Raw genomic sequence first — 124,883 nt, 5'->3', positions numbered from 1 at the left:
TATTCCACGACATGGTGGAAAAGTTCATGGAAGTATTTATGGACGATTTTTTTGTTTTTGGATCTTCTTTCCATAATTGTCTTGCTAACCTTGATTTAATGCTTGCAAGGTGTGAAAAGACCGATTTGGTCCTTAATTGGGAGAAATGTCACTTTATGCTTAAATAGGGTATAGTTTTGGGCCACAAAGTTTCCAAATTAGGAATTGAGGTGGATCGGGAAAAAATAGATACAATTGCCAAATTACCTCCACCGACTAATGTGAAGGGCATTAGGAGTTTTTTAGGACACGCAGGTTTCTACCGGTGTTTCATAAAAGGTTTTTCCAAAATAGCTAGACCTCTAACATAATTTCTTTTAAAAGATGCACCATTTAATTTCATTAAAGAGTGTCTAGATGCCTTCAAATTTTTGAAAGAAAAATTAACTAATGCCCCGACATGATTGCCCCAAATTGGAATTTACCTTTTGAAATAATGTGTGATGCTAGTGACTTTGCATTAGGAGCTGTCCTTGGTCAAAGGGTTGATAAGCACTTTCGACCCATTTATTATGCAAGTAAGACTTTGAATCCGGCCCAAGAAAATTACACCACAACCGAAAAAGAATTACTAGCTGTGGTGTATGCTTTTGACAAATTCCGCCCTTATCTAGTTTTATCTAAAACCACTCTTTTTACTGACCACTCTGCTATTAAGTATTTAGTTGCCAAGCAGGATGCAAAACCAAGATTGATACGTTGGGCTCTACTTCTACAAGAATTTGACATCGAGATACACGATAAGAAAGGAATGGATAATGTAGCGGCCGACCACTTATCAAGGCTAGAAAACCCGCAGTTGGAAGCATTGGAAGAAGATAAAATTGGAGACGATTTCCCGGACAAGTACATTTTGGTGACCACGGGGGAAGAGCCATGGTTTGCGGACATAGCTAATTACTTAGCTACCAAGTACATCCTAAAAGACTTTACCCGCCAACAAAAGAAGAAATTCTTTTCAGAAATAAAATACTACTTTTGGGATGAGCCATATCTTTTCCGAAGCTGCGCGGATGGGATCATTAGGAGATGCGTATTCGGGAATGAAAGCCGAGAAATTTTGGAGCATTGCCATAGCGGGCCCACCAGTGGACATCATGGAGCACATTACACGGCCAAGAAGATATTTGATATTGGGTTTTATTGGCCCACAATTTTTAAAGATGCTAACCAATATGTCAAAGAGTGTGATGCATGTCAAAGAACGAGAAACATCTCCTCCCGAAACGAAATGCCACAACATAGTATTCAAGTGTGCGAAGTATTTGACGTATGGGGGATCGATTTCATGGGACCATTTCCAATCTCAAAGGGCAACAAATATATTTTGGTGGCGGTTGATTATGTATCCAAGTGGGCGTAGGCACAAGCTTTACCAACTAATGATGCTCGGGTACTGGTGCGTTTTTTGAAGAAGTTATTCTTAAGATTTGGAGTTCCTAAAGCCCTTATAAGTGACCGGGGCACTCATTTTGCCAATGATCAATTAGAAAAGGTGTTAAGGAGATATGGAGTAACCCATAAATTCTCTACATCTTACCATCCACAAACTAGTGGGCAAACTAAAGTGACAAATAGAGCATTAAAGAGAATTTTGGAGAGATCGGTGGGTAGTAATCGAAAGGAATGGTTGGATAGACTAAATGATGCACTTTGGGCCTCCTGGACAGGTTTCAAAACACCTATTGGTACTACACCATATAGGCTAGTTTATGGGAAGCAATGTCACTTACCGGTGGAAATAGAGCATAAAGCTTTTTGGGCTTTAAAAATGTGCAACTTTGATATGGCTGAGATTAGAAACAACTGGTTGATGCAAATGAATGCTCTTGAAGAACTTATAAATGAGGCTTATACTAGCTCCTTGATTTATAAAGAAAAAAACAAGAGTTGGCATGACAAAAGAATCAAGGGTAATAAAGACTTTCATGAAGGGCAAAAAGTGTTGCTTTTTAATTCAAGGCTCAAACTCTTTCCGGGCAAAGTAAAGTCAAGATGGGATGGTCCATTTCTGGTGAAGAAGGTGTTTCCACATGGAGCTATCGAGTTATTATCAAGAGATGGCACTCCTTTCAAAGTTAATGGACATAGAGTGAAAAAAATATGAAGAAGGAATCCCGAGGAATGAAGACATAGAAGAAGGGCTGCTGCTGGAGGGCATGGCAGAAACATAGAACGGAAGGAGTCCAGCTAACGACTCCTTAAAAAGAAGCGCTTCCAGGAGGCAACCCGAGTTTAGAGTTTGCATTTCTTTTCCCTTTGTTTTTCTTTTTCACTTGTAGGATCTGTTTTCTTTTCATTCGTCTTCTGAAATTCTGTTTAAAATGATTGCTTGAGGGCAAGCAATGCTCAAAGTGTGGGGTGGTGGTTTAAAAAATCGAGTTTTTTTTTCAAACTGACTAATGAACTCGTTGAGTTCATAAGATTACTCGGCGAGTACTTTCTGAAATCCACGACAAATCGTGAACACGCGTTTCTACTCGGCGAGTAGATATTTCTACTCGATGAGTACAAGTATTTAAACGGGTTTTTACAATCTTTAAATAAGGGTTTCTTTTTACCTTACTCATTTCACCAGCCGCCTCCCTCATACTCGCCGAGCATTCTCTTCCTCTCAAGCCATTCCTTTAATTTTTGTTGAATCTCCATCCACAAGACAAAAAGGTATGATTTTTCCTTTGTATTCTTGTTAAAGGTTATAACTTTATCAATTCTTGGTTCTAATTTTGCTTAAATCCGGATTTGGTGGTTTACTCCAATTCTAGGGTTTCAATTTTACCATGAATTAGGAAGATTTGGACAAAATTTCTTGTGGATTTGTGTTTAAGGGACTTAGAACAGAAAAACCCTTTGCAAATTTATGTGTTTTGATTGACCTAATATGGTCCGATTGAAATCTGTTCTCGCAGTTCATCCTACTCGCTGAGTAGTTCATGAACTCGGCGAGTAGATGCCAAGAAAGACCTGTTTTGATTAACTTTAATTGCTAGGTTTTGTTTGTTGTTGTTTTCTTGATGTTATTCTGTAGAAATTATGTCTAGAAGAGGTCAGAGTTCAAGGGGAGGAGGTCAAGGAGATATTCCATGGCTTTCTTTTCAATAAATAACTTCAAGATCTTCACAAGCTCGTGCAAAGAACAGATTGGAGGCTCTCAAGCAGAAAGAAATTCACCTTCCCAATGCAATTAATTGGGATTGGTTAGGTAAAATTGGTTTGGAAGAAGAATTGACACCTTATTTGGTGAAATCTTTTGACGTGGGTGGATCCACAATAATTTGTGATGGATGGTTGCAGCTATTCAAGATTCAAGAACCTGTGTTTGCAGAGTTATGTTGGGAATTCTTTGCTACTATCTCATTCCGGGGTGGTAGTGACGGAGAATTTTGAAGCATTTCTAGAGCAATGCCACAGGGATCTTCCCGAGGAGGTTGTTGCCTCCACTTGGTGGAACACTATTGCAAACCGGGTCTATATTCCCTCTTCTGCTCAAGAGGGTCATATTCGTTCTCCGATCCACCGTCTCATCCACCGCTTTATCGCTAGTACCATAAACATGAGGAAGGATGATGACAAAGTTCCAACTCTTGACATTTTCTATCTATGGAGCATCATCACCCCAGAAGTCTTCTGCAACTTGCCTTATTGCTTGGCCAAATATCTTGCAGACGGAGCGGTAAAGGAAAAGATTACCTCCAAAATTAATGGGGGTATGTTTGTCACAAGAATCGCAAGATCATTTGGGATTTTGGATTTACAAGAGGCAAGGGCATTAACCGTCATTTCTCCTCCTCCATTTAGCACTACATTATATCGGAGGGCGAGAATTATGGAAAAATTTGGGGATTCATATGCAATTCCACATGTAGATGAAGTGGTTGCTCCCGAGATGCCGGGAAGGAGGGTTAGGCAAAGGAACGAACGGGCCCGAGAAGACCCACCGGTTATTCCGGTGGAAGATGAGAATGAGGGGTGGAATCAAGTGGAATATAGGAGATATTTGGATGACATTGCTCAAGGTGCTAACTACAACAATGAGTCATTCAACTATCTTTTTTAGCAAATGAACATCGCCCCAAGGCCCGGGCCCGGTTATCCTTACATTATGAGTTAGGAGGAGAGGATGCAGATGAGAAATAATCAAGCAGGAGGAAGTGGAGCTGGAGGGGCAGATATGGAAGAAGAAGTTTGGAGTTTGATTTTATTTGGATGTTTTTCTTTTTATGTTTTTATTGTGTTTGATGGTAAACTTTGTTGAACTTGGATATTTTTAATTAGGACCTTGGTGTGGTTTGCTTTCACTTGTGTTTACATGTTTTTCAGGTTTGAAGATTAGGATGCATTTAGGAGTGACATTGGTCAAGGTTCAAGAGAGGATTGGTTTAGATGAGAGTGTGAATTATTTCATTTAAGGTTGAGTCCGTTAGGATTGGGAGTGACCAAATGTGTTATTACTGAAGGAATTAGCAGTAGAGTCACTGAAGTATTTTGATTTAGCACCTCAGTCAAGAACCAAGAGCAGGGAAATTTATTTTTGACTCAGCGACCTACTCGCCGAGTGCATGTGTAAATCCGCGATTATCTGCTAAATGCCGATCTACTCGCCAAGTTTACGCCTGACTCGCCGAGTCCATCAACATTTCACACTCAAGATTCGCTTTGGGCACATTCACTGCAGTTCTTATCCATATTTTTCATGAAGATTCATTCCTGGCAGAATTTTAAGAGCTTTGTCCTAAACATTTGGAGTTAGATGATTACCACACACGACATGACACCCAAGGCATGGATGAGTTGTTCCCATGTCTAAAGTCATTCAAAGTAGGAGCTTAATTGAAGAAAATTAGCCTCGCGAGTGCTACCCCAGCGGAGTTTGTTCCAATTCCCTTTACATTTCATTTTTTTACTTTTCATGCATAACATGCAATGGGGACATTGCATGAATTAAGTGTGGGGTAGGGGGTTGGTTATATTTTAGTAAATTTAGAATCCTAATTTAGGTTTATTTTAAAAAAATTTAAAAATCTTGCATACCAAAAATGTTGCTTAGGGCTTAACTTAGAAAATTTTGGTAAAAGTGATTAGGATTCCATGTTAGAATTATGTTGATGATTGCATGAAGACCCAAATATTTAGTTGAGCCTATATATGTTCTAGTGCATTTGTGGCCTCCTTATTCCAGTGAAATCATAGGACAAAAACTCGACCTTGCTTAGTCCGAAGGATGCAATATGTTTAGCATCGTGTACCAGAAATGTATCTAGGAAAATTATTATTTCCAACCAATAAAGGTTGAAGTTGAGCGCCCCTGCTTAAGCATGTAGGGTTTTGGAAGAAAAAAGAAAAAGAAAGATATAAGTGAGTTACATGTGAAAAAAAAGGAATTACAAGAAAAAGTTTGAAGAATTTTTGGAGCATCAAAGTCAAAGTATGAAGATCAAAATTCTGAAGATTCAAAAATTGAAGATACCCAAAAATCAAAGATCAAATTGTCAAAGAAGTGAGAATCCAAAAGAGCTCCATAGTGGTATCATAAATTGTAATTTTCTAGTTTATGTGTGCTTGGGTTACTCAACCAAAAATACCTTGAGGTTATGAGGTTTTCTGCGGATGGATTCGGAGGGATGCATAAAATGAGCATTGTTCGGGATAAGTGGGCGAATGTTTATGAGGATTGTAAGTATTTGGAATAGTGGAGGGTTTTTAGGAAAATTTTAGACACAAATGCACGCGTTGCGGTTTTGGCATAATGGTTGGGTTCAATTGGAGTTTTCTTATGTGATTCTAATGTGCTAAAATTTAGTTTTGCTTGGGGGCAAGCAAAAGTCAAGTGTGGGGTATTTTTATATGTGCATAATTAGCCATATGTTTAGTATAGATTTTTATTAATTTTTAGCTAATTATTTGCATAATATGGACAAAAGGTACTTAATAAGGTCTAAATTATATTTTTAGTCCAGAAGACATGCTTGGAAGCAAAAAGAAGAAGGAGAAGCAATTAGAAGCTGGAGAACGAAGAAAGAAGAGAAAACCTGGAGATACTCGGCGAGTCCACGAAGCTACTCGGCGAGTTCCAAAGAATGTTCGTGAAGTAATGTCCAGAATCCTTACCGCACATGGATTTAACAAAGCTACTCGGCGAGTTGGGGAGCTACTCGTCGATTTGCCCCTGTTTTGAGATAAGTATAAATAAAGGATCTTATTCCTAATTGGGGGACTTTTCTGGCTTTTTGGGAGGATAACCTGCTATTGAAGAAACCTTTGGAGACCTGAAGAACCCTAATCTTTGACCTCTTGAAGACTCAAGGTGAATTAGGTTAAATTTTCCACTTAATCTTAGGATTGAATCATGTCTAGCTTAGCTAAATTCGTTTTTGAGCTTGTTTCTATTGTAATCATGAGCTGAATTTTCGTAGTTTCTATTTAGGAAAAACCAAGTTACTCCTATGGTTTGATTATTAATTTTATTGATTGATTATTGGTGATTTTATTAAATTAAGTTTGTTAAAGAACCTTATGCATTAACCATAGCTATTTTCTGTTAATTGGAAGACAATTAAGCTGCATGAACATCTCTTAATTGTTAACCTCATATGCTTTATGTGAACACTTCATCATATGCCTAGGATTAGTGAATATGAAACTAGGATTAATTAGAGAATGGGTAAATTAATGTGTGAGCTTGTTTGAGAAATCAACAAACAAGAGGTTAGTTGAATTACCAATTTGATTAACCAATTGCAAATCTTATTTAATCCAAATAATTGAACTAGGGAGTTAATTAGTTTAAACAATTGGCCACTGCTTGAATTGATTAATTTTCTAAGGGTTAGTTGTGACAACCATCAATTTCCGGTCAAGTCAAAGTCAACTAAAGTCAACAAGTCAAACCGGTCGACTCAATTAACCCTTGTGTACTATGGCTTACGTTAGGTAGTTACTATACAACTCGCTATGCTAATGAGAAATCATCAATTGAGAAGTTCGTATATCTAGATTTCATTAACCTAAAACTATGGTAAGTAACGAACCAAACCGATAAAACAATGTTGCATACTCATCGGGAGTGTGTAGGAACCTTAAACATGGCTTAACGGAGTTTACGGACCTTGCGTTGCGAAGTTGGACCCTCAAAAATGTCACAAACGAAACCTTCCCAAGTCTCTCTAAGTATGTGAAATCTCTCCCAAATATCTCCAAGTATGTGAAATATCTCCCAAATCTCTCCACGTATGTCAAATCTCTCCCAAATCTCTCTAAGTATGAGAAATCTCAACACGCATGCCAAATCTCTCCCAAATCTCTCTAAGTATGAGAAATCTCTCCAAGTATGTGAAATCTCTCCCAAATCTCTCTTAAAAGTTCCTTAAACTTTTTATAGTCTTTCGGGCCATCCCGACCCTTAACCGGGTAAAAAACAGCTCGAAAACGGAAGTCTACGCGAAAATCAGCCTTAAGGAGTCGAACCCTCTTAAGGAGCCTAACCCTCTTAGGAACCGAACTTGTCAGAAGCGAAGGTGTCAGAAGCGAGCTACCCTATCTCGGACCGAAGGCTTGCATAGACCGAACCCGAAGGTCCCTTCGGACCGAACCTCGCCTGAGCACCGAACCTCCCTTCGGACCGAGCCTTCCCTTCAGCTTCGCTCCATTTCGCCTTCGGGCTATTTTGCTCCAAGCTCATCTTTGGCCCAGTAGTAGTAAGGACCGAACCTCGGCCCAGTACCGAGAGGTCTCGCAGAAAAGCTTCTTCTTCCCGGTTTTCGACTAGTTTTGCGTTTTAGGCCCGTTTTTAATTGTTTTAACGCGGGATTTTCACCCAAAACTTTATTTTTACATATAAGGCCCCATATTTATTAATTAATCACGTTTTTGGGGATAAAATCTTATCCAAGAAGAGTGGGTGAAGTACACAATAGGTGGAGTGTTGACTTTTCTTTAGTTTATGACACAAGCAACCACCCACACCCACTCCATGACCAGCCACACTCCTTCTACCATACCTTGGTCATGTTAATGTACTTTATCATGATTCCAGCTATTTCCCACGTTCTTAGAGATGGAACATCCATCCTCTCTCCTCACACTTCATTCATTCTCTCATTTTCCACCAAAATATCAAACATTTTTCTCTCAACTATTCTCTCTAAATTTTAAGATTTCCAAGGCATTTTCCATGGCTTTCCTTCTCCATTTGATTCTCGAATCATCAAGGCATCTTCTTAGTGTTCTTGAGTGGAACACATCTTTTCTTTGACATTCATCCACTGAAATCACACAAGGTGAGTTCATACCCCTGTATTTTCATGCTTTCTTAAGTTTTAAGGGGGGAATACAAGTTAAAACACCAATAACACAACTAAATCCTTCTAACAGCTTTCATCAGAAAAGTTGGACTCCATTCACGGACTGTTTTGGTAAAATTAAACATTTTATTTTTCAAAATTGTATTAGGTGAAAATAGTTCAGGTTATTAGCTTTAAAATGACTATTTGCACATCTCCATACGATTTTTCTACGATTTATGGCGATTTTTACAAAACTACCTATCATTTCAGAAATGAATTCGGACCAGTCTGCGAATATGAACATTTTAACACAAGTTAAAGACTTCCAAAAATCATAATAAAAATTGTGAATAAACTAGACACATTTTATGAACTCGCAGAATTTACGGATTCAGTTTTCGACTTCGTATGATTTTTCTAAAACAGTGTTGAAAGGTTAAAAACTAGTTAACAGCTTACAACTTGTATAACACTTTGTAATATGTTGAGCAAAGTGTATAACCATAAGTTCTAAATATTGAATGTATTATCTCGTTAGTTTATCATCATAAACTGAAATTTAGTCATTCATGATAGGGTTTACTCATTCATTATGAACACATATAATAAACTCCAATAAGCATAGTTATGTTCACTACATTACAAACTTTTATAAACTATAATAGGTATAGTTTATGATCCATTTAATTTTCATACTCATTACAAAGGTTTATTCATAAGTGGGTTACAACTATAAAGTGCCGGTTTATTCATAAGTGGGGTGCAACTATAAAGTGCCGGTTTATTCATAAGTAGGATACAACTATAAAGTGCCGGTTTATTCATAAGTGGGGTACAACTATAAAGTGTTGGTTTATTCATAAGTGGGGTACAACTATAAAGTACCGGATATTCTCATAAATGGGGTACGAATACAAAGTACCGGGGTACATTACAAAGTACCGGATATTCTCATAAATGGGGTACGAATACAAAGTACCGGGGTACATTACAAAGTACCAGTTAATCTTAGTATAGTTATAGTGACTCACATAAGGAGTTAACAAAACTTAAAGTAAACGGGATTTTATAAATCAAAAAGGGGGTTTTATGTTGATTTAAAACCACTTTTAATAACCATAAGTATGGATTTTACTTGTACACTTTCAGGCTCAATACTTGAGATCACATAACACAAAACTCACTCGCACATCCAGTCTTGGGTTTTAAGACTACATATCGTTTTATAAGGAAAATACTGGATTTTCTTAGTAACATACAACTCATTACAAAGACCGGTTTTCAAACTCTTACTTTCAAAAGCTTATGAACTCACCAACTTGATTGTTGACACTTTTTCAAAACTACTTGTATTCTCAGGAATTCAGTGAAACAGGAAATCAACAGCGTTTTGAGGATAGGAAGATAAATCGTCAAACAGTTCATTTTGTCATCATAATGTAATTGATTTGAATCATGTAAACATATACTTTGGTGTAACTTTTTCAATTATATTTATGATGGTTGTATTTACATTGAGCACTATTATACTCGTTGTTGTGATACTACATGAAGTCCTCCACCCCGGACGTTTCCGCCATCCTTGGTTTGGGGGTGTGACATTAGTAATAGTGAATGCGAACCTAACCACTATAGTTGGTAACCAATATCAATTAATTTATCACTTTATCATAACATTAACCATAGGATTGAATTGGTTGGACCTAAACAGAAACCCTTTATTAAATTTGGTGAATTTTTACTTGTTTTTAGTTGTTTAGTTAATTACTTGTTAGGTGGTGTGTTTAAGTTTCTAGTCTTGTAAAACTAGAGAAAAACCCTTTACTTTTATTACTTGTTTAGTTAAAATTAGTTATTAGTTTAATTCCCGTTCCATGAGTTCGATACCCTACTTAACCAACTATACCACTAAAAGACAGGTCCACTGCCTTTGTGTGCTAAATTTATATTTTTAACGTAGGAATAAAACCAATGCATTTTACACACATCACTCGGCGAGTCTGGTCTGGGTTGGGAAACCCTAATTCTGGGACTTGTTACCCTATTTAAGCGTCTTATTCTATTCCCTAGGGTTCATTCTAAGCCTCTCTCGTCCAAAACCCAAAACCCTAGCCACCCAACTCCATTGTTTGAGCTTTTGAAGAAGATTAAGGGCCATTGGAGTGTATCTTGGAAGCTTGGAGGGAAAAGGGCAAGGAAGGAAGAGCAGATACAACCTCCATATCGATTTGGCAACTATTAGGAGGTAAAAGTCTAAATCTTGAGCTTTCAATTGATAGATCTCTTTCTAGATTTTCCTTTTGTCACAATTGGACCATTTCCAAGTAGAATCTGGGTGATAAGCCTTTAAGGATGGAATGGACAGCAGATCTGTACACTTTTGAGTTTTGGAAGCTCAAAGTGGTTGGCTTTATCTAGTTAAGGTTCCATTTCTTGACCTTGACCTTCATAATTAGCTTGGATTTGGTGTTCTAGCCTCATAACACCTTGCACGCATGTAAAGCTAGCAACTTTACGTGCAATGCTAGCATAAGGAGTCCATATATATGAGTTGGAGGTGTTGGGATGGACTGAAATCGACAGAGTAGAGATGTCTCAAGGAGGACTCGACGAGTCAGTTATGGACTCGGCGAGTCGGTTCGCAAACCTAAATCCTTATGTTTATAAGTCGGATCAGTAAGTGGGGTTAAGGAGGATTCAGTCAGTCAGGACCCATAATGGTTATGAAGATCATATCACTCGACGAGTTCAATGAGGAACTCAGCGAGTCCAAGACAGTCTTCTTAGTTATGAAGATGAACTCGACGAGTTGTTTATACAACTCAGCGATTTAAAGCCTAGACTTTCATGCGATGATGATGAACTCGACGAGTTCGAAGAAGAACTTGGCGAGACGGTTCAAGATGGTCCCGAAGGGTTAGTTGAAGGAGAACCCGTTGAGTTATTTCCAGACTCGATGAGTGGAGTCGGGGTTGTTTTGGAGTTAGAGGGGCATGGACTCGGCGAGTTGGTAGAACAACTCGGCGAGTCAGGTCAAATGGAAAGTTGACTTTGACCAGAACCTTGACCAGAGCTGACTTAGTTGACCTCTGGAGGACAGTTTAGTTATTATTTGGTGTTGATAGCTCGTAGAGCTAGGAGAGCAGCGCTTCAGAGAATAGTCAATCAGCAACCAGAGTATTATCAGCAGAGTTCAGCAGTACAGGCAAGTCTTCCTTCCAGTGGGAACAGATCTACGACCACAATGCCGATCCGTTTAGTTAGTAGTAGTTTCGGACTTCGGCCCGATACAGTAGTTCAGTGTGCTTGATGTCTTTGTGATTCAAGCAAGTCCTTGTGTTATGTGTTCCAGACTTCGGTCCGATGCAGTATGCAGCATATGTGTTTATGCTATTAGTTATGATTATGCTATGCTATGTTCAGTTAGTTTCCGGAATTCGGTCCGAGGCAGTTTCTGGACTTCGGTCCGATGCAGAGGGCAAGGCCCTGGTTAGTTCTGGACTTCGGTCCGATGCTGTTTCCGAACTTCGGTCCGATGCAGTTTCCGGACTTCGGTCCGATGTAGAGGGCAAGGCCGTGGTTAGTTTTCGGACTTCGGTCCGATGGAGAGGGCAAGGCCCTGGTTAGTTTCGGACTTCGGTCCGATGCAGTGGGCAAGGCCCAGTAGTTGCTGTATATGTTATTGTATGGTATGTGGTAGTTCGGGGGAGCTCACCAAGCTTCGTGCTTACAGTTTCAGTTTTGGTTTCAGGTACTCAGTTTTCAAAAGAGGAGCTCGGGAAGATTGCTGTTCACACACCATTTGTTCAGCCTGGGATGTTTATACTCTGATATTTTGACGATTGTTACGATATTTTGAGATACATTGTTTAAGATATTTATATGATGTTCGATGAATATGGTTTTATTATTAATTTAACATGAAAATTTTAGACGGTATTTTTGGGATGTTACAACTTAAGCTTAAAATGAAGATACAAATCCAAGTTCAATAAAAAAAATCAAACGCCGCCTGAAAGTCAAATTTGGCGAATGAAGAATTGTGTGATATGATACTTGTGGCTCTTGAAAAAGTAAAAGCATAGGAGCTGGGCCCCTTCGGTGGGCTCGCTGTTTCAGCAAAAGCTGATTCGTCGTGACGGGTTCTTAAGGATGTGTCAATTCTGATTCTTGGCCATCTAGTCTTAAGGACATGAGATCCGGACTGTGTTATTTTCACCCATAAAGTTAATTAAGGTATGAAGTTTAAATAAAACTATGGTTGGATTATTGGGTTACACCATTTCGGGTCTTCCTCACTTTGGGAGTCTGTGATATGTGGAAGGAAGCAGGATGGTTGCCTAGGTATTAATGATTGGAGCCACATTGACATAAAGTCTGATCGTACTTATATAGATAAATTACTCGTGTTCTTAAATTTCTCTTTGATTCATTTTGTTTCTTTTATGCTTTTGTACATATTTTTCTTTTTCATGGTTTTCATTGCATGCATTTATTTCTAACCTTTAGGATCTTTCTGTCCCTTTTTACTCTATGTTTCTTTTTGCCATCTAGAAATCGTCCCGTTTCATCTGATTCTTGTTCTTTCTTGAGGACAAGAAAGGTCTAAGCTTGGGGAGATTTCTTAGGTGCATTTTGTGCACTTTTTTTTGCACATCTTTTAGTCCCTTTGTATGCATCTATTTAGTATAATTGTTTTTCATTTGTCTTGCATTTCATCATGTTCATGTTATGTAAGAACCCATTTTTATAACGAACGGTGGATGCAGAAGTAAGATATCTCAAGATTAATCGTGTTTTTGTAAGTATGAACACGAAGAACATATTATGAGTTCATGGAAGAAAGCTAAGAACAAAGAGAGAGTAATAATATTCATGAATGAAGAACATGGTGGGAGAGAAACTCTCCCTGGGCGGGAGAACCCACCACTTTTCTCTCTCTCTCTAGATTACATTGTAAGAAAGTAAACGTAATCACTAACTAAGAAAAAGTGATCTAGCTAAAGTAAGAAATGACCAACTCTCCCTTTATATAGGAGGGAAAGTATTTACACCATAAAATACAATAAAGGGAAAATACAACCTAACTATCACTCATTATTTGTAGAGCATTTCCATGCTCCAACATTCTCTCCCTAAATGCTTACAAATTATGAGAGATACAACAAGTGATACAAGGCTATAATACAGTAATCCGACTAGCAAGTGTGGTAATAAAATGAAATCAAGTGCTGAAATGTCTCTGAAACTCTGAAGTGTCTGAGAAGTCTGAAACTGGCCATGAATCTCTAGCAATGAAGGTCTTCGGCTTCAAAGCACAACCAATGAAGCAGAAAAAATAAGATCCAAATCTTCAAACCAGTCATAATCACCCGAAGAAGGAGGTCACCATGAGCAAGTAGAAGATCCAATAAAAGCAACACTTCGGCTTCAAAAAGTCTGAAAACATCTCGAGTTCTCAAATCATAATACACCGAAATTCTTCAAAGAATAACCTGCTAAAAATGTGAAGCATCCATAAAATGTAGTCCGGATAAAAATAATGTGAGTCCAAAGACATGGTCCAACAATGTCAAAAATTTGATCCAAGGATCAAAAATAAGTGCCACGTCAGATCACCAAAATAATCTTCGTCTTCAACATATCATAAATCCAAACTCGTGAAACCATAAGATCTGAACCGGATGCGTACACAAAATCGTCATGTGATAGAGTCCGAATAATAAATAATCTGAATCGGAAAACATCAAGTAATGCCAAAAATTTGATTCGTGAAGACCAAAAATAAGTGCCACATCGCATCACTAAATAAATAATCGTTTTCTGAAGTCTTCAAAAATGCAAACTCAAACAATCATAATAAACAAATCCGGATGATATTCTCTCCCTATTTTTGATAACCAATGATCGGATATCAAAAATCAACAAATCATCGGATGGAGAGTGTCGGATACCAAGAGCTAAGAGAAGCTCTCCCTAGATGTATGAAGGGTCTCGATAAGAAACGAGAAAGAGTAAAAGAGATACTCCTGCGGTCATGAGAAGGTGGGTGACATAGTTGCTAAAGTTGTGCTGAGAAAATAATCTGTTGTGCCAAAAATAATATCCAAATATCCAAACTGCGGTTTCAGAACACTTGAAATGGTCTTCAATAGAGAATAAATTCCACATGCTCAAGATACATGATTTTGTTGGATTAGTCTCTAAGTCCATAACTATTTTGGTATGTACTTGACCCGATTGTGCATGGTCCTTTTGGGTTGCCTTCACGAAAGCAACTTGATAGGATGAATTATGGAGAGAGAGAGGATTAATTATGATTTATTAATATATTATGAGAATAATATATTAAAGGAGAAATCATATTGTTTAATTAATATTAGTCAAGAACTAATAAGAATTAATTTTGTGGCTAAAATATATTAATTAAATAAAGGGGACTAGAAGTGTCAAGTGTGTGATAGTTGAATATTGGGCTAATGGACTCCATAAGGGATGGAGTGGACGAATTCTATGGGGAAATCCATTAGAAATCGTCCAAGGCCTTTAAGGAGGGAGTCCATGGGTTGCTTAGGGCCTAAGCAGTCAAATTAGGGTTTCCTTGTTAGATAACCCTAATAGCCTCACTATTTAAGGGTCCCTAGGGCACCAAAAACGTGGCCAACTAATTCCTTAGGGTTTCTACACGTTTTTGGGTGCCTCCTCTCTTATCATTCTTCATCCTCTTGCTCTTGGTGTTTGTGAGCCATTAGAGGAGTGACACTTGTGACTCTAAGCTTTCTAAAGCCATTACAAAGGAGGATTTGAGATTGTTATTGCTACATAATAATCAAGGTAAGATCTAAACCCCAATCTTATGTTAATATGATTAATTGTATGCTAGATCTAGGGTTTATAGATTTGGATATTTAATTGCATGTTCATTAGACAAACTAGATCCAAAAGTTATTAGGGTTTGCATGTACACCATAGAAATGATGTTTTGCTCATAACCCAATAGTGGTATCAGAGTCATGGCTGTTTGTTTGATGTATTTAATGCTATTATGGATTATCCTTGCTTAAAATTCGAAATTTAGGGTTTCTGGGGGCTGAACTCGCCGAGTCCATGGTGAACTCGCTGAGTCCAAGCCTGACTCGACGAGTCAGCTGGTCTGAAAGAGGGAAAATCGGGATTTTGTGCTTCCTTGGCTGTGGGATAGTTACCAAAACGCTTTTTTATTGATATAAATCAGATTTTTATGATATTGGGTGATTATCTTTGCCAAAATTAAAGATAACTTCATATTAGTTAAATAATTATTTCCTTATATGATTAGATTTAATTATTTGAATTATTTGGTGAATTATCTTGCAAGAATTTGGACTAGATCAAATTAGATAACCACCAATTAATTGTTAATTGCCTTATTTGAATTTTGTGATCTAGAATATTCTTGATAAAGTTTGGAAAAGTTTCAAATTAATCCCTTTAGGTTTTATAGTTTAAATTTGAACTTAAAAGTTTTGTTTTTGAAATTTAAATAAGTTAAAATCTAATGTTTTAAAATGTTTCAAAACTTGCCCTCAAGTTTTGGAATTTAAAAGTTGATTAAAAGTTTAAATTAGAAATGTTAAATTCTAAAACCCTAGTATTGTTTTGAAAAGTTCAAATCACACCCTTATGGTTTTAGTAATTAATTAAAGTGTATAATTAAAAGAGATTTAATAAACTCATAAAGTTTTGGTTTACATTTCATTAAATTAAAAGTATAATTTATTAAATTAGACCACCTAGTATTTTAAAAGTGTAAAATACACCCTATACTATATATAACATTAAAAGTCTAGTATTATATATATATATATATATATATATATATATATATATATATATATATATATATATATATATGTATTAGTAAACAGTCAGTCTTACCGTTAGTAGGCCTCATTCACGAAGCTGGTCTATAAGGGGTGTTTAAGGAAATTGCCTATAAAATGGCGATTGAATGGATATCCACTCTTACCCACTACACTCTTGACTAGTGGAGGGTCGTTAGCCGAACGGGTAGGATAGGACAGAAACCTTCCATTATAAGTATAATGAAGTACAAAAGTAACTAAATGCTTTTACAAAATTCCCAATCTTAGTTACTTTAGGCAAAAGTGAATTGATGCAATTCCATGAAATTACACTTTGTGCCCTTGCGAAGACGTTAGTGGAGCGTGTGTGGTTAACCGGCACGCTAAATGGTTCTAAGCAAAGGTAGCAAAGGGTGACTCAATGTTTGTCATAGTTCGGTGGAGCGTGTGTGGTTAACCGGCACATCGAATAGGTGACTGTAACATTGGGGGCACCATGTAAGTTTACATGGTTATTCACACCCTGTTTTGTGATCCTCGGCATCCCAGTCACAAATCAAGGGGCATATCGAGATTTCAACATGCCATTGAAAAGTTCAATGAATCTCAAAAGATCTAGGAATTTTCAATAGATTTAAAACTTAAATTTCTTTTTTCGTTTTTCATGGTAGAAATTGGTAAATCGTCATTTACCTACCTTCAAGTATTCTGCAACTGGATTACGACATCTCTCTTCTAGGTTGTAGAGTATTGTGTTGGATCCAAGCCTCGATGTTTCATTTGGGTGTCACATCGAGGATTCTAATCAACTTAACTTGAATTTTCTCCCGTTCTGTAGATGTCAAAGTATGACAACTACGGTCTTCCCAAATCCCATGGAACAAGCTTTCCAAATGAAGATGATGATCCACGATTCGATCGAGGAACAAGAGATCATGCTTCACTTCCTCTACCTCCTCCAATTACTCTCCCTAACCCACAATTTCGAAGGCTTGAAAAGTTCAAGCTCACTCAAGCCCTTTTGGCAATTAAACATGAAGAAAGAAAGTCAGTGTGTGCACGCATCCTAGAGATGAAGTCACACATTGATAGGTTAAGAATGTTAGGATCCGTTATCTGTGAGGAGCTGGCTGTTGACTGGGTTCTTCAGTCGCTTACTGACTCATATAGTAAGTTCGTAAGAGAGTACTATATGATGAACCATGATGTGACCCTCATCGATCTCACCTATATGCTTATTGCTGCTGAATCAGCAATGGTTTGGCGCACTGGAAAAGCAAAGTTGATTGGTGAAACTGCCTTCCAGACCTCTATGGATATAGGCAATGGCAACGAAAGGCATGCCATGATCGAAAAGTTTGATCATAAGAGAAAGGCAAAGTCAGAAGTAGTTTCGTGTGCTGTTCCAAAAGAGTCAATTTGCTTTTATTTCCAAGAGAAGGGCATTGGAGACGAAGCTGCCCTATTTACCTAAGAGATCTAAGAGATGGGAGAGTCAAAACGTATGGCTCTACTTTAGGTAAAATCCATTAACTAACTCTTTTAAGTTCCTATTCTAGATTCTTGATACATGATGTGATAAGATTACATTTTGATGTTTTGTAGGATCGAAGAAAAGAAAGGAAGCTTAAGGGAAGAAGTGAGTTGAATCTAATCGTGAAGAAATGGATTTCGATCGCATTGCTTGAAGATTAGATTCTTAAGCTACTACTTGGAGTTAGAATAGATGGCTTAGGAATATGTAGCAACATAGTTTTTCAGTTGAATTGCATTGTAAGGACAAATTTTTCCGCAATAAAATAAATTTTGATTTTTTTATATTATTTATTTATCCTTGCAATGGCGTGTATGAAAAAATGATGTTTGTAAGTTTCTATTATTAGCAATAATGGATTTGATTCTTAATTATGTTATTTGTGGAAAGGTCAAGAATTTACCAAATAGGGAAAGTTTCTCATCGCCCAAGTTTCAATTGGACAGAAACTTGGAATCACACAACTTGGTTGCATGATGAATGAGAAATTTCATATTTGGAAATTAGACTAATTCGTTGACAAAGTGTCAAGTGAAGGACTAGGATATCGAGTACACAAGGTTGTGTGTTGATCAGGTCCACCACAAGAGTAACAAAGATATTCGTCATGATTTACTAAGGTTAAGTAAATATGATTACACTTATGAGATTAAGTGTAATTCTCAGTTGATTGAAAAAGTTTCAATAAATAGCAGAACGAATAAAGAAGAATCAAGTAGGCAGAAAGATAAAAGTTTCTCTATTCTAAGAAGAAGGGAGAGTACCTTTTATTATGTTTTATGATAGGTCTTAATGATTAAGAACCATATCTCAATTGATCCTCTAAGTGAGTCTTAGTACAATTGTATGTCTAAGAAGAGGAATCAAAAAAATTGAAGAAATGGTTAAATCAAGAAGTCAATCATACTTCGTTCCAAAAACAAGTCTCAGAGTTAAGATTGTGAATTGAGCGACAAGTCTCAAGAAGGTTTATAACATTCATCAAATGTGGAATTTGGAAAAGGTTTTCTTATTTTTGCACATTTGAAATTGGAAAGTTGTGATGTCTTGGATAAGACAAAGACCAACTAGGACCAATTTTGTGAAGTGTTTTGTCATGATAAAAGCTACACTAACTCTTGAATATTTGTTTGTCAAGAAATGTTTATTGACAAGAGAATCTTATATGTCAAGGAGTCAGTGGGAGTCTCAATGGTCTTGAAAGGTTTCAAGAACAAATCAAGAATAAACCTTATCAATCATCACTAGCACACGACTTGAGGTTTATGACCTATCGTGTTGACATTATTTTGTTTCTGTTCCATTCCAATTGAATTAATTATGCATGTGAGTTCTATGAGTTCTCATTTGAACGCATAAAAGGCAAGCACCTTGATCAATGAAAAGTATATTGATATGAACGGGTGAGCTGCTTAACTAGTTGGAAGACATGGTGGGCACTCGTGTTACCATAAGGCAAGAAATCAAGATTGAGAAAGTTCAGTCCATATGAGTTTGGATTTGTCGCAAGCTTTGGTTTTGACAAATTCACATGGATAGGAACACATACACCATAAAATCTAAGTGTCATAAGATTCCCTCCTTTATGAAAATGATAGTGGGAGCATAAATGTTGTGCTTGTATGATTATTAAGGAAAGTATTGCAAGTTAGCAATATTAATTATAGAAAACAAGAGTTATACTTTGCAAAGTCATAAGGGTTGAAAAGTTGTTTTGCTATAATTAAGGGAGAGAATATTGTACTTCGTTTCAAAATCTAAAGCTTAGATTGAGAAATTTTAATAAATTTAGTCAAAGGATACATATTGTGTTCTTAAATTTCGATTATGATTACGGTATCCCTCTTCATAGTTCGAATTGTAAGAACGAGACACATAAAATATTATGGTAGAAGATTGATAAAGTATCATATCTTTACGTAAGACATTATGCATCGTGTCCCATACGCTTCGGGTATAGGATTGATTGCCAATGCTATTATATTTGACCATTCTAAAATTTTCCAAATGTCTAGCGCATTTAGAGGGAAAAAGGACTAGAATCGGTTTTGACTAAAATAATTAAACAACTATCAAAGGACGATCCAAAGCTCGCTGAGGATTGGTCGCTTGTGAGTAGTTGGAAGTATGGTATTGGATGTCATTATTACGAATAGATAAGATTCTATTAAGAATGAATTGTCATATGGAAAATATGGAAATGTTTCCATATTGGGAGTTGGATATTGAGAATCTATGTCTAGATTAGAAACTTTTATGCAAGAAGGATGTTCAAAGGAATGTACTTTGAGTGAGAGACATCATATCTATAGAATTGTTTCTGATATAGATTAGCCAAGTCTTGATGATTTTGAACTATGACTTTACGAAATAATCATTGCATAAAATGTTAGAATCTAGCATAAGTAACAAGAATTTGATATTCTTATACTTATGATAAGGATTGAGAGTTGTGAAATGAGTATGATTGGAAATGTGTTCATTTGATCTATTTCACAAAGGATCGTAGGTAAACATTGTGTGCATGCTGAGAGCATGGGACAAGTGTAGTAATAATTCAAGTAAGAAGTTGATTACCCGAAACAACAAATAATGAGTAATCAATATGGTGATTAAATAAAATGTTTTATTTATACCCAGAGTTTGGGGCCATATGGGATTAGTATTATTCTTGTGTTTCACTTTGCATGTTTTGACTTACTGAATAATTAAATTGGTTCAGAACAATCAAATTATTTGAACGGACCACAGTCGTTCATATGTTGGAAGTAGGTATGAATGAAGACTGTCATGAATTGGTGTGTGGATTGTCTAAAGTGTATTAGACATAAGCAAATGTTTGCTGCAACGTTCATGAGTGCTTATGAATATGATTTGAGCATTGGATTAAACCCACGCTCACATGGATCACTTCATGGATTTTATCACGAGTGATTGGTGAGACGATAATATCTTATATTCTTGAAACCAAGATGTGTGAGTTGTATCTTGCGAGTCGGTTACACATTGATAATATGTAAACGCACCAGTAACTTGGTGTCATAAAACATATTGTTGTGTGTGATTCGGTGAGTGAGTGCAAGCAAGCATTGAATCAAAGTTTATCCGTTCCTTTTATCCAAAGTGGGATGAAAGCGATATCTGCGGGCCCCTCGATAATTTAGTGATGACACATAAGCGCTTGGCCAAGCCGGGACTAATTTGATGTGTTCAATTGTAGTCTGTTGTGAGTCATCATAAATTGGAAATTGGGAAACAGTATAAAGGGAATGGTTTAAATCCATGTCTCACTCTATACGATATCTAGAATGGAGGAATATATGATCCCTTATCTTAAGGACACACGTATCTGATAAGATCAGAGTTCACAACGGCTTTTGAAAGCTACGATTGCAGATCAGGACCTGAAGTCATATGCAGAATAGTTATTAGACTTATCCAAGTGGGAGACTGTTGGATTAGTGTCTAAGTCCATAACTATTTTGGTATGTACTTGACCCGATTGTGCATGGTCCTTTTGGGCTGCCTTCACCAAAGCAACTTGATAGGATGAATTATGGAGAGAGAGAGAGAGAGGATTAATTATGATTTATTAATATATTATGAGAATAATATATTAAAGGAGAAATCATATTGTTTAATTAATATTAGTCAAGAATTAATTTTGTGGCTAAAAAATATTAATTAAATAAAAGGGACTAGAACTGTCATTTGTGTGATAGTTGAATATTGGGCTAATGGACTCCATAAGGGATTGAGTGGACGAATTCTATGGGGAAACCCATTAGAAATCGTCCAAGGCCTTTAAGGAGGGAGTCCATGGGTTTCTTAGGGCCTAAGCAGTCAAATTAGGGTTTCCTTGTTAGATAACCCTAATAGCCTCACTATTTAAGGATCCCTAGGGCACCAAAAACATGGCCAACTAATTCCTTAGGGTTTCTACACGTTTTTGGGTGCCTCCTCTCTTATCATTCTTCATCCTCTTGCTCTTGGTGTTTGTGAGCCATTAGAGGAGTGACACTTGTGACTCTAAGCTTTCTAAAGCCATTACAAAGGAGGATTTGAGATTGTTATTGCTACATAATAATCAAGGTAAGATCTAAACCCCAATCTTATGTTAATATGATTAATTGTATGCTAGATCTAGGGTTTATAGCTTTGGATATTCAAATGCATGTTCATTAGACAAACTAGATCCAAAAGCTATTAGGGTTTGCATGTAAACCATAGGAATGATGTTTTGCTCATAACCCAACAGATTCGTCAACCAAAAACCAAGAGTGACCAGTCATAAAATCCCATAAAGTGAAGAATGCAAAACAACTTTGTTGATCAATCACGGTTGCGGTGCAAACATCACAAAAAATAATATGAAGTCCGACTATGGTAGGAGTATTCTTCCAATAATAACCGGCATGAAATGAACCAATGTGACAATCCAATGTTCGGTTGTGGCAAAAATTGGTGTTAAAAAAAATTGGTATTAAAAAAATGGCTAAATAAAAAAATTTGTGTTAAAAAAAATAATTGGCTAAATAACAAAAAATTAATTGGCTAAACAAAAAAAATTGGCATAAAAAATAATTGAAAAAAAAATAATACAAAAAATGGCTGAAATAATAAAAAAAAATGAAGTTAAAATAAAAAAAAAAGTATATAAAGGGGGGGGGGGATGAGAAGGGAGGAAAAAAGGAGGGGAGGGGAGGAAAAAGGAGGGAAGGGAAGGAAGGGAAGGCTAGAAAAAGGAGGAAGAAGGAGGGAGTTGCGGGTCAAGGGAGGGTGCGGTCAGATGGGGGAGGCGGAGGTGGAGTTGCGGATGGAAGGGTTCTTCGGTGCGGACGGTGACCTGGGTGCGGATGCAAAGGAGGACAAGGTTGTCGTATGCGAAGATCAGGTGAGACTGCGGTGCGAGGAGAAAGTAAAAGAGACTGCGGGCCTAGCACAGGTGCGGTCCGAACCGAGAAGGAAGCCTGCAGTCCGAGGTTGCGGTCCGAGCCAGCAGAGATCCGAACCAAGGGCAGCATAAGAGGTTTGATTGCGGTTCTTGGGCTGCTGACCGAGGCTGCGGATGGGACCTGAGAGGACTTCAGATCAAGGCTTAAGAGGGGCTGCGGGGAGGTTTCTTAGGAGACTCCGGTAGGCAGCTTTTGGCTGCGATTCGGGGCTCCGAGAAGGGTTGAATATATGACAAAAAATGTTATTTTCCATGAAAAATGGTACCGCAAAGGCCATTTATTCATATTTTATTGAGTGAAATATTTTTTACAGCATTTTAAGTCAATAAGTGGTATTGGGAAGGCAAAGATAAGGAGTGTACATGTGGGTTTTAGGGACAAAAGGTGATGGGATTGGACAATGTCACATGGTTTTTGTCTTTTTGAGGGAGTAAATAGTGGAGTACTCATTACCCAAAAGAGTAAAAAGGACAATATGCTTTATGCAAACACTTAAATACGTCCATATGCACTAATTTGAAGATTCACAACAACAAATAAAAGGTAGAATGTATGAATATCATAACTTTTTTTATGATCATAATAAACATGTTGTAGAAAAAAATTCTTCTAGAAAAGGTAGCTTTCCTCCACTATCTTCAAGAATAATAAGCCCATAATTTTTGTGTCTTCACTTCCAAGAAAAAGAACCTCCTGGAGAATATCTTCAACATTTTAGAGACCACAAAAAAAATAATTTATTCTCCTATTTTTTTCTTTATTTCTTCAACAGCAAAAATAATAACTTTTTAAGAGCATTTTCTTCCAGCAAAAATAGAACGAGCAACAGCAGCAATAATTTATTTTTACTAAGATAGAATCACCCAGAAGATAGAACTAAGAGTGAACTTCATAAAAAAATTCCGGTTTAAAACCCGAAATTTTTTCTTCCAGAAACATAGAAAAATCACAAGATAATCACCGAACGGGAGTCGTTCCCTTGAACTAATCATGAGATCTTCAAGGTACGGCTCTGATACCAATTGTAGGAACCCATTTTGTAAGTCCCTAATTTGTTTGTGTATCAGTTAGATCCGTTTGATGGTGAGGAATCCCAATCAAACGGATGATGCCAGATCACAATAAGAAGAGAAGGAGAAGAAGAATATTAAGAATCTTGATTGTATTAATGATATGAATGAAATTCCTTACAATTGATTCTTTCACACAATATGCTCTCTCTTCCTCTCTCTCTTGGCCGTACAATCTCTAGGGTTTTTCAATCTCTACTCCTCACCCTAACACCTATATTTATACTTGGATAACATGGGCCGGATAACATGGGCCGTAAATGGGTTTACGGCCATAAGGTGTTTACAGCCGTAAACTCAACCGTAAACATGACCATAAACTCCAAAAATATTACAGAAAAATATAATTGCCCAGAAAAGCAAAGTATAAACCATATTTTGACCCAACAATCTCCCCCTTGGTTTATAGCTTTCTTTTCTTAATTGACCCAACAAGCTCCCCCTAAAAAGTAGCTAGCTTTTCTTGTTAATCTTCATTGGAAGCTTGGTTTCAACATTTATCATCAATGAATGACTTCATCTTGATCACTTGGGCAATTCTTCAAGATTTGGCATTGAACGCACGTTGGGTGAGGAGGTTTGACGTACTGATTCTTGAGAAATAGCGCTTTCAGCTTGAGAATCTTCAGAGAGAACAAATCTTCTGGATCACTTCAGCATGTACAACAATAGCAGCAGACTGATTGAGGAGGCTTCAATGCAATCTGTCACATAATCGTCAATTTATGCTTCACCTTGCTTCTGGGGTTGAAGGATTGAATGTCGAAAAAATAATCTTCATTTCTTTCTCCTTCGAATGAGAATTCTTCGATGCTCACGGACGAAGCCTTTGGCTCAGAAATCTTCAACACAAACTCCATGAGTTTCATCTTCACCTGAAATCACTTTTCAAGACAAAACAAAACTAAAAGAAAACTTAGAACAAAAGTAGAACAGAAATAACACTATTTTTTTTATTTTGATTTTTTTTTTTAATTTTTGTTTTTTTTATTATTTTTTATATTTTTTTATTTTTTTTAATTCTCCCCTTTTATTTAAATTAGAAGAATACTATGAACAAACTTAACAAAAACAAAAATAATAGCAAACTTTAAGAGTGATTTGGGATCAAAGTTGTTGGACAGCCTTATTCCACTTGTCAGTACCCTTATCTTCACATCTTCGTCTGATCGATCGTTAGTATTGTGGTCCACTTAAACACGAAACATTTGTGACAAGATTTGGACAATTTACCAATGACATGATACATTCATATATCTAATTATAACTTTATTATCATGATTGGCCCTAATTATTAAATAAAATTTTCTTATCACCATTTAACTGACTACAACCAGGGATATTGTTGTCCACCTAAATCGAGCAGCGAGATCTACAGACAATCTGTATGTGTTCAATTTTAAGTGTACCAGAACATGTTTTCCGCTTCCTGATATGCCTCATCCATCAAGAACTTCCAGAGTACTCCTTACACCGGGTGAGCAGACAACCATTCAGAGAGAGGATAGATTCAGAATTCTATTACTTATTGTTTAAGAGGGGTTGAGAAGTAGAAGGTTGCCTATGCTGTGTTCCAGGTCGGATTGGAAGTCACGCAAAGGAGACAGCATATGGCTAACAGATAAGAGGAATTTCATATATAATATGCAGAGAAATAGAGTTGCATATGTTACAGTCCAGGTCGGATCTCCCGATCACGCAGAGGAGGCAACATGTGACTAACAGACAGAAAGAAAGAAAACAATTTTCTACAGACCTAATTTATCGGAATTTACCAGTCGCCCCATCAAACCATAATTAAGGACAGAATCCGCACATCAAAGAAAAGTGAATCCAAAGTTCTAGATACGGGTTATTTAAAGTGACCGGTAGATTCCCATGTATATCTCCCTGTTCAACCTATCCGAGCGTCGTGACATCAGGTTAAACGGATCTAACTACGTCAAAGTTTGTCAAGTCCTTAAATTCATTAGGTTCAACTCTCCTAGTCAAGTCCATTTAAAATTTATCGTGCCTACCAGCGCATCGAACATACATCGTAGACGATTCAACTTAGGTACGTTACGCCGATTCAGATTGCCCGTTATCACTTGCTAATTTCATTTCTCAAAACATCACCCTCAAGCACATTTCATAACCAACATATTTTTTTTATTTTTTTTATTTTCTAATGTTTTTGGATTTTTGAAACTTTTCTTTGAAACTTTTCTAATTTTTGTTTTGTTTTTATTTCTCCCCTTAAATTTGTGCATAGGAGAGAAACGAAAGTAAATGAGCAAATTTAAACTATCCTAAAACAAAAATTTGTCTTTAAAGTGAATCAACTTAAGAAAAACTCAGGAGTATAGAGAAGAAAACTCAAACCATAAGTCACCGATTGAATTTGCATCCAGAAGGTCTGAGAACAGCTCGCGTAATCTCAGCACAGATCCGAAAATTCTTCATGTCATTAAGCACTAACCCCATTTGTGATCTCTTCCTTTCTTCCTTTCCCGCAAAAGGACACATACTCTCAAATAATGTTCTGAGTGTTGTATAGTTGAGAGATGTCCCCTATCATGTGCCTGGAACAGCCACTATCAACAAACCGAAGTCTGATGATATGCCTCCATAGCTGCTCCGACGCAGAGCGGGATCATTTGGTCTTTGGAACCCAGTCCATTTTGAAACTGGGTCGACCTTTTTCATAAACACACGGTACTTTCTCCCATGACATATCCTGCTTATCACAAACAGAATATAAGAATCATTAGAAGATTTGGGAGTTTTCACCTTTGGTACCCATCTATATTCGGGTTTAACCCATTTCTTGTTCGATCTGATGAGTGCCTTAGTACTTGCTTTTGAAATCGAAGTCGGACGTTGAGATGACTTTGACTTTGGCTTTATGGGAGCATCTCTAGGATTGGGCTTGTTAGCTGACATTTCCTTCTTGCCCTTGGAATTTAGATTCTTGGCCTTGTGGGATTGATTATTAGCCTTCTGCGCATTCCAGTCACCATTGTCTGAACGTGACCTGGAAGGGTTTCTTTTGAAGTATCTCCCACTTGGCGCGTTTTTCCATCCTTGTGCATTGTAGGGAATGTAAGCACGATTTGGACAGTTTCGGGCAATGTGTCCAGGTGTTCCACAGTGAAAGCATGTATTTTTCTTCACTGTAAAGCTATTTCTTCCTACCCCTGGTGGCGTATCCTTGCCTTGTCTCTTATTTTTCCCACACACACAGTTGCAACAAGCACTTTATTTAGCTTGAAATGGTGGCATGTATTTGTTGGAATAGTGTCTAAGGCTGCAACTATATTAGGCAAGTATTTGACCCGATTGTGCATGGTCCTTTTGGGTTGCCTTCACCATAGCAACTTGATAGGATGATTTATTATGAGAGAATAAATATTATTAATATATTATGAGAATAATATAAGGAATAATAATATTGTTATTTGATTAATATAAGTCATAGAATTAATTAGAATTAATTTGGTGACTTAAAGAGATTAATTAAATAAGAGGGTATAAACTGTCAATTGTTTGATAGTTACACTTTAGACTGTAAATCCTTATTGGATGAAGGGTGGACGGATTCTAGGGCTAGGGATAGCCTCAAATCATCCAATGCTTATCTAAGGAAAGGATTTGGATTGCTTTAAGGAAAGATTATCCAACTAGGGTTTAAGGTGAAACCCTTAAGGAGTCTACAAGTATAAATAGACCCCATGGCCAAGGGAAATCGGCATCTCATCTAAAGTAGAGAACCCCTGGCCGATTTCCTCCTAACCTCTCTCTCAAATCATCTTCTTTGCTATTTGGTGTTTGTAAGCCATTAGAGGAGTGACAATTGTGACTCTAGAGCTCCAAGACAACAAGATTAAACAAGAGATTCAAAGGTAAACTTCTAGATCTGATTTTGTATTGTTTTTATACCTAATTAGTGATTAGAAGTCTTGGATTCAAAGCATTTTTAATTAGAAAGCCTAGATCCAAGCATTAGGTTTTTGCATGCGCACATAGGAAAGTTCTTATGGCTAAAACCCATCAGTGGTATCAGAGCCTAGATTGGTTTCTATTAAATTGTTGCTTGTTTGTTTGAATCTTGTTTGCAAAATTCGAATTTTGTGTCTTTGTGTCATGAACTCGACGAGTCCCATGGTGGACTCGACGAGTTGGCCTGACTCGACGAGTCCAGTTGGGAACTCGACGAGTTCGAGTGTCAGGAAGGGCCAGATTCAGGATTTTTTTTCATATTTATGTTATGGAAACTTGCCTTTATCATATTAGATCAACCCTAATCCGATTTTTTGATATATATGACTATAAACTTGATCTAATTAAAGATATTTATCAACTAATAAAATATTTAATTTCCTTATATGATAATTAATTAATTATTTTGATTAAATTGGTAATTATCTTGCAAGAAATCTTGAATAAATCAAATATGGATAATTATGGAATTAATTGTTAATTAAAATTATTTGTTATCTGATCCTCCATGTTTTAAATGTTTAAAACTTGTCCTCAAGTTTTGAAATTTATGTTTTGTGATTAAAAGTTTTAATTTAGACAATTTAAATTTCAAACCCTAGATTTTTAAAAGTTTAAAATACAACCCTATACTAATATAATATTACAAGATTAATATATATATATGTATAACTAAAATGCTAGTCTTACCGTTAGTAGGCCTCATTCACGAAGCCGATCTATAAGGTGGGTATAAGGTTGCAGCCTATAAAATGGCGCTTAATGGGTGTACACTCACACCCACCGCTTGCTTGATCGGTGGAGGGTCGTTAGCCGAACGGGTAGGATAGGGCAACCTCATCCTCTCATTAAAAGTATAATATGAAATACAAAGTAACTACATGTTTTTTTAAAATTTCCCAAACTTAGTTACTTTAGGAAAAGTGAATTGATGCAATCCCATGCAATTACACTTTGCACCCTTGCTAAGAAGTTAGTGGAGCGTGTGTGGTTTACCGGCACACTAATTGGTTCTAAGCAAAGGTGACAAAGGGTGATTCATTGTTTATCATAGTTCGATGGAGCGTGTGTGGTTTACCGGCACATCGAATAGGTGATCGTTACAATGAAGGCACCAAGTGAATTTGCATGGTAATTCACACCCGCTTTGTGATCCTCGGTATCCCAGTCACAAACGAGAGGGGCATATCGAGATGCCATTGAATAGTTTCAATGAATCTCATCCAAACCTTGGAATTCTCAATACATTTAGGACTTAAAGTTATGTTTTTATGGTGGAGAATTAGTGAATCGTCATTCACTTACCTTCATATTATTTGCATGTTAGATTACGGCATCCCTTTTCTAATATGTAAATATTGTTGTTGGATCCTAGCCCTAATTTTTCTTATTGGGTGATAATTAAGGATTCATATTCTAATCTATCTTTGTCCTTTCTATTTGTAGATGTCGAACGCAAACAACACTGCTGCTAGTTCATTCACATTGATGAGCCTTTGTCAAAAGGTCACCTTCGATGGAACGAACTTTAGCGAATGGATAAGATACATTCGCACCATTGCTCGCTATGAGGATAAGGAGTATGTCCTCGATGAGAAGCTCGAGAAAATCAACCCTGAAATCGCTACTCCGGCTGAAATGACCGCTTTTGAAACTCATGAGCGCAATGCAACGAAGGTACATTGCATCATGATAGCCACCATGAACTCCGAATTCCAAAATTCCTATGAGGACATGTACCCGTACGAGATGCATCAAGACTTATTGGAGAGATACCACCAAAACGAGAGACAAGAGCATTATGAGATTTTCACTAACATGATTTCCGCTAAGATGGGTCATGGAGAGTCTCTTACCGTGCACCTGCAAAAGATGCAAAGGTATGTCGACCGTCTTCGCAAGTTGAATGTTGACTTTGGGGAAGACTTGGCGATCGACATGGTGCTTCACTCTTTGCCTCCAAGCTACAATCAATTTAGGATGACCTACCACATGAACAAAGAGAAGGTCACCCTAAGCAAACTCCAAGGTCTCTTGAGGGTCGCTGAGAGCAACTTCAAGGACAGGTCTGTTGCACCAACTCCCAATCCACTCGCTGCTCCTGTCTTGGCTATTGGACAAGGAAAGGGAAAGAAGAGGAAGGCTTCGTCTAAGAACTATCGCAAGGTTAAAGCCCGAGATGGTGCCTCTTCTAGTGGGACCAAAGTTGATCCTGCTAAACCCTGCCCTAACCCAAAGAAGGCAGAGTGCCACCACTGCCACAAGATAGGACATTGGAAGAGAAGCTGCCCAGAGTACCTGCAAGCCATCAAGGAAGGAAAGATCAAGCCGTCTTTCGCAGGTATATACACAATCAAATCTAACGATTCATCTCATGCTATTTCTTGGGTTCTTGATACCGGTTGTGGTTACCACATTTGTTCTAATGTGCAGGGACTAGGAAGAAATAGGGATGTGGAGGCTGGAAGAATAAATCTAATCATGGGGAACAGAAGATCGTCGCCTGTGACCAAGATTGGAGTGTATTCTTTAGTGCTTAGGAATGGTTTAAGTTTAGATTTGAACAATTGTTGCTATTCGCCAGAAATGGCTAGAAACATCATTTCATTTCATGGTTTGTTTAGACAAGGTTTTAGATTTTCTTTTAATAATGAGAATGGTTCTATTTTAGCTTATCTAAATGGTGTCTTTTATTTTGAAGCTATACCATGTAATGGAATATATGAAACTGTTATGATTGTTGATAACTTAGGAAATGATGTTTTAAACATAGATTCTTCCAATAGTATGGATAGAGCATCCTTGTGGCATTGTCGTCTTGGACATGTCAACAAGAAACGCATAGCCCAACTCCAAGACGATGGAGTGTTGGAGTCATTCGACCTTAGGGAAGATGACACATGCGAATCTTGTTTACTTGGAAAGATGACCAAGTCACCCTTCACAAGTACGTGTGAAAGGGGTGAGGGTCTATTAGACCTAATACATACCGATGTATGTGGACCGTTTAGATCAACCACGAAGGATGGGAATCGCTTCTACGTGACTTTTACCGATGACTATAGTAGATATGGGTATATCTACTTAATCAAGCAAAAGTCAGAAATTTTTGAAAAGTTCAAAGAGTTCAAGAATGAAGTGGAGAATCAATTGGGCAGGAAAATCAAGATGCTTCGATCCGATTGAGGAGGAGAGTACCTAAGTCTTGAATTCCACGATTATCTCAAGGAGTGTGGAAAAGTTTCACAATTGACGCCACCTAGGAAACCATAATTGAATGGTGTGGCAGAAAGGCGTAATCGAACCTTATTGGATATGGTTCGCTCTATGATGAGTCGTGCATCACTATCTGTCTCTTTTTGGGGGTATGCCTTAGAGACTGCCGCCCATATCCTTAACCGAGTCCCTACTAAGAAGGTTGCCAAAACACCTCACGAGATGTGGACAGGGAAAGCCCCCTCGTTAGCACATATCAAGGTTTGGGGTTGCGAGGCTTTCGTAAGACGAGATACTCACGACAAGCTCGAACCTCGTAGTGAGCGATGTATTTTCATCGACTACCCGCAGAAATCCTTTGGATATCTCTTCTAGAGACCGAAGGACAATGTTGTCTTCGTTGCGAGGAGAGGAGTTTTCCGAGAGCGAGAACTCATAAGCCAAGGAGACAGTGGGAGGCAAATCGAGCTTGAAGAGATTCAAGAGTCGATAGATGAAGGGACCTCTACCGCTGGCACTCAACCCGAGGAGGAAACTCCGGTTGAACCGATTGACGAGTCCTTACCTCTTAGACGTTCCGATAGAGTTAGAGTTCAACCCCAGTTTTATGGTTTTCATATTACTACCGAAGGGGATACGTATATTAGTGATGGTACACTAATAAATCTTGATGAACCTAATAGCTATAAAGAAGCCATGGCAGGCCCGGAGTCTGTGAAATGGAAGGAGGCAATGGATAGCGAGATCCAATCCATGTATGATAACCAAGTTTGGAATTTGGTTGATTATGTGCCCGGACGTAAGACCGTCGGGTGCAAATGGATCTTCAAGAAGAAGACCGATGTGGATGGAAACGTACACACGTGTAAAACACGATTGGTCGCGAAGGGCTTTACTCAAACTCCCGGAGTTGACTATGATGAGACCTTCTCACCAGTTGCGAAGATAAAATCTATTAGAGTGATGCTAGCTATCGCCGAATTTCATGATTATGAGATTTGGCAAATGGATGTCAAGACCGCTTTCCTTAACAGAAAGTTGGCTGATGATGTTTACATGGCTCAGCCAGAGGGGTTTGTGGATCTGAAGCATCCGAATAGAGTGTGTAAGCTTGAGAAGTCCATTTATGGACTTAAGCAAGCGCCTCGCAGATGGAATCTTTGTTTCGATGAGAAAGTCAAAGAGTTTGGATTTGTACGAAGCGAAGATGAATCATGTGTATATGTCAAAACCAGTGGGAGTATAGTAAGCTTCCTCGTTCTATATGTCGATGATATATTGCTCATAGGAAACGACATCCCGACTCTGCAGGAAGTTAAGTCCTGGCTCGGGAAGTGCTTCGCTATGAAGGACCTCGGAGAAGCTTCTTACATTTTGGGAATAAGGATAGTGAGAGAAAGAAGTAAGAGACTAATAGGACTTAGTCAGAACACTTACTTAGAGAAGGTACTAAAACGTTTTAGTATGGAAAACTCGAAGAAGGGAGAATTACCGATACAAAGTAATGCCAAGTTGAGTAAGACTCAAAGTCCGAGTACCGAAGCTGAAATAGCAGAAATGAGCCGAGTACCATACGCTTTCGCAGTTGGCTCAATCAAGTACGCTATGACTTGTACTCGCCCTGATGTAGCCTTTGCTTTGAGCATGGTTAGTAGATATCAAGGAAATCCTGGCAGAGCCCATTGGATTGCGGTGAAGAATATCCTTAAGTACCTTCGGAGGACGAAGGAATGGTTCTTAGTCCTCGGAGGGAGTGATGACTTGAAGGTGCGAGGGTATAGTGATGCCAGCTTTCAGACCGACAGGGACAACTACCGTTCGCATTCGGACTGGGTCTTTACCCTGAATGGAGGAGCAGTGACTTGGAAAAGTTCCAAGTAGGAAACTGTAGCTGATTCAACGTCCAAATCAGAATACATTGCAGCGAGCGAAGCGTCGAAGGAGGCAATATGGCTGAAGAACTTCATCGATGATCTTGGAGTTGTACCCACCATAAAGGATCCCATGGAGATTTTCTGTGATAATGAAGGAGCGGTTGCCTTGACCAAGGAACCGAGAGATCATGGTAGATCACGACACATCGACAGAAAATACCACTTTATTAGACATCGTGTAGAAGAAGGACAACTCGTAGTGAAGAGGATATCATCAGAAGATAACCCAGCAGATCCGCTTACGAAGGGACTGAGTAGGGTTAAGCACTTGCAGCATGCTAGGAGTATTGGGCTGAAGGATGATATTAGCATAGATTAGATGGTAGTAGAAACGTGTAATAGATAAATGTAATTAACATTTGATGATTAAATAAAGGAGTTTTATTTATGAGTAATGTTACTGTCTTATGTTAATTGTTTAACTATTGTTTCATTTTTGCATGTTTTGACTTCCAGAATAATTGAATTTATTAAGAATAATCGAATTATTCAAATTGTCCACAATCGTTCATATGTTGGAAGTAGATATGAATGAAAATTGTCATGAATTGGTGCGTAGATTGTCTAAATGGTATTAGACATAGCAAAGGGTTGCTACGACGTTCATGAGTGCTTATGAACTGGTTTTGAGCATTGGAACAAACCCGTGCTTGCTGGAATCACCTTATGGAATATGATATAAAAGGGTGATCGCAAGACGATAATATCATATAGTCTTAAAACCTAGATATATGGTTTGTTATTTGTTAATTGATTGTACATTGATAATGCAAAAACGCATCAGTAACTCGGTGTTATAAAACGCATTGTTGTGTATAGTTGATTAATGAATAAGTAAATGCATATAAGTCGAAGTTTATCTGTAACTTTTATCCTAAGAAGGTAAAAGCGATATCTCGGCCGCTCGATGATTTGATTTGACTTATGTGTCGGGTCCGGTCAGAACTGAATTGATGTGTTCGATTAAGTTCTATGTCAAATAAATCGGAGATCAAGAAACCAAAATGCTAGACTAATCATTCCATAGAATTGTCAGCATGATATCTAACAGAGGACTGTACGATCCCTTATCTAAAGGACAAGATTGATTAGATCAGAGTTTGACAGCGTCTTTGAGAGCTATGATTGCGAATCGGATTGTACTTGTGCATATAGTTACTAGACTTATCCAAGTGGGAGACTGTTGGAATAGTGTCTAAGGCTGCAACTATATTAGGCAAGTATTTGACCCGATTGTGCATGGTCCTTTTGGGTTGCCTTCACCATAGCAACTTGATAGGATGATTTATTATGAGAGAATAAATATTATTAATATATTATGAGAATAATATAAGGAATAATAATATTGTTATTTGATTAATATAAGTCATAGAATTAATTAGAATTAATTTGGTGACTTAAAGAGATTAATTAAATAAGAGGGTATAAACTGTCAATTGTTTGATAGTTACACTTTAGACTGTAAATCCTTATTGGATGAAGGGTGGACGGATTCTAGGGCTAGGGATAGCCTCAAATCATCCAATGCTTATCTAAGGAAAGGATTTGGATTGCTTTAAGGAAAGATTATCCAACTAGGGTTTAAGGTGAAACCCTTAAGGAGTCTACAAGTATAAATAGACCCCATGGCCAAGGGAAATCGGCATCTCATCTAAAGTAGAGAACCCCTGGCCGATTTCCTCCTAACCTCTCTCTCAAATCATCTTCTTTGCTATTTGGTGTTTGTAAGCCATTAGAGGAGTGACAATTGTGACTCTAGAGCTCCAAGACAACAAGATTAAACAAGAGATTCAAAGGTAAACTTCTAGATCTGATTTTGTATTGTTTTTATACCTAATTAGTGATTAGAAGTCTTGGATTCAAAGCATTTTTAATTAGAAAGCCTAGATCCAAGCATTAGGTTTTTGCATGCGCACATAGGAAAGTTCTTATGGCTAAAACCCATCAGTATTTACCAACGGCAGGTTGATTAGAAGCAACAGATTTAGAGTTCAAGGGGTCGTTTGTTTGTTCAGAAGAACTCTCCTTGTTCTCATCCTCTGCTACTTTACCTGCACATGTAACAGAAACATCAGTATTTTCAACATTAATAACTCCTCCTGACACAAATCCAGCTCGTTTTCCATATCGAAGATGTGGCTCCCTGTCAGTTTCGTCCTGTGTCATAGAGATGGATGTGTAGTTATGATTATAAGGAGGAGGTACACTATCATACCCTAGACCCTTGTTTTGATTTTCTTTGAATTTTAATTGGGTTTCATATAAGGACTCGACTGTCTGACTTGACGCGGTATAATTTTTGAAACTGACATCAGTTTTCCACACTTAATTTTTAAAGCGTCAAGTTCTTCAGTTACAGCAGCAATTTGTCTCTTAACATAATCATAATTTTCACACTTGTTGCTATACTCTTCCTGAAGTTTCCTAAAGTCCTTGGTTTTTGCTTCTAACTCAGCCTTCAGGGGTTTCCGTCCTTTCCTGAGTTGATATCCTACTTATCTCAGGTCCTCAACTTCTCTTTTAAATAAATCAATTTGTTCCCGAAGAAATTTAATCGTAGCTTCACAAGCTGGAGTACATGTAACTTCAGTGACCGGAATGTTTTCAGAACTCATTGTTTCTCTACATTTCAAAGCATCAAGTTCTTGAATTACATCAACAAGACTAAGATGATTGAAATCTTTTGTCTTCTTGATGATAGCCACGTTCATATCCCACGATTTCGGAAGTAAATTTAGCAGCTTTTTGTTTATCTCGGACTTAGTCAAGAAGATCCCGGCTATATTCATCTCAGTAGTGAGTGTGGTAAATTGTTGCAACTGAGTTTCGAGGGTTTCTCCAGGGATATAATCGAAAATGTTGAAATTTTGTCTTAACATATCCTGACGACTCTCTTTCATGTTTCAACTCCCTCGTAGACCTTAAAATCAATTAAAAAGCACAACTAGAAGCTAAGAAAAAAATTAAACGTCAACTTTAAAATGTCCTTTTTCTCAAAAGTCAAACCGAAAAGTTAAATTTGAAAATTTAAAAGTTAAACGAAAAAGTCAAAGTTTAAAATCAAAGGTCAAACTTGAAAGTCAAGGTCAAAGTTTGAAATAAAAAGTCAAAAAATAAAAACAATTATTTTTTTTATTATTTTATTATTTATTATTTTATTATTATTATTATTATTATTATTATTATTATTATTATTATTATTAGGTCCAGTTAGTGTTGCGTCTTGGGCTCGATACTTAGTCCATTTAATCTCCGGTATGGGTCTGTCAATCCGTGAGTTATTTTGTAGGGTTTAATATTTATAGATGCTTGCATGCATCCTTGAACGTAAGATTTTTGATAGAGATTTTTATAGCGTTCATCGTTCTTATCTTTTGTAACCCTAATATCCTCTACAACGGAAGTTCTTCATCGAGCTCTGCTGAGGATTGAGTTAATTGAATCATTCAACACATTCAGATTCATTCTTGTGTTTTATCTTACTGTTTTTGCTTTCTTGATTTACCTGTTATAAGATCTAATCGATCAAGGAGTTTTATAAGCTCATCAATTGGTATCAGATCAGGAGGCTGTGTAATTCATACACATCTCTTCTGTGAAAGAAGTGATTAGGGTTTGTTCCGCATTAACTGATATTTATTGAGCCGTCACTCCATAATTGACGTATCTCATTATTTATTCGTTTTACCCTAATATTACATATTACAAGTCTGATCTTGCAACAGGTTAAACGATCAAGCATGGACAATTCTCAATCTAATCCTATCAACATCTCAAACAGTATTGGATCTACAACAAAGATTCCAATTCTTTACACTCAAGATTACGAGGTTTGGGCGCATCATTTCGAAGACTACGTCATCGGATCTGAAGATAATGGGTATCTAATATGGGAAGCCATTGTGTCGGGACCATTTCCTCATTCAGGAACATCCAGAATTATTAAAACTCAGAAGGAGTATAACGATCTGTTAAAGGATGTGAAAGACGTCGCTCATGACGAAAAGGAGAAGTTTAAGTGCAACATCAAAGCATTGAGACTGATTCAATTCGCTCTTCAATCTGACACGTTTAGGTTGGTGAGTTCCTGCAGTACCGCTAAAGAAATCTGGGATCGGCTGCGAGAGTTGTATTCCACAGATGAAGATTTGGAGCACTCTATTCAGACCTTGCTTTTGTCTGAGTTTGGAGAGTTCAAGCAAAATTCCGATGAGTCCGTTACTCAGACGTTTGATCGCTTCAATCATCTTCTCAGCAAGATGATCAAACATGATATCGAAAGGAAGCTTATTGAACAGAAAGTTACCTTTTTGAATGGCTTAAGATCCGAATGGAGAGCTATTGTGTCCACAGTTAAAGCTCACGAACAGTTCAAATCATATTCGCTGGCGTAACTGGTGGGAATTCTGAAATCCCAAGAAAAGATAGTGATGCAAAAGAAGAGTGTGGTCTCAAACTTGGGGTCCTTGGCCCTCCTGTGTAAAAGTAAGAATGCAGTAGAAGACGAAGATCTGAACCTGGAGGACTACGATCTAACTTCAGAAGATTACGCTATGATGGTGTCCAATCCAAAAAGGTTCATCAAGAAGAGGTTTCCTACCAATAAGAACCGAAATTGGCAGGGAAGCTACAGTTCAGAAAACGTAAGGAAGGAGCAGAGCTTTTCAGATGACGACCTTGGAGACGCGAGCAACGCCGGACGTTGCAGGTATGCAATTCCCCATTTTCAGTTCTTTTATTTGTGCATGATTTTATTGTTATGATTCTGCATCATTATTGGTAAAAGTATTTTATTTGAGTTGTCGATTGTGATCGAGTTATATGCCATCTGCATACCTTGGATATTTGTATGGTAGTCAGGGGATGTGCTCTATTGGAGAAGGTTTTGAAGGATGCAGTAATTGTAGCATGCTTGGGAGAGATTTGGTACGTCTCGCTAAGTTCGGAGTGGTACAACGATTGTGATGGATTGGCTAAATCCCTAGCTATGGCGGGCTTGGGTTCCTCAGTAGATGGGTTATGGGATGGTAGCAAAGATCGGTATCTCTTTTGAGTATTGAGCAGCAAGGGGTATGCAAGATCGAAGTGGGGGAGAATCCTCCGGGTGTGCCCAGAAAGGAGCACGCAGGCCCAGAATGAGTACGTAACCTCCGAGAAGGAAGAGAAGTAGTTCAACGTTTGATGGATTGAGGATTTCAGGGTTGGGAGTTTGAGAAACTCCCCATCAGCTAGTGCGTGTGTTGGTAATGGTTAGTTATGGTTGAGAATTCAGGCTGTGGATCGCCCGTAGGACTCGAGGGAGTCGGAATACATGGGTGCCTTCGTTCTAGCAGTCAGCATTAGATGGCGATGTAAGACTACGGGTAAGCCGTAGCATTCCTTAGTAGTTTTGTTAGCGGAGTTGGGGCGAGGCCCTTATTTCCTAGTGATCAGATAGGGATCAGGAATGGGTAGTGGACGAGAATGATATGGAGTTTGCCTGTATAGCCCTAGAGAGGTGAGACCTTGGGAGAGGCCGCTCCAGGATATAGTTGGGTGAGACCCGTGGGCGAGGCCCGTATGAGATTAGCAGTGTAGATGAGACCTGGGAGCAGGGTTGCTCGGTAGTATGGTTGGGTGAGACCCGTGGGCGAGGCCCGAGCGAGAGTGATTAGACTAGTGGGAATAGAAGGATAGATGCGGGTGGGACCCGTGGGCGAGGCCCGTGAGTTTTAGCAGCACAGGTGGGACCTGGTAGGGACCTTAGTGTCAAGTTAGGGGATCGAGAATCCCAGGTTTGTAGTGCTTGAATGGCAGAGTAGATTGAGCAGTTATAGGTGACCGAAGTTCTTTGGAAGTCGCTGGGAGCGACTAGTGGTGGTGTTGGGACTAGCTACCGGTGGGAGCCGGTAATCCAGTCATTGATAGATTGGTAGGGACCAGGGTGGTCTCAGTTCATCAGGAAGTCAGACGAGGAATAGCAGAATTGCCAGTCAGTGGCAGTGCGAGTATGCAGCATATGGTGGAATTCAGTTAGCTAATCATGTGGTTCTCGACACCAAATTGTAGTAGAAAGAAATGCCCAGTGGATACTGGCGATAATGACCCGTGCTGGAAGTAGCGGGAGTAATAGAATCGGTGAAGGCAGAGTCTTCGCAGTGGCAGAGGGAATAGTTGGTTATGGAGCATTGCCTTGGGGAGGCAAGGAAATCGCACAAGGAAGGAAGTGGAGAACCCCTATGGGTTCAGTGCAGTACTCGATGAGTACCAGAAGGATTGTCGGTTGAGTAAGTTCTGTTTGTAAGTTGTTCAGGGTCAGGTTTGACCCGAGGTTTAACCGCGAGGTTTATGTTAGTCAGAATGACCAGGTGGAAGACCAGCGTAGGTAAGCGGATGGTGTTGGGATAATTGGTGGGTATTGGAGGCGGATCGCAGGCGGTGGGCCATGGCAAACTTCGAGGACGAAGTTTAATTTAAGTGGGGGAGAGTTGTAACACCCAAAGTTTTGAAGGCCAAGAAAGGAAAGAAAACCCTAAGTTTAGGGGTCGACTCGGCGAGTCCGAGCGGGATCCGAGTCGAGGAGTAAGTGACCGACTCGGCGAGTCGGCCAAGGTGACTCGGCGAGTCTGGTCTGTGCGAGGAAAACCCTAAATTCGGGAATTGGAGCCTTTATAAACGCTTTAACCTCCTTCTTAGGGTCCCTTTACTGCCTCTTGCACCCAGAGCATCGAACCCTAAACCCCATTGTTGCCCATTCAAGCTCCCAAGCCATATTGAGTGATTTGAAGGAAGAAGAAGAAGGGGAATCATTGAGGCTTCAAGAAGTGGTCTTGGATCTGAAGATTTGGGGAAAATTTCTGAGTATCTGAAGGTAATAAGTTGTTTCTCTCTTTTAGACCTTCTATGGTTGTGAGATTTGGGGCTTTTAAGCCATGGGTTGCCACCCAAGTGAGCTAGAAGCCGGATCTGGAGTTGCTACTTCAGATCCAAGTGTGTTATGAGCTGGGGAAGCATAAAGTATCAGCCCTTGAGTCGATTTTGGAGCCCCTTGGCCTTAAACCCTAGTTTATGGAGCTTTTTGCCTAGATCTCCCTCTCTACACGTAAAGTTTGCAACTTTACGTGGGGGATAGGCTTGGGAAGGGTAGATCTATAGTTTGGAGTCCATGCATGACTCAAAAGTCCTCTGCATGTATGTAGATCTTAATGGACTCGGCGAGTCCTTCGAGTGGACTCGGCGAGTAGCTTGAAGATGAGGAGGAACTCGACGAGCGGGATGAACAGCTCGTCGAGTCGGATGAAGATGGGCATGAACTCGGTGAGTTGGATGAACAACTCGACGAGTTGGATGAAGATTGCCTTGTGCTCGGCGAGTCTGTTCTTAGACTCAGCGAGTCAGGTCGCGTAGTCCCAAACCCTTCGAGTTAAGACTCGAGTCAGCGAGTCGAGCAAGGATTCAGTGAGTTGGACAGGACAGGATTCGGGAATCAGTAGACTCGGCGAGTCAAGGGCTGACTCGACGAGTCAAGTCGTGATTGGAAGGACCTTGAGCATGGGGACTCGGCGAGTCAGTAAGTGGACTCGGCGAGTAGGGTTGACCTGGAAGGTTGACTTTGACCAGGACTTTGACTTTGGCAAGAGTTGACTTGGTTGACCTTTGAAGGTCAGTTAGACTAAACGTTATGTTGATATTGATAGCTCGGGGAGCTAGTGGAGCAGCAGTTCGGAGTCAGTGGTCAGGTAGCGGTCAAAGGGATTAGCAGCAGCAGTTTAGCAGTATCAGGTGAGTTTCCCTTTGTGTGAATGGGTCTACGGCCACAATGTCGGCCCATGTAGACATGAGTAGAAGACCCGGGGGTTAGCCCTAGGCATCGTATGCTAGTATGTTGTTCAGGACGAGGTCCAATGTTAGCGGGCGGGTGCCCCAGGAATGGTTTATGTGATAGTTTATACTTGTTGTCTGTGTGATACTTGTATGTGCCTGGTAGGGAGGTGAGTGTGGGCGAGGTCCGTATCTCACCAATAGCAGAGTGTGGATGGTGTTCCACATCTCAGTAGCAGCAGAGCAGGGGCGAGGACCAAGTCAGGAAATGAGTGAGTGTGGGCGGGGCCCGTATCTCACTACCAGTAGGAGCATGGACGGGGTTCCGTGACTCATCAGTAGCAGGTCAGGGGCGGGGCCCAGAGATAGGCGAGGCCTTAGGACAAGATCCGTTAGTATGTGTTTAGCTTAGGTGAGATGTTTATGTGCTATTATATGTTAGTGGGCGAGGCCCTGTGACAGGCGAGGCCTACGTGAAACAGATCTGTATCCGAGCGGGGCTCGAAGCCAGGCGGGGCCGTTGTAGCGGGCGCGGCCCAGTATGTGCAGTATGTGGTAGGGTGGGGAACTCACTAAGCTTCGTGCTTATGGTTTTCAGTTTTGGTTTCAGGTACTTCCGGTAGCGGATGATGGAGCTCGGGATGATCGCATGGCACACACCATAGCTTAGACAGCCTGGGAATGTTTACTCTGATAACGAATATGTATTTTGGAAACTAATACTTTGTTTACGTTTGAAAACGATGAATTTGCTTAACGTAATGTTTTATTAAATGAAATTTTTAATCTTGAATTTTGGGTCGTTACAAGTTGGTATCAGAGCCTTGGTTTGAGGGATTCGGACATGCTCTCGAGCGTGTCTGAACTTAAACTGAGGGATTGGTATAGAAGTTTCCAAAAATGAAAAGACAGTTTTGTAAAAAGAATTTTTGAACGAAAAACAGTTTTAGAAAAGCAAAAAGAATTCAGAAAGAGAAAAATTTTGAAAAGAGAAAAAGGGGTGTGGTGCATGCAATCAGCCGAGCTCAAGTAAATACCCCAAAATACCCATACAAGTTTATGTTATGTTTATCAGTTGGTAGAACAGTATGCTAGATTAGGACTAAGGATCTAGGAATGATGCCTTATGTGCCTATTATATGTGTTTGAGCTGCATGATAGTGCTGATTAGACAGTAGTAGGATAGCATGTTTAGGTTATGCCTGAGTTTATGAGTTTGTGTTGCATGCTAGTTCAGATTCTCGCTGTTGGACATGATTGCTTGAGTACGTTGTGGTTAGATTTTCCCCTCGTCTGAATGTTGCTTGCTTTGTGCATTGTGGGATTTTGAGTGATTTGGATCCAAATCCAGCTCCGTGATTATGGACTCAATATGAAAAAGATCCCACTATATTGCGATTCAGAAAGTGAAATTAGGATCTGTCATAACCCAATGCAACACTCCAAGACAAAGCATATAGCACTGATGTATCACTTTATTAAGGATCATGTGGAAGATGGAAACGTCGAAATTCACTTTGTTCGCACCACTGATCAACTAGCCGATATCTTCACCAAAGCTCTTCCTGAAGCGAGTTTCAATAAAATTCTACAAGGGCTAGGAATGATGGATCGGAGTCTGTACCAAAAACTACTCAAATCTAAAAGTAAGAAGCGAAATGAACCGAACGTTCGGGTTCGGTTAACATGTGTGCCGAAATGCACCGAACACTCGGGTTCGGTCCTATTCTCTTATCTTCGCTTATCACTCAAAGGTAGTTTCTTTGGTTGTAAACCTTTTGTATCATTTTCTCAATTTCATCTCTCTTATTTTCAAAGTCCTTTTCTTTTTCAGCTTAATTTTTTTGCAACCGAAATAGACCGAACGCTCGGGTTCGGTTCCAATTCTTTTTTGTGTCTATTTTTTATTATTTTTAATTATTTTTTTTTCTTTTTTTCTTTAAATCAAAAATCCAATTTTTTTTTTTTTAAATCAAAAACTCCAAAAACATTTTTTTATTTTTTTTGTGTTCGTTAATCTTTTTTTGTGTGGATATTTGTGGGCAAATTCTTTTATTAGTTAAGTGTCCCTAGAAGCATGCTGTTGTATGTGTCCAAAGCCTCACCTGATTCTGAATAACAACCTTACTGACTTGGTATATACAAACCTTGTCTTCCCAATCAGGCTTTTATATTTATTCTAATCATGAGCTACCTTACTCTCTTCTCACATGAGATAATAGTTTTCTGCTTGGTCCTTATTTAAATATCAGAGGTACTTTGGTTTCTTTACACCATCTCAATTATTTTTCTCCATCATATTCCGATCTCATACACATAACCCTGGAGACTCTCAGAAATTACTACTGAGGTTTATGGTTACACAATTTATGTGTTCATGATCTTAGCTTCGTGCCACTACGTGCTAAGTGAAGCCCAAAATTCACTATCTTCTATGCATTGACGGTGAACAATTAACTTTGATCTAGCTTTCACTAAAGAATTGACGAATTCAGCCTTACGACTGTACCTGGAAATCTCTGCATTTTATCTTTGTGTGATTCCTATGAAATTGTTACATCCCATAACATTTCTTCCCATAAAATCCAGTTTTAATTTTTTTTGAGATTTCACCTATAAATTCTTTTTTTCACCATGTCACTTAAATTCTTTTCAAACCTACTTGTTCAACAGACTTCATTGGTCTCACAAGTACTTCAGTCGATTTCTGTCTTATGTCAAGATCAGGACTTCTGAACTGAAGCGAAGCCACCCAAATTAGCCTGATTAAAAGAAGCCTTTCAACACTTCTCAATAAGTGTCTGATCGTAATTCAACGGGAAACCAAACAAACACTTTAAGGTCTCTCGTCACTTTGAAGGAAGAGATTCGTGCCCGGGATCCATTGTTTCGTGTCTTTATTGACATCACAATTTCCCACATATGTGTTGCTTTATTTCTTTTTCTTTTACACACTAAACACGAAAATCTTTTTGATTTTCCATAATTCTGGTTTCCTTACTTACAAGTCAATTTTTTTGAACGAGTTGTGGCTCACTAAGCTACAAGAAGATCTAGCTGCCGAGAACTCACTCATGGACGCTCTCGCTCGAAAGACCACTGCTCTCAAGGTCAAGAATCTTCAACTCTCCAATTCTCAAAAGGAGATTGAATCTCTTCGATCTGAACGAGAGATTGTGTCTTCATGTGTTTTGGATGTCCACGCCGCCCTTTCCAACATCCTTGAAGCACATGATCCAATACTGAATTACTCAGTCAGGCGTACTCTCGCCGAAAAGTTTGCTCCTGCCCTTTCTCTCCTGAGCAAAATTGAAGGGAACCTTGAGTTCGTGTCCATTCCGAAACAAGGGGGAGAGGATGTATCTCAACCGCCTCCCACTTCTACAACAACAAAATCAACCGAACCTCCTTCAACAGGCCAAGCCTCAGGTTCGGGTGTCAAAGACAAGGGGAAGAAAATTGTTGAAGAGAGCGATGACGATAAAGAGACGATCGCAGATCTCTTAAAGAAGCAAGGTCGCGACAAGGATGCTGATATGAGCGCTCGCGTTACCAGAGAGGCTGAGGAATATGAAAGAAAAATGAAAGAGGCTCATGACCTTCTTGAGAGCAGGAAACCCCTTTTTCCTCCGTGGACTCTTGAGAAGCTACTGAAAGAAGCGATTGAAACTCCCAGCATTCTGTGGCTTGAACCGGTGATTTCACTGGATCGCATCAATTCTGTCGATTCACAGTTTGATATGCCACTGACCCGAAAGGCCTTCATCTTCCATGCCTTTGATAACGTTGTTGATATCCCTCATCCTCATCCAAAGATTGATAGGGATCTCTTCGAATTCTACCTGAAGGCTGCTCAACCACAGTATCAAACTTGGAGCGCTCAGAAAATAATCAACGTTTGGGTCCTCAAGCCGTTTAGAGAAGGGAACTTCACTAACGTTCGGTTCAAGGTGCTGAGGGGTTCTGCTAAGACCGAACATGCCATATCGCTAGCTGATCTTCCCAATTTGAATCCACATGATTGGATAATTTTGCACAACATCCTCCTCACAAATGAAGCAGAATATGGTTCGATCATTGATCACTTCAAGAGGATGCTTGTATGCTACATAATGGAAGTTGCCAAGATGGATCAGGAGATCGCTAGTGTCTTCAAGAAAAAGCCCACTATCTCACCTATTGGCTCTGCCAGTGACCTAAACATGATGCAGATGGGAAAGATTGACCTGAAACGCAATTCTGTCATGTTTACCAGAAACGAAGGCCAAAAATGCCTGTTCGCTTTGGCAGACAAACATCTCTACACCACTGCATGCCTGGAACATGTTTTAGGAATCATTCATCGTTGCAAGCAGAATTCGGCGGATGACAAGAAGTACTTCGATGACATGATCCAATGGTACATTCGCTTCAGACAGACAATCCTCGCTCTTATCCCTCATCTATTTGATACCACTAAGAAGGTTCCTGCAGCTGGACCCAACAAGAAGAAGTGATAGTCTCGCTCCAATTGACGCAAATGGGGGGATTGTTAGGTCCGGTTAGTGTTGCGTCTTGGGCTCAATACTTAGTCCATTTAATCTCCGATATGGGCCTGTCCATCCGTGAGTTATTTTGTAGGGTTTAATATTTATAGATGCTTGCATGCATCCTTGAACGTAAGATTTTTGATAGAGATTTTTATAGCGTTCATCGTTCTTATCTTTTGTAACCCTAATATCCTCCAAAGCGGAAGTTCTTCATCGAGCTCTGCTGAGGATTGAGTTAATTGAATCATTCAACACATTCAGATTCATTCTTGTGTTTTATCTTACTGTTTTTGCTTTCTTGATTTACCTGTTATAAGATCTAATCGATCAAGGAGTTTTATAAACTCGTCAATTATTATTATTATTATTATTATTATTATTATTATTTATTTTGGATGAAAATAGAATTTAAAACTAAAAGAAAGTGAATTTTGGGTTAAAAGTGTAAAAAATGTGAAACTTGAAGCGAAAAAGATGGATTATGTTTCAAACTTCGGAGGAATGACACAAGGAGCTTGCTAGCTGAGATGGTAAGACACTTGGTTGAAGACTTTGAGGTCGCAGGTTCGAAACCTAGCAACCTCAAAATTGCGCCCCCTTTTTTTTTATTGAAGCACTTATGCGAGCTGCTGCTTAGCCGGCCACTGAGCCGAGCCGCAAATTCCGAGCCGTGATCCAAGCCGAGCCGAGGCCGCAAGCCTCCGGCGACCGTGAACAGTTTTCAGCCGCAAACTCCCGGCCACTGAGCCGAGCCGCAAATTCCGAGCCGAGGCCGCAAAATCCGGCCGCAAACCTCCGGCGACCGTGAACAGTTTCCGGCCGCAAACTCCGGCCGTGAACTATTTCCGGCAGTAAGCTCCGGCCGTGAACTCCGAAACCCTAGCCGCCGGCCGCAAACTCCGATCAAAAACACCGATTTTTCGACTTTGAAGCTCCAAAACTTGATCAAAAACCATTTTTTATGAAAAACAAAAAAGAACAAACCCCCTTACTTTTCAGAGATCTATCCAAAAACGCAATAATATTTCGAAAATAAGATCAAATAATGCTCCAAATCTGACAAAATTGACTGATACAACTTGGCTCTGATACCAATTGTAAGTCCCTAATTTGCCTATGTATCAGTCAGATCCGTTTGATGGTGCGGAATCTCAATCAAACGGATGATGCCAGATCACAATAAGAAGAGAAGGAGAAGAAGAATATTAAGAATCTTGATTGTATTAATGATATGAATGAAATTCCTTACAATAGATTCTTTCACACAATATGCTCTCTCTTCCTCTCTCTCTCTCTTGGCCATATAATCTCTAGGGTTTTTCAATCTCTACTCCTCACCCTAACACCTATATTTATACTTGGAGCACATGGGCCAGATAACATGGGCCGTAAATGGGTTTACGGCCGTAAACTCAACCGTAAACTCCAAAAATATTACAGAAAAATATAATTGCCCAGAAAAGCAAAGTATAAACCATATTTTGACCCAACACATTTTTATAATGAACGGTGGATGCGGAAGTAAGATATCTCGAGATTAATCGTGTTTTTGTAAGTATGAACACGAAGAACATATTATGAGTTCATGCAAGAAAGCTAAGAACAAAGAGAGAATAATAATATTCATGAATGAAGAACATGGTGGGAGAGAAACTCTCCATGGGTGGGAGAACCCACCACTTTCTCTCTCTCTAGATTACATTATAAGAAAGTAAAAGTAATCACTAACTAAGAAAAAGTGAGCTAGCTAAAGTAAGAAATGACCAACTCTCCCTTTATATAGGAGGGAGAGTATTTACACCATAAAATACAATAAAAGGAAAATACAGCCTAACTATCATTCATTATTTGTATAGCATTTCCATGCTCCAACATGTTAGTCTCTAGAACAACCTTATTTGCACACTTTCATGTCTTTTTCAGGTAAACTGGAGGTTGGAACGTGCTTTGGGAGGTGCCGGGAAGCATTGGTGAAGATTTCGGGATGATCGGGCGAAGAACATAAAAGTTGGAAAAATCAAGTTTGGATTCGGAGTCAGAGGAGTACACGATCCGTGTTGGATTTACACTATAGAATGGACACGAGCCGTGTTGACCAGATTGGGAGATGTTGACTTAACTGAACACGACCCGTGTCAGTTTACCCTAATTTGACACGGGACGTGTTGGCCTTGCTGAGCAGTTTTGAACATCGAACTTCGGATTTGGAATCGAGGATTGAAGACCATTTTTCATTCAACACGACCCGTGTTGATTTACTCTATTTTGAAACGGGTCGTGCTCGATTTTTCCTATTTTTCATATCTCGGGATTTGGGTCATTTAGGGGGACACACAACATATCAGAGCACATTTTGAGAAGGGGTTTCGAAGGTTTTTGCAAGGGTTTGATCAATAATCATTTGGAACCATTATTTCTAGTATTTGTAAGTTGTAACTGCACATTATTTCCATCTTTTAAACTTGTGATCTTGTTATAGCCATGTGTGGCTAGGACCCTAGTTTCTCCAATTTCATGTTTTGACTTCTTGGTAGTGACTTCAATCATACAACCTGATGTTTGTTCTTAATTTTTATCTAGTGAATTTGATTTAGCTTTAATCGAATGTTTGATTCTAATTGTGATTCTTATTGGCCATTTGAATTAGGGTTAGGTCATTCAAGTTATCTCTTTTACAAAATCCGTAATTGTTTTGTGAAATTGAACAAGTAACAAACATTAAATTGATCTCTATTGAATGAATTTAGTGTAAATCTTATTCATACACTTTTACACTCCCAAGCTTGTGAGGAGTATTGGATGTTGTTGGGAACATTCACATAAAGCTTCATGTAATCTTTTAATCTGATTCTAATAGCTTGTTTAGATTATGTTAGTAAGGTTAGGGTTAATCAAAGAGCTTGTTTTGGTTAATTAATGTGGTGAATGGGAAGTGTTAGAGCTTGTTAACACTTTCAAGTACCAACTTAGATAGAACTGAACGAATATTGTGTCATCTTTGAATCACAACTGCTAAGTTGTCATACATGAAATTGGAGCCCTTACAAATTATGAATTTAATTCACTCATTTAGCTGGTTACTTGTGTTTTTAATTTGTTTGTTTAATCATTGCATTCAAAACCCCCCTTCTTTAATCTTTTGTGAACAAATACCTTGCGCAAAGAGGTATTAGACCGATTGTCCCGTGTCTCTGTGGATCGACCCTACTTGCCTTGTACTACCTTTTAGTGCAATATAGTAGTGTTCTTAGGAGTATATCATACCCCCTTATTTGTTGGGTTTGACACGCCCAACAATGGTTCAAAACATGGTCTTTACAGAAAAAAATACTCACTATAATTGAAATAGAAATCAACATGAATTTTAGCAACAACAAAGAAGGAAATGATTCCAAAACTTTGAGCATTTCATGGATTTGATTAATAATCCTTTTGAGAGTGTTCATGAACATATTTTGGCTGCCATTAAATCACCAAAACACACTCATTAAGATTGAAAAATTAACCACACATAAAAACAAGAATCAAGAGTAGAAAGCATCATGATCAAGGATAGAGAATAGGAAGCAATTGATCTCCACACATAAAAACAAGCAATCAAAATAGAAAACATATTCTAAGTTTCATATTTTGAAGTTTCACAGCCCGACCCATGCTCAGTGTTTTGAGCATAAAACAGAATATACAACTTTAAAAGGGTGTTATCAGACTTTCTGGAAACTAGACTCGATTTCATACAATTTTATCTCTCTAGGGCATTGTCTAATTCGGACCAGATCGAGCCCTATATCCCTCGCAAAACAGATCAACAATTTTGTCCAGATTTCTAACTTTGACAAACATCAACGATTAAGACAAGGACTCGAAAAATAGAGATGGATGGTAAGAAATTCATTTATACATCTGAAATGGGACGAATTTCTAGGAGAAGAAATAAGGAAGAAGTCTTGAACCCAATAAAAAAGTATCTCAATTGAAAGCACTAAAATCACCACCACAAATTCTTATATTTCCACCACCACGTCAAGAAAGGAAATGTTCTCAAGTAGGCCTGACAATCGTGTCGTATTCAGGTTGGCGTGTCGCGGGTTGTCGGGTTAGCGAGTCAAAATATACTAACCCAAACACGACCCATTTAAATATACAGGTCACGGGTTGGCGGGTTTGGAACATAAACCCATATATGACCCGCCAACCCATTTATTTATACGGGTTCACAGGTTGGCGGGTTCGTGGGTTAGATTCCATAAATAAAATTGACAATTAAACATGAATAAATTCTTGATGGTTGATGCAAACATATCGAAATTTTAGATACTTAAGTCTTAAACATCCAAATGAAGATTAAAAACATTCATAGAAACATGTTCAAACTAAACATTAAAATAAACATAGATAATTCAAGTGCTAAAGTAATAGCCACAATTCCCATTTTTTTCTCCCAAAAAACAAAGTCAATTCACCAACACCATATCGATACTTGATTTCAATCACATAGTAACATAGGGGAGAGTGAGAATGTGGGAGATTGGAAGTCTGGAAGAGGGAGATACGCTCATACGCGATTTGATTTTGAGATTATTATTTAGGGCAAATGGGCAAAATGGTTACAGAATTAGCCTTACAGGTTATGTCTTATGACCTTAGGCCATCCACCACGAGTCAAAATTTCAAAACAGTAAAATGGTCTATGAATCAATGGAATATATTATATAAGACTTATTAAATAATAATACTTGACACATAAATACATTTAAAAATAAATTAATTTTTTTATTAAAAATATAAACGTTTTGGCGAGTCAACCCGTTTATTTTTTGAGAAACCCATATATGACCCGTTTAATAAACGGGTTGGCGGGTTGAAAAACTCAACCCAAACTCATTTATTTCGTGTCGTGTCGCGGGTCGTGTCAAGAATTGCAAGCCCTATACTCAAGAACTCACTTCAAAGTAGTGTGGAGGCTGTCAATTAGGGTTTATTCTCGTATTTAGGGTTAGGGGTTACTTAAATACATCATAACTTTCATTATTGGCCCTCAAAGTATCACAAAATGACTCCTAGACCCATATACATGATAAGGTTCATTTTATTATGCTTTCGCCCTCCAAAGATAAATTTAAACAATTGAAAATGTTAGTTTAAAAATAAGACTTAATGGGACACTAACAACGATGGCGGATATAAATTCGGGTCGTTACACTTTAAATTGATTTTATTATTTAAAAAATTAATTAATTTGTAACAATAATACACATATCCAACAATCCTAAACATAATGATTGAAATTAGATGCAACTAATCAATTATGGTTTATATCTTCTTCATGAACTTGCCCAATAATATCAACGGATTGAAATGAGTTTGAGTCCCAAATTCAAAATCCGACATGGAACTTCCATGAATCTAAACACATTCATCAACCAAAATATATTGTCGACATTGATATCTACTTCCAACATGTCAGTCGATAATAGAATTATGGTTGATTGAATTCACCTATTTGGAATTGCAAAACCACCATTACCTATCCATTTCATAACAAAATCGTTATATGAGAATCATCAGAGGTCTCTTAAATCGGTTGTAGCCTTGTAGGAGATGAAATATATTATTTAGCAAACGATTATGAATATATAATCGTCAAGTTTTGTTAACCGATTATGCATAATGTAGAACAAAAAATAATTAGGTTGTGAATAACCATATTAGAGTAAGGAGATCTATTATGAGAAAGATTGCAAATGGGTATTTTAGTAATTTAGTTATAACCTAATTTAAAGATGATTCTTAAAATTTTAAATAGATTAATGACAATTAAATTAAGTATTCGGTATATATGTGAGTTTATTGGTTTTATACGATATACATGTAATTTAAGGTTTTACAAATATATAAACGTAATTATGAAAATTTATAAAGAGATAGACGAAATTCACCCAAAAACTATAAAGTTTCTTTTATTTTTCTACCATGAAACAATCAGTTCAACAAATCCAAATCATGCTAGCAAATATGTGCTTAACAATTGTGTTTTATCTTTCTTGCCAAGTTGAAACGATGTGTCTTCATCTAATGTGCATAACATTCGCGTTACGACAATAATTGACTAAGCTACAATACTTCTTCTTCTGAATACTGCTGTAATGACCCGACTTTTCTTAATAAAATATTTTGGGGTTTATCAGAGTTTTACTATAAACTTTCAAAAAATCCAGAGTTTTAAAAACTTTTTACATCCCATAATACATTCGGGTTTTGAACATATCTTAACCATGATTTAAAGCAACAAGTATATACCAAATAAAATATACATCTAGTCCATGTCCTTGGTGCTATTGTCCCCTCTCGTACTCTGACTACTACCTGAACCTACAACACATGACAAACTATAAACATTAGACAACACTTTCTGGTGAGCTATAAAACACTTTATTCTCGTCTTCTCATGCTCTTCCATTTTATTTTCTCATTAATATCTAAATGGTCTAGTCACATAAAATAATTATGTTTATCATGTAAAGTGACATCATAGTTCTAACCTTACCGGTGTACAATCATCCAAACTCAGGCCCCTTACTTTGATCCCCCGTGAATCCTTTGGCAACATTTCTTTTCTATAATCCCTCACGGATTCCAATGATCGCTCATGGAGCCACTACGTATACCCCTTACAGATTAAAATGATTCTCATGACTCCACTACTCTTTCTGACTTGTTTTCTTCCTCTCTATATACGTCATTATCTATCTTTGTATCTCTATCTTTTCTCAAACTCTTTTTATTCTTTCTATCTTTATCTTTTCTCATTATTTCTCTTTCTCTAACTCTTCTCATTCTCATTCTCATTATCTATATCTCTTCTCATTATATCGCTATCTGTAATTCTTCTTATTCTCTATTTATATATTTTATTATTATCTCTTTATCTCTAATTCTTATAATCCTCTATATCTTTATTTATTCTCGTTATCTTGCTATCTCTAACTCTTAATATTATCTCTTTTCATTATCTCCTTATGTCTAACTCTTCTCATTCTCATTCTCTCTACCTCTTATCATTATCTCTTTATCTCTAACTCTTCTCATTATCTCTATCTCTATCTCTTCTCATTGTCTTTTTATATTTAACTCTTAATATTATCTCTATCTCCTATCTCTTCTCATTAAACACATACTTACTTTCCAGAAGGACTTACATATCTTTATTTTCGAAGGAATCACAAATCTCTATTTCAGAATGAATCATATATCTATATTCCTGAAAGAACCAAATATCTATATTCCCGAATTAAAAAATAGAATAAATAAAAAAACTTCAAATTGAGGTTAGTTTTAATAAAAAACAAAGTTTTAAAAAATTAAAAAGTTTAAGAATTTTGAGTATAATTTAATATGATCAAAAGTTTAATGGTTAAATTAAGTCATTTTATTACCCCATTTAGGCCACATAGGAAGGAAACATGTTAGGTGTATGAGGTCGGAATCACCAAAACCAAAAAATTCATACTTTAAGATCTAAAATTAGCTTAATGAAATAAAGTTTTTTTTTATTTTTTATTTTTTTATTTTTGAGAGTTTGATAGTCCTTTAAGTCAAAACTTAATTATTTTAAAAACTAGCTTATAGATTATTTTTCGTTTTATAAAAGATAACAAGCTAATAAAACTCAAAATATAAAACTATCTTATTTTTTGGGATATTTTAGATTTCAACTTGATAAAGAATTGTTTTTTGTTTTTTTGTTTTTGTTTTTGTTTTTTGATGAGAAAAACATTATAAATATAAATGATTTTTAAGAAAAAAATAATAGAATAATTTTGATAAAATATTAAAGATATATTGCTTCTATGAAAAACTTCATTTTCTAAAAATGAAAAAAATAATAAGCTGGGCATAACAAAATCCATAGAGACGTGATGAAGACTACAACAGTCGCCAATGAAAATCCAAAACCCTTTGCCAATTCGATGCAATCGAATGTGGGAATGAATGTCGACGGCGACGGCGACGGCGACCACGAAGTAGTCCAATAGTTTTTAATTGGTAGTAGAATGTTCAGAACTCCGACAACTAGTGTTGGCGGCAACGGCGGTGGTATCCCGTTAACTACCACCACCTCCGCTCAATCACCAAACCCGTCGGACACGGGTGATCAAAGCCACCATCGGTCTGCTGCTTCGAGAGCTATCCAGTTTCACCCGGCCAAACCCGCCATCATCGACCTATTCAACCTCTATCTCGGTGTACGTTTTATTTTTTATAAATCAAAGTATCAAACGACCGTTCGACTTCGCAATTCACGAAGGAAAATGTTCATTCGCTTTAGAATAGTCTTTTTCTCACGTTTTCGTCTATGCTTTCATCTACGCATTTTGATTTTCGTCTGTCAATCAATTATAATCTTTGCAGAGAAATGGCCGCCATAAGTCAGACGATTCGATCCGAGAACCTCCGTAAGTCAATACGCCGCTCATCTTTCTGTTTTTTGTTTGCATTTGAAGAACAGAGGATTGCGATAAAGCTAGAAGTAATTTATTGTAGCACATTGATGATTTGTGATAAATGTTCACTATTTATGAAAATCAACTACAGGAACAAGACACAAAAGCGAGTTATTGCCCTCAATAGAGACATTCACATTCCTCCGTGCGATGGACAGTTTCTTTTAGACTTTGAGCAACTTCAGAGTCAGTTTCCTGTAGGTTTCTAACTACAGAAAGCATTTTCATTAGCATCTAATTTATCTTATACTGTCTAAACTGTGGTTGTTTATGGTTTATCTTTCCAGGGCCAAGAACAACTGCGTGCTGTGTTGGAGTCTGTGTTTGTATCTATGATTATCCAGTGTAGTGGTCATGCACCAAGATCAGAGTTTCTTCTTTTTGCTTTGCGTAGTTTGTACAGTATTGGGTATATATATTGGGATTCTTTTCTACCGTCTCTTCTTTCTTCAGTCACATCTGCAGAAATGTCTCATATTGAGTCTCCAAATCCGGAGTCATCTTTGATTTCAGTTCATGGAATTGGATCTCCATCTCAATCAGCAAATGAAACATCTTGTACAGCTTTGTCTCCTGTCAAATCATCAATAAAAGATTCCCCTATTAGCAGTCTGCGTAAGTTATCTTGTGAGATGATTATTTTTGCCATGGAAGCCAACTTAAAGCCAAGTACATATGCTGATATTTTCTACCACATGATGAAGTGGCTGGTAAACTTGGATCATAAGGCCTTATTTGAATGGCTACAAAAGTGTTTAGATGTGGTTTGGATGTTGGTTGATGAAAAGAAATGCCACGTCCCCTTCTATGAACTATTGCGAAGTGGACTACAGTTTATAGAAAACTTACCTGATAACAAATCACTATTTACACTCATTTTGGAGGTTCATAGGAGACGAGATATGATGGCCATGTACATGTTAATGTTAGATCAACATCTTCATTGCCCTACATTTGGAAGTCAACGCCTTTTGTCTCAAGCTGCAATTAACATGATTGGTGAATCAGTCCCACATCCAAGATACTCACCTATTACATATCCAAGTGTTCTTGGAGAGCCATTGCATGGGGAGGTAAGCATATGCAACTTCTCCCAAATCTTTCATTGTGAAATATATTCCTCTGAAAAGATATTATTAAGAACATTTCAATGATCTAATATTCTGGTACCTCCACTTATACGTAGAGTATGAAACTGTCCCTTGAGATTCAACAGATTAAGAGTTTTAGAGTTTTTTCAAACATTTGGCTTAATGACATAACAAGATTGAAAATGATGTATTATCCTAGAATGAACATCTTGAATGATCATGTGTATGTATGTAGGATATTGCTTTTTCAATTCAGAGAGGAAGTGTTGATTGGGAGAGAGCTATGCGATGTATTAGGCACGCCCTTCGTAATGCTCCATCACCTGATTGGTGGCGGCGTGTGCTTCTGGTGGCACCTTGTCACCGACCACAGCCACAAGGATCAATAGCAGGTGCTGTCTTTAGTTCTGACATGATTTGTGAGGCAACCATTGATAGGATTGTTGAACTCTTGAAGCTTACAAATTCAGGTAAGCTTATAAACTCATGACATGATTTGACATGCATATGGGTTCCTAATACAATCATTCCATCTTTTTACATGCCCAATACCCCAATTTCTAAACCCTAATTGCATTTCCAACCTTTTCAATAAGGTAAATAGAAGATTATACCTTGATATGAGATGATACTTAATAATTATATCTTATATTCTTCAATAATTTATCTTCAAAGCTCAAAGATGAACAAAATCGCACCTACAACCCTTTTTTAAGCTTATGGAGCTGAGAATGTGATAAATGACCAAAAATCCTTTTTTTTAGTTATTTAAACAACTTGTTCAACATTATGTTGGAGTTGGAGTTCAACGAGAAAAGCAATTGACTTCTCTTTTCCATGTTGCAGATGTAAATTGTTGGCAGGAGTGGCTTATCTATTCAGATATCTTTTTCCTTCTCATGAAAAGTGGTTGCATTGATTTTGTTGATTTCTTGGACAAGTTAATTTTATGCATAACCAAAGAATATAATCAAGAAATTCTCAAGACAAATCATGTCACGTGGCTACTTGCACAAATTATACGTATTGAGCTTGTAATGACCACTTTAAGCACAGACTCAAGAAGAGTAAAATTGTTTTTCTTTTTCCATTATTCAATCTTTTATGATGGTCAATTAATACATAACATATACTTAAACATGTATAGTATATATATTTGTAGGTGGAGACAACCAAAAAGGTTTTGTCATTCCATAAAGAAGCCAGACCCTCGGATTCTAATAATCCCCAAAATACCCTTCTTGACTTTATAACCAGTTGTCAAACCCTTCGAGTATGGTCACTCAATTCATCAACAAGAGAATATTTAAATAGTAACCAACTTCTTAAAGGAAAGCAAATAGATGAATGGTGGAGGCAAGTAAGTAAAGGTACACCATATCGTATATACAAGTTGCACATCACTAGGTTCATTTCGCCACATGGCTGATTTTTTTTTCTGACGATTTTACCCTTTCCTTCCAGGGGATCATATGATGGATTATATGAATTTGGATGACAGATCCATTGGGATGTTTTGGGTTGTATCTAACACCATGGCACAGCCTGCTTGTGAGATGGTGTTGACTTGGTTGACTTCTGCTGGACATGCAGAATTACCAGGTCAAAATAATGAGAAAATTACAGTCATGAGGGAGGTTAATCCTGTCCCAGTGTCACTAATGTCAGGATTTTCAATTAATTTGTGTCTGAAACTGGCTTTACAGATGGAAGATGTTATGTTTTTTGGACAGGTAATCTAATCTGTATGACTTTTTGCAAACATACTATGATTATGAATTTATGATTGAATTGAACATATGTTTTTCTGATATTTAATTTATGACATTTTATTGCAGCATGCACCTAATATTGCCATGGTGGAAACATATTGTAGGTTGCTTCTTATTTACCCTCATTCGTTGTTTCGTTCACATTTAAGTGTAAGTTCTTCTCTTTTATTGCTTTTCTAAGATATTAGTTTTTATTCAAATTTGTCTTAAATTTTGCAGCATTTGCTTCAGAGGAATCCTGAAACTTTAAATAAGCCTCCAGCCACACTTCTAGTGCTTGAAATACTCAACTACCGGTTATTTTCATTGTACAGGTAATTCAGACTTATGCTTTTTTTTTTTTTTAATCAATATCGACAACATACTTTATTATTATTATTATTATTTTTATTACCAATTTTCTCTATTTAATATTATTAGTACAATTATAGATACCAAGGAAAGAGCAAGCCATTGATGTATGACATCACCAAAATTCTGTCTACACTAAAAGGAAAACGTGGAGATCATCGAGTGTTTCGATTGGCTGAGAACTTATGCATGAATCTCATTATGTCATTAAGAGAATTTTTCTTCGTGAGGAAGGAAGGGAAGGTACTAGGGGCATGTTTGTCTTTTCAAGTATATATATTTTTTTCATTTTTCAGTAATATCAACCATCTTCATTTAAAAATCTTTTGCAGGGAGCTTCTGAGTTGACCGAAACATTGAACCGTGTAGCTGTAACGAATCTTGCTATTATTATTAAAACACGTGGAATTGCTGACGTGGACCACCTTCTATATCTTCCAACAATGTTGGAACAGATTTTGACCAATAGTCAACACACATGGTCAGACAAGACCTTATGTTACTTTCCAGGTGTCCTACGTGAGGCCTTGATTGGGAGGGTGGACAAGAGAGGCCTTGCAATCCAAGCATGGAAACAGGTTACTTTCTATTTGGCTATATGAAGATATCATTGATGTGTTTAGAACTTTAGATAGTAGTAAGGGTATTTTTGTAATTTTTACAGGCAGAAGCAACAGTTATCCATCAATGTACACAGCTGCTATCACCACCGGATGATCCAACTTATGTCATGACTTATATAAGTCATAGTTTTCCTCAACACAAACAATATCTATGTGCTGGTGCATGGGTACTAATGCGTGGACACCCTGAGAATATTAACAGTGCAAACCTGGTAAAATAAAACAAAACACCTGTCCACTTTTACTTTATACTTTCTGCCAACATTTTTTTTTTTTAGTACAAGTCAAACCTCTCTCCTTTGACTACAGGGACGCGTGCTTGGAGAATTTTCCCCTGAGGAAGTGACTGCAAATGTGTACACTCTGGTGGATGTCCTTTTGTGTAATATTCACTTGGAAATAAAGCATGGACATTCCTTGCAGGTTTTATAATTCTTTTTGATTTTTTTTCCAATTAATTGGCCTCTAATAGTCATAATATAATGCCTCAGTTTGGTTTCAAATTTGTAGGATGTTATATCAAATGTGTGTGGAAATCTTGCACATTTTATTTGGAAACACGAGTTGCTGCCTCCAGATGTTTTACTTCTTGCACTGATTGATCGTGATGATGATCCCCATGCATTGCCTATTGTGGTATGCTCTTCAAGATGTATAATCTTTTCAAATCATTTTACATTTGTTAATGATTTTTAATGTCAGATAACTAATTATATATTTTTTTAAGGTTAATTTACTTGAAAGACAAGAGCTTCAACAAAGAATAAACTTTTATGTTGCTAATTGTGGAAGCAGCCCCGAGCATTGGCTTCAAACTGGAATATTTAATCGTAATGAATTACAGAAAGCTCTTGGCAATCATTTGTCATGGAAGGAAAGGTGATGTGTTACTAAACCCAAAATCAGTGTAAAGACACATTTTTTTTTTTTTTTTTTTTTTTTTTTTTGTTCTTTTCTGTTGGTAAAACACCATGAGTTAATTGTTAGTTAGCCTAAATTATAGACATTATGTTACATTAATAAACATTATGTTACACTTTTTACAGGTCTCCAACATATTTCGATGACATGGCAGCACGTTTACTTCCTGTATTCCCATTAATTATTTATAGACTTATCGAAAACAATCTTACAGATTTAGCAGATCGTCTCCTTCAATTCCATTCATCTTTCCTTCATTTCTACCCTTTAAATTTCACATTTGTTCGTGACATACTTTCATATTTCTACCCCCATCTTCCCCAAAACCTCATTTTCCGTATACTAAGCATATTAGATATAAAAAAGGTAAAAAAAAGAACATATATTTTCACTTTTTTTTTTTCCTTACATCTTCACTAACCATATAACTACTTTTTATGTTTTACAGACACCATTCTCTGAGTCATTTCCTCAACATGTGAATTCATCAAATAACATATCTCCACCATTGGAGTACTTCACTTCTCTTTTAACAAATCTTGTAAATAATGTTATCCCACCTTTATTATCTGATAAAACTAACCAATCAGAATCAACTTTCAAACCCCAAAACCAAAAACCATTCTATCAAATTCAAGATCCCGGGACACATACACAACTCATTCTCGAAACCACAGTTATAGAAATTCTATCTCTCCCCATAACCCCAACACAAATTATCTCATCATTTGTACAGATTATTATTTCCTCCCACTTTCAACCAAAATTTAATCAATCATCTTGTTTGATGATTCAAGCATGTGGGCTTCTTTTAGCTCAGCTTCCTGTTGAGTTTCATACACCGCTTTTTGCTGAGGTGGCACATGTGATTAAGGAGAGTTCGTGGCATTGCAATGGTTATGGCTATGTTTTGTTGGATCCAACATGGGCATGTGAAGAAAATACCTCAACTGCCCTTGGTAGGTTTTACAAAATTATGGTTTCTTTTGAATCCTTCATGGGGTGATTTAGTCTTTTTGGTGTGTAATAATGATAGGAAATATGGTGGCATTGCTTCATGCGTTCTTCAGTAATCTTCCACATGAATGGCTGGAGAAAACACATCTTCTTGTGAACCAATTAAGACCTGTTTCTTCTGTTGGAGTGCTGAAAATAGCTTTTCGTATAATTGGTCCTTTGTTGCCAAGATTAGCAAATGCTCACACTCTGTTTGTTAAGGTATTCTACTTTCAAACTTTTTTCTTATTAAGACATTCTACTTTGATTTTGGACTCATTATGTTTTAAACAAATAAACAAATAAATGAAAGTAGATTGCTATTTTGAGTCATTATGTTTTTTAATTAAATTTCCAGACTTTGGAACTGCTTTTGAGCATGATGGTGGATGTGTTTGGGAAGAATAGTCAGCAGCCATCAAATCCTGTTGAAGCATCAGATATAACTGATCTTATAGACTTCCTGTAAGAATACGCTTATTTAATCATATAATCAAATGAGTAACTTTATATACTATCTTATCTGGGTAACAAATTTATAAAACTCTGATTTTATTTATTTATAATTTTGATTACAGTCAGCATGTGGTGCATTATGAAGGTGAGGGGGGACCTGTACAGACGAATTCTAAACCAAAAGCAGATGTATTGAGTTTATGTGGAAGAGCCATTGAGAACATGCGTTCAGATTTGCAGCATCTTCTTTCTCACTTAAAAACTGATATTTTGTAAATTCTTCTCAAAAATCCCTCTTCGAGTTTCAGGTTTTACTTCTTTTTACTTACATTACATGCTTTCTGAATATATATATATATATATATATATATATATATATATATATATATATATATATATATATATATATATATATATATATATATATATATATAGCTTATAGAGTCTGTATAGATGGACTGAGTAATGTGTTTTTGAGATAACTGAAGTTTTCATATAAACAGAAATAATATAAAAGGCACCAAGTTAGTTATAAACAGTCAAATTGCCAAAAAAAAACTTATGTAGTTTAGTAAATGTTGAAACTTTCCTTTTATTACACATATAAACTACAAAATAGAATTAAGAACATAAAACTTGTCCTTGTAACACCTGAAGCTTTACAACATACAGTTACAATTTCTACTGGGAAGAGGAACAGGATCGAGCTTAAAAACATGCTCTGAATTACTCCAAAAAATATGTAATGTTTACTTCTTATCATCTTTATTCATTCTGCTACTTGATCCAGGTAATGTACTTTTACCAAGGTTATAAGGTGCTGAAGCCATCACTCTATATAAAAAAAGTACAAAACATATACAAAAAAAAATCTTGTCATTAGTTTTTCCAATATGACTTTTGAGGCCAAACAATCAATTAATTAAGCAAACAAAATACACAAATCATACCATACCTTTCCTTTCGCTTCTCAAGAAACCGAGCCAAAGATGCTCCCCTCATCTGGGGAACCGCTGCATGGACAAAGTCATTATCAGTGTCAGTGTTAATCTCAGTGTAAGACTGTAAGACTGACTTACTAATAACTTTGATTTAAATACCTGACTGCATGACTCGTCGAAGCGAGCTCATGGCTTTTGTAGCATCCATTGCTGCCCTTGAGCCTGTGCCAGTCGATGGACTGATCGACACTGGGCTCGAGGGGGCGGTGGTCATTGGTTGACTCACGTGGACCCCGTTTCCGGCTAATAACATTATGGCTTGTGCCTAGACAAATGAAAAAAAAACAAGATTTTAGGGTTTTGTTTTGGTTGAAATATTTAAAATTAGTAACAAGAAATAAATTGATTTGAGTGATTGAACCTTTTCAGGGGACATATCATCGTACACGTTCACAGTACCCTTGTAAAAGATGGTTAACTGAACCGGACTACGTTGTTGTACTTGTACACCAGAATGATTTCCAGTCCGCCTACTATCACCTATAAGTTTTTAAGTAAATGATACTAATTGGATATAATTTTTAATTGTTAAAATTAATCTAAAAGTAGTAACTTAAACAAATACGCACAGAAAATCGCAATAACAATTTCATTATTTAAAAAAATATAAACAGAACTTTGAGAGAAGAAAAGGATTTAGAAAAAAAAAAATAAAAAATAAAAAATAAAAAAAATTCAAACTTGTTTTGATGAAGGCATTTCTGAAGTTCTGAATCACGTAAATTAAAAAATAAACCTTCAAACTCCATTAGCAAACATACTTCTTGTTATATCCAAAATACTAACAATTAAAAGGTTCAGAATTAAGTCAACACATGTGATAGCTTCATAAAACCACTCATAAGCACCATAAACTCAGTTAAGCAATAAAGATTAAAAATTATCAAACAATGGGTCAAAACTTGATTTTTTTTTTATTTTTTTTAATTTTTTTTTTATATAAAATACCCATCATGAATTAAACCACCAAAATCCCAATACACAAACGTATAACATGATATTTTAAGAAAATAAAAACCCCACGAAAATTGAAGCTTTAATACTTTGATAAACCACAAATAATAAAAGTAAAAATGGATATTACTGGAAAGATGTACCTGCTTCAATGGCTTCTTCCTTAGAATTCAAACCCATGAAATCCCTCTCCATTTTCACCTCAAATTCCAAGATTTAAAACCCAAAAATATCTTCACAAAGTTTTAAAAAAAAGAAAAGAAGATGAGAGAGAGAGAGAGAGAGAGATTTGGAAGTGCAGCGAAATTTAGAGTGAGAGGGAGAGGGTTTTTTAGTCCTGCTTGTTCTATGGAAAAATATCGCAGCCGTTGATTACATTAAATAGAAAATAGCATGTTTATATCACTTCCCTAAATAAATACTATATCATTTTCTTTCTTATCCTTCCTTTTAAAACTAATCATAAGTTTTTATTTATAACTGTAGTGGCAAGGTCCTTTTACCTTTTTGCACCTGGGGAATATCTTATTGTTACAGAAAAATTTCAATATCTATTATATTATGATTTTTATTTATTTTACTTTATATAACAATAAAATCACATAAGTAACTTCATTATGGGTTAGTGGAATATCTAATATAAAAAATTACACAAACAATCCTTATGGTTTGGTAACTTGCATGTTTGGTCTAATTTTTTTTTTTTAATTCGGAAGGTCTATACTGTTTGTTTTTGTTGCGTGCTTTATCTCTAATTTAAAAGATTATTGTGTCCTTATTCATTTATTTTTTTTAATTAATTTTGTTATTTATGTATTTCTTTTTTAATTTATTATTATAAATTTATGATTAATCTAAAAAATTACACACTGCCCTTTAATCCATTCTAATCCTTCATCTAGTTTCTTCTCTTGTTGGAGTAAAATAGCACCGGAAGAAACTACCACCATCTATCCATCTCTGACATTGAAAAATAAAAACCATATTGAATCCATTCAAACTAGAAATAAAATCTAAAATCAAAACTAGAATAGTTTTTTTTGTCAGACAAGGACTGAACGCGCAACAAACAATAAACAATATGAACCTTCCGAGTTAAAAAAATTAAAGATCAAATGTGCGAGCTATCCCAAACCATATGCACAATTCCTGTAATTTACTCTAAAATGTTTGAAGATTTAATGATAACCATTGAAAACCAATATTCTTGTGATTATTACAAATATGCATATTTAGATAAATTTTACAAACAAGAAAATTTACTAAAACTTGTAAAAAAGAAAATTATTAAGTCAACGACATAAGAGATTACCGAAGGAGCAATGACTGGCTACGCCGGTAACAATTCACGTGCGCGCCATTTTTAAACGTAAAACTCACGCCCACTAAAAAAAACAACCAATCATCTGTCGGTTGCCCATGAGACCCGTCACTGGATTTGCGGGCCGGTTAATTTCTTTTTACAGTCACATCAGATGTATTTAAATCCAACAGGCAACAAAAGCTACAAAATTGTACTATATTTTACAAAAGGTTAATAAGTATCAATTAAATTGATTAAAAAAAAACCTCGTAGCTTACAATGATCACAATAACCATTTACCCTAAATTTATTACAAAGTAGCTGCATCTCGCGATATTGTTATTTGTTTATTTTATTTTATTTTTGACAAAAGATAAATCTATCCACAATTTTCTAGGATTTAATAAAAAATTAGTCTAACCACTAAAATAACCATGATTTTCTAGATTACTTCCTATTTAAATATCTGTTATCTGCGAAAAAGTGAAAGAAAGCTTAATTGACATGCAAAAAAATGGTTTATCACCTTTGCAAAATCTTGAAATCAATCCGAGAAATCGTCTGAAAAATGATGAGAAATCCCAATTTTTGTTAATTTTATAGGTCAAGATACAATCTTAAGATTTCTTTTGCAATATTTGAATATTTCAAACACAAAAAACTTCAAATAGATGATTTCTTTTTTTGAAAAACTTCCCCGATAAACTTGGATATTCATCCGAAAAAAAAATGTTAATTTTTTTTCAAATAGGACCCATCATTTTTCGCAGAAAACCATCTGCCAAAATATCAAAACGAGATCGTCTTGGAAAGTGATAGATAGAATTATTATGATTTGTTTTTTTTTTAACTAATAATAATTATCATAAACTTTAAATGGTACATTATTTTATAAAAGTATAATTAAAACTTTTACTGTTTACTGACAAATTTGTGTTTGATATTTAATAGTGACTACTAATGCGTTGTAAGTATCATTGTTTATTGTTGGAACTTTTCTTATAAAATATAATTTTAGCGAAAACGAAATTAGTACAATAATTTTTCAGATGATAAGTTTAAAATATAATATCTTTAATGAAAATTTCTTTATAATTTAATAAAATAGATTAATGATTTGATTTCCAAAACCTGAATCCACTTGCATTCGAATGAAGATTTCCATGTTTGAAAACAAAAACGTGAAATGTGATTGGGACCAGTAATTAAAAAAGTTTGGACAGTTGTGCAATACATTAAAAAGGAACCTTTGTGCATGAAGTATTAAAATCAAAGTAATGCAACACATGTCAAAATAAACTATTCGTGGCGTGCTATCTGCCCAAAAACACGTGTCTTTTTTTGATTTGATGAGTTTTAAACGTTTATGACAAAACAAGATAAATGCTAACAGCATTAGGTTTAGGTGTGGGTAATCAGATGTAACATCATTTTGGTGCCACATCACATCCCACATCATCAATGGTGTTATAATACCAAGTGGGGAAATGGTCACCATGTTGTATCTTGTTATGACACCAACTATTTTTTTTCTATTTTATAATTTATTTTTTATTTTTAAATTTAGACAAATATTTTTTAAGTATAACATAATAAATAAAACATAATGTTTAAAAATTATAAATAACATATAAAAATTTTAAAGATTAAAATTAACATAGAGACTAAAGTGCACATAATATCAAAAAAAAAACATCTAAATTCAAAAAAAAAAAAAATACAACGCTATTCGTTATCGTTATTGTTACCATAGAAGATATAATCCACTAAGTCCTCTCGAAGTTGTCTGTGTTTATTTGCGTCCTGAATGTCAACAATACGATGCAAATAATCTGCTGTTCCTGGTTGAAACTGAACGTGTCTGGGTTCCGTTGGGATATAGTGTGCAATATTTTGCCCTTTATCTTCTTCTATCATGTTATGCATTATGATACATACATACATGATATATCGTAGAGTTTCTAAATCCAATGGTCGTGCTGCATGTTCGACTATATGCCACTTTACCTTCAGCACTCCAAAAGCACGTTCCACATCCTTACGTGCTCTTTCTTGTCTTCTCTTAAAAAATTTGTCTCGTTCTTCAACCGGGTGGCGAAATGCCTTCACGAATGTGGAATACTGAGGATATATTCCATTTGTAAGGTAATACCCATATTTGTATTCGTTTCCATTCACCGTGAAAGGAGCATCCAGAGTTTTTCCATTCAAAAGATCGTCGAATATTAGCGACTGATCAAGAACGTTGACGTCGTTGTTAGAACCCGCAACCCCAAAAAATGCATGCCAAATCCATAGATCTTGAGAAGCATCAGCCTCTAAAACCAACGAACGTGATCCGTGATGACCACTTGCGTATTGCCCTTTCCATGCTACCAGACAATTTTTCCATTTTCAGTGTATGCAATCAATGCTTCCGATCATTTCGGGAAACCCATGGCATTCTTCATGCGCCACATACAATTCTTGCAAATCATGCAACGAAGGTTCCCCGCAAATACACGTCTCCAAAAGTTTCAACAACACCCCTCGACAATGTATACAAACTCTCTCTTGCGGTTCTTTCAGACATTCTCATATAGTCGTCCATGGTGTCAGGTGACTCCTCCATAGCCATCAAATGAATAGCCGCAGCACATTTCTGCAACGTTGTAAACCCTCGTCTACCTCTAGTATCATATCTTAATTGAAAAAATTCGTACCTAAACATAAATTAACTACAGTTTAAAAATATATTGCATATGTTGTAAAATTAAAGAAACATGTAGTACATTTTAATTTATTTTGTATAAAAGTATCGTAAAGAAGCGATATCGGCTTTCCAAGCCATTGACGATTTGTAAGAACACATCTCTACTCAAACGAAATCTTCTTTTGAAGTCCTTCACCCCGTATACACAATTATCCGCAAAGTAATTGCGATATAGATATTCGTGTCCTTCCTCGCAAATTTTGTTTAACATCGCACGTCTTGTTAGTAGCGGGGCTGGGTCTGGTTGTAGTAGGTCGATAGTGTAATAATGATACATCATCCTAAAGAGAATATCGTCATCTAAATCATCGGACGAGTCGAAAGGATCCATATTTTTTTTGAAGATAATTGAAAGTATGTAGAGAGGAGAAGAGAAAGTGTGTGAAATTTTTTATAAAATGGTAGGTATTTATAGGGTAAATGATTTTTTTTAATAGTTATTTTTTTTTATAAACCGTTGCCGTTTAAACGTTTAAATTTCACTCGTTACATCCAGTCGCAACGGCCACGAGATTCACCATCGACGAGCAAAAACGAATAGGGGGGGGGGGGGGGATGTTCCCCCGTCACGACGCCGTTGAGGAGTGTCACGTCAGCACCGTTGCTTCTCGTTTTGTCCATACCGCATGCTCTAAATGAATACCTTAGTAGAACTAAGGTAGACTCGTGGATTGCATCGGTAACTCTTTTGTAATTTGTATACATGATGTAATTTCAAATATTAACAATTTTAGAGCAATTTTATCAAGTGGAATAAATATATCAAAATAAAGTTTAGACCCGTACAAATATGTATGAATAAAACAGAAAAAATAAATTGATTTTCTACCGTTTGGTTCGTGATATATACATCACGAGAGAAACTTGGTGATGATGGTTTAATCTTGTGAAAACGAGGGTTCTTTTTAACATCTTGGTCAATTATGGTATTTTTGTTTTCATCGTGTTTGAATCTTATATGCATTATATTATTATACATATCTTTTATAATTGTTTAAGTTTTATCATTACTAGCTCCGGTTGTCTTCTTTTACGATTTTTATTTTTAGAATTCTTGGAGCATTTTATGTGTTTGAGACTTTGAGTGTATCTAATTGTTTGAATTGTAAATAGTTTGATTTATGAAAAATGATTTTAAATAGTTTGATTCAAGAATTAATATTTTACATGTTTATGAATTGATTTGTTTCTTAATATTTTACATCTCCTGTAATAAATGAAAGTTTTTTGCCACATGTCCTCTTCTCTTTTATTTGGACACATGACATTTTCTAGAATTTTTAAATTTTCTATTTTCCACTTGTCATTTTATTGTATTTTTCATTTTATTTAATTAAAATTCCACATTTAATATGTAAAGTAATATATATATATATATATATATATATATATATATATATATATATATATATATATATATATATATATATAAAAGATATTTATTAGAAAGGGTTTATATATGTAATGTATTCAATACATTAAAACCTTATTAATTTTAATAATTCAAAAAAAAATTCATTTTTCTTATAAATTCAAAATTTTCAAATTGTTAAAATTTCATATTTAACTTTTTAAAAAATAAGCCCATATAATACATGGGTTTTACACCTAATGTTTATGAATTGATTTGTAGATTGTTCAATTTTAGGAAACACTTATTTTGTATAGATATTGGTAAAATGATTTTAGTGGTAACTCCTTTGATATTTGTAAACAACCTTGAATTATAATTGCTTTTGTATTATTTATCACCAAATGTGTAAATTGACTAGTGGAGTTTATACAGTTCATTGCGTCGAAAAAAAGTTTATATACTAATTTTTCTATAGATATTTAATTACCTGTTTAGTAATATAAAAAATGACAGTAAAATAATATGAATTAACGAATATATTTGATATTTATTATAGTTAAAATGAGAATATATTACAAAAAAATCATTCGAACAAAAAATATTAATCATTTTAGTCGTTTTCGATGCTTTATGAATTGCGATTGGTAATTTTATTTAACTGCACAACAAAAAAATGTTTTTTAAATTGAAAGATGTTTAAAGAGGTTATATGATTTTAGTTTACATCTGCACCAAGATGGACCTAAAAAACAATTTGTGAATGCTAATGTTTGCATGTTGTCTGCGTAGTGAGAGACCAAAAAAATTTCAAACAAAAAATAAACACCAGCTTACAATAAATTAAATAAGAATATAATTGCCCAATCGTTATTTTTAGATTGATAAAAAACCCTCTAGAAAAATCAAGACTCTTTTTTTTGAACCAACAAATATATAATCTACTCCTAAATTAACACCTAATTCTATTTATGTTAATGACGAGACTTAAACCCACGACCTCAAAGAAGATGAACACCACTTGATACCGCTGATCTAGAAGCCCTTTGATAAAAATCAAGACCCTTAATAACTAGATTGTATAGCCCATATTATTAAAAAGTTATTAATTTAAATAGTAAAGCTTATGTAGAATAACATTAACATATTCAGTTTTTAACAAATTGATAACAATATATTGCGATATCAGTTACAAGTTCTTAGAAATTTCTAATATAATGTATCCTCTTTTTTTTATTTTTTTTATTTTTTTAATTTCATGCGGGTTATGCGATTGTTTTTTAAATTATTCGGTTATAGAATATCAAATTAAAAAAAAAATCAAATAAATATTTTTTTAATGTATATAAAAATAGCATAATAAGTTATTTTAAACATTGGAGAATGATAACTATATATATTTTTTGATTATTTCCCACATAGAAATTTTTTGGATTAATACTATTAATTAAGCGTTAATTATAGATAACAAAAGTTTATTTTAATTAATTTCTATTGATAAAATTTTAACAAAGTTGTTTAAATCTTGCAAAAAGTTAATTTAAATAGTTAACATGAAATTGTTTAAGTCTTATAAAAAATTAAATTTATTAATTCATTCATCCAAATATCACTTCAGAATAAGAACTACTCGTAATTATTATATGTCACTTCAATACCTGTTTCTTTGATAGTTCGGCACAAAAATAAATAGTTCGAAATTACGTTCCGAACCAAATGGTCACTTTTCGAAATCTTGAAAAAGTTGGTCATTTTGAATTATGAATTCGTTCCCAATAATCAATTTATAAGAGAGGTGATATTAACACTTATCTATTGATTCATTCACTTAAAAATATTTAAATTTTTATATGTTTCATTTTAATCAAAATGAGATTATCATGATATGAAAGTATAAAAGTCAAAATACTTTTTAAAAAAATAAATAAATATATGGATAAAAAAACATTCAACATACTTCTTGTAAATATCCCCAACGATTAACGTTCTTATCATAATAAAACCTTTTTAACATTATTTTTCTTTTGTAAATTTTAAATTACGATAGCCACATGAAAATTAAAATAATGTTTAACTATCATCGTTTATAATTAAATATTATAGACCTAACATGAACATGACCAATTCGGTCTTGAACTTATTGTGGGGGGAAATATTTTTTTTTACTCTAATAAAAAACTACTTTTGTATGATATGAATACTTTTATTGAAAAAAAAAACATACAATATTCAGTTGCTTTCTTGTAATTACTAAAAATATTTTCTATTATTTTTTAATTTGTATATCTGCAAATATTTTTATTAAACTACGATAAAACTTTTATTTATTTATTTTTTATCGTGAGTCTTATCGTGAGGAACTCATGGTTACCACCAAAAAGATTTTCAAGAAAAAGAAAAGCCTTTCATGTGTGTCTTAAATGGTTCTTTTGATCCGATCCTAATATAAAACATCTGGTAAATTTCCGTAGTTATTATATCTAATCATCTGACCAATTTTATCTGAGTCAAACATCATATGACTTAAAATTCTCCATAAAATAATTGATAGCCAATACAAAAAATAAACTAATGGAGTTATGGTTTATACCTAACACTTGTGATTAAGACAAAAAAAATACAAACCCAAAAGTCAAAGAGAGATACCCAAGTCCAATTACTACTTTTGGTTAATTTTGGGCTGATAAACAGTTTTAGGCTTACATATGCCCACTTTACCAAGATAAGATCTTTAAATTCGTATTATTAAACTACTAATTTATAGAGAACATTAAAAATTAGCTAGGTTGATATAACATTTCTACAACTCACAAAAATATAAAAACTGTTAATTTAAATCTAAAACATTTCGAGATTTTTGGGAGCAATATGTACGGAGACACAAAACCTCATCTATTCGTTTAACTACTGCCGAAATTAACGGTCTCTTCTTAAAATTCTCAAAAGTGCAACATATCGCAAGTTCTAACATTTGCACCATTTGCACCCGGATCTTTTCCTTCTTGTACACACGAAGCCCCTCATCAAAAACATCTATCATTTCCTTTTCTTGGAACATCAGTCTCACCCATTTCGCAAGGCTAAATCCCTCTTCTTCTTTAACCAAATCCTTACCCGTACAAAGTTCAAGAACCAAAACCCCAAAGCTATAAACATCACGTTGTTGGTTTGCACGTTTGACTTCTGGTGCAGAGTATTCAGATGATAAACCGATGTTACTAAATAACTGAGATATTCCAAATTCAGAAATCTGAGCAACATAGGATTTATTTAAGAATACATTCGATGATCTTATGTTTCCATGACAAACACCACGACCTCGTCCATGGATATGCTCGATACCACGAGCTACACCATAAGCAACCTTCATTCGAGTCTCCCAATGCAAACCCATATTACCTTTACCTCCTACACCAAAAAGATTAAAAACAAAAATTCAAGTTGTGGTATTCTATTTAGAATATCTGCTTGTTTAGTTGCATTCTGGACACCAAAAACAAGATTTGGATGTATTGGCTGCATTTAATACAATCCAAAATCATGTTGTGGTCGAACTGAATGCAGCTAAACTGTTTTTAGTCACAAAAGAGAAAAGGTTGGGGTTTACCATGTAAAAGAGAATACAAACTACCAAAGGGCATGTAATCATAAACAAGAAGGTGTTCATGCTTTGAAAACATGTATGCTTTAAAAGGCAACAAATTTTCATGAGAAACTTCTCCTAGTTCTTGAAGATTTTCTTTGCTTATTCCATAAACAAATTGTCCTCTCAATCTCTTGACAACCACAACTTCACCAATCTTCAAGAAAACCTTGTAAGTATTTCCTAGATTGCCCTTCCCAATCAACATAGCATCAGAAGACAACAAATCATGCAAATTATACGTTTTGTTGTTTTCTTGAATGAACTCCAGATTATTTTCTCTATCATCAGCCATGCTTATTGTACACAAACTTCAAATTTCTGACAAAAAACGGCGTCTTTTTAAAGAAAATTAAAGAATCTCTCATGTTGACTTTCTTAAATCAAATAGAGTTAGGTGGTTTATATAAAAAATAAGGAATAAAAAAAAACACAGCAAACTATATATGTTAGATGAACATGAACCCACGTTAGGGAATAAAAGGAATAGAAATTCAATAGGTTTTAAATTAATCTGCATTACTTATCCTTTTATACGAAATGAAAATGAAGATGACAATATCTACAGAAAATTAATGAAGCTTAAGAGTTAAAGATCTATCCATATCCATTATAATAACTCCAAAATCAAACCATATTCTCTTCTTGTAATAATAAACAGCAAATTTGGAATGAAATCCGTTAGATCGATCGATCAATCCTTGTTCTTCAATTTCTCAATCCTGGCATTCAACTGTTCAACCGTGACGATCATATGAGTGACGGAGTACAACAACCAGTAAAAAACCAAAGCGGAGATGATCAACAAAACGTTACGCTGGCTCTTCATGAAAGATTTCTGTTGATGCAATTGCTCTGTTGGGGTACAGCTGGAATCAGGCGATTCACAAAGCTGTCTGTAGTTTTCGTATTTGTAGTAGATATCCATGAACAGAAACACGGAAAATGGGACGACGGAGAAGAATGGTTTCAGAAGGCTGTGGATGACGTGGACCAACCCTTTTCGGAGCGGACCAAGACCTGGCATCGTGAGAAGAAGGACCATGATTGCTTCTGCGCCTGTAGCGTACCCTAGCACCACCCATTCTAACGCCATTGTTGATTGATACTGTGTGAAAAACGAACGAAAAGAACGAACAAACCCTAGATCTGGTGTGTGTTTGATTGGTTATCGTGAAGAAGAAAGAAGAAGAAGAAGAAGAAAAGGAGAAGGCATTTTAGTGGATGGTGGTTGGTTATTGGTTTTACGGGAGCTTCTGGTGAACACGTGGCGTTTTGCTAGCGAATTAAGGAAAATCTAATAAGGGAAATTGTTTGCGAGAATAAATCACGAATTAAATAACCAAATATTTTCTTTTTCTTTCTAAAGAGCAAACATTTATAAATCACACATATGGGAGTTCAAAGCTCCGTATATATGAATACCATACAAGTCTGTCTGTCTTAGAGTGTGGACGACAAGAGCGAACAGAGTCTAAAACCAAAATATATTATAAAAAACTGGATGACATTTGTTTATTTTAAAGGTCCATTTTTTTTCTTTCGTCCTAAAACCAAAATATATTTGAAACGACCATGATACCATGTTAAAACATAAAAAATGTCACCTCACATGAACATGCTATAACATCCATTGTGTTATAACATTATTCTAGGAAATGACCACCGCTAAATAATTTACATGTTACCATTTTTTATATTTTTTTAATTGTTTATTAATAATTATAAAACCAAATACAAATATATAAAACGTACTATTGTTAATATATATATATATATATATATATATATATATATATATATATATATATATATATATATATATATATATATATATAATTGTCTCACCTTAGGAACAGTAAAGTTGCTAAGGTGTTTGCAGAAATAGTCCCTTCTCTTATACAAAGCTGTCAAATGTCGTAACTTTTCAAAAACATTTTGTTGGAGTGGGATGGTCAATGGTGGTGGTGGCCGGAGAGTCTTACTCAATACGTGTCCGCTTCTCCTTCTTCACCGTTTTGTTCTCCACCGTTTTGTTCTCCAATCAAAGTGTTACATATTGTCATCTCTCTCTCGATCAAAAGTATTCGCTACCTCGAGCCGCTTTGCAATTAGAGCATCGTTCCTTTTTCCTTTTTTTCTCTATCTCCACCCGATTGTTCACTTCTACATGTTCCTAATTTTCCAGATATCACCAACGGTGGAGCTTCTCTGAAGTCACCTTTTGACTGATGTGTTCAATCAGTCGGAAGGAAAGGGAGCCAGAGGCCACCTCCTCGCCACCGATTGTGGCTGCACCGGAGAAATCAACTGATAAGGTCGACTTCTACTACTATTGGAAGTCTCGAAGCCGGCGCCTCCATCGACAGCCACCACAGTTGGCATCGCCCAAAGAAAATCTCCGGTTGCTGACCTTGCCTCTGGATTTCGGTTCTGTAAAGATATACAAACCGTCGAAAATACCTTCCTCCATTACCGACTCCTCCGTTTGTCACCAGGAACTGTTTCCTCATTTATTAACTTCATCTCAATTTTGCGTCTAATATTTGGTTCATTTTTGTTTTGGGGAGAATAACTTTCATACTGTTTAGCGAGTTCAGGGTACCTGGGGAGACATGATGCATTCTAGCTGCTTGATGGAATGCTTCACCTAGGTTTCTGCATTTTTCTGTCTAATCTTTTTATTCAAGTTCATTTTTTTTGAAAATTGTGTCAACACTCCTCTTGATTGGTTCCTAATTTCCCCATAATGCACAAAACCAAGCGATTTTATCTACTAACTTAGCCATTGTAGGGCATTTTCATCTCTGCTATTGGTTTATAGATTGTCGATAAGTAAGTTGGACCATGTTGGATAAATAAGATAAACTTTAGAACGCTAACTTGCAGGTGAATTTGAATTCGAACTTTGGGGGATCAAGAAGAGTGACAATGAAGAAGATTGGTAGACATGTTGAGTTTGGTGTTAGGTCAGTTTCTTCTTCGATTCCATTTGATGTGTCGTTTCTTGGTGATTAGGATGAACTTCTCACGTGTAGGTAGCGATTTGAAGAAAGAGATAAAGTTGTTTTCCGAGGTCACTGAAGTGATTCTTCTAAACATTGAAGTTCTTTTCTTCTAAATATTGTTATACTAATGAATATTTAATAATTTTTTACACATAAATAGCCTTTTAAGAATTTTAATTTAAACAATTGCCTCCTCATACATGGAAACTTCATCTATGAAAGGTGGCCAGAAGGTGTTTGATGAAATGCCTATCCAACCAGATGTTTGGGTCTAATAGTTAACATAAGTAACTTGAGAGGTATGTTCTCCCTATATGAAGCAAAAAATGAAGAAATTAAATGGGTTTAATTTTTTTAGTTACAGGTTTCAGATTCATGGAAAGAACCCATATACATTAATAGTATCTTAAGATCAAGAAGAATCATTAAAAGTAAATCCTTTTACTTTTACTTCACATCCATAATTTTCCTTAGTGTAAGTAAATCATCTGATGCGTTTCATATATTGTTGTCGTATCTATAGGTAACATAAGATATGTACACTCAACTTGTGGCCTCAGTATGTGAAGGGATAACTGCTACAACTGAACATGGTGACGGAAATGCTTCAGGGGTACAACTTGTATTATTGATTCAGTTCATTGACTAAATGGGTGTTCCTTTTGCCTTAATACGGATAGGACGACTTAATAGACAGGGAAATCAGGCTTTTCCTATTAAATCCCAATTAATTATTATTATTATTTTTAATACAGTTTCACTTTTACTCAGCCCAATGAGAGCAAATCAACAAAGAGATTTCTACACATGGCACAACAGGCATGCTTCATACATTTAGTGTTTTCTTTTTCTCTTTTTTATTCTCTCTTTATTAAAAAAAAAAAAATCCAATTGCCATGTATGAAAATATTTAATTGGTCAATTTTTGACATATGGCATGCTACAAGCTAAAGTTATTTGTTTCTCGTATAGTTAATGTTCTAAGGGAAGAAGCAGGAAGATAGACGAATGATAAAATATGTTGTTGTCCTGCCATTTATGAGAGCTACGCTTTATGCCAAATGGATTGTGAAAGAGATGATTTTGAGGACCAAGTACAGTTTAATGAGGAAGATGGAGATGCAACAAAGGACTGGTGCCTATTTACTGGTACTAACTTCATCCTTATATTTGTTGTTTTATTTAGTTATTTTATTGAATAGTTTATTATTATTTATAAAAGACTGGTCATTTGTAGTTTGACAACATACTGTCATTTTACATCTGAAATCATGCTACTAGATAGACACTGTGAGCCACCATCCATGTTTACTGAAAATAAATAAAAATAATTAATTACTTTTAATTTTTCATTATTTAATCTTTTTTTCCATTTACAGATGTATTACCTCCTAGACTCCATGCTACATAACTTCTACGACTATGCAACCAATGATCCAAAATTTCACGTTCTTATTCCAGAATTCGTGCATGTTTCTTTAATTTATATATATTATTTTCTATGACTAGATGAGCATTTTCGTCATTTGCACAAACAAGAAATCAAAAGCAAATCACTCTCTTACCTTTTTTAAGTGGGGAGGAGATATTTCATATTTCCGGTTGTGTTTTTGAATGGTCCATATGAAAAAAGATGTTTTTGACTTTTATACCCCTCATTTTAATTGAAGAGATAGACAAACACGATTTGAAACTTTTTTTTTTCAAGAATGTGCTTCCAAGGTTAGGAATTTTTGAAGCTCATGGTGTGTAAGCCTTTCTAGAATGTTTTTTGTTCGATGTATTTTTCATTTTATCTATTACCAAGATTAATTGAGTATTTTTCTTAATATGGGAAGATATTCTTAATATGAGAAATTCTTTTAATTTTCTTATAAGTGATTGTGGCTTTAGTTGATGTAAAGTTTTGATATGCTACTTTTATCTGCAAACAAATTTGTTTTTGACATTGCTAAAAAGTAGGTTGTTATCTATAGCCTAATGTGTATCCTTGAGAAAATGAAACATTTCTTAATGCGATTCTTTTTTCTAGATTGATTTTCATTTGGTGGGTTTTTTTTTCTCTTTATCTTTGAAGAATAGGATGATATTTTCTTATAATGACATTATTCTTAAATGAAAAGCCGAAATATAGTAAATAGCGATGTACTTTACTCTTTTTTAACAATACGGTCAACATACTTTATTTTTTCCCAAATCTGAGGTTCAATTTGCTGATAAATTACATTGCCTGACTTTCCCCGACCCGTACCGAACCGAGGGCACACCTCTAGTTTAAATTGAAAAAAATATATTACAAAAAAAACATAAAATTGGAATTGTATGAAATAAACCATAATTCTTTTTTGAAGATGTATTGAAACTGTATAAGAATTTGAAAAAGTAAAGAGTAAATTACTGAAATCGTCCCTATGATTTGGTCAAAATTACACGTTTAGTCTCTAACTTTTTTTTCACTCGGATCGTTCCTATGGTTTGATTTTGTTGCGTTTTTTTGTCCCTTACATACATAAAGTTAGAAACCAAACGTGCAATTTTGACCAAACCATAAGGACGAAAAATACAACAAAATCAAACCATAAGGACGATCTGAGTGCAAAAAAAAAGTTAGGGACCAAACGCGTAATTTTGACCAAACCATAGAGATGATTTCAGTAATTTAGTCAAAACAAAAGCAAAAGAATGATGCGAGTAAAATTGGGTTGGATATATATATATATATATATATATATATATTAAAATAAAAGTTGATTGTTCGATGGTAAAGTAATGTGATTGGTTGAATTCTCCGTTGAGCTATGTCTTCATTACCATGGCTTATAACGCAACGAGTTTTGGGGGTGATGTTTGTTCCTCCTTAACGACGTTGTGGAGGTGCCATGTAGGCTTCTCCACGCCTTTGAAAGCTCATACCCAATGACCTTATAGGAGTAATATGGATAAAAAAAGGTACTCTAATCCACCACGCTACTATAAAATAGTCTAGGATGACGATGTAATTTGTGACTTGTGAGGTCATCATCAAAATGCAATATACTTTAGGAATATTCTAGGATGAAAATGTAATTTGCGACTTGTGAGGTCATCATCATAAGACAATATACTTTAGGGTGGAGGTATCTATATCACTATCACATCATTTTTTTCTCCTCTCATTTTTATTCCTTAATCCTACAATACATATAAACCTATATTTTTATCCTTAGTCCAATCAATTTTTATTTTTAAAATAAATGAACACTAATTAAAATCATATAAAACTAATTCATTAAATATTAAAAACATACAAAACTTATTCACAAACTAATTACAATCATACAAAACTATATATGATACAAGTGTTGAAGCCTACTATACAAGTGATGAAGCCTTAGAGAGAGTAGAGAAAGAGAGATAACTAGTAGCAAGTTAGCATACCCGCTTGCATACTCTTTAGTGGTACCATAAGAGCGACGAGACCGTGACCTTGGAGGTATCAACGATACATCAATCCTTTTTCCCCAACCCGCTTCCCACTCCGTCCACCTTACATCGAACCCAACAACGATTATATATAGAAAAAAAAATATATTTTACGATTTGTTTTCTATTTAGATATATTTTTTTATTTAAAAAACCTTATAGTTTTTATTTTTTTCCGTTATGGCTTTTTTAGCATCAAGTAGTTCACTAGTAATATTATGGGTTTATATAAAGAGTAAAAAAAACCTTTTTACATAATTTTTTTTAGAAACCCTTATACTTTTACATAATTTTTTTAGAACGATAAACTCCACACAACCTCTAGTTTTATATGCCCAATATATATATATATATATATATATATATATATATATATATATATATATATATATATATATATATATATATATATTGTTGATTACGAGACTTGAAACTATTGGAAATGGTGTCTAAGATCATTAATTGTTTTAATAATATGTCTAATAATAGCATGACCATTTTGGGTTGACATCATAACCCAAATATCATGAGGAAATAGAGATTAATAATGTGTTAGTTTCTTAAGGAATCAATAAATTAATTAAAAATTATTTTGGTAATTAATTAAAAGGATTTAATTAATTAAAGATGTTGAATATTAATTAATCATAAGGATTAACTGGAATATTCCAGAAGTCTCTAGAGACATGGAAATGGACGGCTTCTAGATCCCTAGGATATGAATAAAGTTGGTTTGAATCTGATACGGATAAACATAGAGTTTGTATCCATCCGAGATTCAAACAACTACCTATAAATAGACTGTTAGGGTGTACCCTAGAGCCAATAATTCCATTTCACAAAATTGTCCATACTCTGTCTCTCCATTTACAAATTTGAAATCTCATCCCCTCTATAGGGTTCTTGTGTTTTTGTACAAACCCTAATTTGTTGGTTCTTTCTTTTGCTATTTGGTGTGTGGGTTTGATTCCAATAGATGAGTTCCCTTTTGGATCCTTCATCTTACAACTAGCTGACACGCACGAGATGACAAACAAGTGAATATGAGGTTAGTAAGCTTACTTTTTTTGTTTTTTTTCAAAGTATGTTGCTATGATAGTAAAACATCTATTCTAGGTTGCATGTGCACTTAGTTATATCAAATTTTGATTTTTCTGTTACATATGAGTTGTGTACTTGATGCTAATAATCCCCAATAGTGGTATTAGAGCCTATTTTTTTAATTATAAGCAAAAAATTTTGTAAAAGCTAAAGAACAAATTAAATCTGTCTAGTTGCAGGCGTTGCACGACAACCTATTGGCCGCGATGCGCCAACAAGCTGGACATATTTCAAATTTAGCTACATTTCAAATGTCTGGGGATAAAATTCTATCTTAAAATATTATTTTAACTGGATAAATCTGAATATTTAAATCTAATAATTAATTTGAAATATTATTTAAGTGGAATTTTAAATTTGAATATTTAATTAATTATATTTAAATATTTTTTAAACCAGATTAAAATTTGAATATTATCTTGAACCTTATTTAATAATAAAATTAAATTAGAAAGACAAGATTATAAATTTAAAAGTTTCAATTTATTATACAGTATTATTTACTATATGTAAAATATTAAATACCATATGTGTCCTCACATGTTAATAAAAACCTTATTGTAGAATCGAGACTAAGCTCACCCACTCTAATACTTGTTTAATGAGGTCTTTTTGATTCCTAATGAGGTCAATTTTTAATATGCTTCATGCTTACCTCCTTCACCATCATTTGTATTTTGAGAGTGGAGTTACCGAAAGGGTTTGATCGAATTTTGTCTTTTAAGATTAAAAGTATTAATCAAGAAATAAAACAGAATATTCCTGTTTTATATAAATAAAAAACATGAGTCTTGTGCTACCCATGAAAAATAAAATTTTAGTTATGTCCTGATGATTGAGCGTGTGTGGTAAACTGACACATCATTTGGTAGAATGCAATTTTAAATAATGAATCGCTCATGAAATTCTATTGATGGTGAGTGTGTGGTTAACCAGCACGTCAATACGAGAATAATTTTATGTCGAGGTTCAAGTGATTTTGCATGGTTGATTCACCATCTATTTAACGGTTCACAACAGGCCCACATTAAATTTGAGATGAGCACAATCAGATTAACATGCTATTGAGTGTCAATGGATCTCAAATGTTATAGGACTTTCAAAAGCTTGAAACTAGCAAGTTGCTTTGCCTACCTAAATAAAATTGTTGTGTGTTTAACACATTCCTTTACACATCGTAAAGTGAAATATAGATCCTAGCCTTGTTAATAATTCATTTAGCGTAACATCCCAAAATTCAAGACCAAAAATTTCTTTTTAATAAAACATTACTTTAACCAAAGACATCATTCCAAAACATAATCTGAGTATAAGTTTTCAAAACACATATTTATTATCAGAGTAAACATTCCCAGGCTGACCAATCTATGGTGTGTGCCATGCGATCACCCCGAGCTCTTCCCTCCGCTACCGGAAGTACCTGAAAACAAAACTGAAAACCCTAAGCACGAAGCTTAGTGAGTTCCCCACCTTACCACATACCATGCAAAACCATATACTGCACATACTGGGCCACGCCCGCTATCCTGGGCCTCGCCCTCTACTTCGGGCCTCGCCCGCTACAACGGCCCCGCCGCTCCAGGCCCCGCTTGGCTTCGAGCCCCGCTCGGATACAGATCTGTTTCACTTAGGCCTCGCCCACTAACATATAATAGCACATAAACATATCACATAACATTACATAAACTAAACATATACTAACAACTCTTGCTCTAAGGCCTCGCCTATCTCTGGGCCCCGCCCGTGTCCTGCTACTGATGAGTCATGGAACCTCGTCCATACTCCTGCTGATAGTGAGATACGGGCCCAGCCCACCCTCACTCCTTTCCTAACTTGGGCCTCGCCCCTGATCTGCTGCTACTGAGATGTGGAACACCATCCACACTCTGCTATTGGTGAGATACGGGACCTCGCCCACACTCACCTCCCTACCAGGCACATACAAGTATCACACAGACAACAAGTATAAACTATCACATAAACCGCTCCTTGGGCACCCGCCCTCTATCATTGGACCTCGTCCGAATATCATACTAGCATACTGTGCCTAGGGCTAACCCCCGGGTCTTCTACTCATAACTACATGGGTCGGCATTCTGGCCGTAGACCCATTCATACAAAGGGAAACTCACCTGATACTGCTGAACTGCTGCTGCTAACCCCTTTGACCGCTACCTGACCACTGACTCCGAATTGCTGCTCCGCTAGCTCCCCGAGCTACCAATATCAACATAACACTTAGTCTAAGTGACCTTCAAAGGTCAACCAAGTCAACTCTGGTCAAAGTCAACGTCCTGGTCAAAGTCAACCTTCCAGGTCAACCCTACTCGTCAAGTCACCCTACTGACTCGCCGAGTTCATAAGTCCAGAGTCCTTCCACTCGCGACTCTACTCGCCGAGTCAGCCCCTGACTCGCCGAGTCTACTGATTCCCGATTCCTGTCCTGTCCAACTCACTGAGTCCTGGCTCGACTCGCTGACTCGAGACTTAACTCGAAGGGTTTGGGACCATGCGACCTGACTCGTCGAGTCTAAGAACAGACTCGCCGAGCACACGGCAATCTTCATCCAACTCGCCGAGTTCATGCCTATCTTCATCTGACTCGACGAACTGTTCATCCCACTCGTCGAGTTCCTCCTCATCTTCAAGCTACTCGCCGAGTCCACTCGAAGGACTCGCCGAGTCCAACAAGATCCACTTACATGCAGAGGACTTCCGATTCATGCATGAACTCCAAACTGTAGATCTACCCTTCCCAAGCCTATTCCCCACGTAAAGTTGCAAACTTTACGTGTAGAGAGGGAGATCTAGGCAAAATGCACCAATAACTAGGGTTTAAGACCAAGAGGCACCAATAACTATATATATATGAGTAAAAGTCAGTCTTACCGTTAGTAGGCCTCATTCACGAAGCTAGTCTATAAGGGGTGTTTAAGGAAATTGCCTATAAAATGGCGATTGAATGGGTATCCACTTTTACCCACCGCACTCTTGACTAGTGGAGGGTCGTTAGCCGAACGGGTAGGATGGGACAAAACCTTCCATTATAAGTATAATGAATTACTAAAGTAACTAAATGTTTTCATAAAATTCCCAATCTTAGTTACTTAGGCAAAAGTGAATTGATGCAATTCCATGAAATTATACTTGGTGCCCTTGCGAAGACGTTAGTGGAGCGTGTGTGGTTTACCGGCACACTAAATGGTTCTAAGCAAAGGTAGCAAAGGGTGACTCAATGTTTGTCATAGTTCGGTGGAGCGTGTGTGGTTTACCGACACATCGAATAGGTGACTGTAACATATGAGGGCACCATGTAAGTTTGCATGGTTATTCACACCCGCTTTGTGATCCTCGGCATCCCAGTCACAAACAAGATGGGCATATCGAGATTTAAACATGCCATTGAAAGTTTAATGAATCTCAAAGGATCTAGGAGTTTTCATAGATTTAAAACTTAAATTCTTTTTCGTGGTGGAAATTAGTGAATCGTCATTCACTTACCTTCAAATATTCTGCAATTAGGGTTACGGCATCCCTCTCCCGAGTTGTAGAATATTGTGTTGGGTCCTAGCCTTAGTATTTCATTTGGGTGATTTACTAAGGACTCAATCTATCAACTAACTTGAATTCGTTTTCTCCCATTTTTGTAGATGTCAGAGTTCGACAACTATGGTTTTCCCAAATCCCGTGGAACAAGCCTTCCACATGAAGATGATATTCTACGATTCGATCGAAGAACAAGAAATCATGCTTCACTTCCTCCACCTCCTCCAATTATTCTCCCTAACCCACAAGTTCAAAGGCTTGAAAATTTCAAGATCACTCAAGCCCTTTTGGCAAGTAAACATAAAGAAGGAAAGTCGGTGTGTGCACACGTCCTAGGGATGAAGTCACACATTGATAGGTTAAGAATCTTGGGATCCGTTGTCTGTGAGGAAATGGCTGTTGATTGGGTTCTTCAGTCACTTCCTAACTCATATAGTGAGTTCGTAAGAGAGTACTATATGATGAACCGCGACGTGACCCTTATAGATCTCACCTATATGCTTATTGATGCTGAATCAACAATGGTTTGGCGCAATAGAAAAGCAAAGTTGATTGGTGAATCTGTCTTCAAGACCTGTATGGATATAGACAATGACAACGAAAGACATGCTATGATCGAAAAGTTTGATCATAAGAGAAAGGCAATGTCTGAAGTAGTTCCATGTCATGTTCCAAAAGAGTCAATTTGCTTTTATTGCCAAGAGAAAGGGCATTGGAGACGAAGCTACCCCATTTACCTAAGAGATCTAAGAGATGGGAGAGTCGAAACGTATGGCTCTAATATAGGTAAAATCCATTAACTAACTCTTTTAAGCTTCTATTCTAGATTCTTAATACATAATGTGATAAGATTACAATTGATGTTTTGTAGGATCGAAGAAAAGAAAGGAAGCTTAAGGGAAGAAGTGAGCAGAATCTAACCGTAAAGGAATGGATTTCGATCGCATTTATCGAAGATTAGATTCTTGAGCTACTACTTAGAGTTACAATTAGATTGCTAAGAAAGATGTATTAGCATATTTTTTCAATGAATTGCATTGTAAGGACAAATTTTTTCCGCAATAAAATAAATTTTGATTTTAAATTTTATTTATTTATCCTTGCAATGGCGTGTATGAAAAATTGATGTTAAAATGTTTCTATAATGGATTTGGTTCTTATTATGTTATTTATGGAATGTCGAGAATTTACCAAATAGGGAGAGTTTCTCATCGCCCAAGTTTCAATTGGACAGAAACTTGGAATCATGAAACTTGGTTGCACGATGAATGAGAAATTTCATATTTGGAAAATAGACTAATTCATTGACAAAGTGTCAAGTGAAGGAGATCGAGCACACAAAGTTGCGTGTTGATCAAGTCCACCATAAGAGTAACAATGATATTCGTCATGATTTACTAAAGGTTTAATAAATATGATTATACTTACAAGATTAAGTGTAATTATGAATTGATTGTAAAAGTTTAAATCAATAGCAAAACGAATAAGAAGAATCAAGTAGGCAGAAAGATAAAAGTTTCTCCATTCTAAGAAGAAGGGAGATTAGCTTTTATGCTTTATGATAGGTCTTAATGATTAAGAACCATATCTCAATTGATCCTCTAAATGAGTCTTAGTACAATTGTATGTCTAAGAAGAGGAATCAAGAATTGAAGAAATGGTTAAATCAATAAGTCAATCATACTTCGTTCCAATAACAGGTCTTAAAGTTAAGATTGTGATATCGAGTGAAAAAAAAATAAGGTTTATAACATTCATCAAATGTTGAAAGTTGTGATGTCTTGGATAAGACAAAGACCAACTAGGACCAATTTATGACGTATTTTTAATATGAGCTACACTAACTCTTGGATATTTGTTTGTCAAGAAATGTTTATTGACAAGAGAATCTTATATGTCAAGGAGTAAGTGGGAGTCTTAATGGTCTTGAAAGGTTTCAAGAACAAATCAAATAAACCTTATCGATCATCACTAGCACACGAGTTGAGGTTTACAACCTATCATGTTGACATTCTTTTGTTTCTATGCCAATCCAATCGAGTTAATTATGCATGTGAGTTCTATGAGTTCTCATTTTGAACGCATAAAAGGCAAAGCACCTTAATCAATGAAAGGTACATTGATATGAAAGGGTGAGCTGCTTAACTACTTGGAAGACATGGTGGGCAGCTGTGTTACCATAAGGCAAGAAATCAAGATTAAGAAAGTTCGATCCATATGAGTTTGAATTTGTCGTAAACTTTGGTTTTAACAAATTCACATGGATAGGAACACATACATTGTTTAAAATCTAAGTGTCATAAGATTTCCTCCTTCATGAAAATGATTGTAGGGAAATGCTTTCACTAAGAAAGATTTTAAGAAGATAGTAATTGTAAAATTGCATTCTCGAATTCAATCATGGTTACGGTATCCCTTTCCATAATTTGAATTGTGAGGTTTGGCAATTGTTTACACACACATATGAACTATCTAAGGCAAAGGTGTATAAGTTCAAGAAGCCTTGATAAAAGATTATCAAAGCACTAAGTATTAGAAACATGGACTTAAGAAATTCAATAGGTATTGTTTTTCTGAAAGTTAAGATGTTTATGAATACATGTCGAAGCTAGTGGGAGCATAAGTGTTATGTTTTATAATAATCATCATGATAGTGGGAGCATAAATGTTATGATTGTATGATTATTAAGGAAAGTATTGCAAGTTGGCAATATTAATTATAGAAAACAAGAGTCATTCTTTGCAAAGTTGTAAGGTTGGAATAGTTGTTTTGCTATAATTAAGGGAGAGAATATTATGCTTCATTTCAAATCTACAGGTTTAGGTTGAGAAATGTTAATAAATTTAGTCAAGGGTACATAGTGTGTTCTTAAAATTTCGATTATGATTACGGCATTCCTCTTCACAATTCGAATTTTGAGAACATAGCAAATAAAACATTATGCGTCGTGTCCCATACGCTTCGGGTATAGGATCGATTGCAAATGATTTAATATTTGACCATTCTAAAATTTTCCAAATGTCTAGCGCATTTAGAGGGAAAAGGGACTAGAATCGGTTTTGACTAAAATAATTAAACAACTATCAAAGGACAATCCAAGTTCGACGAGGATTGGTTGCTTGTGAGTAATTGGAAGTATAGTATTGGAAGATATGGAAATGTTTTCATATTGGATGGACCATATCGACATTATTAGGAATAGATAAGATTCTATTAAGAATAAGTTGTCATATGGAAAATATGGAAATGTATCCATATTGGGAATTGAATATTGAAAATCTATGACTAGATTAGAAACTTTTATGCAAAAGGATGTTCAAAGGAATGTACTTTGAATGAGAGACATCACATCTAAGAAATTGTATTGTAACAATCTCCGATAGAGAACTTTGTAATATCATTGGCAATAGTCTTTGTGACTTTGGTGCAGTGACATTATGAAAGGATCGTTGCATAGAATGTTAGAATCTAGCATATTCTATAAGTAGCAAGAATTTGATATTCTTTCACTTATGGAAAAAGGATTTGGAGTTGTGAAATGAGAATTATTGGAAGTGTGTTCAATTTGATCTATTTCACAAAGTAAGAACCATAGGTAAACATTGTGTGCATGCTAGGAGCATGGGACAAGTGTTGTAATTCAAGGAAGAAGTTGATTACCCGAAACGAAAAATAATGAGTAATCAATATGGTGATAAATAAAAGGCATTTTATTTATACTCAAAGGTTTGAGGCCATATGGGATTAGTATTATTCTTGTGTTTCACTTTGCATGTTTTGACTTCCAGAATAATTGAGTTTATTAAGAATAATCGAATTATTCGAACGGGCCACAGTCGTTCATATGTTGGAAGTAGATATGAATGAAGACTGTCGTGAATTGGTGTGTGGATTGTCTAAAGAGCATTAGACATAAGCAAATGTTTGCTGCAACGTTCATGAGTGCTTATGAATGTGATTTGAGCATTGGATTAAACCCACGCTCACTTGGATCACTCCATGAATTGTATCACGAGTGATTGGTGAGACGATAACATCTTATATTCTTGAAATCGAGATGTGTGAGTTGTATCTTGCAAATCGGTCGCACATTGATAATATGTAAACGCACTAGTAACTTGGTGTTATAAAACATATTGTTGTGTGTAATTCGGTAAGTGAGTGCAAGCAAGCATTGTATCAAAGTTTATCCGTTCCTTTTATCCAAAGAAGGATAAAAGCGATATCTTTGGGCCCCTCGATGATTTTGTGATGACAAACGTAAATGCTCGGCCGGGCTAGGGCTAATTTGATTTGTTCGATTAGTCAGTTGTCATAAATCAAAAATCGAGATATAGTACAAAGAGAATGACTTGAAATCATATCTTATATGATATCTAGAATGGAGGAATATATGATCCCTTATCTAAGGACACGCGTATCTGATATGATCAGAGTTGACAGCGGCTTTGGAAAGCTACGATTGCAGATCAGGATCTGAAGTCATACGCAGAATAGTTATTAGACTTATCCAAGTGGGAGACTGTTGGATTAGTGTCTAAGTCCATAACTATTTTGGTATGTACTTGACCCGATGGTGCATGCTCCTTTTGGGTTGCCTTCACCAAAGCAACTTGATTGGAGAGATAACTAGAGAGAGAGGTTATTATGATTAATTAATATGTTATAAGAATAATATATTAAAGGAGAAATCATATTTGTTTAATTAATATTGGTCAATAATTAATTAAGAATTAATTTTGTGATCAAGTGTAATTAATTAAACTAGAGGGGCTGAATTGTAATTATGTGATAGTTACAAAATAAGGTAAGGATTACCTTATTAATAGGTTGGACAAATTTAAGGTGATAAGGCCTTAGAATTCGACTATGATAAGGATTCAAGGCTTATCTTATGGGTTGCTTGGTAAGCAAGCAACTAGATAAGGATAAGGATTGAAACCCTATCTCTACACCTATATAAAGACCCCAAGGCTCATGAATTCGTCCATGCCTTCCCAAGAGGTCCTAGAGACGAATTCTATACCTCTTCTCTCTCTTTATATCTTCTCCATTTGCTCTTGGTGTTTGTAAGCCATTAGAGGAGTGACACTTGTGACTCTAAGCCTTCCAAAATCAATTCAAGGAGGAATTGGGATTGTTATTGCTACTTAACAATCAAGGTAATATCATAAACCTAATTATATGTTAATATCGATTTCCATATGCTAGAATTAGGGTTTATAGTCTTGGATTCAAAGCATGTACAATAGAGAAACCTAGATCCAAGCATTAGGGTTTGTATGAGCACATAAGATGTTCTTAGGACCAAAACCCATCAGTACTTGCATTTTCTTGGATTTACAAGGACTATTGGAAAGCAGAAGACTGAAGCATGGAGAGTTAAACCTAATCATGGGTAACCGAGGGACTACGTCTATTACGAAGATTGGAAAATACAAGCTTATGTTAAATAATGAAGTTTCCATTAGTTTAGTTAATTGTTGCTACCCGCCAAATATGGAAAGAAACATAATTTCATTTCATGCATTGTTCAAGGATGGTTTTCATTATGGTTTTGATAATAATAAGTGTGACATTTTAGTTTACAAACATGTTATTTTATTTTTAAATCTAGTTCTTGTAATGATGTTTATGAAAGTGTTGTTTGTGTTGTCAACTCTAATATTCTAGTGTCACACCCCCAAACCAGAATGACGGAAACGTTTGAGGGTGGATGACCTTCATGTTGTAACGACCCAAAAATCAAGGGTAAAAACTTCATTTTTTGATACAGTCAAAACACATATATATTTTAAATCCAAGCTTTCCAAAACATTGCTAATTAAAAACATTTATCAGAGTTCATCCCAAAATCAAATATTGCGGAATACACAGGTGTGTGCGTTGTGATCAAGTCAGATCCTTCCTTTCCAAAACGATGTGTTAGGAGTGTCAAACCCAACAAATAAAGGGGTACGATATACTCCTAAGTAACACTACTCTATTGCACTAGAAAGTAGTACAAGGCAAGTAGGGTTGATCCACAAAGACACGGGACAATCAGTCTATACCCTTTTTGCGTAAGGTACTTGTTCACAAAAGATGAAAGAAAAAGGGGGATTTGATTGCAATGATTAGAAAAATAAAGTAAAATCACAAGTAATTGGCTGAATGAGTAAATTAAATTATGATATTATAAAGACTCCAACTTCATGTATGACACTTCAACAATGTGAATCCAAGATGACAAGACCTTTGTTTCATTCTATCTAAGTTGGTACTTGAAAATGTTAACAAGCTCTAACACTTTCCATTCACCACAATAATTAACCAAAACAAGCTCTTTGATTAATCCTAACCTTACTAACCTAATCTAAACAAGCTCTTAGAATTAGATTGAAAGATTGCATGAAGCTTTATGTGAATGTTCCCAACAACACCCAATACTCATCATAAGCTCGGGAGTGTAAAAGTGTATGAATAAGATTTACACTAAATTCATTCAGTAGATGTCAATTTAATGCTTGTTACTTGTTCAATTTCACAAAACAATTACGGATTTTGTAAAAGAGATAACTGGAATGACCTAACCCTAATTCAAATGGCCAATAAGAATCACAATTAGAATCAAACATTCGATTGAAGCAAAATCAAATCCATTAGATAGAAAGTAAGAACAAACATCATGTCATATGATTAGATTCACAACTAGAAAGTCAAAACATGAGTTGGAGAAATTAGAGTTCTAGCCACACATGACTAGAACAAAACCAGAAATCTAGAAGATGAATTCAAGAATTAAAATGCTTACAAATACGAAATCAAAATGTTTCCAAATGCTTAACGGACAATCCTTGCTAAAAACTTCAACTCCTCCTCAAAAATGCTTTTTTCTGCTCTCTCCCCCCAAAAAATGACCTCATTCCTGAAATAAGAAAAGAGGAAAAACTGCCAAAAAGACAGTTTTTTTAAGTCGAACATGCCCCGTATCGATATAGAGCAAAAAAACACGGGCCGTGTTGAGTGTAAATACGATGCCCAAAAATGCCCAGATAGCCCAACACGCCCCGTGTCCATATAGGCTAAATGAACACGGGTCGTGTTCATCGAAGTCAGACGATAAATGTTTGATAGCCAAACACGCCCCGTGTTGGATTCTAGGGAAAACCCAACACGCCCCGTGTTGCCCTCTGGATGCTCGTCCAAACTTGATTTTTCTAATTCTTCCGATTCTCGTCCAATCGTCCCGCAATCTTCATCAACGCTCCCTAGCACCTCCAAAAGCGCGCTCCAACCCCCGGTTCACCTGAAATTGACATGAAAGAGTGCAAATAAGGTTGTTCAAGAAATTAACCTAGATATGCTAAAATGCAATAAAAACAACGAAATTATTTTAAGGATATACATAGAAAAAGGGCTAAAAGTTGTGCAAAAAGGGTGCACAAAATGCACCCAACACGATGATACCTGAAACCATAAACAAAATTGTAAGCACGAAGTTTAGTGAGCTCCCCACAACGTACCCCACACAATCCACATAACCACATAATCCATATCAGCTATAACAACTACATAAACCATATCAATCACATAAGCCATATCAGTCATATAAGGCATATCAATCATATAAGCATATAAGGATGTCGTGGGCTCCTCCTAGGGTCTTAATCCAGGATGCCATGGGCTCCTCCACATGGTCTTACACCTAAGTGCCATGGGTTCCCCCATGGTCTTTACTTGGAAAGCCATGGGCTCCCCTACATGGTCTGACATCCAAGCACTATGGGCTCCCCCCATGGTCTTTTATGCAAGTATCACAAAGACAACTAGCATATCACATATAACATAAACAACGAGTATACCACATATCACATAAACAACTAGTATACCACATATCAAATAAACAATGCATATAAACATATAAGGATGTCGTGGGCTCCTCCCAGGGTCTTACTCCAGGATGTCATGGGCTCCCCCACATGGTCTTACACCTATGTGCCATGGGCTCCCCCATGGTCTTTACCTGGAAATCCATGGGCTCCCCCACACGGTCTTACATCCAAGTGCCATGGGCTCCCCCCACATGGTCTTACTTCCAAGTGCCATGGGCTCCCCCATGGTCTTTCATGCAAATATCACATAAACCAATAGCATAGCATATAACATATAACCAACTGGCATACCACATATCACTAAATCAACTAGTGTACCACATATCACAAAATGGGTCGGCCTTGGTGCCTTTGACCCATTGGTATGGTGAGGAGACTCACCTCGCACTGCTGAAGTCCCACAGATGAATCCTTGACTGTTGGCTGACTGATCCTCGTACTGTCAATCATCAAGACAAAACCTAATTAACCATTTGGGTTTCAATACTTAACCATAAATCTACACTTGGGGTAAATGGACCATTTTACCCCTAACCAAGCTTGGTTCAAAACCAAGGCCCAAACTCACACTCTGAAGGCCCAAAAGCCCAATAATCAACCAAGGCCCAACATATGGCCGAATTTTCCAAATTGGGCCCAAACCTCTACATGGACTTATCTTATGGCCCAACCATTTGGCATTCCGATGGTCCAATATCTCATAATCATCAAGTCCTAATTATGGCCCAACTATGGCCCAATTTTCCAAATCGGGCCCAAGCCTCCCCAATGGGCCTTATCATAAAGCCCGATACTTTCCTTAGTCCATAAATATGTTTCTAAATGGGCCCATGAAGGCCCACAACAACTTATTCCAAGAAATGGCCCAACAAGAACCCAAAACTAATTAGGGTTCTCCACATAAAATGACGATTAGGGTTATGTGTTCCTACTTAACCCATTAAGGACTTAATCCATTAAGTCCACCACTTCACTAGTCCAAACGTACAATGTGGTCGGGTGTAATTCAAAACTCCAAATCCAAGGGTCTAAATGCGGGTCCCGACTAATCCAAAATACACATTTCTAACATTAAGGTTTTCTAAACCCTAATTAGGATTTTCAACCTAATCATGTGCCCATTAGACCATCGATTAAGTTTTTAGGTCAATTTGTGTTACATAAGTTGGGTGCCACCCACTACCACCTCGAGCAGTGGTGGTCAACGGCGGTCCGCGGCAGCAACCACCATCTTGTGGTGGTGGTGGTTGTGTTTAGAGGCCAAGACAATACCAAAAGTACTCCAAATAATAGTCCAAACGCACCCAAATGCACAACGCCACCGAAGATGGTGGCTAACGGTGGTAGAATCGGGACAATATTTGGCAACCACCACCTCACGGTGGTGGAGGTTGGCCTTCCTTGATTTTTTCCTGGCCAAATGTAGCTCATATAATAATCACGACACAGACAACACATATATACTAGACAAACACCCACCCAACCACCTTCCATGCGACTGTTGTTATCGGAAAGACACGAAAATAGTGGCTAAAGGCCACCGACGGTTACAATGACGATACCGGCGTCGCACCCACAGAAAAGAATGTGTGAGAGAGAGAGAGAGAGAGAGAGAAAGAGAAAATATGGGTTATGGGTGGACTTACTGTGCGTTTTCGGTGGTTCATGACCCACACATGACGACATAACGCCTCCTTCGGTCTTTGGTGTATCTCCCAGCTGATCACGGCATCGTTGGCAGTGGGTTGTGGTGGCGGCGCTTCAACGACATGGTAGCAAGTGACGGACGACACAACAAGGTGGCGGCGACTGAGAGAGCTCCCATGGTGGCGGCCGATGAAGATTAGGTTTAGGGTTCATATGTTCCAACGAGAGGGAAAAGGAGTTACCGGGTCCAATCCCGTGTCCATACAAAATTCTTATGATTTTGACACTTCCAGTCCCTCCTACCCATAAACTTTTCAAAACAGATCCTTAAGTTACCATATAGCCCCTCCATGACAAATTCTTTTCAACTTAGGTACATACTTTACCATTCGGCCCTCCGCATTCCAAAATCCCTTCAATTTAAGTCCAATAATTACCAAACACACCCTGACTTCTGAAATCGTTTTCAAATTAAATCCAGAACTTACACTTTTAACCCCCAAAATCCAAAATTATATCATTTGGCTCCCCGAAACCAACAACCCGCTAAATATTATTGATTTTGGCTACCATTATATAAAATAATAATAAAAATTACATCTCGGGGCTTTAGAGTTTATTATTTGTTTAATTAATTTTTAAACGGCATGTTACACATGTATTGTACCATAACATAATGAATAATAGTGATCAAAGGAACAACCATCATTATATAATTAAGGAGATTACATTGTATCCAAAACATTGTTTGTTTCAATACCAATTAAATATGAAAAAAGTAATTAACATGATGTTGTGACGCCCCATTCTCAAAACCTTTTTGATTATCTGTTTACTGATTTCCTGAAAATACAAATAGTTTTGAAAAAATGTCAACAATTAAGTTGGTGAGTTCATAAGAGTTTTGTATGAGAAAAATCGGTAACTTTTCCTTGTAAAATGATAGAGTGTGCTTTTAGAAAATCCAATATTTTCTTTAAAAATGAGCTGTAAGTCTTAAACCCTAAGACCGAAAATGTAAGTACTGTTGTAATGGAAAATATTATCATGTAGTTTTATCATTATATAAAACCATTTGAATGTATGTTAGCCCCGTAAACCAAATGTATTGTTAATACCCCATATGAGTTATTATAACTGTGCTAAAAGACATAGATGGGCTGTTACGACGTTCTTCAGGCTTCGGAATTTCAGACATTTGTCACCCTAGACCTGTCAGTCTAACTGTAGCTAGTAGCTTAGGTGCGAGATTGTCAGTCCCGCATAGATCTATACACAAGTATCATGCTCTCTTACGGGAGATTCTGGTTATAATACATGACTTTTGTAGGTATGTGAAGAATATGATTCACAAAATTGTATCAACAAGTTTATGTATAGTGTAATGAAAACCCTTTTGTAAGTGGGAATATTGCCTTTCCATGGTAAATACATAGTGTAAAATAATTATACATTTAAATAATTATATGTTTCGTCCAAAATGATAAAGTAGTATTTGTGACCCATAAACTATACTAATTATAGTTTATTATAAAAGTTCTGTTAAGTCCATGTATATTCGTATATAAATATATAAGTTAACATGTTAGATGTTTTAAAAAGATTATCATATAACTTTACATCTAACACAAGTATACGAACATTTAGTACGATAAAACCAATTTCTAGTTATTGGCATTTTTAACGACATTTACCGGTAACTAATAAATTATAACTTTGTAAAACTTATTTTTACCTTTTTGGGATACTTAAATCAAGTTAAATTTATATATTAAAACCATATATTTTTAGTCAAATCCCACAAAAACAGTGCCATAAACTAGTTAGGACCATTTTTACTAGAAAAACTCATTTTTACATAAAATGATAGATTTTTGCGTTTTTTTTTTTTTTTTTTTTTTTTTTTTTTTTTTTTTTTTTTTAACTAAATCTTTGATATTTTTGACTAGATTTAAGAAATATGTCCCAAATAACATATTTTGATTTGTTTCTCACAAAAATAATGTAATAGCTTGGTTAAAACCATTTTTGCTAGAAAAGTCATATTATGTTCATAAAAACCATAGTTTTTATAGTTTTGTTTTTGTGACCTTTTCTCAAGAACATATAGTATGTTTATACTCACTATTCATAGATTTTTTTTGTATTTTAAACAACATACCACACATAAATATTCATAATACTAGGTAATAACATTATTTCATGTAAATAATACTCTTACTCAACTTGAAGACTAAGCATGCATAACAACTAGTGTTATTACACAAGTTACTTGTATCCCCCCCCCCCCCCCCCCCCCCCCCCCGAAAAAAAAAACTTGGATAAAACGAAATGGAAGGGGTATGAACTCACCTTGAGTGGATTTCTTAGTGGTTAAAGATATGAAGATGCAGATTTCCAAGCTTAGAACACTTGAAGATACTTGAAGAACACTTGAAGATGGTATTACCCTATGAATATTAGCACGTGTTAATATATGTAATTGTAGAAAAATTAGTATATTTGTGTATAGAATTACTAGATTAGTGAAGAAAAGCTTACCAAAAATCTAAGAACCAACTTGTGGAGAATTATCCTTGAAAGACCTTGGGCTGTTCTTGAAGAACAAGATGAAGAGAGAGGAATGAAGAAGAGTGAAGAAGATGGAGTGGGGGGTATCTTTTGGCCGCAACTTTTAAGGGGGAGGGGAAAGACGGTGGGTGGAGGGTGGGGTGGGGTGTTGCATGGTTACATTTGGTGTAAAAGCTTGGTTATTTGATGGTTAAAGACTTGGTTGTATGTTGGATAAGGATTTTGTTGGGATGATGGAAAACATCATGTCTAGTTTATGGATTCCATAACCCACAAAGTCAACCCTTTTTATTTTTATAAAATGTTGACAATTTTTATAAAAAGTGTGATATTTTTATAAAGAAAATATGGGATAAACGATGTATAAATATTTAATTTGAATTATAAAAATTCAAATTGTTAATAAAATCATAATTATCAAAAATAATAATACGTTACACGAAAATTAGGTTGATTCCTAAATCTTTCCGTTCAAAGTTGGGCGCTTTAGGCCAGGTATAGAATTTGTCGCATTCGGTGAACTCCACTATATTGAGTTATGAATATTATTTATACTAGAATACTATAAAATTGAATTACCGAATTATTACGATACTAACCTTATTTAGGGCTTATATTTAGATATTTTCCAATAAGAGAGATACTTTGTATTAGAATTTGTCAATCATACATTGGACACATTAGAGAATATCACAATTCACCTAAAATTCTAATACAAGTTGAGTTGATCTGGTTGACTTTGTTTGACCAAAATTAACGGTTGTCACATCTAGTGTTGAATGTTAGGCACTTCCAATTCTACTGTTTTGAAAAAAAATCATGTTTATGACATTTTTGACTTAGGCATATACAAGAAACACATCGCCAAGCTCCAAAAGGATAGGATATTGGAATCATTCGACTTGGAGTCGAATGATGTATGCAAGTCTTGCTTACTTGGCAAGATAACAAACGCACCTTTCACAGGAAACTGTGAATGAGGCAAGGATATATTGGAACTTATCCACACCGATGTATGTGGACCGTTCAGCTCCGACACTATACATGGTGAACGTTACTTTGTGACTTTTACTGATAATTTTAGTAGATATGGTTATATCTACTTAATAAATTCTGACCAAGACATTTCCATATTCCCATATGACCATCAATTCCGAACAAGAATCATCTCAATCCAAAACATGTCACTATGGTCCATTCCAAATAATATCATACTTCTAACTGTCTACAAGAAACCAATCTTTGGTAAAACCTTAGAATGTTATTGGCAGTTGTTTAACAACTTTAGTCACATAAAATTCTAATCATTTTCTCACAATGCTCAAGACATTTGAAAAATCAGAATAAACACATACTATAACATATATGATCAATCCTATATACACAATGTATTAGACTCGACTCATTATTACCTGTACAAGGATTTAATATTTATTTAGTTTCTTGCCATAATATTTCTATATAGAATATCTTATGTTGAAACATTTCAACATGATATTCATATATATCTTCGATTAAGTTGTGTTAAACTATACGATCTAAACTTTTAGATTTGAAACAAAGTATGTGTGCCCTTTCCCTAGGTCTACCATAGTGAAAGATTTGCCTAGAGACAACTTTTCCTATAAAAAATATTGTCCTCATGCAATTCCAGCAAAACAATTACGCTCCCACTAGATTTTACATGTAATGGACTTATAGAAATCAATACCTTTTGACTTTCTTATGGAAGTGCAGACTTTTGTTACGTGATGCTTCGTTAAGTCTCTAACTAGACTTCTCAAGCTTATACACCTTAGTTGGATAGTGTGTGTGTGTGTGTGTGTGTGAGTGTGTCTGTTTAAACCCTTCAAGAATTGATAGATAAATATCTCGAAAGTTCAAAACAATTCCTTGCTATTCCTTACAATAATATGAAGAGGGATGCCATAATTATATTTTGAATAAGAGAATGCAATTAACACAACCAATATCCATACTGATCTTTATCATATCTTTATAATCTATCAGCGAACGTATTTCCTTACAATCATTTTTCATGAATTAGAGAGAACCTTTTGCCACTTTGATTTGAAGGTGTATACGTTCCTTGACCGTTCCAAAGATCACATGAGTCTGCTCCAAAATACCGTGGGTGACCTCCGACAAGATGAACTCCCGCATCTGCTCATCAATCGGCTCAGTACCTGCACTTGATCCTGAACCAGAATTTGAACCTCCTCCATGCATGCAAATCACCATTCTGAAAAACAATCATACAAATGATCAGAACATACCCAAGAATCCTCAATCCATAGGCTTCCTAGATTCTCCGTGACTCTCCTTGATTCGAGTATGGATCTTGTGCTTTTAGTAGTAGGGGCCCAATACTACCTTCCACACCTATCCATACATTCCTCAAGAGTCACCCCGAATCCTCGAAGTCACATTCTCAAATCAATACTCCAAGTACCTGACAAACAGTGCAACCAAACCCACTAAAACACTTCCTAGGTTCCGACCTCACCCTGCCATCAGCTGCTGAAGAATTCCCACTAATTTCAGCTAACTACTTCATGTATAAAATCACATGCCATAAAGCTTAAATAATCCTTCGAGTAAAAGACTCAAACCTACAACGGTTAGACTCAGACGATAGTTGCGCAATAGATTCAAATCCGTCACTCTGAGATTATTTAACCTTTGAAACATGTGGCTTAACATATTCACTTAATAGTTAACTTACATCACCAAGAGTTCCACAAAGCACAAATCAAGCAGAATTCATGCAGTAACACTCCAAGCTATAGAAAAAACAAAGGACATCCCAAGCACACTTACTATAACCCATTCTAGGAACTGCCACTCTCACTGCCAATTACATTATGCATGCAAATTATACATAATATAGGAAATATGATCCTAATCATATACAATTTTTAAAGCTTACACTTCGTAATTACTTCTATTACTATAGATTCCAAATCTAGCATAACATCCAATCCTCCTAGGCTGTGAGGCATCACATATCAGGTCAATCCATCCAATCATCTAAAATCCATACTTGCATGTAATTCCACAAGCTCAAACAATCAGGCATATAAAGACATCTCTCCTAACATGAAATCCTGAGTAGATCCTTAGCCCTATTCTAGCATGCAATTCTCATCTACTCTAATAATGAAGGTTTTTTTGCCACTTGTCACATTCTCATTCAATTTGTCAAATGTCATTTTCTGGTTATTTTGAATTTTTTTTTCACATGTCATTTGATGAGGTTTTCTATTTTATTAGATTCTACATAATATTTTAATGTAATAATTGCAGTAAATATAATAATAAATAAATATCAATTTTATTAATTAATTTACCTTTTAATTTCAAAATTCTCAAAATTAAAGCTCATTAATTTCTTTTGTTTATTTATTTAAATTATTTGTTTAAATTTAAAAGATAAAAAACATTCCCATTATAATAATTCATTATTTTTCTTATTTTCTTATAAATTCAAAATTTTCAAATATTTTGACCTTTATATTTAACTTTTCTTTTTAAAAAAAATTTAACCCATATAATATATGGGTCTCATAACTAGTAACATATAACATAACAAACATGTATGGGTATTCTGGGAATCACTTACTTGAGCTTGTCTAATTTCACGCATCACATCCCTTTTTCTTTATAAAAATATTTTTAGAAAATTTATTTCCTTTCAAAAGATTACCAATTTCTCAGTTTGAGTTCAGACACACCCAAGAGTGTGCCCGAATCCCTCATACCAAGGCTCTGATACCAACTTGTAATGACCCAAAAACATAAGGTAAAATTTTCATTTTTAGTTCAACCAGAACCACCAATTATCCTTTTTCTAATCATTCAAAAAGTATTTCAGAATGAAAACATTTATCAGAGTACAATCCCAAAATCATATAGTTGTAGAAACATGGGTGTATATGCTACGATCAAGCTGGGCCCTTCCCTGTCAAACTAGAAGTACCTGAAACCATAACCATAAAAACCGTAAGCACAAAGCTTAGTGAGTTCTCCAAAATACCACATACCATACATATCCTTGGGCCTAGCCTTCACATTAGGCCCAACCCACAGTGATGGGCCTATCCTATAATATAATGGGCCTAGCCCGACATAAAATGCGATTCACAGAGAGAGCTAGCATCGTACATAACAAAAATTGGGCCTAGCCCTTCCTGATCCATGAGCCCAGCCCAGCATACAAATAAGCCTAGCCTGTCATACAATGGGCCTAAACCGTCATATAATGGGCCTAGCCTAACTTACCATGCAAGACTCACAAATACAAATAGCATAACATATCCTAGTGGGCCGGCACTTGTGCCATCAATCCATGGGTACAATGAGGAGACTCACGTGAATCACCAAACTGAATAATACTTAGCTTAAAACTACATCAACCACAACTAACAGCTCTCCTACCAAAAGATGGGTGCAAAACATGTCCTGCCAATGCACATAAAGCAAACCCTAAACCTTCCAAATAGAGATTGGCCAAAAAGTCAACCCATACCAAAAGTCAACGGAAAGAGTTGACTTTAGCTGACCGCCACGTCATGGCCTTCACCCAACCAACTTACGGGAAATTCCCAATCTCCACACCGTGGAGACCTATGGCCACTCCGTGAGCACTAGGTTTCCAACAACTTAATGGATTAAGCTACCTTCCTTGATTACAGGAGCTCCAAAGCTCATATCTGGTTCAAACTATGGTCTAAATGAATAAAATTTTCAACTTTATTCATTAAGAAACTCAAAGAGATCAAGATCTAAAACCCTAGGTCCAAATAAATCCAAAATCCAAAATGTATTAACCCTTAAGCCCTTAATATGAAAAAGTCCTTAACACCAACTCTTCCAGAAGATAAAAGGGCACCAAAGGTCCATAAAAATGATTGTCTTATGGATATGCATGCCCCATGCATGTCCTTAACTCATCTTAGGTCAAATGAAAAGAAAATGACTTGAACTTATGCAAGATTCACTAGGCACCACCAAACTTCAGATCCATAAGATATGATGCTCAAGGGACACTAGAGAGCAATAAAGTTGCCAACTTTATTCCATCCCTTCACTCAATCAACTCAATGAACCAAAAAAAGGGACCAAAACAACCTAGATCTAAGAGAATAACTCAAAAGATAGAGATTTTCATCCTTACAAATGGTCTAGAAGGTGATAACCAAGATGATAAAGTTTTGCTTGCTTGATCCTTGCATCAATTCTTCCTCACTTCCTTCCCAAAAGCACCACAACCACCCAAAATGAGCCAAAACCTCCAAGAGGGAAAGGATTAGGGTTTATCAGAGGTTGAGGGGGATAGAGGCTGAGAAATGAACCCTAGGACCGAGATAAATAGGCTTAAATATGAAGGGAACCCAAAAAGAGTCATGGGCTTGGGCCTGATCAGTTGCCACACCGTGGCTTTCCTAGGCCACGCTGCAGTGGCTGAATAAAATATGCATGCCACTTATACAATGCCACGCCGTGGACATCCTTGCTCCATGCCGTTGCACATAGTTTTTTTTCTTCCTAAACTCCATATTTAGCCCTAGAGAATAAAAACTAAACCATATTAGAGCATGGGTGTTACATATATGTTGTTCGACTAACAATAAAGTTATCTCAATCTATCAAAAGATTCCAACTCAAGGTGTTAGATCTATGACTTAAAAACAACTTGCTGTATTAGAAGCTGCTTTTATTGGTTCGAAAAGGATAGGTGGAAAATGAAAAAGGATAGCATCTGTTAAAAGTTGTCCAGTCAGAAAGCAAAAAAGCCAAAGTCCTGAAGAAGATTGGTTACAGTAATAGATGAACATGATGAGGTTACGATTTCGGATAATCGTGTTGATAACGATATTGGTCTTGAAGATACAAGTTTTTCTGCTGATACGAATACTCAGGGTAATCCTTCTGTTCCCAAACCTGATGATAATGTTGTTCAGACTAATACTGAAATTTATGATAATATCATGAATGAACCCATTATTACCCTTACTCGATCATAATCACCTATTGTAACACCAGTTTCACAACCTCATATGAATACTACTATTCCATTTCATACTCCACCTATGTTTCATGATGCTACTACCACCTCTTCAACTCCAATTTCAAATGTTCTAGTTACATAATCTCCAATTCAAACACTTGTTGAACTTGTTGACCCTGTTGTCAATATTGAAGATAATATCTCTGATGATAATGAAGAGGTTTTGGTAAAAGGCGATGAAGTTAAAATCACTAGGGTATTTCAATCATTTGTTGAACTTGTCTTGGCGGCCTATCTTGTTGATGATGAGAGTGATTTAGATGATGCTGCTGCTGATGCTCCTGCTACCAGGAAAGATTATCAAATGTTAAATAGAAAGCTTAATGCTTTGTTTAGAAGGGCAGATTCTTCCATTTCCGTAAATTTTCAAAATCTGATGACAGACCATGAAAACAAGATGAAAGCAATTATGGAAGATTGTACAAAGTTGTTTCAATCTCAGTCTCTATTGGTTAATGAAACAACATAAAAAGTTCAAAAATCACTTTCAAAAGCCTCTGCTGCTGTATCAAAATTTTAGTGATGTCTTTAATGAAGTGAAAGAGCTTTGAGAAATAATTGTCGCTATCAACACAACTCACAATCAGGAAGTTATTAATTCAATCAATACTTTGGTAGCTCACTATTATAGAGAAGCTTTACTGAGAGTTCGAATTTATGATGTTGACAATAAAATTGAATCTTTGCAGATGGTTTTAAGTGATACAAAAATGCTTTGTGGCCAATTAGATGAAGAATTGATTCCTACCAACTTCAGGGTGCTTGAAATAAATAAAAGGTTGATTCAGATGGTTGAAAACAAGGACGCTCCTTCTGTGAATTACATGGCTCAGATTCTTGATAAGAAGCTTGCTCTAATTTTCTCATTATTAAATTCAAGTGTTACGTATAGTGAAGCTGATTCGCAACAAGGGGGATAAAGGAGGGTGGTGATTTGTGATCTTTTTGTTGTTATAAATCTGATCAAAAGAAAAGAAGCTCCATCAATTGCCATTGTGGAGAGATCCATGACAAGAATATTGGATAGAACTTGTTTTGCTGATCAAAAGTTTTAAACTGATTCTGGTTCTGGTACAGTAGAAATTGTTCATTCAAAAGAACTTGATACCAATGTTTTAAAAACCAGTTTGAACCGGCCGGTCGAACCGGTTGGACCGGGAACCGGGGAAAGGAACGGTTCAACTGTCAACGGTTTTAGATTGATTTCTGAACTGGATTGAACCGGCCGGTTTTTAGAAAAACCCGGTTGAACCGGTCAAAATAAACCGGTTGAACCGGGTAATCCAAATAAAAACACATGAAAAATAATTATTTACATAATAAACTTTGGTATTTTTTTGCAAATATATTTAGTTTTCTCTAAATAAAAACATATGTTAAATGTTTTAAAGTTTTTTGATGTGGTTGTATTCATCTGAAACTATATTTCGTTTCGGTATTATATTTTATTTTCTTTTTAGCGTATATCGATTGATGTAGAACACTAAAACTTATGGTTATGTGTTATTTTAATGTATTTTGATTCATTTACAACTTATTTTTATGTAAATTTTTAATGTTTGAATTTGTAAACATCAAATTCATAATTTATATATGTATGTATGTGTAGGAAAATAGAAAAAAAAAACATGAAAAATATAGAAACCGGTTCACTCAGCGGTCGAACCGGTTAAACCGGTTGAACCGAGAACCGGTCACCATACCGGTTCAACTAAAAAACTGGTTTTTAAAACATTGGTTGATACTAATGTTGACTAAGCTTTGAAGAAGGAGATAAAAGAAAAATAGGAGGAGGCTGAGAGGTTAAGAAAATTACAAGACAATTTAAATTGTGAAGAAGTTGAGAGGAGAAAAAAGAGGAAACTAAGGCTACTTTGAATCTCTTGTGGCCTGAATGGACTTTGAATAGGATTCAAGATGCGGCCATTAAGAAGTTTAAACCATACTGCCTCTAATCACATTCTTCTTATGAGATCGAAAACATTGTTGATGTTCAACTTGATTTGCCAATATGTGGTAGATTTTATCTATTCCAATGTTCTAATCATATGACACATCTCTATTTCCAATGCTGCTAAAAATAAGAAGTTATTTCAGTTTTAGGTGAAGAATTCATAGCCACAATACAAGCTTTGGTCACTAAAGAAGATTGTTGGAATTAAGAACTTGTAAGAGATTAAGATTGGAGAATTCACAAATTACAAGTTTTTCGTGATAAGAGGTGAAGCTAAAGAAGAGTAGGAATTTTCATTTGCAGATCTTCCTTTCATGAATCCTTATGATTGGATTTTTGTATATTACATGTTAAAGAAAGAGGCTACAAAGTTTACCCCACAGATTCTCTAGTTGAAAAGAATGTTAAGGAATTATTGTGTGGAAGTTGGCAAGATGGATAATGATATCGCAACAATCTTGAGAAGGAACATCGCAGCAAAACCAAGGCAACAACCAAAAAAATTGGAAAATGTAAGAGAAGGAATGATTAAGAAGAATCCATGGGGAATTGTTTACAAAGTTCATGAAGACAGAATGTTGAAGAATAAGTTGTTGTTTTTAGATGAAAAACACCTTTTCAGTTCTGATACTTAAAACAATATTTTGTCCCGATCTGAGATGTGCAAGGGAAATTCAACTGAAGATGTGAAGTGGGTTAGGTTGCAAAGGTGATTGAATGGTGGATCTATGTTCGGTTGGTGTTGAAGGAAATTACAACTAAAGTATTTGTAGAAGAATGAAAGATGTTGCTTATATTGAAACTCAATACAAGAGGGGGAGATTGTTAGGTTTATATTTGTATTCCAAAAACAATGTTGTTACGATATGCATGTTTAGTCTGTTAAATGCGAAAGTTGTGTTCGAAATCGTATCGTTTTTCTTAGGTTCGCAGTTTGTTTCTTGACAGCTGTTATGATTCTAAGTGTTCTGACTTCATTGGTCAGATACCTTTCTAGCTTTCTATGGCAGGTATAAATAGGAAGTTAGTTAGAGACGAAGTCTTACATATTTTTAATCACATTCCTTTACCCTCTAATAAAATCAAGATCTTATTTACGCCTTGTGTTCTACTTGATTACGTATTACCTTTTTGCTGATTTCATTCTTATTGAATCTAAACGATCTATCAAAATTTCAAAGTACATTGCTATAATAATAAAACAAAGGTTCTAGGTTGCATGTGCACTTAGGTATATCAAATTTTGATTTTTCCATTACCTATGAGGTGTTTACTTGACGCTAATAATCCCAAACAGAAATCTCAACCTTACTAAAATGGACATATTTACAGCACAACACTCCTGATACCACTAGATCCTGAAACACTTTGTTATTTAGATAATTTTGATGTGATAAAAACCTATAAACTCACTAGGAATTTTAACGTATAGACTGATTGCCATGAAATAACTAAAATAATTTACCAATTTGTTTTTATCATAGTATTTACCAATATGTGGTGTTTACATGCTACATGCCCACTACTAGAGGTGCACAAAATACAAATTTTATCTAGACATGATTTTTCTATCTAAATAGAATAAAATATGGACTTTTCCATATCGAATTTTGGATATTCCAATCTAATTTTTGGTTAGAAATTATCAGGATCTGGATAATCCGGTGGACCGGTTTAATCTTTTTATCCTATGGATTTTGGATGAAATTTATTGGATATTTTTTTGAAAAAGAAGAATCTAGTGTTAAGTTCTCAACGTATCTACATCATATGCTTCAAATCAAATTTATCTGGACCGAATATCCTATAAACGAATTTGAATAGATATATTTTATACATCTTTTCAAATAAAAAAAATTTATTTTGGACACTCTTGGCCATAACCATCCACCATGTATATAAAAAGAGAAGGTCAACCCTTTCATGTTATTAATCAAAATCATATATCAAACCACTCAATGTTCATCAGAACAAAAGAGACGATCATTCATATATCACAACACAATGGGTGATGTCACACCACTGGTATCATCCTATAATATATACCAAGATATTTTGACCTTTTGGAAACCCGATACGAGGACTTTCCTTGGGTCATCCATCACAATACTACTCATTTGGTTGCCACGAGACAATATAGTGCTTCGTCCCGCTTAGAAATAAGATTGTGATTATATCACTTTCCGAAATTTGTAATTCGTCCCATATAGCATGTGGTTACATGAATTTATAAGTGAGATAATCCAACAAACCTGATTTAGATTACATGCCTAATCCAAAATCATAAAACACAAAATACCTTGTGATGATTTGTGTTCTTGAGAGACAGAAAATTGCTTATGATCAATTCTGTGTACAAGAAAGTTCAACCCTATTTCTAGAACGTTCGCATTCCATTTATACAAGGAAGAAAAGTGGTTAAAATCGGTTGCACCAAAAATCGGCGCCAAAAAGAGGGTAGTTATTAGACACAACCGATACCTACATCATTATGATGTCATTAGTAGGTTTTGGCATGAAAAATGCATGTCTAGACTCTTTCCTGATATAGAAATCGTTTAGGTTCCCGGGTGTTTCCCTTTGACCACATTCGTTGACCGCCAACAAAACCACCACTAAGGGCTCTGCCCCTTGGAACTTTGTAACCAAGGGTGCTACCCCCAGAACCCTGTATATCCGAGTTCACATTTAACACTCCGAGTGTGCACCCCTGCAACTCCGTCTCGGATAGTAAACTGAACTTGGCCTGTCTCGACAACAATAATAAGTACACTAAAATATGTTGATAACACTATAATTACCAACAATTCCCCCCATCAAGCCGTTGTGAAACTGCTTTATACTCCCATCTACCTCTCTAAATGGGTTTAATGTCCTTACTAGCTCTAATACCCAGGGTAGGGCTCAGACATTTGTAGGGTGTGTGACCGCACATGACCTGTATCGTTTAGTGACGAATTACTGACGACCTAGGGTCATTTTTGTTTTCATTAATTTTAAAAAAGTTTATTGAAATTATCAATGATTTTTTCTTATACAAAAAATTATATTAGAGGCTCATTTTTACTTTTCACACAAGTCTTCAAAATCAATAGACCAACCCTGCTAATACGATGTGTGATGCCTACGCCACGACGTATGTAACAAAATATTGTTTTCTTTAAAAAACTCAAAGCATGAACTTTCCAAGGATAACCCACCTTACAACTGCTCCTACAACATGCTTATGTGTGTAGTTTTTATGTAATCCTTTGCACCCGCAACTTAAAAATGTATCTAAGAAGGACGTCTATTCATAACCTTATAAGGGTGGATGGTTCCAACAATAATTTAAAAAAGGAGAAGTGGTGGTACCGTCGTACCGTTAGGGAAACAAGACCGATAGAGGTGAAGTACAACCAATTTGGTCTTTGGCAGGTTCCTTAACACGTAAATCTACTTTCTTTATCTCTCAGTTTAATTCAACTCCTCTCTCTCTCTCTCTCTCTCTCTCTCTCTCTCTCTCTTTGACCATTGACCATTGACTAATTAATGTTATTTTTTTAACTTTTACTTATATAAATCAAACTATCTCAACAAACAAAACACACATCTCTTTTATCTCCAATTCCATTCAACATTTCTCCAACTTCACTTTGTAGATTCCCATGGAAAATCCAAATATGACGGTTCTAGCCAAAGACACAACCACCGAAATGTAAACACCAATCAAGATATTCTATTTTCTGCACGGGCCCAAAACCAAACTATCAACAACTATTTAACCAATACCTGGTGCAACAATCCTACAATCAATTTTGTCTTTGCAAGAAAAAGCTAGATATAATTAATACATGTAGTTTTCTCAAACAGTTCCAAAAACCCATTTGCAATGTTCTCTTTCTCATGCCTCTTAGTTTCTGATAAACAAGATTATACAAAATCCAAAAGTCAAATAAATGGTTGAAAAGGGAAGATGTGGCTTTGGCTAAAGCATATGTCGGTGTTTCTAAAGATAAGGCATGTAGAAATCAACAAAGGATGCATGCATTTTGGGAGCATGTTCTAAAATATTTTAATGTTCAATTAGGAGGTTCGGATTAGACAAGACACCAATGTGTTGTTTGTTTTTTCTGAGGCAAAATGTCTGCAGTCTGCGGACCACATCTGTAGACCTCTGCAATAGAAGAGGTGGACTAAACGTTTGCAGTCTGAAAAAAAAAGACTGTTTGTTTTTTTAACATATGTGGGCTACTAAAATAAACTGAAATATAAATAAACTGATTTTTTTAAACTTCAAAGTGATTTTTTAATATTTTTATAACTTTGTTATAAATAAGTAACGAATCTAGATTAACTTTTATGTATTATTGTATAAAAATAAAAATAAAAATGGTATGAATTAACGTATATATTTGATAAAAACCATCAAATTTGGTTGCAAAGTTATAACTAAACATTGTAATTAGTGATCAAAGAATTTGATACATAAATGGATGGAAATAAACTTCGATTTTTTCAATTAAATCCATTAAAAATGTACCATAAATATTTTCTCAAGAAATTGACGATACTGTATTAAATAATGTTTTATAAAATTTGGCAAAAAAATATAAGAATATATTATGATTTTTTTTTCATATTTATATAAACAACTTCAACGACTATTATTGTAATAAATCTTTATTTATAAATTTGTCAAAAATATCATGTTTGTATTGTCGAACGTTTTTTTATAAAGTTTTGTAATTTTTTTTTTCAAATTGTTTATCATTAATAAAGTTAGAAAAATTATAAATTAAAAAAACACTTGAAAAAATAAAGATATATATATATATATATATATATATATATATATATATATATATATATATATATATATATATATGTTTTTTTTAGGCTAGAAGATGTTAGAAGACACTGGTCCACATCTGCGCCAAGAAGAGGGCGCGCAGACATTTTTAAGTCTGCGGTTTTCAAAAAAAACAAACAGTTTGCGAAGGCTAATGTCTGCGTAGCGCAGACATTAGAGGCCACGCAGATCTACAGACAAAAAACAAACACTACCCAAGTAAATTCAGATGTTTTAAAGATTCACAAAGTGATTATCGAAGGCTTAGTAATCAAAAAGCTTTTTCCTCATAAAAAAAGCTTTAGATGTTTTGAAACACCACGCAAAATAGTTGTGCGTAAAAAAAGTAGGTGAAAACTCCATGCATCCTTCATCAAAACGAACCAAAACACTTTCATCCAACGCTTACAAACTATCTTCCGATGAATAATTTCCACGTGGATTCGGCCAACAACATGATTTATTTCATCTTGAAGACTCACCGCCTCAGAAACAACGAAAAGGAAAGAAAGTGGGGTTGACATTCTTAGTCCTGAATAAAATAACTGATCTCGTCAATGAAATTGTCGGCTTCCACATGGTAAACAAATGAAAGAAGGAAGAAAGAAAACGATACAAAGATGAAAATTTGCATTTTATATGAGAAACCAAAGAACAAAAAGTTCTACTATAAAGCAAGAGATACATGGCCATGATATACATTATTTTTCTCAATGACAGTCTATGAAGGGCTTATGTTGGTCACTTGACCAACCTAAGATTTAATTTTTTTTATATTAAATTATATAAAAATGAATTCTGGAAATATCTTAAGTATATGGTGACCTACCTTATTTTGTTTCGAAAAAAAGCAAATCAAGGTTTCTAAAACCCGCACCTTATATTTTAGTAGCGTAAATACTCATTCCATTTATAATATTGCATATTACAAAATAGTCCAATACAATTTAAAATTTGATAAAGAAAAAAGAATTACAAAAAACAATCAAAAGTGGGAATTAAGATTGTCGATGCGGTTTCGTTACTCTTCCACCATCATGTTTACCGCACGCACACGCAAGAGCACAAGATTGATCGAGTAATTGGCGATCAAACAATCACCATCATGCCGACTGCAACCTTCGACACCGTTAACAACCTTTGGCCTTCTCCGACAGTTCTTCTCGCCCCTCAACAACCTGATAAAGTTATGAGCATATTTTAAGATATAAGACTTGATATGATACAAATGTAAGAACTTTATATTTTTCTTTTAACTTATGCGATATTACAATCTGACCTGATAAAGTTACGCATGCACACACAAGAGCTCAAGAATCATCGAGTAATTGGCGATCAGACAATCACCATCATGTCGACTGCAACCTTTGACACCGTAAATAACCTTTGGCCTTCTCCGACAATTCTTCTCGCCCCTCAGCAGCAACGTGATAAAGTTATGAGCATATTTTAAGATATAAGACTTGATAGGATACAAATGTAAGAACTTTAGATTTTTCTTTTTTACTTATACGATATTACAATATGATCGGTTACTAGTAATTATTTTTTTTTGTTTTTTTGTACTCTTTTATTTCTTTCAATTTCACTTACATTAAACCATATGGATTTATGTTCTAGATTCAACTTTTGACTAAAGGTATTCTATGCACAATGAAAGAAAATTACAGAAAAATATGATTGAGAGTTTAAGATTTTATTTTAGAAACCTAGGAATTTTTAATTATGTATTTTTCTTTTTAATTATCATGTATTTTTTTGTATTAGTTTTTCTTAATTGAAAAATATTATGTTTTTTTCTATTTTAAATTTTTTAGTTTAATTAATAATATTTTTCATTATATTTTAGAATGTGAAAGATAGAAAAATAAAAAAATAAAAATTTGAAAAAGTGATGTTACAGTGACAGGACATGAAGGTTACAAGGAATGAAGGGATAAAATCATAAAATCTCTCCACCTTAAAGAATGATTCACCCCACAACCTACTAGTATGGATTAATTTTATATTTTAGTATTTTTATATTTTATAGGAGTTGGTTAAAAAGACATCTAATTTTACTACATAGACACCTTAATTAATTTTTAAAATATTTTTATTGATTGAAATTATATTGTTTTCTTAAAAAACTGATTATAAATAGTTGATTATAGGTTGATTTTTTATAAAAATAATAGTAGAATGTTTAAGAAATATCTTATTATCAACACTCATTTTATATTATGAACTCCCGCAACAACCCTTTATTTGATTTTAGTCTCTCATGGTGATTTAATAACATATTTATATAATTTATATATTTAGTTAGCGACACACCTCAATTTGATTTGTCTCATAGTGATTTAATAAGTGTCAGGTCCGTTGAAGGTGGCGACACACCTCAATTTGATTTGTCTCATAGTGATTTAATAAGTGTGTTCGTTCTGAAGAATTAAATATCCTCGAAAACCCAAGATGAGCTAGGGTTATAAATTTTTATTTTTAAATAAAAATATATAAAATATATAATAAAAAAATAGACTCTATACAGCTACCTATTGTCGCATGACAAAATTATATAATTTATATATGTACTTATTTACTAAAGGTGGTTTAAGGGTATTTTTTTGTAGGTGAATAATTGAGGGCTGGTTATTTTAAGACGATTATATCCCAAGATACTTGTTTAAAAAGAAACCTTTATAAAGACCTTTTTCTCCACTTCAATGAGAATCTTAGAAAGACTTCCTCGAATCATAAAACACTTTTCATAAATCCTCGATGGAGTCCTCAAATAGTAAAATGTTTAGACATGCTGGCAAAATCTATTTCTTACAAAACACAAACATAATATTTCAACTGTAACAATTTATATTTATCAATATAAAAAATGATGGGTAAAGGTTCAAACATATCATTAGAGAAAACTATGATATACATTCGATCCATCTAAAAACAAAGAAGAAACTTATAACAAACAGAAACTGACGACACACAAATCTGACATAAACCCAACACCAAAAAACAGGTATGGGTAAAAGATTTTAACTGGTTTAAATACACCACACAACTCTATAACTTTTAAGATCAAGCTCTTTCAATCTATTTAATGTTTACAAGCTCTAGAAGATAATGAAAATTCAAATAAAATTATTACTTACACAATTCAATGTTCTTCCCATACATAAAATTCACACACCATCTTTACCCTCCACTTCTTTACTTATCACTGCAAAACGAAAAAAACAAAAACAAAAAACCCTAAATAACCCTTCATCATCTTCAACATATATAATCTTATAAAACAGTAAAGAGTTTTACATGTGTTTCTTCTTGGACGCTTTAGCCTTTTCCTTTTCTTCCTCCATTTTATGGAACAAGCTTCCATCATAAACACCTCTAACCACATCTTTCTTCAATAATCCCTTCTCATCCTTACCCAGATAATACAAGATCTTCCATTCTGTAAACCCTCCAATCCTGAAAATTTGAATACCATTTTGTTAAAAAAAAAAAAAAACATGATGCAACATGTAAGATTTGAGTATGAGTTGTTAATCACCATCCTCCATAGTCTTTTGGTTCCCTATTTCCTTTGATAAATTCTTTGAGTTCATCTGCTGTCAACCCATCTGAATTCGTTCGTGCATACTTCTCGAATATCTCCTCAAACTTTGAAGGAACAAACCTTAAAAACACGTGGCATAAGTGTATCCTTAGATTCGATTCACATATACGTAAAACAAAAATATGTGGGTTAAATTTGTTTGAATAATCCAACGACTAATATAAGACTTCAAGGTAATCTGCCATTGAAGGGTGAAAGAAGAAGTCATTTTGTGGTATGAAAACTACGTGAAATGACATATACCTTCCATGAGTGTCGTAGACGCCAGAATCACTGCCATGTTTTGCCATATTGATGTTTTGGATCTCAATCGGGAAGAGTAAATTGGGGAACTTCTTCCCCTGTTTCAACCAAATAAAAAAACCTAGATTTGTGATCCCAATACGGCAATATAATATTGGTTAATTGAAAAATCATTCATAATAAGCTCATAATCATGCAACGAATTGAAAAAGAAAGAAAGAAAGATAAGATAAGATACATACAGGGCGAGTTTTTCCACTGAGACCCATATTAATGAAGAGAGCAGCGACTGAGGATAGCAGAATTCCACTCCCAATTGCTCGAAACCCTAATCACATGAAATTGAAAAAAATAAAAAACACATTTGTCAAATTAACACAGGAATTGCGGATTGATAGTTTATGAATACTTCAGAATCATTACAGAAATCAAAATACATGGAAAGAGATTTCGAAGTAAATCGAATGAACTGACCTTGAAAAGTTTCCCAGGGGTAAATCACACCATCGTTGTTACGATCAAAGAAAGCAACGTGCTTTTGCAACACATTTTCGTCGCTCTCGATTGCTGCATTCATTTTTGGACCACAATTCAAGTGCTAAACTCCAATTGAACTAGAAACACAAAAAAAATAAAAGAGAAATTAAGATTAACAGCCGTTTATAGTACCTTTAAACGCGGATTCTACAGGCATGGATTGATGCTTTGCTTAATTATTACGCCTAAAGTTAAAGATTACAGAATCTTGTGTGTATGTAAAGATAAAAGTTGTGTGAAGGCAAGATGGAGAATCCAAAGACAGGGTGTGGAGGGTTTTATAATGAGGTTTTGTAAAGGAGGGGTGAAATTGGATTTGTTACTTTTGTTGATATGGAGTTAGCGCAAAAGACACGTGTCGGACTGTCGTTGTCACATACGGCCTTTTGATTCCAAGTGGAGCCATGCAATTGGTTTCTTGTTGATTCAGAAGTAGGTCGGTTTCGGTATTCCCATTTAAGATAGGGAGAAACAAAACGAGGAGTTTTTACTTTTACACGACGGATGGCACCGACAGTTACAGCCGAATGGTCGTAATCATTAAGGGTGCGGGTGGCCTGATCATCACGGCCGTCCACAGCAACGCCTCGGAAAGAAAAATAAGAATTAGGGGGTGTTTGAGATTTTTAATGGACGAGCATTTGGATCGGGAAACTGGCCAGTACTGGAACCGGAACAGGATATAATCGATCAGCCCGGGACCTGGGCGATGTTCTTATAGATTTTTGGAACCGGAAATCGGTAAAACCGGCAAAAACCGGAACCGTATATTGCTATTTCTCGAGTACCGGTTCCAACATTGAAGACACGGCAAGAACCGAAACCGGTAGAACTGAGGGTCTGGTTCGGTTTCTATTTTCCACCAAGTTCAGTTCTCGGGTCCGGTTCGAGTTGGGCTGGTTCCGGTTCGAGTTGGGTTGGTTCCGATGCTCATCCCTAGTTCTTTTCCCGGGTCGGTTTTAGTTCGGGCCGAGCCGGTTCCGATGCTCATTCTTACTTCTTTTCTTAAAAAGCCTAGCTGGGTTGATGCACCGAGTTTTATACCAATGTGGGGTGTGAAGTTTGGAGTTCGATTCCCTTAAACAACCTCTTGTGGTGCCACATGTGAGAAATTTTCCCCCGGAAATCCCTATGGGTGTTGGATTTGTCCTGTAAAAGAGCTCGAACTCGAGGTGCTTGTTGAAATATTAGAAGTAGGCTTCCACTTAATTCGTTTCCTGTTTCCAAAAAAAATTATTTTAAGAGGTAAAAGTTAAAAGTTGTTTTTAAAAAATGTTTGAATGATATTTCTTGACTTTCGAATGTCTTTTACCTTTTAAAATGTCAAAAGTCACAAAAAGATACAATTTCATGACTTTTGAACAAAATCAAATTCAACCATATTTACACAAAACTCAAAACACACATTTAAATAAGACTAACGACTTTGAGGTAATCAATGAGACCAGTGACGGAGTTTGAATATTTCATTTGGGGGGGGGGGGGGGGGGGGTCGAAAATATAATTTGTATAAAAATTGGTGAACAGGAGGACCATAGTCAAAATTTTATATTTTTAGACTAAATATGTATAAAATTGAAACATAACAACTATGTATGCCAAAAAAAAAAAAATCAAGGGAGGGGCAGCCCCTAACCCTTAAAAAGATCCGCCCTGGATGAGGCGTTGTAACAATAAAAAAAATCTCAACTTAACCCTAAACATTAATGCTTGGAATGAGATGCATAATTCTCGAAAATGATTTTGAAGATGAAAATTAAATTATATAGTAAGTAAATTTCTTATTATTTAAATTCGTGTAACCTTTGTTTTCTATGTTTAATTTTCCCCCTTTTTTATTTATATTTTGAGCTATATAATATTTAGTTTAATGAAAATCTAGTGTTTTTATTTGCTTTAGTTAATTAAAAAAAATATAATTTACTTAATTAAAAAATAAAAAATACATAATTTTGTTGGTGTGGCGTGGTGGGTATATCAAGTGCAAAAAGTGATGTGATAGCGGTGATGAGTATTTTTTTATGGTCAAATGGTCAGCATATCTCATGATCTTAGGATATAGACGGATGTTGTTAATCTTATATTTTAGGTTTTTCTTATTTTTAGGGAAGATAAAAAAAAATGTTATGAAAAAAATAAAATTATAATAGAACTTTTGGTATTTTGCGACGTAGGAAGAGAAAACTAAATATCTTCCTACATTTTGTTTCTATCCATCTGTCTACTCATATAAACTAATAATATGTGGAATTTATTAATTTTTTTTTCTTAATCTTTTCTTTTGATTTTGATATTTGTCTTAATCTAATAAGTAGGAAGTGTAACACTTACTTTTCACGTGTGAATTATTAAAATAGAAGAATTGTGTAAGTTACTTTGAGTTTTGGAAAATTATGAAAATAATGTTGAGATTAGACTTGACTTGCGTCACGATGGCGTCGTGAATGTCAAGTTTAGCGACATGAAGCTGTCAGGGCCCAAAACCCTAGATCTCGGACTTTAAGCCATATTTAAAGGATGTGATGCCTAGGATTTGCTCCACCCTCAGTCTTTATCACACTCAAAGCACTTACATCAAACCCTAGCCTCCCTCTTTGATATTTGAGCTTATCATGCTTGTTTATGCACCTTGAAGGAGAAGAATGTGTATTTGGTGAAGCATGGAAGAAAGAAACAAGTTAGATTTAACCTTTTGATCACCTTTTGGACCATTATAAGTCTCTGAGGTTGAAGCTTTGTCTTATTAAGCTTCGATCTATGATTGTATTCATATTTTGGTCCTTTAGTTAATGTTTGGTTGAAGTTTGAAGAACTCCAACCTTAAAGGTTGTGTTTTTGTATCTTCCAGGCCCATTGTGATAAGACAATGAGAAGTTCATTTTGCCATTTGGTCCATACATGAGTTTAAGAGCTTTTTGCTCCCATTTTGACATAGACTTGGATTTATGATGTTAAGGACATGCAAATGGATAAAGTTGTAAACATTATCCATTAAGACCATATTTTTATGAGTTATGGAGGTTTAGATCTTATGTCTTAAAGGATTAAGACATGGATGAAAATTGGCATATCTGCGAAGTTTGCATAGTGAGTTGAGTCCTTGTAGCACCATGACTTTCGAGTAGATCGCGACTATTTTGTCGCTTAGTAAGTAGAGTCGTGATCTTGTGTTGGTCGCAGCGAGATGACGTAGATTGTTGACTTTCTGACCAAGTTGGACTTTTGGTCAACTTTGTTAGGACTAAGTATTAGATGAGCAAAATTGTAACGACATGAATTTTTCAATCTAAATATTTAGGGATTTATCAGAGTTTTCTAACAAATGTGGAATTCTAAGCTCGCAAACATTCTACATCCCAGGCTACATTCGGGTTTCCAATAAATTCATAATCATCATTTAAAGCAACACCGTATATTGAATATAAAAACTACTTCTAATCCAAATCCTGGTGCTCCTACCTCCTCTCGTAGAATGGTTACTAGTTGAACCTGCAACACATGGAAAAATCTACAACATCAGGCCACAGGTTTGGTGAGTTGTATTTTAATCTACTCTCATGTATTTATATTGTATCACTCTTTTTCTTTCTTTCATTTCTCTTACTTTATCTTACCTCATGCCTTCTCATCTACTTTCATACTCATCTCATACTCTATCTCCATATCCTCACTTCATGCTCTATTCATATTCTATCTCAGCTACTTCTATGTTCATCTTATTCCTTATTCTCACCCATTCTCTTTTCTCTTGTTCTAATCTTTTTAAACCTCTTTCTATGCCCCCGTCTCTCTCTCTCTCTCTTTCTCTCTCTCTCTCTCTCTCTCTCTCTCCCTCTCTCTCTCTCTCTCTCTCTTTCTCTCTCTTTCTCTTTCAATCTCTTTCTCTCTGTTTCTCTTTCTTTCTTTCTTTCTTTCTTTCTCTCTATCTCTCTCTCTCTCTCTCTCTCTCGTGCGTACCTCGTACTCTCTATATAATTCTATGGCATACTTCCTCCCCTTTCTTCATCTCATCTTATCTTTGCTCACATCTTTTGTCAACTTCTGCTTCTATTCTCATCTTTTCATGCCTTTCCTTTCTATTATCATTTAGACCTAACATGTCTAATCACCTATGATAGCTTCACCTATCATATAGGGGAACACCATAATTTTAACTTACCGAAATAAAACCTTCCACATGGAACTAAGTTGGATATGAGCACTGCTTATCATCCTCAGACTGATGGACAAAATGAGAGAACAATTCAGACATTGGAAGATATGTTGAGAGCCTGCGTTATCGACTTTGGCGCGTCGTGGGACACTCATCTTCCTTTGGTCGAATTTTCCTACAACAACAGCTACCATACTAGCATCAAGGCTACGCCGTTTGAAGCCCTCTACGGTCGCAAGTGCAGATCCCCTCTGTCCTGGGCTGAAGTAGGTGACACTGGGTCAAGTCCCTGACAGCACTCTCACGGGTCCTGAAATCATCCGGGAGACAACAGAAAAGATCATACAAATGAGAGAGCGACTGAAAGCATCTCGGGATAGACAAAAAAAGCTATGCCGATAAGAGACGAAAACCATTGGAATTCCAGGTTGGTGACCGCGTCCTTCTGAATGTCTCGCCTTGGAAAGGCATGATACGTTTCAGAAAACGTGGAATGCTAAACCCAAGGTACGTTGGACCATTCGAGATCCTTACTAGGATCGGTCCCGTAGCATACAAACTCTAGTTACCTTGAGAGCTCAACAACATCCATCCTGTCTTCCATGTGTCGAACCTAAAGAAGTGTCTGTCCAATGAGACACTTGTGATTCCACTCGACGAGATCGAGTTAGACGAGGGGCTACACTTTGTGGAACAACCTGTCGAAATCATGGATCGGGAAGTCAAGCGTACAAAACAGAGTCGTATCCCGATAGTAAAGGTCCGCTGACATGCCAAGCGGGGTCCTGAATTCACTTGGGAGCGTGAGGATTCAATGAAGCATAAGTACCCCCATCTCTTTCCAAGTTCATGATTGTACTTTATCCTTGAAATTCGGGACGAAATTCCCTCTAACGAGGGGATGATGTGACAACCCGGAATTTCAATCTTATACATTTAATCAATGAAATCAATATTCAAATTGTTTTGTCGATTTCTAGTGCTATTCAAGGGGTCATTTAAGTGTTCTAAGCTTGTATGAATAACCAAGGTTGAGTTTAGGAATGAGTCGAAGTATTAAATAGTGAAAAAAATTGGGCCATACACACCTCTTGGAGGAGTGTACGACCGTCACCCACTCCCTAGGTAGCACACTCACTTTTGGGCAACACCTTTACCCCTATATAAAGGGTAGACCCTTCCTTTCATTCCTTTAACGCCTTGGCAGCACACAACATCATTTCCTCTCAAGTTTCTCCAACTTTGAACCTTCCAAAGCTTAAAAAACGTGAGTAATCCATCCCTTAGCTTGTTATACTTGAAGAACCTCTTGATCTAGGCCTAGAATCATGAAAGTCCCGGCATGTTCTACATCTCGTTGAAGGAGTACGACCACACACTCGTGTGTGTGGCAGCACACTCATTTGTGCAACCATACACACACACACCATAGGACCACAAACCCATTTCTAAGACCCTAAACTTGTACTACAACCAATTATGGGCCTAGGACACTTCACGGATGCAAGTATGGACCTTGAAAACACCTTTAAAGTGGTCATACACCTCACTCATGCAATCCTTTGAGGTCCTAACACTTAGTGCAAGTAGTCCCAAGTTCTTAGAATGGTTCTTCGTCACATCTAGTGGTGAAATACCATCATTTGACTCCTTTATGTGTCATTACTTGTTGATTAGGATCAAATCGTGTTCAAGGCTTCACTTGAACATCCCGCATTCCGTATCGATCCTTCATTCAAATCACCCGATGTGAGTTCATACCCCTACATTTTTCCGTATTTTTAATGTTTTCAGGGGGGAATACAAGCTAAACATAAATGTTTTCAAAACTCATGAAATTCTCATACTTTAACCCTTTTGTATTGTGTTGAGCATAAGGGTCGTTTTTCACTGAAATTTAATAGTTTTCCAGATTCACTATTCACTACGTTACTCATGCAAACTATAATCGATATAGTTTGGGATTTTTCTAAACATAACAAGTATAGAAACTTTCACTACTAAACGTAGGCACTAAGAACATGAATAGTTTACAGTTTGCACCACTACTCTATCACGTTTTCATAACTGTAATAATCACTACGGACGGTATACATTCGAATTTTCACTACTGTAGAATGCTACTACACTACATGTAAACTAGATTGTACAATACTGTGAGGCGCTACTTCACTACTGTACCCTTAGGTGTACATAGATAAATCCTATCATAGTATAACCAGAGTCTCCTGGAGGGAGAGCGTGAGATTTGTGAATAGATCTATTCGGGACTGACAATCCCACACCCGAACTGCTAGCTATAGTTGGGCAGGCATGCCCAGGGTGGCAAATGTCATTTAACTCGACGCCTGAAGAACATTGGAAAGGTCTCTAGTCATATCAAGTATGGTTATACGACTCACATTATGTATAAATCAACTTTAGTTTACAATCTGACACACTTCAACAGTTTTATTTATACTAAATAGAACTAAAACACACTACGTATACTGGCCAAAGCCAGGGTTTTCAAACAGAACCAATTATGCAATGGCTTCACATACAAAATACTTATACTTCATGATTAGCTTTAGCTAGTCACATGAAGTAGTATTTGCGCATATCACTACAATTTTCAGTAACGAACATTCATGGTTTTATACGGATTCGATAACGCTACATTTTCACTAAGGAAAATATCGGATTTTCTTGGAAACGTACAGATATTCATGGTTTACTACAGAACTGATAACACTACATTTTCACTAAGGAAAACATCGGATTTTCTTGGAAACATACAGATATTCATGGTTTACTACAGAACTGATAACACTACATTTTCATTAAATAAAATATCGGATTTTCTTAAAACTATACAAACATTTATGCTAGCTCATCAACAAGTTTCATTACAAACTACTGCTTATGAACTCACCAACTTTATGCTGATATTTTTAAACTGATTGTATTCTCAGGAAATCAGTAGACAAGTACCTGCTGGGTTTTTGAGGAGTTGGCGCAATAAGAGTTTAATGTTTATATTCTATATATATATATATATATATATATATATATATATATATATATATATATATATATATATATATATATATATATTCTATATGACGAAATCCAAACAAGTTTTAGACAATTTCCAAATTGATGTAAACATTTTTATTTGAGTATTCAATGTAATGGTTGCGTTGCTATGATTGCTATTATACATTGGTTCTGATGCTATACATGACGTCCTCCACCCCAGAACGTTTCCGCTATTCTGGTTTTGGGGTGTGACAGATTGTGTATTGAGTGACATGTCTTAATTAAGTAACACATCTTAAATAGGTTTATAACACTCATCAAATGTGAAGTAGAAAAGTTTCTTACTTTTGCGCATTTGAAAAATTGGTAAATTGTGATGTCTTGGATAAGACAAAGACCAACTAAGACCAATGTGTGTAGTGTTTGTCTTGATAAGAATCCACACTAACCTATTACATATTTGTTTGTCGAGAAATGTTTCTTGACAAGAGAATCTTATATGTCAAGAGGTCAGTGAGAGTCAGAATGATCTTGAAAAGGTTCAAGAACTAATCACGAGTAAAATTATTAGACACTAGCTCACGACTTGAGGTTTGTAACCTATCGTGTTAAAATATTCTTGTTTCTGTGCCATTCCAGTTAACTTAGCTATGCATGTGAGTTCTATGAGTTCTCAATAGATTTCATATGGCAAAGCACCTTGATCAATGGAAAGTACATTGATATGTAGAGGTGAGCTGCACAATAACTTGGAATCAATGGTGGGACTCTTGATGGCAAGAAATGAAGAATAAACAAGTTCTGTCCATAAGAGTTTGGATTGTCACAAACATTGTCTTATGATTATGGTTATGACAAATTCACATGGATAGGAACATATACGCCATAAAATCTAAGTGTCATAAGGGTTCTCTCTGCTTCATGAAAATGATTGTGAGGAAACGCTTTCACTAGGAAGATTTTAAGGAGATAGCGATTATGTAAATTGCATTCTCAAATTCGATTATGATTACGACATCCCTCTTCATAGTTCGAATTGTGAGATTTGGCAATTAGTTTGAACGTTCGAGACTTATTGCTATAAGTTCTAGAATTGTTTTAAACACACATGTGAGCTATCTAAGGAAAGGTGTATGAGTTTGAGAAGCTTAGATAAAGGCTTATCGAAGCATATCGTATTGGAAATATGAACTTTGGAAGTCAATAGGTATTGCTTTCTAGAAGTCCAATTGTTTTCTGAATACGTGTCAAAGCTAGTGGGAGCATAAATGCTATGCTAACATTGATATAATTATCATGTTAGTGGGAGCATGATTATTATTTTAAGTATTGCAAGTTAGCAATATTAATTTTAGAAAACAAAAGGTTCACTTTGCAAAGTTACAGGGGTTGAAAAGTTGTTTTGTTATAATTAAGTGAGAAAATATTATACTTCATTTCGAAATCTAAAAGCTTAGATCGAGAAATTTTAATTGAATTTAGTCGAAGGACACATATGGATGTTATGTTGAAAAGACACACCATAAAGGAAGTCTATATATGACAATATTATAGCAAGAAACTGGTAAAGTATCATGTTTTTCCATTATGAATCGTGTCCCAAACGCTTCGGGTTTATGATCGATTGCATATGTTGTAATATTCGACCGTTCTAAATTTTCCAAATGCCTAGGGCATTAAGAGGGAAAAAGGGACTAGAACCGGATTGACTAAAATAATTAAACAACTATCAATGAGAATCTATGGTTCGCTAAGGATTGGTCGCTTGTGAGCAATTGGAAGTATAGTAATGAATGGACCATATTGACATTATTATGAATAGATAAGACTCTATTCACAATAAGTTGTCATATGGAAAATATGGAAATGTTTCTATATTGGGAGTTGGAAATTAAGAATTTATGTCTAGATGAGAAACTTTTATGCAAAAAGGATGTTCAAAGGAATGTACTTCGAATGTGAGACTTCGCTTCTGTGGAATTGCCTTTTAGAAATATCCAATAGAGAACTTTGTAATTTCATTGGCAAAGTCTTGGTGACTTTTGTGCAATAGGATTACAAAAGGATAATTGCATAAAATGTTCGAATCTAACATATTCTAGTAGTGGCGAGAATTTTGTATTCTTACACTAACAATAAGGATTAGGAGTTACGAAATGAGTATCTTTGGAAATGTGTTCAATTGATCTATTTCATAAAGTATGGACCATAAGTGAACATAGTGTGCATGCTTGGTGCATGGGACAACTGTTGTTATAATTCAAGTAATAAGGTGATTATCCGAAATATTATGCAATGAATAATGTGTAATCAATATGGTGACTAAATAAAAGGAGTTTTATTTATACTCAATGTTTGGGGCCATATTGGATTCAATTATTCTTGTGTTTCACTTTGCATGTTTTGACTTCCTGAATAATAAGATTATTCGAACGTTCCACGGTCGCTCATATGACATCATAATTTTTGTTTTATCATGCAGTTTATTTCTTAGGGGATTTTTATGGGATTCTAACCCCTTATGTACTAAAGGTGCCTCATAATATATTTATCTACTCCGATGGTTGTAGGATTAGGCATATTGTTGGTGACACATATGAAGTGTGTAAGTATTCAACCACCGAAACTGTGCAATTAGACCTTGGTATTTGTAGTTGCGGTAAATGGAAAAAATGAGGTATACCTTGTGAGCTTGCCATAGCTTCACTACAAAGGCTTGAAATTGTAGAAATCCAACAAATGGTAAATTTAAAGTTAACTACCGAGGTGTATCGAAATGGTTTTCAAACTGAGACGGGTAATCCTATTCCAACCGTAGGCATTGGGAAATACCAGTTGAAAGTGTTGTCGTCTTACCTCTACAACAATTGAGTTGAACTGAAATGTACGAATGAAAACGAATATTAGTTTGTATTCAGTTCTATGTGAACCTTACTTTTCGTCCGTTAGCGTTGTTTAGTTTTTAATAAATAATGTTTACCTTTTAATAAATAAATGTATTCCCATAATTGTAATGTAAGGATGACAACGACTTGATACACAGCTATGCCAACTGGCAAACAGCTCTGCGGATTGACAAACAGTTCTAAGGACTGATAAACAACTCTCTGCAGAGTTGAAGGGTCTATATATGGTCCCTCTATATATTTTAATGAATATGGAGTTGAATTTTTGTTAAAGAGTTAGAAATTATTTTGAAATTTAATATGAGTTCATCTTCAAATTTGGAAATTTACTCATGCAACGAAGTTGATTGTTTCTATTGTGATCCAATCGACCCTTTTCTTGCCCTATCACCAAACATAAGAGGGTCATATATGTCTGATGATACTTTGCAACAATTACAATTGGCTAAAGAACAACAAAGAAAAGATAAAGAGTCATCTCGGGCTCTCACTGAACGTCGTGACCTCATTGCGGCAGAGTGTAGAGAGGTTGACGAAAGGATGCTAATTGATAAAAAAAATCAAAGACCACGAGGAATGGACAAAAAAGACTAAGAAGACTATCAAATTGACTGAAAAATAGCTTGCTGAGAAGGATGCATAAATGATCGATCTTGGGCGGGAAAAGGACCGTTTTGAAGATAAAATAAGAATTAGGGACGACTATATAACAATGGAGGAAGAAAAGTATCCATTGCAATTCCCTTAAGTCTTTAATTACTGTTGTTATACGTTTATTATGTGTTCTTGTTTTGTTCTATGTATTATCGTCTAATTTTAGTTATTATTCTACTAGTAATGATGCACTAATATGATCATAATATTACCCATAATCTTTAAAGTAACTACACTATTTCAAATTACACAATCAACGACTTCCAAAACATGACATAATTAATTATACATACAACATCAATCATGCAAATCAAACATTGAACAATAGTCTTCTCTTTGCGTCCCTTGCGTCCTACGCGTCTCTTGTGTCCCGTACATGTCTAGCGTCTCGTGAGTCCCTTGTGTCCCTTTCCCTTTCCATTTTGTGTTACCACCTGATGCCGAGTTACTTTTTCTAGCCTTATTTTGCTTCATTGGGACCAATGTCGGACAAGTCGCTGCATTGTGTGTTGTACTATCACATCTACTACACCTTCTTACTATAGTTTCCTCACCTTGTGACGGGATACGATTCCTGTTTCTCGATCTACCAGCTTGACGTGTATCCATTATCGGGGGTTTAACAACCATCATCTCAGCGGGAATCTCCCAATCACACGGTTCGGGAAGGGGGTAAACCACCTCCTGATACGTACTTCGGTACGTTTCCATTTTGTAAGCATCTATAGCCAGATGTTTAAAGTTAGTTTTTTTCAAGTGCTTTAACACCATTATGACATGACCACAAGGCAACCCAGTTCTTTCCCAATATTTGCATGTACAAGTTTCTTTCCTCAAATCAACTATGCCACCATGTTTGAAATCATCCACTTGATATATTGCATCTGAAACACCAGAAACGGACCATCCTGTCGTACGCTCTTCATTTTTTTTCAGCCCACTCCGCTAGTCCTATTGAATGTTGCCCTGTAATATATATATATATATATATATATATATATATATATATATATATATATATACTATATGCATCTTCCTTGCCTCTACAGATAAAGAATTCATGGACTCTGCACTGTTTGAGGTCATGTAATCGTATCGTTTCGACGGGGAATATGCTCTAGTCAATTTAGCACGTGGAATTTCACTTAGATACGCTGCTATTTTTTGCCTAGTAGTACTAAATCTATACCACAAATCTTCAACAACATTTCTTTGGTAACCTCTCACAAGCCTCCAAAACAACACTTTTGTTTTATCATTTTTCCCAAACCTGTGTACTATGTTTCCTAGTAGATGAAAAGCACATATGCCATGATGAGCATGTGGGAAAACATTTTCAATACTAACCCGAATTGCATCGGCCCTATCAGTTACAAATGTCAAATCTTGACAATCACCAACGCATTCATACAACTTTTCAAGAAACCATGTCCAAGTAAGACCAATCTCTTTTTTGCATACTCTGTATGCAAGGGGCACTATCTGGTTGTTCCCATCCATAGCGACTGCGTGCAATATGGTTCCCTTAAAATCACCCTTCAAATGGGCACCATCCATAATTATAACTTTACGACAAAAAAGTTTGAACGCTCGTATCTGCAATATATAAAAATGGAACACATAAACACTATAAATTTTTTTACAATTAATTATATATTAAATAACAAGTTTTTGTATTTACCGTGCTCCCAAATAAAAACAACACTCGAAACAATCTTCTTAATCGGTTTGTATATAGGCCATCGTACCGAGATTATGCATCTTCAAATTGTGAAAATAAATAGGAAGTTTGGAAAAGCATTCTTCAGAGGATCCCAACAACAGTTCCATAGCATATTGTTTTGCACGCCAAGCTTGTTTGTAATTTACATTGATTTCCAGCAAAGCATTCAAATCCCTTGATATTACATTAGGCCTCCAAACCTTGGAACGAGTTTTTCCCATAATCTCATGCAATATAGTACCCCATGACTTTTTTATTTGCATGCTTATGATTTGGGTGTCTGTAATGATGAACATGTGTACACGTTGTTGAAAGTCCTAATTTCAAATTCATCAATGGGATCAATGCGTTTTGCATATAAACGCCAACTACAGTTCTCAATTTCACAATATACCTCATAACGGTTTTTGTTAGAATGTTTTATCTTAAACTGAAACTTTTCTCTGGTTGCTTTAAGACTCAAAGAAAATATTAGTCGTTATTTGTTATCATACGTTTGGCGAACAAACACATCATCATTTGGACCTAAACTGTGAAATGGTCCAAGTTCAACATAAGGATCAGGACAATCAGGTATGAGAGGCATACCGTAAAAAATGTCTGAAGCTTTTTTTCCATGTGTGAACTCATCTCCTGACCAACCTTGATTTGACTCTTCATCGTATGACAAAGTTTTGTCACATAGTCTTCCAAACTCATATAAATTTTCTTCTTCCATTGTATTCACTGCCACGGTGTCTTCTTGTGGACACTCTTCAACATTATCAGATACAATGTTTTCAACATTGTATGGTACAATCTTGTCAACAACTTCTGTGTCTTCGAACCTTTCCTCAAACACCTTCAAATACAAATGCACAATCTCCTTTGTTTCAGAAATTACATTTCTGAGTTGATGAACATCTACTTCGTCTACAATATTCTTAACATACCCATGAACTGGATGTTGAAATGACAATGATATATTACTACTGAACGCATTAGCTTTACTTTTGACCAAATCAAACAAAATTCGACGGTCAAAATTTGGCGGAATCAGTAAACCTAAGTTGGACAACTTTGGTCTAATGTA

The 124,883-nt window shown here is 35.7% G+C and overlaps 6 protein-coding genes and 2 long non-coding RNA genes across 15 annotated transcripts; 3 read left to right on the top strand and 5 right to left on the bottom strand.

The window, feature by feature from the left end:
• The first annotated feature begins 53,024 nt into the window (after window positions 1-53,024).
• On the top strand, window positions 53,025-60,212 carry LOC111915832 (mediator of RNA polymerase II transcription subunit 23). 2 transcript variants are annotated; one of them, XM_042900860.2, is made up of 21 exons: window positions 53,025-53,430; window positions 53,597-53,640; window positions 53,780-53,885; window positions 53,976-54,761; window positions 55,015-55,249; window positions 55,626-55,813; window positions 55,942-56,149; window positions 56,244-56,512; window positions 56,618-56,701; window positions 56,771-56,865; window positions 56,983-57,145; window positions 57,235-57,480; window positions 57,567-57,737; window positions 57,835-57,948; window positions 58,036-58,161; window positions 58,253-58,404; window positions 58,572-58,812; window positions 58,895-59,405; window positions 59,483-59,664; window positions 59,801-59,907; window positions 60,021-60,212. In XM_042900860.2, the coding sequence occupies exons 1-21, from the start codon at window positions 53,239-53,241 to the stop codon at window positions 60,172-60,174; spliced, it is 4,374 nt and encodes a 1,457-aa protein (XP_042756794.1). In that variant the 5' UTR covers window positions 53,025-53,238; the 3' UTR covers window positions 60,175-60,212. The 2 variants fall into 2 exon arrangements, with proteins under 2 accessions (XP_042756794.1, XP_023767238.1); XM_023911470.2 differs by having other exon boundaries at window positions 53,027-53,430; window positions 55,626-55,846.
• Window positions 60,213-60,252: 40 nt separating this feature from the next.
• On the bottom strand, window positions 60,253-62,136 carry LOC111915834 (protein TIFY 6A). 2 transcript variants are annotated; one of them, XM_023911471.3, is made up of 5 exons: window positions 61,997-62,136; window positions 61,261-61,379; window positions 60,999-61,164; window positions 60,854-60,911; window positions 60,253-60,732 (listed from the first exon to the last, which is right to left on the bottom strand). In XM_023911471.3, exons 1-5 carry the CDS (start codon window positions 62,046-62,048, stop codon window positions 60,648-60,650), a joined length of 480 nt encoding a protein of 159 aa, XP_023767239.1. In that variant the 5' UTR covers window positions 62,049-62,136; the 3' UTR covers window positions 60,253-60,647. The 2 variants fall into 2 exon arrangements, with proteins under 2 accessions (XP_023767239.1, XP_052626129.1); XM_052770169.1 differs by having other exon boundaries at window positions 60,475-60,732; window positions 60,849-60,911.
• A 2,745-nt stretch (window positions 62,137-64,881) lies between these two features.
• LOC128133389 (uncharacterized) lies at window positions 64,882-65,767 on the bottom strand. The gene is made up of 2 exons (XM_052770789.1): window positions 65,704-65,767; window positions 64,882-65,528 (listed from the first exon to the last, which is right to left on the bottom strand). Exons 1-2 carry the CDS (start codon window positions 65,765-65,767, stop codon window positions 64,882-64,884), a joined length of 711 nt encoding a protein of 236 aa, XP_052626749.1.
• A 4,280-nt stretch (window positions 65,768-70,047) lies between these two features.
• LOC128133784 (probable inactive receptor kinase At1g48480) lies at window positions 70,048-71,211 on the bottom strand. Its single transcript, XM_052771315.1, has 2 exons — window positions 70,867-71,211; window positions 70,048-70,667 (listed from the first exon to the last, which is right to left on the bottom strand). Exons 1-2 carry the CDS (start codon window positions 71,195-71,197, stop codon window positions 70,087-70,089), a joined length of 912 nt encoding a protein of 303 aa, XP_052627275.1. The 5' UTR covers window positions 71,198-71,211; the 3' UTR covers window positions 70,048-70,086.
• A 199-nt stretch (window positions 71,212-71,410) lies between these two features.
• Window positions 71,411-72,414, bottom strand: LOC111915819 (uncharacterized). Its single transcript, XM_023911461.3, has one exon. It carries the CDS (start codon window positions 71,996-71,998, stop codon window positions 71,597-71,599), a length of 402 nt encoding a protein of 133 aa, XP_023767229.1. The 5' UTR covers window positions 71,999-72,414; the 3' UTR covers window positions 71,411-71,596.
• Window positions 72,415-72,962: 548 nt separating this feature from the next.
• Window positions 72,963-74,732, top strand: LOC111915835 (uncharacterized). Of its 5 annotated transcripts, XR_002858296.3 has the most exons (6): window positions 72,972-73,556; window positions 73,792-73,871; window positions 74,133-74,209; window positions 74,275-74,341; window positions 74,434-74,523; window positions 74,682-74,732. It is a non-coding gene; the product is annotated as an uncharacterized LOC111915835 (long non-coding RNA). The 5 variants fall into 5 exon arrangements; XR_006190079.2 differs by having other exon boundaries at window positions 72,964-73,556; window positions 73,941-74,341; XR_008231393.1 differs by having other exon boundaries at window positions 72,965-73,556; window positions 73,792-73,978; window positions 74,133-74,341.
• A 150-nt stretch (window positions 74,733-74,882) lies between these two features.
• On the top strand, window positions 74,883-75,726 carry LOC111915836 (uncharacterized). Of its 2 annotated transcripts, none has more exons than XR_002858298.3 (2): window positions 74,883-75,059; window positions 75,290-75,726. It is a non-coding gene; the product is annotated as an uncharacterized LOC111915836 (long non-coding RNA). The 2 variants fall into 2 exon arrangements; XR_006190080.1 differs by having other exon boundaries at window positions 74,883-75,200.
• A 34,221-nt stretch (window positions 75,727-109,947) lies between these two features.
• Window positions 109,948-111,652, bottom strand: LOC111915837 (probable peroxygenase 4). Its single transcript, XM_023911474.2, has 7 exons — window positions 111,487-111,652; window positions 111,292-111,384; window positions 111,060-111,145; window positions 110,818-110,915; window positions 110,509-110,634; window positions 110,268-110,426; window positions 109,948-110,175 (listed from the first exon to the last, which is right to left on the bottom strand). The coding sequence occupies exons 1-7, from the start codon at window positions 111,509-111,511 to the stop codon at window positions 110,166-110,168; spliced, it is 597 nt and encodes a 198-aa protein (XP_023767242.1). The 5' UTR covers window positions 111,512-111,652; the 3' UTR covers window positions 109,948-110,165.
• Between the last annotated feature and the right edge of the window lie 13,231 nt (window positions 111,653-124,883).

Source organism: Lactuca sativa, chromosome 4 (genome assembly GCF_002870075.4).
Source record: "Lactuca sativa cultivar Salinas chromosome 4, Lsat_Salinas_v11, whole genome shotgun sequence".
NCBI classification, from domain to species: Eukaryota; Viridiplantae; Streptophyta; class Magnoliopsida; order Asterales; family Asteraceae; genus Lactuca; species Lactuca sativa.
Note: the sequence above shows the minus strand (reverse complement) of the source record. Positions and strands in the feature narration are given on the sequence as shown.

Coding starts and splice junctions, on each gene's coding strand:
- LOC111915832 (XM_023911470.2), top strand. CDS start 53,239: ATGTTCAGAACTCCGACAACTAGTGTTGGCGGCAACGGCGGTGGTATC. Junction 56,702..56,770: donor TGTTTCGTTCACATTTAAGT/GTAAGTTCTTCT, acceptor TAAATTTTGCAG/CATTTGCTTCAGAGGAATCC. Junction 56,866..56,982: donor CGGTTATTTTCATTGTACAG/GTAATTCAGACT, acceptor GTACAATTATAG/ATACCAAGGAAAGAGCAAGC.
- LOC111915834 (XM_023911471.3), bottom strand. CDS start 62,048: ATGGAGAGGGATTTCATGGGTTTGAATTCTAAGGAAGAAGCCATTGAA. Junction 61,165..61,260: donor ATGATATGTCCCCTGAAAAG/GTTCAATCACTC, acceptor TCATTTGTCTAG/GCACAAGCCATAATGTTATT. Junction 60,733..60,853: donor CTTGAGAAGCGAAAGGAAAG/GTATGGTATGAT, acceptor TTTTTTATATAG/AGTGATGGCTTCAGCACCTT.
- LOC128133389 (XM_052770789.1), bottom strand. CDS start 65,767: ATGGAGGAGTCACCTGACACCATGGACGACTATATGAGAATGTCTGAA. Junction 65,529..65,703: donor TGAAAGAACCGCAAGAGAGA/GTTTGTATACAT, acceptor ATTGTCTGGTAG/CATGGAAAGGGCAATACGCA.
- LOC128133784 (XM_052771315.1), bottom strand. CDS start 71,197: ATGGCTGATGATAGAGAAAATAATCTGGAGTTCATTCAAGAAAACAAC. Junction 70,668..70,866: donor TTTGTATTCTCTTTTACATG/GTAAACCCCAAC, acceptor TTTTTGGTGTAG/GAGGTAAAGGTAATATGGGT.
- LOC111915819 (XM_023911461.3), bottom strand. CDS start 71,998: ATGGCGTTAGAATGGGTGGTGCTAGGGTACGCTACAGGCGCAGAAGCA.
- LOC111915837 (XM_023911474.2), bottom strand. CDS start 111,511: ATGCCTGTAGAATCCGCGTTTAAAG. Junction 111,385..111,486: donor TGTAGAATCCGCGTTTAAAG/GTACTATAAACG, acceptor AAATGAATGCAG/CAATCGAGAGCGACGAAAAT. Junction 111,146..111,291: donor CCCCTGGGAAACTTTTCAAG/GTCAGTTCATTC, acceptor TCATGTGATTAG/GGTTTCGAGCAATTGGGAGT.